At 33.3% G+C, this 142,486-nt stretch overlaps 11 protein-coding genes, 2 long non-coding RNA genes and 1 pseudogene across 16 annotated transcripts; 6 read left to right on the top strand and 8 right to left on the bottom strand.

Annotated features, from left to right (window-relative positions):
* Positions 1-2,344: 2,344 nt before the first annotated feature.
* Positions 2,345-6,353, bottom strand: LOC129904187 (probable ubiquitin-conjugating enzyme E2 16). 2 transcript variants are annotated; one of them, XM_055979726.1, is made up of 6 exons: positions 6,212-6,353; positions 5,989-6,092; positions 5,738-5,840; positions 5,255-5,318; positions 2,949-3,037; positions 2,345-2,830 (listed from the first exon to the last, which is right to left on the bottom strand). In XM_055979726.1, the coding sequence occupies exons 1-6, from the start codon at positions 6,239-6,241 to the stop codon at positions 2,735-2,737; spliced, it is 486 nt and encodes a 161-aa protein (XP_055835701.1). In that variant the 5' UTR covers positions 6,242-6,353; the 3' UTR covers positions 2,345-2,734. The 2 variants fall into 2 exon arrangements, with proteins under 2 accessions (XP_055835701.1, XP_055835702.1); XM_055979727.1 differs by having other exon boundaries at positions 5,989-6,095; positions 6,212-6,328.
* Positions 6,354-8,612: 2,259 nt separating this feature from the next.
* LOC129903460 (cytokinin dehydrogenase 5) lies at positions 8,613-15,224 on the bottom strand. Its single transcript, XM_055979019.1, has 5 exons — positions 14,270-15,224; positions 13,394-13,521; positions 12,524-12,799; positions 10,891-11,153; positions 8,613-9,166 (listed from the first exon to the last, which is right to left on the bottom strand). The coding sequence occupies exons 1-5, from the start codon at positions 14,841-14,843 to the stop codon at positions 8,830-8,832; spliced, it is 1,578 nt and encodes a 525-aa protein (XP_055834994.1). The 5' UTR covers positions 14,844-15,224; the 3' UTR covers positions 8,613-8,829.
* A 34,131-nt stretch (positions 15,225-49,355) lies between these two features.
* Positions 49,356-52,509, bottom strand: LOC129903320 (pentatricopeptide repeat-containing protein At1g19720). Its single transcript, XM_055978843.1, has one exon. The coding sequence runs from the start codon at positions 52,328-52,330 to the stop codon at positions 49,676-49,678; it is 2,655 nt and encodes an 884-aa protein (XP_055834818.1). The 5' UTR covers positions 52,331-52,509; the 3' UTR covers positions 49,356-49,675.
* Positions 52,510-59,530: 7,021 nt separating this feature from the next.
* Positions 59,531-64,504, top strand: LOC129904569 (beta-galactosidase 5). The gene is made up of 18 exons (XM_055980130.1): positions 59,531-59,818; positions 60,066-60,161; positions 60,256-60,368; positions 60,560-60,626; positions 60,848-60,940; positions 61,052-61,195; positions 61,301-61,389; positions 61,482-61,587; positions 61,697-61,784; positions 61,990-62,108; positions 62,201-62,365; positions 62,542-62,720; positions 62,819-62,928; positions 63,038-63,147; positions 63,279-63,389; positions 63,466-63,579; positions 63,814-64,016; positions 64,100-64,504. The coding sequence occupies exons 1-18, from the start codon at positions 59,648-59,650 to the stop codon at positions 64,209-64,211; spliced, it is 2,190 nt and encodes a 729-aa protein (XP_055836105.1). The 5' UTR covers positions 59,531-59,647; the 3' UTR covers positions 64,212-64,504.
* A 360-nt stretch (positions 64,505-64,864) lies between these two features.
* Positions 64,865-66,926, bottom strand: LOC129902367 (thioredoxin H-type 1-like). Its single transcript, XM_055977595.1, has 3 exons — positions 66,689-66,926; positions 65,314-65,436; positions 64,865-65,216 (listed from the first exon to the last, which is right to left on the bottom strand). The coding sequence occupies exons 1-3, from the start codon at positions 66,785-66,787 to the stop codon at positions 65,064-65,066; spliced, it is 375 nt and encodes a 124-aa protein (XP_055833570.1). The 5' UTR covers positions 66,788-66,926; the 3' UTR covers positions 64,865-65,063.
* Positions 66,927-70,091: 3,165 nt separating this feature from the next.
* On the bottom strand, positions 70,092-71,991 carry LOC129903386 (uncharacterized). Its single transcript, XR_008770267.1, has 2 exons — positions 71,299-71,991; positions 70,092-70,290 (listed from the first exon to the last, which is right to left on the bottom strand). It is a non-coding gene; the product is annotated as an uncharacterized LOC129903386 (long non-coding RNA).
* A 3,562-nt stretch (positions 71,992-75,553) lies between these two features.
* Positions 75,554-76,705, top strand: LOC129904311 (uncharacterized). The gene has a single exon (XM_055979869.1). The coding sequence runs from the start codon at positions 75,691-75,693 to the stop codon at positions 76,549-76,551; it is 861 nt and encodes a 286-aa protein (XP_055835844.1). The 5' UTR covers positions 75,554-75,690; the 3' UTR covers positions 76,552-76,705.
* Positions 76,706-78,869: 2,164 nt separating this feature from the next.
* On the bottom strand, positions 78,870-83,878 carry LOC129902727 (low-temperature-induced cysteine proteinase). Its single transcript, XM_055978103.1, has 5 exons — positions 83,319-83,878; positions 80,905-81,140; positions 80,289-80,429; positions 79,769-80,200; positions 78,870-79,342 (listed from the first exon to the last, which is right to left on the bottom strand). The coding sequence occupies exons 1-5, from the start codon at positions 83,743-83,745 to the stop codon at positions 79,259-79,261; spliced, it is 1,320 nt and encodes a 439-aa protein (XP_055834078.1). The 5' UTR covers positions 83,746-83,878; the 3' UTR covers positions 78,870-79,258.
* Positions 83,879-85,976: 2,098 nt separating this feature from the next.
* LOC129902362 (2-oxoglutarate and iron-dependent oxygenase domain-containing protein CP2-like) lies at positions 85,977-88,601 on the bottom strand. Its single transcript, XM_055977587.1, has 8 exons — positions 88,347-88,601; positions 87,790-87,837; positions 87,485-87,661; positions 87,122-87,272; positions 86,949-87,035; positions 86,624-86,748; positions 86,388-86,506; positions 85,977-86,109 (listed from the first exon to the last, which is right to left on the bottom strand). Exons 1-8 carry the CDS (start codon positions 88,599-88,601, stop codon positions 85,977-85,979), a joined length of 1,095 nt encoding a protein of 364 aa, XP_055833562.1.
* Positions 88,602-91,321: 2,720 nt separating this feature from the next.
* LOC129903022 (uncharacterized) lies at positions 91,322-93,232 on the top strand. The gene is made up of 2 exons (XR_008770185.1): positions 91,322-91,737; positions 92,204-93,232. It is a non-coding gene; the product is annotated as an uncharacterized LOC129903022 (long non-coding RNA).
* Positions 93,233-100,231: 6,999 nt separating this feature from the next.
* LOC129902481 (uncharacterized) lies at positions 100,232-105,074 on the top strand. Of its 2 annotated transcripts, none has more exons than XM_055977738.1 (7): positions 100,232-100,501; positions 102,176-102,317; positions 103,378-103,525; positions 103,603-103,678; positions 103,761-103,872; positions 103,962-104,048; positions 104,693-105,074. In XM_055977738.1, the coding sequence occupies exons 1-7, from the start codon at positions 100,469-100,471 to the stop codon at positions 104,749-104,751; spliced, it is 657 nt and encodes a 218-aa protein (XP_055833713.1). In that variant the 5' UTR covers positions 100,232-100,468; the 3' UTR covers positions 104,752-105,074. The 2 variants fall into 2 exon arrangements, with proteins under 2 accessions (XP_055833713.1, XP_055833714.1); XM_055977739.1 differs by having other exon boundaries at positions 103,962-104,053.
* A 1,606-nt stretch (positions 105,075-106,680) lies between these two features.
* On the top strand, positions 106,681-114,977 carry LOC129902480 (probable GTP-binding protein OBGC2). 2 transcript variants are annotated; one of them, XM_055977736.1, is made up of 10 exons: positions 106,681-106,878; positions 107,858-108,333; positions 108,594-108,685; positions 108,946-109,029; positions 109,426-109,503; positions 110,879-111,079; positions 111,206-111,313; positions 112,148-112,222; positions 112,914-113,134; positions 114,591-114,977. In XM_055977736.1, the coding sequence occupies exons 1-10, from the start codon at positions 106,757-106,759 to the stop codon at positions 114,652-114,654; spliced, it is 1,521 nt and encodes a 506-aa protein (XP_055833711.1). In that variant the 5' UTR covers positions 106,681-106,756; the 3' UTR covers positions 114,655-114,977. The 2 variants fall into 2 exon arrangements, with proteins under 2 accessions (XP_055833711.1, XP_055833712.1); XM_055977737.1 differs by having other exon boundaries at positions 114,560-114,705.
* A 4,156-nt stretch (positions 114,978-119,133) lies between these two features.
* On the top strand, positions 119,134-119,862 carry LOC129902077 (dehydration-responsive element-binding protein 2D-like). Its single transcript, XM_055977109.1, has one exon. It carries the CDS (start codon positions 119,134-119,136, stop codon positions 119,860-119,862), a length of 729 nt encoding a protein of 242 aa, XP_055833084.1.
* A 17,490-nt stretch (positions 119,863-137,352) lies between these two features.
* Positions 137,353-140,636, bottom strand: LOC129903189 (purple acid phosphatase 2-like; annotated as a pseudogene).
* Positions 140,637-142,486: the final 1,850 nt, after the last annotated feature.

Raw genomic sequence — 142,486 nt, 5'->3', positions numbered from 1 at the left:
ATCAATAGTTCGTTGTGGCGTTCAGCAATAAGAAGGAAAGAAAGTAATTCAGAATATTTTTAAAGCCCTTTTTCGCGATATTGCTGTTGCAAGAGCATATTCACGGGTGAAAATGTGGAGTATATTTTTTCAAGTTTGTCTTACTCAGTGATTTCTTCTCCGCATAAATTTAACTGAGTTATAATTCTAAACAAGACAGAATTATATTCAGTTATATTTTTGAAATCCATTAATCTCAGATTAAGCCAATCATAATGTGTCTGTGGAAGGATGACCAACTTCAGGTAGTCATATTTTTCTTTTAAATTTTTTCACAGTTTAAGGGGGTCTTTTAATGTGAGGTATTATAATTTTAATCCCTCGTCAAGATGATGGTGGAGAAATATCATGGCTTTGACACGATCTTGACTAGATGTCATATTGTCATCTTTGATGGTGTCTGTCAGACTCATCGATTCTAAGTGTATTTCGGCATCTAGTGCCCATGATGAGTAGCCTTTTTCAGATATATCAAGAGTAACAAATTCAAGTTTAGAGATATTAGACATTTTAAAAAAATAAAATTCTTACTCTTTTGTTACTTTCTTAAAATACATCAAAATGGTGGATGCTCGTGCTGATAACATGTTCTAAAATAAATTAATTTAGCAAATTAAGGAGAAGAAATAAAAAGAGAAAGGACAAAATTTAGAGAACTGAGTGAGTCTCTTTTCATTTTACACTGCCTTATTTATAGGCAAAAATAATAATTTGGAGGGGGGAGGGGACAACGATGAGTGAAAGGGAGGAAAAAAGGAAAGAAAAAGAAGGAAAAGTAAAAGAAGAAAATGACATCTTGAAAAGGACATCCAGTTTTTTTACAATATTTACCTATTTTTTAGTGCTGCGCATTTCTAAACATTTATATATAATGTATAGCAAAACACTACAGAAATGGAATGATGTGGAGGGTGAGGTTCGGGTTTGGGGCATTAGCCAAAGCGGATGAGAAGATAATGAACTTGAAATATTATTTATAAAACTCATTCTTCCAAGTATAATAGGAAAGTCAATTTCATCGTTTTAAAGAAATTTTCTAGAGAAAATATTTTGATCAACCAGACATAAAAAAAATTAAAAAGAATTTTTTTAAAAAATGTTTCCTCAATATCGAACACACCCTAAGAGGCTATTTGGTTTCTGGTTAGAGTTATGCAGGTATTAGTTATGTACGGTTTAGTTATGCAGGTATTAATTATGCAAGTATTAATTATGTAGGGTTTAGTTATGTAGTGTTTAAAAAAAATTAGTAAGCTAATTCTTATTTCTTAATTTTAAAATGTTTAGTGAGCTAATATTTATTATACGCATTAGAAAATTATCTAAATAACACATTAAAATTTAAATAAATACCAATAGCTAAAATAATAAAATAAATAACAAATAACTAAAAACAATTAAGTAATTTGTATTGAATAGGATTAAGCAATCAAGACAAAAAAGGGGTAAATGTGTAATTTATTATTTTAATACATGTATAACTAATACCACATAACTTATTCCACCTTCAATCCCGCATAACTTATACATTGATTCCCTCATAAATTATGTAAGTATTAATTATGTAGAATTATAAAAAAAACGCAACTAAACATTGTATAAAAATAATACATGAATAACTTTTATTCTATTTGCAAACCAAATATGGTATAAAATTAATACATGAATAACCAGAATTATTCATGTATTAACTTTGTGTTTATCCCATAACCAAATGGCCCCTAAATGTCTCTCTCGTGTATTATTATTTTTTGTTTCTCACAGGATGTTGTTCTATACATGCTTTTCCGAGAAGTTCCATCTGGGTAAAAAAAAACAACTTTTTATTCAAAGCTCATATATTTAAATTTAAAATTTCTGATTAACAATGAAATATTACTGATTTTTAGGCAGGCATAGTAGGAAGTAACAGTGCCTACTGATTTCGTCTTCAATTTTTGGTCAGAAATTACTGTTCTACCAATTTGGAACAGAAATCTTAAATTCTAAACATAGTTTTGTTCTTATACTGAATACAAAGAGTCTTCCAAATTTGGAGTTTTAAGCTTTTGTTCGATGGCTAAAGGCGGCAACAACAGCAACAACAAATCCGATATAAGAGTAAACAGTCTAGGGAAGATAGAATATACGTAAACCTTACACCCCTAACTCATGGAAGTACATAGGCTGTTTTCGAGAGACTCTAAAGCTAATAAAGTGTCTTCCCAATTTGCAGTTATGTTCAGAAAATGACCACAAAAGTTGTAAGGTTAGCAAAGCTTGAATTTCTTCTGCAGAGAATCAAGTAGTGGAAAGTCACACACACTTTTATAGTAGAACTTTGAGCTCCAACTTATAATCAAGCAAAGCAAGTTTAGATTACATGGTACTTTTCACACGTAAGATGGACGATAAAGGGCCGGCTTTTAAGGCCACAGCTATTATAACATAAAACACAATTTTCCAAACTATGCTTCTGTATCACATTCAACCAGAAGCACTAACTCTGCTATACAAGTAAAGGCTGCTTTACATCAGCTTTAAAATTTTGCTCAGCGCACAATGCAAGCTGGCAAATTCAGAATGTCGGTTGTTCTTCTATTACTACTTGTTTTATAAACCAAATTCTCTTTGCTTTCAGAATGGAAGAGAGAACTTTTCAGTTGGTATGGGAGTTGGAGTCGCTAAGTGTTGCAATCATATGTAGCTTATGTTACTACACTTTATCGTCATGGAACCACCATCTGGTCTCCTTGGGAGACCTTCCATTTTTGCAGTTCTTCACGTAGCGATCATTGTCCGCAGGACGTTGCTGTTCAAATCCCAAAAACAAGGTAAATATGAGGTCTTGATCTCAAAAGGTTAAAAGTTCATGAACAAATAAAGAGATGACAAATGTAAAATTCAATTGAAGTGTAATGCTAACGGACCTTCGCAGTTGAGCTAGACAACATTGAGAGAATGCTGATGCAGATGGAACTTACAGTCATGGCAGGGGACCATGAATCATACAGGATATCTGCAACCAACCAGCAGCAACACAACAGTCAATACTGAATCACAAATATTATTACTCGTTTTTTTCGGTTGGGGTCGAGCATATTATGACAAAACAATAACCAAAATCCTGTGCAATAGACATCATACAGAGTAATATTTAACCCTATAATACATGTCTGTTAGTTGTAGAAGCGGGTGACGTGCTACAGAATTAAGCCATTCTCCTCTTAAGTAGAATTGACAGATATAGATCAGTTTAAGATCATAACATGTTCCTGTTTCTGTTCAGAGCAGTAAGTTTGTGTTTATCTAAAAGTATAAGGTCTAAATTGTGGGTTGTGGCTCCAAAACCAAAGAGCTAGTATTCCAGAGGAGTCAATGCATATGCTGATGACTAAAGTCTATTCCCCATAAACATATACAAATATCCAACAAGACCTGACTACTTCAGTATCCACAAACATGTGATTAAAATAATGGTACACGTTCTGTTCGTAGGCACTACATCGCCTAGTCTTTGGAAAATCAATATTCTGCAGCACCATCTGACACCTCTTCCAAACAGAGCATCTTACAAAGGAGAGTCTACCTAAATAACATGGTAGTATCAGAATAAAGGTTAACCAACCATACCAGTGACCACTAGCTAGAAAAATTCAGGCCCCTAATGACCCCCCCACTCTTCCCCCTCTCACAATAAAAGATAAATAACGAAACAAAGTGCATAAAGGAAATGTAAAACAACGAGAAGAGAACAAGTAGATGATGCCAACTGCCAAGTACACAACATAATAGTTTCTAACCTTTAGCTAAATGATGCCAACATGTCGAAAGATGATCTAGTCATGGAACAGGGAATACAAGCATCCATCAACTCCTAAACGGGAGAGTTGTTGCTGCAATTTATGAACCCCAGGATTACCTTTTTTTATAACCGAGAAATTCCAAGGGCCAAGTGGTGCACGATTCGAAACTCAGTAGATAATGGGCCGGGATTTTTCTACCCATCTCCACGTACCCGGGATTACTTTTAAATTTGTGAAGAGAATTTAACCCTACATATGACTTTGATATATAGTTTAAGAGGAATTTTCCATGGTACAAGAATATTACCAGGAAACAAAATAAAGAAAGAAAACTAGTCTTAGAATAATTGGTGTATCGGCATTCGGCACTATAATATACTACTCCCTCCATTTCATTTTATGTATCTTAGATTGACGGACGACCAAGTTGAAGGTGTATATAACATACCAAAAGTACCCTATGAATCTTGTGGTCTTAAAAATGGTATGCCATTCTTATAAAGGAGTGTCGTTAGGGGTAAAATAGGAATCTTAGAATTAAAACTTACTAAATACAGAGAAGTGACATTCTTTTTTAGACAAACTAAAAAGAAAAGTAAGCCACATAAATTGAAACAAAGGGAGTACATAATTTGGAATAATGGACATAACTCACTAGCCTAAAATGGTAATATTAGGTAGTTCCTTGGGCCAATTTGGTTTATTTCAAAATTACTAATGTTTGTAATAGGAAGATAATCTCCAATAACCAGGAAAACTCTAGCAACCAATTTTAAGAATCAACATCTTTGGAATTCCAATAATTATGCATTTTTAAAGGTGGCTGCTAAAATAAGATATAATCATGGTGCAGAGAACTAGAGCAATCAAGTGCTATACTCTGAATTCATCTATTTGTTTTAACAAGTAGATTTGACCAAGGGGCTCAAATTTAAGCTTCAAAGTAACCAGAAGATGTTAAACACTAATGACTTCTTTTCATGTTCATTTCCAGAAACATGAGTTCAACAGACAAATACACAAACGAAAGAATGCACCACAAGTCCACAGAGCCAAATCAAAACAACCATATCCAGGCTAGAATTCATCTTTACTCAACTTGCTTGTTGAGAAGCAACATACTAGTACAAGAAAACAAAGAAAACCAGAGAACCATAATCAAGGATGCAACAGGGGCAACAACATCACAGTAAGCACAATTGCAATACCATAATCGTACCAATTCAAGATACAGTAGGAAAATGGCCATGCTGAGGAATTATGGGGAAAATACTTCTCACTCATCTCATGTTGTACAGTTATAAGATATATCCAGTTTTTATTCCTTACGTATTCAAGTGCCACATAGATTACTTTACGCTATTGCATCATAGGAAGCAATTAAGATCAAATGAGCAAACAAAAGCTTTGCATATGATGGGAAAACAAACCTAAACAGATATGTCCATTGCTATAAATGTGAGGATGCGATGGAGCTGCAGGGATAAAAACAACCTGCCAAGTCAAGAGATAAATAAACTTTTAAAGAAGGAAAATTACTATATCAAACAATCAAACTAATGTTTTACATTCCAAACATACGACAACAGAAATTAGACTCCCCGTTGAAGTATTTAAAAAACAGTTAAACCAACACAAAAACACACATACATATTAAAGCACTTTGATTCGTTTATTATAGTAATAAAGAATTTTCTCAAGTGTTTCCTTTTTAATCAATGTTGCACTTCACCCTACTGACAAAGCCTAAGAAAATCTTAATATAGTAACTGATAATATCTACTGCTTATATCTTCAACCAAACAAAACTTAGTCCTTCTTTTAGTGACCTCTTTGATCCTTAAATTAACCTACAAAAACAGCAATAGAAAATTTTCTTCATAAAAAAAAACATAAAAAAAAGGAAAACTCACTTGAGGGGCTTCCATAGGGTAATGCTCAGGAAAATCAACCTGAAGCTGATACATCTCATTTGCATACAAAGTTCCCGGTGCCCCATTAACTTCAATGATCCATCTACCACCCAAAAACACAAAAATTCCAAACAATTCATCTTTTTTTTAAAAAAACAATAAAGCTGAAATCTTTTTCCTTTTTCCAATCTACCCTCTTTCTTGAAATTCAACACAAAAATGAATTTCATTAAAAAAAGAGCAAATAATACCTTTGAAGATTATCAGTAACTTTGTGTTTAAATCCAGCAGGAGGATTAACCTGCCATTCCATTAGCTCTTTCTGCAACCGATTGCAAGCGATCTTACTCAAAGCCTACTACATTTCAACTCAATCAACAACCCCATTTTGCCAAAAAGGTAAAAATAAATAAATCATATAATCCACAAAAGATTCAATTTTTTTTCTTTTTACAAATAGACCCAAAAACAAACCTTGCGAGATGAAACAGAAGGGCTAGTCATGGCGTCGACGGGGTGTGGGGTGAGTTGTTACAGGAAGATAAAAAGATGGAAAAAGAACTGGTCTGCGTAGAGTGGACGTCGAGTGGATTGATTTATTGGGGGTTTAAAATGTAAAGTGATGAGAAATTTTGGGGCTTTTTTATAACTAAGGAAACGTAATGGGATGATGTTGTAAATTCAAAAAGATGGAGATTTTGTTTCAGAAACTGATCAAATCGGGTCAGTGGGTTTTCTGATGAGATGGATACTACTCACGTGCGGTGTTCACGTGACAAAAAAGGTCCACGTGGGATTTTGGCAAAAGTTTATTCTTTTATTGGAGGGTTAAAAAGTTTTATTATCTCCTTTTTTTTGACGCATTAGATTCAGAGGGGAAAAAAAGAGATTCGATCTAGATTTGACATTTTTGTTTCATTCCATGTAATTTATCTTTACATTTTATGTCATAGAAAAAGTAGATGGAGACTCAATTATTTTGCTAACTACGTAACTTTTCATCTTATTAGTAATAATTTGAGTTTTACCTTATTATTTTCATGTTTTAATCGTTCAAAGGCTTATTAGTTAACAACATAGGCCAACAAATTTTTATTGTATGAAATTTATTTTTGAAAGAATTGATTGGGACTTAAATTTAGAAAATTAATTGGTTGTGCATTATTTATGATGTTAGGATTTTGTATTAGACATGTCCGAGTAACATGTAGTAACATTGAATAGAATTCTGATTGAGATATCTTCTTTTCTATAGAAACTTACTTTGGAATTGTCAAAAAAGTAAAAAAGATTTGTATTTTCAACTTTTTGGACAGAATTAAGGGAAAATAAGGTAAGGGGTTGTCAAAGTCATGAGGTCGACCCAAAAAAAAAGAAGGCACAATTAAGATCTGAATAACCAATAAGCAAAAATAAATTGGACCTTACAATATGAAAAATAAATGAAGAAAAGGGAGAATAAAGTCAAATTTCGTTAAATCAGATAGTAAATCTGTTAACTAATACTCCCCCAAAAAAGCTATTTTTTCTTTCATTTTTAATTCTAACTTTCTATATAACATATTTAAGATCATGATATTTTGATAAATTTGATATATCTTTAATTTAAAGAGATAATTACACTCAGTGGCCATTGCAAATTTTGTTTACAAATAAATTGGCCATGACATTTGCCTTACCAGAAAATGGCCAATGGCCACTCGGCTGCAAATGTTTCTTCGGCCATTGGGCCATTTGGTTTCTTAGTTAAAAAAAATTGTTTCTTAGCCAAATTTGGGCTCATCCACAAAGCATATTGATGGGTCTATTAGAAGATGGGCTCAATTGTAAAGGAACACATATTTGGGTCAACCTCAGTGATTGACAAAAGTTATTGGGTCCAGCCCAATAAACAAAAATTCACAGTCATCTACTACAAAAATGGTTGGTTGATTTACACAAATGTCCATTTTTCATGTTATCATTTTAATTCTCTATCTTTAAAATTGTAAATATAATTCTTGAAAATTCTTTTCAAGACAACATTTAGACTCGATCTAATATTTGCTCAAATATTGTTCAGCTTTACTGACAAAATATAGATATTGGTCTAACATAATATTTCTATTTGCTCAAAATACAACTTTAGATCATGAAACACTTGACAATATTCTAATTTCCAAATGCTCCAATGTCTACAAATATGTCCGTTTTTTTCATTTTTCTTTTCACAAATGTAAAGCTTCTCTTCTCTTCTACAAATAGTGGTTTAAGTTGCAAGGAGCCAGAGACAAAAAAAAAAGTTTTTTTCTTCTTTTATTATTATTTGTGAAATATTCTTGAAGAGGACCTCTTAATTGATAGGTCATATTCAAGAAGAATATATGAAGCCCTGCCAAAAAAATGTAAAGACTTATGCGTGCAAAATGTCAAAAATTGGAATCAGTCACTCCTCGACCGTACTACACTTCTAGAAAAGACAAAGAAATTACTAGTTACTAATATGAGTAAATACTTATTCACCTGAGATATTTATATTAAACTATGTAAATTATTATAATTACGTGTAAACTATGTAAATTATGATAATTACGTGATTTAATAAGGTGAGAATGCATATTAATTAACTATGATTAAGTGTTAAAAGTCTATGTGCAAATCAACACATGTTACATATTGAATTGATATAAATATCGAATATTGTAAATTTTTACCCAAAATATACAACCTACCCGCTAAGTGGATAGATTAAACTTACACCATCAAATATTTTGGTAAAGTAGAAAATATTTATTTTTTCTTAATTAGTTATCTAAGATTTAAGTCCTTCAAAATGAAATCAAGTTCGTACAGTTTGAAATTAGTTGTGAAACCACAATAGCAGATATCAAACACATTGCGGAAAAAAGAAGATAGATTAAACTTGTAGCCCAATCATCGGAACCAAGATTTTTTGTTTACTAAATAATAAAGTGAATTAATTTTGCTTTTTTTTCCCCCACTTGATATGTACATAAAATACACTAGACATGACCCTATTAAAACTATGATGACTAACTAATCCTAAATCCTAATTAATAACTAAGATCAATTAATTAATAGCTAATCAAATGTCACCACGAAGCAATATTAGGATTAAAAGAAGGCATAAAAATCCTTTGGCCGGTCGCTAAAATATGTCTAGGGTCAAACTCTAATTTCCTTTGTCGAAATCTTGTCCAATATTTTTCTCCAAAATGGTCCATCCATTCTCTTTGATTTGCATAATGAGGCAAATATTGTTTCACATTGATACTTTCATCCTCACAAAACTTCAATATTTCATAATTTTGATTGCTAAGGTAATTCAACGTTTGTGTCTCGTCACCGTTCTCCAATGCCGACCTCAAAAACGCGACCAAGTAAAAAACATCCTCTTCCGGTATCACTACCGAACTCCTCTCGTCCCATCTGAAATACATAGAATTTAATTTCCGTAAGCGATAATAGGAAAAAGAAGAATAAATTTGAACAAATTTGTCGTATTAATTGGACTATGCCGTACTAGATGAAGATTTTCGAAGATTCATGAGTTGTTTTTTTAATAAGGTTAGGAAGTAGTAAATGTTACATGAGCCAAATAAATTGGTCCCCCTAGAGAAGATTTTCCTGACAAGAGGATCTTGAATGTTTCATTTGGACCATTTTAATTATTTTGTTGGATTTATTTGGACCAAAAAAAAAAAAGGGTCCTCATTATCCTAGCTGGAAAATCATGCATGTACGCCACGTGTTTAGGTGGACATGCCACTTATCATACGACATATGACATGAACAAGAATAAAACAGTGACCCCAAAGCATTGGTGTGCGATGTGATGTCTAGATAGTGCCGAAATTAAAATTTTTCTTAAAGGGATTATAAATATTAAAAGATCAATATACCAAAGAGTTGAAGGAAGTTTAATAACTATTATATAAAAAAAAAATTATCAAATAAAATTCAAATGAATTCTTGAACCTTTACTAACTCTGCTCTTATCTTTAGAGGGTCATGGTGTTAACGTACTATATTTTTCTTTTAGCATCCAAAACAAATAATATTATATTATATTATATTAAAAATATTTTAAAATTATTTTAATATAAAATTTTATATATAATATAAAATTTGAATTAAAATTACTAAGTCGGACGAAAACACAAAGCAAGCTATAGCTCATTAGCTCCAACCCAACTCGTCAACTATATTGTTAACTCCAGCCCTACTACTTAATATGACTTTTGTCTTTATTCCTATATTGGTTTTATTCCTATTTACTTGACAATTTTATTTTGCTATTTGTTTGGTAGCTACAGACAAAACAAAATTACAGCAAAAACTCTGCACGAAAAAGTAGACACTGAGGGATTGCTTTTATTAGAGCTATTTAGAAAACGGAGGGACCATTAAAAATGGACCATATACCATACAGATGTTTGTTGAAACTTTTTTGATCTATTACGTATTTCGTAATTTTTTATAAAATTGAGAAAATTGGGTGAGATGTCTGATGAACATAATCCAAATTGTGAGTAGTACTCGATGATATGACATAGACATATCACTAATGCTACAAAAGTTTGTGTCATGATGATGAGAAATGCCACAACGAAGTATATATATGAAATTCATATAATTCATTATATAAATCATATACATAGTGTTTTGTTGCATGCATGCAAGGACAATCAACGTAAGAAACAGACAGAGGTAGATGACGGTACAAATTTATCATGTCAATATATATACATACATATATATATAGTAAATAATTGAGTGCTTTTCTCAGATAACTTTAAGTTTTTTAATGAGATAGTCATACACTAAAAGCAACCACGTATAATTGTTGAATTTAACTAATATATTGAATTTGATAGTAAAATTTCATACTATCATCATATTTTAACATGTTACAAAATGTTAGCTTTACGAACAAACAAGCACACGTAGCGTAGCTATGTCCAAGTTTTAGCTGATTTGAAGAGCTATAGTTCTAGTTAAGAGTATGACAGAATTTAATACCTTTGATCAAATTTCATAATTATAGTATATATAAAATCTACTTAATATGCATAAGTAATTTATTCAGAATTCACTAATTTTGAATCCATTTAAGGGGTATAAAAGTAAATTAACAAGGGTTGAGAACTTACTTGTTCTTATTCATGGGGTATATGAGTATGGGACCACTAGTCTTGTTTCCCAAAATGCCCTTAAACACTCCTTTATCGAACTCTGCAATTCTTGATTTTGGTACAAATAAGTTTAGCCATGGGTGTGGCACTTCCCACAAACCTTTAGACCGGAGCTTCAACTCGGCCTTGTGAACCCGGTCCAAGAAATCCACGTACGGAAGGTCCGTTGTGAACTCTGAAGCTGGTATATAATTTAATTTTTTCAACAAAATTTCAATCTCCTGCATTTTATTTTTTATTTTTAAAAAAAGACAAACATTAAAATAATAAAATCAAAGTACAAAAAAGCTGTTATCTTTATTTTCATGCAAACTCCAATTAAAAAATGATAAATTAATAACAGAATTATTAGACTTAGGGAATAAATATTTGTGGGTGGTCACTGGATGGCTTAGATATAATAAAATAATCATATAATAAAAATAATAATTAAAGTTTGAGTTCTATCTTAGGATCTAATAGATTATGGAAGATCTTCCATGTTTTCTTGTGCATATTGTGTTCCATCTTTTTACGTCGAATGCTGTCATCAAATAAAATAATTATACTTTAAAAATTGTTTGTTTAAAAAAATTGTTTTGGATATGTACCAAACAGGAATAACGACACCGAAGCTTTGTAGAATGTTCTTATTTTTCTAATGTCAGAAATTAATTAAATAACTTACTGCATTTCTTAATCTTGCTAATCTAATTAAAATTAGTTTAACGAATTAATCCAAATAGTTTGGCTATCGACATGGAATAGATAATGATATTCCATAAGATTAGTTATCTCCCCTTCTTCTCCTATGGGATTAACCATCCCTGGTCTATCATTTTAGTACGACGTGATTTTTCATAATTATTTCGCATTTTATCTCAGAATTGTTATTTTTAAATATTGCACCAAGTAACCACAAATAATACTAGTGTAAAAGCTTCTATATATATAATTAATTTATTTTAAAATATGTTATCAATATCTAAGAAGATTGAGTAGGTAAAATAAAAGAAGAAAAATAGGCCTCTAAGGTATAGCATCGCCACCTATTAGCCAAAAAATACTATTGTATACTTTACAGGCTTTATTCGCACTAAACATGCATTAATCAGAGAGCTAATTAAAGCTAAAGTTTATAGCATCGATAGATCATCAACTTTATCCATCTTTTAATTTCAAATTAGCATTAGTGTACATCATGCGTGAAGGAATCAAGAAATTAATTAAACTAATTAAAAAAAGACACTAATTACTTAAGTAATCTATCAAGAAAACATAATAATGATGTAGCAACAATAGAATATTCATCTTTAACCAAAATATGCATAATTTTCAATTAAGTTTAAGTTATATACACTATCAATTAGGTCACTTAAAAGACCTTTATCTGATCTGTAATTTTAAAAAATAAGATAATCACCTATTACAACAGATAAATATAACCTAAACATATAAAAAAATGCTTATACCGATAGGAATAAGGTTGTACGTTCATCCTATCCTCCATAAATTCCACTTGCGTAAAATTACACTGTCTATCTTATTGTTATTATACTGGTTTTATATATAATGTAAAGTCAATTTTTAATAGAATATAGTGGGAACAAACCTGATCAATGGTATCAGCATTTGAAAGGTGATAATTTTTGGTGATTTCCAAGCAATATAAAACACCTCCTTCAGCCTTAAGAGAAGAAACTTTCACAGGGTTACTTGGTGAGAAAAAAGAAGATCTCCAATTGTTTATGAGGCCTTCATCAACTATAACAAATCCTTCAACATAGTCAAATTTTTGTGAAGCTGGTTTTCCATGCAATGATATTAAATATTCTTGGTCTTGTGTAAATGTCGAAAATTTTGAATATAGAACTCGAATCCACCTCACCTGCGTGTACATTAAATAAACAAGTTTAACTTCTACACACTAACAATATAAAATACATAACTGTTCATATAAGTGGAGCTGAATAGTAACCTAAAAAACCAGACTGTTTCTTTGATACAACATGTTAAAATACACATTAATATAAGGATTCATTATGTATTGACAAATTTACGTTGACTATCAGCCCATTGCAATTTTCTTGAATTCACATGGTATAATATTTTTTTTTTACAATACTAGTATAAATATATGTACAAGTTAAATCCTAAATAAATTAAAATTATGACAACATCACTGTGTGGAAATTAAAAGTGATGTCAACATTAACAATGCCGGTTTTAAATGAAGTTGGAAAAAGCTACCAACAAAGGACCCATTTTTTATTACTCATATGTCATGAATTATGCGACCTCCTTTCGTGTCTTGTCCAAAAATACTAAGAAGAAAAAAATTAAAGCCCCACCATGGAAAGTATAATAATGATATATTATTCAATATAATTTGACAAATAGTCGGAACAAATGAGTGGAATGTACACGGACTTTACTTAGTATATCATATATTGGGAGAAAAAATATATATATATATATATACCCTTTGAGGAGCTTGTTCAAGTGCAATTCTTGCCCTTGTTATGATCCCAAATTGTCCTAATCCACCAAGAACGGCTTGAAACAGCTCAGAGTTTTCTTTTTCTGAACACGTCAATAGCTCACCCTTACCTGTTTTAAAACATATGTCACATCAATTATGATAAAATGGTACTAATCATATATGTACTAATTTGTTTCCAATTTTATTTCAATAATTATGACAATGATCTTATTAAGAGAATTATTGGTACTTGCTAATTACAATGATTACACCCCCTGTCCAAAGTATAAAGAGATTCTATATTATACTTAGAGAGATAAGTAGTTAAGCTTAAAAACAAAAACACCCCATGTGGTAGTACAACCAAAATTTGTAGTACATATATCTAAACTAAACATATTCTGAAAAAAAATGGGGTTCATAATTAACACAGAAATAAAGCTAATTGTTAAAACACCCCATCTAAAGATATTACATGACAAAATACCATCCTAACATCCCATGTTATTGTTCTAAAGTCACATATCTGGCAAACAACTTTCTTTCACAACAAAAGCTATTAGGAATTAAGAATAAACAGAATGAGGATAAAAATGTACTACTCTTTATTTATTTCAATTTATTTGATTGATTTTGACTTAATATAGAGTTTAAAAACATACATGTGAAAAATTGAAATTAAAAAATTGCCAAAGAAAAGAAATATATTATTTTTAAAACAGACTAAAAAATAAAATAGCATGGACAAATTGAAAGGAAGGAAATATTTATTTTTTGGCAATAATAATTGATACTATTAGGAGTACCTATTATTTGTCAAGATAATTTTCGATTTTGTTAACTTATACACCGAGAATATAAAAAAATTAAACGTACCTGTAACAACATCAAGTTCATGGACATTGCTAATTTGAGGGCCATGATTGAAAGCTTGACCACTAATCCCAGCATTAGAGAGAGTACCACCCACAGTTAAGTACAAATAATCAGTCCATGATTTTGGTGCGAGTCCATACTCTAATGTGGACTTCAACACATCAATCCATAACTCTCCGCCCCAAACATCAGCGTACATGAATTTCTCCGAAACCTTCGTCAACAACTTCTTTTTCGAGCCGCCGCTCATTTGAACCACAACGCCATTTGTCGTCATAGCTTGACCATTTATAGAATGCCCGTGGCCTCTAGCCGACACGGTGACCCCACGAGCCGAGTAGTAGGCGGCCTTCACAAGGCGTGCTACATCCTCGGATGTAGCCGGGTGAAAAACCGCCATCGGCTTGGCTCTATACAACCCGCCGAAGTCCACCGAGGCGGATTCTAAATCGGCTGGTGCCTCGCTGAGTTTCCCATCAAGCCCGAGCCATAAAAGATCATTCGGGTTAAAAGTAAATCCCACGGTAACAATAAGCCGACATATTGCTAACGTTAACAATAATTTCGTAGCCATAGTGAACACAAGAAATTGTAAGGAGCAACGATAGGACTGTATTCGTATATAAAGGCGAGCGAATGGATAAATAGAGACGAATTCAAAATTTAAAATAAATACCGCGACTTTGGAAAATGGGAACAAAATCTTGTGGCAGGAAGAGAAGTACCAGGATCGTCAGCAAAAGCGTGGGACTAACGTAAGACAGATTGCACTTTAAAGATTTACCAAAATCACAAACATGCAAAAGATTCTCAAAAATCTTTCTTACGAGCAAATCATTAATAACGTCAAAAGATACTTGAAGGTGCAAGAAATGGTCATATTTTGCAAAATGAATAAATAAATGTGCATATAGTTAAGTTATGAGTTTATTGGGATTTTGTCTATGATGTGAGATACAAGTTGGGTATTTATAGGACAAAAAATAGAAGAGGAACAGAGGAAAATGAAGAAGGGAAGAGAAAGTGTCACGTGCGAGGATGAGGCCTGACACGAGTGAATTTTGATGGGCCTGGGTAATAATAGGGGCCCATTAAGGGATACGGAGCATCTCTGTGGGGACATATTCAAGGAAACCTTCACGTGGGCGGTAAGGCATGGTAGACGGGTCCGTTTTTTTAATTTTTTTTTAGTAAAAATTCAAATAGCCAATTATAATTATTAAAAATTTGTTAATATAGATAAATTTATATTTACACGCTTGAACTTGTGACCTTTTTCTATAATATATATTCAGATCTCATTATAATTTTCATTTGCATAATAATAAATAATTTGTACTTGATTAACAGGTTTTTCTTCGTATTATAATGGAAAAATGACTAAAGAGATGTCTAATTTGATTGGAACTCATAGTTGTTTGTATTTTGACCTTTTAATTGTTGAACTATTCTCTGCCATAACATATTTAATATTATGTATAGACCGATCACGACTTAACAAAAGTTTAGAAAGTGATCTCACATTTACTATAAACAACAATGTGAACCATTTAAGAAATATTAAAAACTATTGGAGTATATAACTACACCATCACAACAATATGTAAGTTAATTACCAAATATTCAATTTGTCTAAAATATAAATGATGAATCTACAAGGTGGCCTAGTTGGTTGAGCAAGAAATCTTTCAAATGGGGTTTCAGGTTCGAAATCTGCATGTTATTCGGTCGAGTTCTTTGCATAAAGAGTATAACCTTGTGAGATTTATTTTTCTTATGTGATTTACGGGCTATTAAATTGAAGAGAAGTTTATTTTGTATTCACACTAATGATTGTGATTTTCCTATATCATATTTTTTTTTTGTCTAAATGATGTTCATAAAGTAAATATAGAATAAAATATTGAGAACCTTGATGCTAGGAAATAATTTGCATTATAGTATTTGCACTACAGTTTGCAACTAAGTAATAGTTTAATTAATTAATATTGATTAGTGTCTATCTTCCCTGAACTGAATGAAGTAAAATTAAGTTAATGATGATTGATGAACATATGGATTGAATTAATAAAGCTATAAAACACACGAAGGAAATCTAAGCATTGATTATGGATCTGTCTACTAATTTAATTGCCTAATCAGGTTAAAAATTAGAAACTAGTGGTACCTAATTATTGCTTTTAATATTGCAACTAATTAAGTTAAAAAATAATTACGAAAAGACTCAATTAATTAAACAGATTTTTTTAGCTTTGTCGCATTCCCATTGGTGGATGGATGGCTACCATGATCATATGAAAAGATCAAATTATCAGAAATTTAATATATTGTTGTGCAATAGCCAATATACTTGCACTTATTGTAATAAATTGAAGATGAAGGTGTATTACAAATTGAAGATGAAGATGAAGACACTGTATTTGGGAATTTTCTGTGTAATCTTATTCAATCATCTATCCATCTATTTATATACAATGCTATGTAATAGAAAATAAAAGAATGGATAAAATTAATTACACTTGTCCTATTCTAATTTGTCCAAATATATAACAAACTTTGATTCTTTCATGTGCTAATCACATGATCAAATATGAATTTGTTATACTCTTAATTCAATGGTGGAGAATTAATCCATCAAGTGTGTGTTTTGTGTGGCTGAGATTAATCCATCTGTTGGCTGATATTTTTCTTCAAAAAGTTAAAGTTGTCTCTCTCTAGCTTTCTGTCTTCTTCACTTCTCTGTCTCTCCGCCTTCTTCACTTCTCTATCTCTCCGCCTTCTTCACTTCTCTCTCTCTCTTTTTCCTTGTTCCGTCTTCTTCATTGTTCTTTCTCTCTTCTCCTTTGTTTTCTGTACTCCAACATCCCCCCTCAATTTGGAGGGGAGAGTCATAACCCCCAACTTATTCAAAAACGCTTTGTGAGAAACCCCAGAAAGAGGCTTAGTAAAGAGATCTGCAAGTTGATCTTGAGATGGAACACAAGAAAGCGTAATCAGACCGAATTGGAACTGTTGGCGCACAAAATGACAGTCCAGTTTGGCATGTTTGGTGCATTCATGGAAGACCGGATTACGAGCTATATGGATGGCAGCTTGGCTATCAGAGTGGAGTGGGATTGGGAGTGAAATCGGAGCAGAAAGATCCTCAAGAAGACGAATTAACCATGTAAGCTCAGTAGTAACACGACGCATGGAACGATATTCCGCCTCCGCTGAGGACAAAGAGATGGAGATTTGTTTCTTGGATTTCCATGAGATCGGAGCACCCTCAAGGGTAATAAAAAACCCACTAACCAACCTTCTTGAATCTTTACACGATTCCCAGTCTGCATCGCAAAAAGCCAGTAAAGAAAAGGATGGATCAGAAGAGAGTAAGATGCCTTGACCAGGATCTGAGCGCAGGTATTGTAAAACTCGTAAAGCAGCGGAAAAGTGTGACAAACAAGGTTGCTACATGTATTGACTCAGTGCAAGAACGACAAATGACAGATCTAGGAGAGTATTGGTCAAATAATTCAACTTTCCAACCAAGTGACGATAAAGTGTGGGGTTATCCATGCGGGGACTGTCATCTGCGCGAAGTTTGAAAGAGGGATCCAAAGGAGAAGCAACGGTAGGCAAAATGGGAGACATCAAACTCGAGAAGTAAATCTGAGGTAAACCTTCTTTGATTCACAATAAAACCATGCTCAGCTAGTAAAATTTCCAAGCCAAGAAAATAGTGAATTTCTCCCAAGTCCTTCACTTTAAATTCTGTATAGAGAAAACATTTGAGATCCTCAAGTTCATCCAAATCATCCCCTGTGAGGAGAATATCGTCGACATAAACAGCTAGAATGGAAATTAGTGTCTCATTTTTCTTGAAAAATAGAGAATAGTCATTTAAGGAAGATGAATAACCTTTGAAACTTAAAGCCTCTGCAAGCCGAGCATACCATTGCCGTAAAGCTTGCTTTAAACCATATAGAGATTTTCGTAGAAGACAGACATGATTTGGACTAGGTGGTGTCATTCCTGCTGGAAACTTCATAAAAACCTCTTCTTGGAGTTCTCCATGTAAAAATGCATTATTGACATCTAGTTGTGAAACAGACCACTACTTCTTAGCTGCAATAGTGAGTAAACACCGGATAGTGGTCATTTTCACGACAGGTGAAAATGTTTCTCCATATTCTATACCCTCTTTTTGGATATCCCCCCTCACCACAAGCCTAGCTTCAAGTCTCTCAATACTGCCATCTGAGAGGTGTTTTACTTTGTAAACCCATTTGCAAGGTAAAGCTCTCTTCCCCTTAAGCAATATCACAACTTCCAGGTTTGATTACTTTCCAAGGCCTGAATTTCTGAGTTCATGGCTTCTCTCCAGCCTGGATGTTGGGAAGCCTGGCTGTAGCAACTAGGTTCAGTAATAGTGGAAAGGCAATAGAGTAGTTTTTGATTGTTAATAGATAAGGAAGAAAAAACATAATTGTTAGGCTTTTGAGGGTGATTAAAACAAGATTTCCCCAAATCAGTAAAGATCACATTCAAATATAGTCCTTTAGATAAACAGGTTCATGAGAAATCCTGCTAGACCTTCTTGGTGGAGTTGTGGTAGGAACAGATATAGAAGAAGAAATTGGAGGGGAAGGAGAACTTGGGTAAGTAGGCTCAAATTGTGGGATTAAAAACTGGTCTATAGAAGTAATGTGGTGAGGTTCTGAGGGTGTAACTTGGTGAAAAGTATCATGAACTGGTGATGTTGATTGAATCTGAAATGGAAAAGCAGAATCATCATCTATGGAAGAGGGGGGAGTAAGAAATATAAGTGTGTGTGAGTTATCAGATGAGTGGAAAGGGAAGTGTGATTCATGAAATCTCACATCTCTGCTTATAAACAATTTTCTTTTGTCAAGGGACAACAACTTATATCCTTTCTACTGTAAAGGGTAGCCTAGTAAAACACAAGCAGTGACTCTTTCATCAAACTTGTTCCTTCCTTGTCCTAGGGTGGAAGCATAGCATAAACACCCAAAATTCCTCAAATGATCATAAGTAGGCTTGTGTCTAAACAATACTTCATAAGGTGTCTTCCCCTTGAGCACACTAGATGGCAGTCGATTAATGATGTGAGCAACAGTCAGAATAGATTCTCCCCAGTAGCACATAGGCAGATTGGATTGGAGCATCAATCCTCTAGCAATCTCCAAGAGATGTCTATGCTTCCTCTCAACAATTCCATTTTGTTGAGGGGTAGCTACTCAAGATAGTTGATGCATAATTCCTTGTGAAGCTAGAAAAGCTGATTCTTGTGTCCCTTTGCCCAACTCCAAAGCATTATCAGACCTTATTATTTTAACTTTCACATTGAATTGTCTCTCTACCATAGATAGAAAGCTCTTTAAAATAGGAAAAGCATTGCTCTTAGTGCTTAGTAAGAATGTCCATGTTCCTCTACTGAAATCATCTACTATTGTGACAAAGAACCTGAATCCATTGTAAGTGTTACACTTGTAGGATTCCCAAGTTTCTATATGGATAAGATCAAAAATATGTGTAGATTTTATGCTACTTGTAGGAAAAGGTTGTCTAGTTTGTTTAGCTCTAGGACAGACATCACAAATAAAATCAGACTTAGAATCAAAATGAAGAAAACTCAGATGTTTCATTGCTGAAAATGGAAGATGTCTCAACCTTACATGCCAAAGCCTTACTTTAGGAACAACATTAACATGTACAGGGTCAGAAACTGAAATTAGATGGGAAATGGAATTTCTTTCTTTTGGAATTGAAAATACATTATTGGAATTGAAAATACTTCTAGACTTGGCACTAATTGGTTCTAATAGATAGAGTCCCTCTTTAACTTCACCAAAAGCTTGAGGATTCTTCATTGAAAGTCCCTGCAACAAACATCCAGTAGTTGTAAATAGTATATCATATTGAAACTGTACACAGAATTTGTGGACTGACAGGAGATTATACTTAAAATCTGGGACAAAAAGCACATCAGTTATGACATGACCTGATAAAATAGAGACACTCCCTATATGAGTCACACTTACTTTGAAGGAATTAGGCAGGTTGATATTCAAAGGCATAGGGAGAGGAATAAAAAATAGGAAAGAATTGGGATCAAAACACATGTGTTCTGAAGCTCCTGAATCAATGATCCAAGTATTTTGCTTAAGGCTGGTGAACACAGAACTTGAGTATTTAAGAATGGTACCAGCCACTGCATTTGCATTGATTCTTGTCTTTCCTGCTTGTGTCAATTTACTTTGCTTGTATATTTGCTTCATTTCTGCAATCTGTTCCTTGCTAAAATGCTCTTGAAAGTTGCCATCATTGACTCCAAGATCTTGTCCTGGCATATTCTCCTCTACCTCATGAGTTAAACTTGCATTTGGTTTAATCTGGAGCTGATAGTTCCTGGAATTAGTGAACTCAAAATCTGTAGGAAATCCATGCAGTCTGTAGCAATCATCATGCACATGTCCTATTTTTCCATAATATGTGCAAGATATATTTGGATCATATTTCTTCTTCCCTCTAAATTTGTTCTGTGGCTTGGCAGTCTTCTGATTTAAGTTATTATATTTCTGATATGTGTTTGGCCCTCTTATTGCTTGACTTTTAAATTTTTATGCATTTCTTCCCTGTCCATTAGCCATGAATGCTGCAAATTCAGCAAATAATGTGTTGTTTGATTGTTTTCCTTGTCCAGTTGCCATAAAAGATCCAGAATCAGAGGTGAAGTATGCATTTGCATATGCTTTCCTCTGGTTCTCATCCTACAAAAGCAAAGAATATGCAATATCTATTCCAGGTAAGGGGTTCATCATAAGTATGTTTTCCCTTGCCTAAGCATACACATCATTTAGTCCCATTAGGAATTGAATTAACCTTTGATCTTTCAGGGATTTTGTTAATTTTGCCTTCCCCTCACAAGTGCATTCACATGAACAACAAACAATCACATTTATACCATCTAATTCATCCCATAATCTCTTAAGTTTGGTGAAGTACCCAGCAATGTCACTATTACCTTGTACTAGTCCTGTCAGTTCCTTTTGTAGATGGTAGAGTTTGGCACCATTTGACTTGCCAAATCTCTGTTCTAGACTGTCCTAGAGTTCTTTTGCATTCTTGGAATTCATCACACTATCTGCAATGTCCTTAGATAATGCATTTGATATCCAGCATATAACCATATCATTTACACAACTCCATTGCTCAAACTCTCTAGACTTCAGATCTGGGGCTTTACAAGCTCCATTGATAAAACCAAGCTTCCTCTTGGCTGATAGAGATAGAAGGATAGATATCCTCCAACCTAGGTATCCTCTTCCATAAAAAACAGTGTTGACTAGAGTCATACCTAGTGAATCTGAATTGTTTAGGTGATAAGGATGTCCATTGTCATATGTGATTCCTAATTCTGTTTCATTTGTTTTAGACATATTGGTTTACTCAGAATTTGAAGATGGCCTTGATGTGATGACACAGATCTGGATCTAGAGCTTAGAGATGGTCTGATACCATGTAATAAATTGAAGATGAAGGTGTATTACAAATTGAAGATGAAGATGAAGACACTGTATTTGGGAATTTTCTGTGTAATCTTATTCAATCATCTATCCATCTATTTATATACAATGCTATGTAATAGAAAATAAAAGAATGGATAAAATTAATTATACTTGTCCTATTCTAATTTGTCCAAATATATAACAAACTTTGATTCTTTCATGTGCTAATCACTTGACCAAATATGAATTTGTTATACTCTTAATCCAATGGTGGAGAATTAATCCATCAAGTGTGTGTTTTGTGTGGCTGAGATTAATCAATCTGTTGGCTGATATTTTTCTTCAAAAAGTTAAAGTTGTCTCTCTCTGGCTTTCTGTTTTCTTCACTTCTCTGTCTCTCCGCCTTCTTCAATTCTCTCTCTCTCTTTTTTCTTGTTCCGTCTTCTTCATTGTTCTTTCTCTCTTCTCCTTTGTTTTCTGTACTCCAACACTTATGCATCAGTACTGAAGTTTACATACAATGCTAACTTTTTCTATTTCCCACATTATATACGATATTTAGATTGCATGCAGTCCAACCAAATACAAATTTACATCGGAAAATTTTATATAGGGGATAAAGTGCGACTTCATATTTGAGACTCGAATTCAAAACCTCTTATAAAAAATAAATTAGTATTTACCACTCCACTACAATCGTTGTAGCCTGTTAGTAGGGGTGTTCATGGTTCGGTTTTGGTCGGTTATTGATTAAAACCATAACCAAACCAATTTAGTCGGTTATTAAATGTCTAAAACCATAACCAAACCAAGTAAAATAATAACCACGGGTTTGGTTATTGTCGATTTGGTTCGGTTTGGTTCGGTTATTCGGTTTATGACTAGCCGAGATAATTCAAATATTTTTTCTCTACATTCTTCAAATTCTTACGAAACTCTTTTTTCCTCACGGCCCACAGAGGTTCGAAACAGAAAAGGAAACAACTTAAACATTCAGAAAAAAAAAACTTAAAATCAATTTAAAATTTGAAAAACTCCTTACAAACCTTTTCAAAATTTGACAATCTTGTACTTGGAGTTGAGGAGTTGAGGTTGCTCTTGAGCCTTCACTGTTAGTCTAGGACTGTGAGTCTGTGACTTTGTGAGAAACCAACGTGAGAGGAACAAAAATGTAAAAGAAAAACAGATACTAGGGTTTTAAAGTTTTAACTTTTACTTTATGTTGCTGCATACTGCTCAAGTGCTTAGTGCTTATTAGAAATTTAGGATTTAGAATTGAGGATTTAGAATTGGGCTTAAGAGTTGGGCTAATGGGCTTGGATTGTTGGACTTGGACTACTGTTTAGTGTTTATTAGAATTTATAATTGGGTTTGAGAGTTGGGTTTGGATTGTTGGGCCTTAAAAATAAGTAGATTAATATTAAATTAATAATTAAAAGGTATAAAATATCTTTAATTATTTATGAAAAACTAATATTATACATAGAAATAATTATAAATTTTATGTATATAATTATCGGTTTGGTTCGGTTATTTATTCGGTTATTTTTTTTTATAACCATAACCAAATCAAATATTATCGGTTATTCAAATTTAAAACCAAACCAAACCAAACCAAATGTCGGTTTTTTTATTCGATTTGGTTAAATTTTTGGTTTGGTTTTGGTTTTAACCAAAACCGTGAACAGCCCTACCTGTTAGTGTATATAAATACTTAAAAAATATCCATTTTACGAAATATTGTCCGAAAATAATGGGAACCCAATAAGGGTGTGGCCCAACGCATATTAATTGCTGTAGGAGGAGAACCATGAGGTATTAGGTTCAAATTCTAACAGAAACAAAAAACATTTGAGTGATTTTCTCCTATAACACCACATTTATCAACAATCTCCCGCCCCAACCCACCCACCCAAAAAAAGAGAAAATATTCTATATGAACAGTAGACAAAGAACTTATTGAGTACGTATTAGATTGAGTCTACGTCATTAATAGTTGGCTATTGTTAGATTTCAAATAATTGACCGACGACAATATTTGTGTCAATAATTAGGCCCACTTGTTGAGAAAGTATATGTATAATTAATGTATACATACTTTGACAACTTAATTATTAACGTGTCCTACCTTCTAAGCTACTTCTTGTTATAATTAAGCTCATATACTATCAATTTAAAAGTTTAACTTATAAATAAAGATACTGTAAATAATTTTTATACTATATTAAGTTAATTTCATATGTTCTGGCAAATATATCGGCAACACATTATTTTCAAGATTACATAATTTCCTTTTAATATAAGGACATGATAGTTATTTATGTTGTCAGGGTATATCTCTAGTTAATTAACCCCCAACCCCACCCACCCCCACCCACCCCCACAAAAAAAAAAGAGACATGAAAAATTTCACTAAAAAGTTCCAAATTTCATGAGTTGCCTAAAGTATATTGACCAAAACCTAAGAGTACTTTGAGTTTCCTGATATATATATATATATATAAAAGAACTTGTTGTAGACGTAAGTGGATACAATTAGATATGGCTCTTTCCAAAATTCCTACTAAGTTAGGTTCTGTGGACTTCAACATATATGTGCTATAATCGCTATCTACGAGGCTCTTTCTCTTAGGTTTTCATCCAGTTTCGGTGTCAATATTGATGTCCATATTGATGTCCGACTAAATTTAAATTTACGCATTACAAGATTCATTTCTAGGTGTGATGCTCCTAACAACCACCCAAACCCACTTTATTTATGAATAAATGTATGTATCATTCTGAATGTGAATCCTCGGGCCCTTTCTTATTTATCAGATCACGTGTGTTGTAGGTGTATCACGTGTGAATCATGGCCAAATTTTAAGAATAGCACGTAGACTTATTAATGTGAATCCCATGGCCCATCTTTGTATTTGCTGTTTTCAACTACTTGTTCTGTTTGTTAGTGTAGAAAATGATGTAACTTCATTGTCTCTTTTAATTCCTCCATGACCACCACAAATTTGTTTCTTAATTAGTCCTTGTCAATTGAAGAATATGATAAACATGTATATGCTATAAGACTACCTGGTCCTAATGTTCAGATGGTAAGATGGTTAATCAAGCCTGATTACAACATAGTAATTAACGACAACCCATTGTGGCTAATTAATTTGATGTAAGTACATTAAACATATGTAATGTTTCATGTTCTGGGAGTAACAAACATAAAGGACATAACAAAACATTAGTTTTAATCCAAACTATACGTCTTGATTTGAAAGACGATTAGAATTAATTAATTTGACTCCATTAAGTGGTAAATGACGGAAACATTTCACTCCACACAGGCTTTTTTTGTTTTTGCAAGTTGTTCAATACAGAGAGACATATCAGACTCACGATTGGGAAAGTTTATGAATTTTTAACTTGTCGACGAATATAGGCTATAGCTCATTTCAATAGTTTATAATTAAATATTTATATATAAATAATAAATTTCTTAATATAAGTATAAGATCTAAGCAAAACTTATTGAATTCGTATTTAATAATGTTAAGGGAAGTGGAAAGTGTGATTAATTGATATCATAATTTTTTTAAATTTTGTTTCCTTCCGTTCTTGGAAACTATTCTTTCTTAATAAGTTGATATCCATTTACTAGTCCTGACGTACCTTCCAGGCAAGATTTTAGTGAATTATTTTTGGTTAATTATTTAAATAAATCAATGTCACATACAAAATTAGGAAATTTTTAATTTCATTCTTACATAGGCATCTTGGTTTTTGCTAATATCCAATTAATGTCTATGTCATCTTAAATGATTCGTTAGCCAGATTATGCCCTGAAATTAAAAAAGATACCAAAATAAAATCTGATTAAAAATAGAAGAAAATCTAAGGATTTTGGCCCCTTTGATGGATAATTCAAGTTGAAGATTATGACAGTTTATGTGTATTCTAGCATAATTTTCTATCATCATTTGTATTTTAACAACAAATTATACCTCTAGCTAGTGATATAGGTGCATGTAGTGTATAAAAAAAAGAGTCATATAGTTTTTGTCTGGTTTTCAATTTATTGCTCTTAAAGTTTTTCTTAAGCTTTCATAATCAAATTACTATACCTTTAATAGTTTTATCACTATCCAACTCAGCATTATATCCGAAATGTAATTTAATCTTGCCTTTAGTGAAAAGCGCACTTAATGAACATATAAGGAATAGGGCAAGAATCTATCCTAAAACTTAAGGTGGTTTTAGAGAATTAGATAAATGAGTAAGCACACTCATTGCTCAAGTTTTAACAAAAGTGATTTTATAAAGTCATATAGATTAATAATTAAAAGGTCCGAAAGAGAACGGTGTGGTGTTGGGGGTTTGGGGGGAGGGGGGATGTAACAAAAAATTATTCTTCATGGAAAAAAAGATATATTCCTAAACAAAATAAGATAAAATTATGATGTTTGCAATATCTTCCAAGTGGACTCATGTTTACGTAATGGTTTTTATTTTATTTTGGACAAAATTAATAGTTTAAAATACAGGTGATGGGGTTAATGTTTCGGATATACATAAAATTCTTATGCAATAATTTAGGAAACAAATCTAAATAGTATAATTAGCTGATTGACACCCAATTGGAGCATTTTAAAATTGAGGAGGATCCATTCTAGGGCCCAATAATTGATATGAAAGAATGAAATCCAATTAAAATGAACTTGAATCATCTTTAATTCGTTATATTATAATTCAACTCGTGAAATGTTAATATATATATATATATATATATATATATATATATATATATATAATATACTCCCTCCCATATTAGGTGTATATTTTTAGGCTATTTTTTTTAAAATTTGGGTTTGTATATATATTCATGGTGATACTATAAGCGTTATAGGGTGTTTTCAAGACATATTTTTAAATATAGCTTATTTAATCTTTTTTCGTTGAGCAGATAATAAAATACCTATATTTTAAAATCAGCTGATGCGTCGACTAGTTCAACTATAATAGTATCAATTTAACTCAGGGGATGTTGATCATTTAGTGGCAGTGTGTAATAGGGTGACTTTGTATTGTATATTCTATTAAAAATCAAAAATCACTTGGTACATCATATTTATGTATTTACGATTTATATAATGGTGTTGAAACACTTCAAAGTGATTTACTTACTTATTTGATACTAAATAAAGCAAATTTTGATGGACCTAGAGAAGGATACATGTCATGTATCTATACGTTTGGGATCGATAAAAAGTTTAAAATAGTTTGTGACTAACTAGTCGATATATGTGCCTTTCCACGAGCAAAATTTGTAACAATAACTGATACAAAATATGAGCGAGGCTCATATTTAATCCTTCCGTCCTTACTTTTCATCTTTATATCAAAGCAGACGGAGATAGAGATTTTGAATTCAAGTCTTTTAAACATCCTGCTACTAGAAAGCAAAAAACCTTAAACCTTAACCAAAATCAGAAGCTAAATCCTTTAAGTTCCATTAATCCAAGTTCTAAAAAGTTTTTTTCTCTGTTTCTTTATCTTTTCTTTTGTCTTAGTTAATTAATGTACTTGTCTTTAAGTATCTTTTTTTCAAAGGAATGAAAACAACTCATATACTGCTAAAGAGTTGGAACTGACCCCAATTGTTTTTATCCATCATTATGTCATTTTTTGTTCTGTTAAGTTACATAAATATATACTAATTATTTAATTACTTTAAAGAAAAAGAGAGAACAAGTTAAAGGCTTTAGTTATAGTGATTTCTTCACTACTTTTGTCTGACAAAAGTGCAAAGCAAGAGGCACAACAGGGACCTATATATGCAAAGTGCAAAACAAAATATCAACTTTAAATAACTAAAAAGCTATATGATAATATTAAATAAAACAGGAGAAGAATCTCTCCACTTTTCTGTTGCTTCTACCTTTCACGTACACCAATTATTCTTCCTTAGATTTGATTCTTCTCTTTTTTTTTCTCTAGTTATTATAAAGTTTTGCATAAAATATATAGCATTAAAATGATATTTTGTGCAACTTTAGGGGTACCATTATCAGAAAGAAAAAAAAACTTGTAAAAGTAAAGAATAAATCAGAAAAGAAGTAATTTACCACATGGGGTTGCATGGAATGTGATTGAACATCAAAAGTTCTTTGCAAAATTTTTACTTTCCTACTCAGCTTTGTAACTTTACAAATATTTTTTTGTGATTTTGACATTTTTAGTCACGCGGCAAAATAAATATCTTAACAATTTGTACCACAATCAACTATCATCATAACGATATTTTATGTAACAACTTGATTTTCTTTGTAATTAATTTTTCATGTTATATTCTACTTTATTTATAATAACAGTTTATCTATAATAATAATGTAATGACCCGTTAGGTCATTTTGAGAACGAGTCTTCCTCCTTTCATACGAGATCCTTCCCGTAAAATTTTAATGGGTTATTTGGATTATTCAGTAAATTTGGTTAATTAGTTGAGAAATAATTTTAGAGAATTAATTTAATTAATGGGCTAAAGTGTTAATTTATTTAATACTTTATACCACTTTTCTTATAATTATTAAAATAGGTGAGTAGAATTTGTAAAATTTAATACATAATTAGTTTGGAAAAGAAAAAAAAATAAGAATTATATATATACATAAAATCTGATGGCCTAATGCCATCAGATGAAACGAAACAAGAGAACAGCGACGCCGATGAAAAGAAAAAAAAAATTGGAAAAAAAAAATACAGAGGAAGAAAGAAAAGAAAGGGGAAAAGAAAAATAAAGAAGAAGAGAAAAATAGGGATTTTCATTCCAAAGTATCAAGGTAATTATTCTCATCCTTTCCATTAAATTTTTATGCGATTATGAACATATTTTTAGGGTATATTGGTGGAGAAACAATGCTGAAATAAGAAAATATGACCCTAGGGTTCTTCATATAAAATCTTGATTTGGGGATCGAATAACGATCCGTTTTAGTTGAAATTTGACATGTGAGTTTATTTTATCATGAGTGAACATAATCAGAAAGAAAATTTCAGATTAGACTTCAATGACATAGAATGAGTTAGTTCCTGAATTTTGATATATTAAAATAGATAATTAAATATTAGGTATATTATATTTTATGAATTACATTAAATTTATAATATTGGGGAAATTAGAACCTAACCCTAGGCTTAAAATTTGGAAATATGAGAGTTGACATGTTATTTGACGTCAACATTAAGAACTTGATTATAGATTTGAGTAGGTTTTGAGTCTAGGCTAGACATATAATAATATGGGTGTTGTTAGTTTCAAAATCTTATTGTGGTTATTTATTTGACTAGATTACATTGATTTGGAGACCCAACGAAAAGGGAAGGCTCAAGTACCGGTGTAATTGCTTGATTAATTAAGGCAAGTGAATTTCTAAACCTCAGTTTAAGCTTGTAGATGCTTGTATTTCCGTGTTATGTGTACTAGGGAGTAATGAAAATTAGACTGGGTTATTGACTATATGATTGACCTTAAAAATGGAGATGAGGGGTAGAAAATTGTGATCTAATGACATGTATTGGTGGAATTGATATGTTGTGATTATGGATTTATTTTGGGCATGTGAAGTGACTATGTTGATGTGAGATAGGAAAAATTATGGTTGTTGTCATATTATTATCGTGAATTATATGAACATGAATTGATTGCATTGGTTCTGACATATTGTGTTGAGATTGAAAATGATATGAAACAAAAGGGGTCGGGCCACACGCTCCGTGGCAGGTATATGAAACAAAGGGGTCGGGCCACACGCTCCGTGGCAAGTATTATGAAATAAAGGGGTCGGGCCACACGCTCCGTGGCATGATATATATGTTGAGGGGACGGGCCACACGTTCCGTGGCAGGTTACATGGACAGAAATGTCCCCCATGGGTTCCGGACTGTGATTCAGCGGATGTGTACCGATAGGACAGACATGCATCATTTCATTGCATTGCATTGCACCTTTCTGACATTTGTGAATTTGTGTTTACCCCTATATTGCTCTGTGTATGTTGAACTTGACTTGGTATGATTCATTGATGAGAATTTGTGGACTGTATTACTGTTGTTATCGCACAAGTGTAGAGTTGGACTGATTTTATGCAGGTTGTAGTTAAGGAGGTTCGGTTGGGAGGACAGGAGTACTTGTATCTATTAAGCTTTGCTTAGTTTTAGTTATCCACTTGCTGAGTACCGTGTTGTTTGGTACTCACCCCTTGCTTCCACACTTGTGTAGGTTGTGAGGCCGGACTTGTTTGATCTCCTAGTGTTTCCACCACATCTGAGGCTATCATTTCGAGTGTTGAGGTAGCTGTTACATCCATCTAGCGGACACCTCTTACTCTTTTATTATGTTTTAGTCCTACTCTAGTGACAAAGACATTGTGACTGTATTTTCTTTCGTACTTCGGTAATTTATTAGTGGCTTGTATACGTGACAACCAGTCTTGGGGGATTTTGGAGATTATTTATTTGTTTTTGACTAATTTAAACCTTATTTTATCTCAATTACTTCTGCATTTACTTTTCGTTGAGTTTTAGGCTGACTTGTCTCGGTGGGTTGAGATGAGTGCCATCACACCCGAATTTGGGTCGTGACAAATAATAATATTATTATTCATTATATAACAGTATACTTTTTGTAAAATATCACTTTATAATAGTCATACTCTAATATTATATATAGTAATATTTTGTAGGAAATATATTATGTATAAAAGAAGATGAATATGAAATTGTTGGTAAATAGTGTCACCTATTACCATTTGAGGTGAGATAGAAGTGTCAATTGCTAAGCTCTAAGACGTCCTTCAAGGAAAAGCTATTGAATACCTTTTTCCTAAAAGGTTGGACATACAAAATTCTTCTCCAATTCAAGCTATATTGTCACTAGAAGGAAACAACCTGCAATTATAGAATTTTTACATCAAACTTAAATTTTTTTAAATTTCAATTAATTCTAAATGCATATGTTCCTTAGATTTTTAATTCTTTGTCCGTACGGTACAACTAGTTACAATTTTTTTAGTAATGTATTAGTCTTCAATTTTTAATTAATGAAATATGAAAATCTATTGAGATTTTAAATTTAACAAATTTTTTTTCCGTTTATATCATAAATATTGCATATTTTTGTTTATAACTATTGAATGAGATCAAAACGTCTCACACTATATATATAACATCACTGTAACTGAAAAAATAGCGAGCATTATTTTCAACTTAGGCTGGTAGAAATCATTATAGGAAGCATGCGCGATTGTCAAATCAACTTAAGACATTTACGTACATATGAGTTAAAATGTGGTAACAATAACATAGTCCAATATCCAATTAATTAAGTAGACAAAAAAAAATTGGAAAAAGAATCATGATCATGTGATGAGTGCAACCACTCAGACAGAAAAACATTTGACACATAATGACAATGTCACCCAAAAATGTGTAGGAAAGTGGCAAAAGTAATATTGGTTCGAATCCAATTCATGATTTCAGTTCAGAATCCATCAATCGTGATCCGAGTCAGTGTTTGGATTGGGTTGGTTGATCGTCCAAAAAATGATTCTTATTTCATTCGTCAGGTTTGTATGTACCCACGATCGGTTCTTCTTACTTGGGTTGGGCGGGTTCGACCGGCTCCTCTTCGTTGGAGAGAAGAAAAGAGAATGATGAAAGGCAGTTTAACCAAGCGGGGTTGGAATAGCATTGGATGAGAAAGCTTCTTTATCCGTCTCATGATGATTGATAGATAGTGAGGCCTAGAACTTGCTTCCTTAGATTTGTTGAATTTACTCTGTCTTCACGAATTGAATTTGAACAAATATTTGTAGGCGACGATTTGAACAAATATCTCTGGGTGACTTTCCTTTTAATTGATCGTCTGAGTCGACTATTGATCTGTCGTCCGGGCCCGTTTTCCTTTCGTAGAGCAAGGCACTCTTCGAATGTGGGTAGACTCCCTAGCAGTCAATAAGGCGAGATTATGAGAACACAAAGAAAATGAAATTGTCGATCAATTATTTGGATTTTTGGCCTAACTTTTAATTTGTCAATTAACCAGCTAGATTCATGCTCAAATTAATAAAGTTTCATGTTCAATTAAGCAGTTGTCAGCAGGTGTGAAATTAGGGACGTAAGGGTTCAGCTGAATTTTTTCGTTAGAAAATCACATTATACGCTAAAGTTAAAATTAGAGCCGAAGGTAAACAATACATTTAAATTATTATCTTTTCGCAAATTTCATACCTCAAATATCCATTCTTTTATTACCTATCTAAGTTGTCGATCACCTTTTTGTGAGTTTCATATATAACGAAACTTTCACTCACTTTGTATTAAAACACACAATTCGATGCTAAGTTGGTCTACACACGCCGATTGTCAATTGGGAACAAATATTTGGCCAACTGAACATTGCCATGTGTTTTAATACAAAGAGTGATATATAATTTAGATAAGTTAAAAGAATAATTAATAGTTAAAATATAAAATTTGCGAAAGAGTGATAGTTTAGGTATATTACATTAGCGATTATCTAGGATTCAATCTTGAAATTAGTCCATATAACGAGAATCTCCTTAGTTTCTTCATTTATTTAGTTACTTCTTTATATTTTAGATAAATATTTTGAGTGAAAATTCTGACTTTGTAAGTCTTCTGTAAAATAGACTTAATATATATGAGCATACCTTAGAAGCTGGAATAATAATACTACAATTATTATTAGTTAACACCTGTTATTGGAATGATAATCTTCTAAAATCTTGGCCATACTCATCTTGTATTATGATATTTTTTTTTTTGGTCATTATGGGTGTCTGCCTTATGTATGTTTCAAACTTCTTATGCTTAACCCTAAGAAAAATTGAAGGAAACCGCACACACGTTTTGTCTAGTAATAATGGCTTGAAGACCCTTATTATTTCATCTATAGGTACACTTTAAAGCTAAATTAATTTAATCACATGCCTATAGCATAACCGTTCTTTATATAAGAACAGAATATCGACAATTCCACATCCATGTACAATAACAATAACATAGCAATGAAATTCTGTTGGAGAAGAATACTACCACAAAGCAGAAAAAGAAAGGAAGAAGAAAACTGATGAAAACCCTAAAGAAGGAGAAGAGAAAACGCAGAAGAAAGAAGAAGAAGCTGAAGAGTTTTAACTCTTCAGCCTTCTTATTTGGACACACACACGTGGACACACACGTGGACAGCTTTCCTCCACACACACACATATATATATATATATATATATATATATATATATATATATATATATAATCTTCCACAAGTAGATTTAAATTAATGCATTTAAAAATAATTATGCCCATGTAATTATGGGCAAGTAGAATATTGTACAAATTTAAATAGAATAAGTGTAGCCCATCCCTACTTGTCTTTATTATAACTACTGTATGTTCCTATATAAACCATAGGTATATACCATTAATAAGACACAGGAAATATTTATTTCATCCTCTTCCTCTCTTTAATTCTTTCATGGTATCAGAGCACCTCTAAGCTCAGCACAGATCTGTGTAAGACACATCAGCTCCATCTTCAAAATCTACATCAATATCATCTTCAAAATGCCTGAAACAACTCAAATCAAATCAGGAAATGGTGAGAAAGGGAACACATATGAAAGCAGCCATCCTTACCACTTAAACAATTCAGACTCACCTGGTATGACGCTGGTTAACAATATTTTCGACGGAAGAGGATATCCAGGTTGGAGAAGATCCATCCTCCTATCCCTATCAGCCAAGAAGAAGCTTGGTTTCATCAATGGAACCTGCAAGGCTCCAGAACTGGAATCTGCAGAGTTTGAACAATGGAGTTGTGTTAACGACATGATTATATGTTGGATATCAAATGCACTCTCTAAGGACATTGCAGACAGTGTAATGAGTTCCAAAACTGCTAAGGAACTTTGGGACAGTCTGGAGCAGAGGTTTGGCAAATCAAATGGTGCCAAACTCTATCACCTGCAAAAGGAATTAACAAGTCTAATACAAGGGAATAGTGACATTGCAGGATATTTCACCAAACTTAAGAGACTGTGGGATGAATTGGATGGGATAAATGTAATTGTTTGTTGCTCATGTCAATGCAATTGTGATGGTAAAGCAAAATTAACAAAATCACTAGAAGATCAAAGGCTGATTCAATTCCTAATGGGACTAAATGATGTATATGCTCAGGCAAGGGGAAATATACTTATGATGAATCCTTTACCTGGAATGGATGTTGCATATTCACTACTTTTGCAGGATGAGAACCAAAGGGAAGTGTATGCAAACACAAACTACATCTCTGATTCTGGATCATTTTTGGCAGCAAGTCAAGCAAAACAACAGGACAACAAACTATTTGCTGAGTTTGCAGCATTCATGGCCAATGGACAGGGGAGAAATACACAGAGATTCAAACACCAAGCAATAAGAGGAACAAGCACATACCAGAAGTATACCAATCCAGGTCAGAGCCAGAGACATAATAAGCCACAGAACAGGCTTAAGGGAAAGAAGAAATATGATCCAAACCTGTCATGCACTTATTGTGGGAAAACAGGCCATGTGCATGATGATTGCTACAGATTACATGGATTTCCTGCAGATTTTGAGTTCACCAACTCCAGAAATTATCAGCCTCAGATTAAGGCATATGCAACCTTGACTCAGCAAGCAGATGAAGATATTGGGAGGACAGATCCTGAAATCAGTGATAGAAATTTTGAGGAACGGTTTAGCAAGCAGCAGATTGCAGAGATGATACAAATGTACAAGCAAAGCAAGTTCACACAAGCAGGAATCAATGCAAATGCAGTAGCTGGTACCATCCTTAAATACTCAAATTCTGTACCCACTAATCTTAAGCAAAATACTTGGATAATTGATTCAGGAGCCTCAGAACATATGTGTTTTGACCCCAGTTCCTTCTTATTTCTGAAACCTCTCCCCATACCTTTGAACATTAATTTACCTAATTCCTTCAAGGTAAGTGTGACCCATATAGGGAGCATTTCTATTCTGCCAGGGAAGGTCATAACTGATGTACTGCTTGTGCCAGATTTTAAGTATAATTTACTTTCAATTCACAAGTTCTGTATTCAGTTTCAGTGTGATGTCCTATTCACTGCTACTGGATGTTTCTTGCAGGACCTTTCAGTGAGGAGTCCTCAAGTTTTTGGTGAAGTTAGAGAAGGACTCTATTTATTGGATTCCAACACTGACAAATCTAGCAGTAGTTTTAATCCAAATGATGTATCCTCAGATCCCATCCCACAATCATTTTCAGTTTTCAATTCAGCACATGTTAATGCTACTCCTAGTGTGAAACTTTGGCATGTAAGGCTGAGACATCTTCCATTTACAGCAATGAAACATTTAAGTTTTCTTTCATGTGAATCCACTTCTGATCTTGTTTGTGACATATGCCCTAGAGCTAGACACACTAGACAACCCTTTCCTATTAGTAGCATAAAATCCACACATATCTTTGACCTCATTCATATAGACATTTGGGGACCCTACAAGTGTAGCACTTATAATGGTTTCAGGTTCTTCCTCACCATAGTAGATGACTACAGTAGAGGGACATGGACATTCTTACTAAGCACTAAAAGCAATGCTTTCCCTGTACTGAAAACTTTCCTATCCATGGTAGAAAGACAATTCAATGTCAAGGTTAAAATGATCAGATCTGACAATGCCTTAGAATTGGGGAAAGGGACACAGGAATCAGCATTCCTTGCTTCTCAAGGAATTTTACATCAATTGTCCTGTGTTGCCACACCTCAACAAAATGGAACTGTTGAGAGAAAATATAGACACCTCTTAGAAATTGCAAGGGGATTGATGTTTCAGTCAAAATTGCCTATGACTTACTGGGGAGAGTCTATTTTAACTGCCACTCACATCATTAATAGACTACCATCTAGTGTTCTAAAGGGACAAACACCTTATGCAGTACTTCTTAGACAAGAACCTACTTATGACCATTTAAGGAACTTTGGATGTTTATGTTATGCCTCCACCCTGGGACAAGGGAGAAACAAGTTTGATGAAAGGGCTACTGCTTGTGTTTTGCTGGGATACCCATTACAGCAGAAGGGGTATAAATTGTTGTCTCTTGATACAAAGAAAGTGTTTGTATCCAGAGATGTTAGATTTCATGAATCACATTTCCCTTTCAACTCATCTGATAGCTCTCACACACCTATTTTCTTGAACTACCCTTCTTCCTCAGATCATGATCCTTTTTACCCAGCTACACCCTCAGTACCTCCACCTAATGCTTCTACCTACAGACCCCAATCTGAACCCACACTTCCTCAACAAACATCCCCACCTACATCACCAGATACTTCTGCCATTGCTCCTATAACAGCTCTACCAAGAAGATCTAGCAGGATGTCTCACGAACCTGGATATCTAAAAGATTACATTTGCAATAGTGTAATATTCACTGATTCATGGACAACTTGTTTTGGTCACTCTCACAAGCCAAAGGGCTATGCTTTCTCCTCCCTGTCCCTCCACAATCAGAAACTAATTCTCTCCCTCACTAATATCACTGAGCCTAGCTGCTATAACCAGGCTTCCCAACATCTAGCATGGAGAGAGGCCATGAACTCCGAACTTCAGGCCTTGGCAACCAATCACACCTGGGATGTCGTTTTGCTGCCTAAAGGAAAAAGAGCTTTACCTTGCAAATGGGTATACAAGATAAAGCATCTTTCCAATGGGAGCATTGAACGACTGAAGGCCAGACTGGTCGTGAGGGGGGATATACAAAGAGAAGGAATAGATTATGGAGAGACCTTTTCACCTGTTGTGAAAATGACCACTATCCGGTGCCTACTTACCATTGCAGCTAAAAGGAAATGGTCTGTTTCACAATTGGATGTCAACAATGCATTCCTGCATGGTGACCTTCAAGAAGAAGTTTTTATGAAGTTCCCAGCGGGGCTGACACCTCCTAGTCCTTCCCATGTCTGCCTTCTGAAGAAATCCTTATATGGTTTAAAGCAGGCTTCCCGACAGTGGTATGCTCGACTTGCAGGAGCCTTAGCCTTCAAAGGCTATTCCTCCTCTTTGAACGATTACTCCCTCTTTTTCAAACACAATGGGACACTTACTTCTATCTTAGCAGTATATGTCGACGATATTCTTCTCACTGGAAACGATATGAATGAACTCGAAAATATCAAATGCTTTCTCAACACAGAATTCAGAGTTAAAAATCTAGGAGATATTCACCACTTTCTTGGCATGGAAATTTTGAGGGAGGATCAAGGATTTATTGTAAATCAACGACAGTTTACCATGGACCTTCTTCATGAATTCGACGTGTCTCATCTGCCTGTTGCTAACTCTCCGCTGGATCCCTCCTTCAAGCTTCGAGCAGACGACAGTCCTCGCTTGGATAATCCCACCCTTTACCGTCACTTGGTCGGCAAGTTGAATTATTTGACCAACACTCGTCCAGATCTAAGTTTTGCTGTTCTTGCTCTGAGTCAATATATGCAACGACCCTGTTTGTCCCATTTCTCGGCTGCCTTACGCGTTTTACGCTACCTAAGCACAGATCCAGCTCAGGGCATCCTACTTTCTTCTGCTCCATCATTTTCTTTACTGGCCTTTTGCGATGCAGACTGGGCATCCTATAAAGATTCACGCAAATCGGTCAGTGGTTTTTTTATTACCCTCGGAGGAGCTCCAATTTCTTGGAAATCGAAGAAACAAATCTCGATCTCCCTGTCCTCCGCAGAAGCAGAATACAGGTCCATGCGTCGTGTTACAGCTGAACTTACTTGGTTAGTTCGCCTTCTTGAAGATCTTTCTGCTCCGATTTCTCTTCCGATTCCGCTACGTTCAGACAGTCAAGCAGCCATCCATATAGCTCGAAACCCGGTATTCCATGAGCGCACCAAACATGTTGAGCTAGATTGTCATTTTGTGCATCAACAGTTTCAATCTGGTTTGATTACTCTCTCGTTTGTTCCTTCCAAAGACCAACTTGCCGATCTTTTCACTAAGCCCCTTTCTGGGGTTTCTCATCAGGCGATCCTGCGCAAGTTGAAGGTAATGACGCTCCCCTCCAACTTGAGGGGGGATGTTGGAGAAGAATACTACCACAAAGCAGAAAAAGAAAGGAAGAAGAAAACTGATGAAAACCCTAAAGAAGGAGAAGAGAAAACGCAGAAGAAAGAAGAAGAAGCTGAAGAGTTTTAACTCTTCAGCCTTCTTATTTGGACACACACACGTGGACACACACGTGGACAGCTTTCCTCCACACACACACATATATATATATATATATATATATATATATATATATATATATAATCTTCCACAAGTAGATTTAAATTAATGCATTTAAAAATAATTATGCCCATGTAATTATGGGCAAGTAGAATATTGTACAAATTTAAATAGAATAAGTGTAGCCCATCCCTACTTGTCTTTATTATAACTACTGTATGTTCCTATATAAACCATAGGTATATACCATTAATAAGACACAGGAAATATTTATTTCATCCTCTTCCTCTCTTTAATTCTTTCAAATTCCATGAATGAAATCTAGAAAGGGTAAAACGAATGTAGTTTTATTTCTATATATCTTGTGAAAAAATAAAAAGAATGTTTCCGATATAGCTCGGTTCAACAACAATCCCACATCCTTGTGATGTGTTGATTCAAAATTCAAACACTATGCTTAGAACTTAGAAGTTAGAAGCGGAACATATACTATATTTAAAAATTTATGAGTTTTGAACATGTTATTGAACTTTTAACTAGTTTTAGTTATTGGATTACAATTTTTATTTTATTTTTATACATATTTTGTGATTTTAAAAAAATACAAATACAGGATATAAAGTAAAATACATTAAGATTTATTCAAATTCTTACATAACATTTACATACTAAACGTGAACTTGATAAGTAGTGGAGAGTACTAATTTTATGATATATCAGAACAACATTTATTTGAATTAGCTTTTGAGATTTTGTTTTGTGTGTGGCTGAGAAACATGAAATACAAAATCTCTATTCCTCAAATAAGACTTTGTTGGAGTTTGAAGAGACATCTTGAATGAAACCATATATATAATTTATTTAATTCTCCATATATTATCAATTAGGTTATTAAATTGGCAGATTGGATTGGATTTGAAAATGTCAAAATAGATTGAGTTAATAACTGAGTGAGTCATTGACTTGCTTAAATGTTATTTGAGGTGAAACAAGTTGAATTGAAATGAGCTAAAATAGGATCAAAATCAAACTCGACCAATTCTAACTGAGTTTTGAATTCAATGTTTAGTTTCTTATAATTTGCTTGATTTTTATATTAGACTATATATAGAATGTATTAACAAATTAAGAAAATATCTTATTAAATTAGACAAAATTTCTCCATAGGTAAATCTGAACTGTATATCAGAACTAAATAGGTTAAAATGAATTCAGTTAATAAAATAAATGAGTTATTAATTAACCCACTCAAATATAAATTGAGACGGATAAGATTTTATAAGCAGATTTTGACACCCCTTCCATCAATCATGAATATTATGTTATGTTGTCATATTACAAAACCAAATGTCAATCAGAATAAACAATCAAAAGGAAAATCAAGAAGTCCAATCAGCCCAGGCAAGTGGCATTGCATGTTGAATGAGGATCCAAATTAGAAGGAAAAGAATGTCCATTTAAAAAGAAAAAAGGGGGACAAAAACAGTGAATTAACATTGTACAGAATATGATGTTTAAACAGTGAGTGCGTTATTTGTTGGTTGAAATTTTATAATGACAAGTGACAATAAATGTGGCATATCCTACCATGTACGTTCCCAAAATAATGAAACCCTAGAGTACTCTAATTTATGATTGTCTGGCCTTGCAATATTATAATAAATTTAAATTATATGCTCTGATAGTTTTTAAATTACAGTGACTTTATTAAGTGTATAATCTTTTTACAATATTAGTGCTTATATTGGTTAAGACTTCTTTAATTAAAACAAGTACTTCGCGTATCTAAAGAGTATATCATCTTACTAAAAAAAGTTGTGATATACTGATAAGTAGTCCTTCATTCTTAATCAAATGTCTCAAGTTCGTCTTTATTAGAAAATATTTTATCCACAATATAAAATTTTACGATGTAAATTTGGATTTGTTTGAGTCCTAATATGATATTGGGCACCAATTGTGGGAAACAAAGATATAAGTAGACCTTAATTCTGTTAGCCTATAATGTAACAAATGCAAAAGAAAAAACAAATAATGTGCTTATCCTGTTACATATAAAATGGCCATTGGCCACAATGGAATAACATTTGGTGCAAGAAAATCTAGCTAAGAGATCCATTATTAGAGAATAGTTAGGACTAGGGCACCACAGTGAGTTGCCCACTTCATGATTGTGAAAAATTGGGACCATTTTTTTCCAAATCTTTGATTGTTTTATAGTAATTATTATTACTAGTCATTGTTCACTCTTTGTTGACCTAGTTTCTTTTGATGGTATATTTGCCACTCCTTTATCTTTCCTTGTTCTTTTCCTTACGATTATAGAGGTGCAACAACAATTATCATTGTCAATACAGGAACATGGTGAGATGAATGAGAATTCTTCTATATTTAACTAGAAATATCAGATCGACCTCCTTTATGATGCGGGAATTTGAATTATTCGGACCAAGTCAATTATTTTATGTTGATAGCTAATTGAAATATGTTTCATTAATTTAGTCATCAAAAGTTCTTTGCAAAATTTTTACTTTCCTACTCAGTTTTGTAACTTTTCAAATATTTTTTTGTGATTTTGACATTTTTAGTCACGCGGCAAAATAAATATCTTAACAATTTGTACCACAATCAACTATCATCATAACGATATTTTATGTAACAACTTGATTTTTTTTAAAATCAATTTGTCATGTTATATTCTACTTTATTTATAATAACAGTTTATCTATAATAATAATAATATTATTATTCATTATATAACAGTATACTTTTTGTAAAATATCACTTTATAATAGTCATACTCTAATATTGTATATAGTAATATTTTGTAGGAAATATACTACGTATAAAAGAAGATGAATATGAAAATGTTGGTAAATAGTGTCACCTATTACCATTTGAGGTGAGATAGAAGTGTCAATTGTTAAGCTCTAAGACGTCCTTCAAGGAAAAGCTATTGAATACCTTTTTCCTAAAAGGTTGGACATACAAAATTCTTCGCCAATTCAAGCTATATTGTCACTAGAAGGAAACAACCTATAATTATAGAATTTTTACATCAAACTTAAAATTTTTTAAATTTCAATTAATTTTAAATGCTTATGTTTCTTAGATTTTTAATTCTTTGTCCGAACGGTACAACTAGTTACGATTTTTTTAGCAATGTATTAGTCTTTAATTTTTAATTAATGAAATATGAAAATCTATTGAGATTTTAAATTTAACAAGTTTTTTTTTTCGTTTATATCATAAATATTGCATATTTTTATTTATAACTATTGAATGAGATCAAAACGTCTCACACTATATATATAACATTACTATAACTTGAAAAAATAGCGAACATTATTTTCAACTTAGACTGGTAGAAATCATTATAGGAAGCATGCGAGATTGTCAAATCAACTTAAGACATTTACGTACATATGAGTTAAAATGTGGTAACAATAACATAGTCCAATATCCAATTAATTAAGTAGACAAAAAAAATTGGAAAAGAATCATGATCATGTGATGAGTGCAACCACTCAGACAGAAAAACATTTGACACATGATGACAATGTCACCCAAAAAATGTGTGTGATTATAAGAACACAAAGAAAATGGAATTGTCGATCAATTATTTGGATTTTTGGCCTAACTTTTAATTTGTCAATTAGCCAGCTAGATTCATGCTCAAATTAATAAAGTTTCATGTTCAATTAAGCAGCTGTCAGCAGGTGTGAAATTAGGAACGTAAGGATTCTTCTCAATTTTTTCATCAGAAAATCACATTATACGTATAAAGTTAAAATTAGAGTCGAAGGTAAATAATATATTTAAATTATTACCTTTTAACAAATTTTATACCTCAAATATCTATTCTTTTATTACCTACCTAAGCTATCGATCACCTTTTTGTGAGTTTCATATATAACGAAACTTTCACTCACTTTGTATTAGAACACACAATTCGATGCTAAGTTGATCTACACACGCCGATTGTCAATTGGGAACAAATATTTGGCCAACTGAACATTGCAATGTGTTTTAATACAAAGAGAGTGATATATAATTTAGATAAGTAAAAAGAATAATTAATAGTTAAGATATAAAATTTGTGAAAGAGTGATAGTTTAGGTATATTACATTAGCGATTATCTAGGATTCATGCTCAAATTAATAAAGTTTCATGTTCAATTAAGCAACTGTCAGCAGGTGTGAAATTAGGAACGTAAGGGTTCATCTCAATTTTTTTGTCAGAAAATCACATTATACGTATAAAGTTAAAATTAGAGTCGAAGGTAAACGATACATTTAAATTATTATCTTTTCGCAAATTTCATACCTCAAATATCCATTCTTTTATTACTTATCTAAGTTGTCGATCACCTTTTTGTGAGTTTCATATATACCGAAACTTTCACTCACTTTGTATTAAAACACACAATTCGATGCTAAGTTGGTCTACACACGCCGATTGTCAATTGGAAACAAATATTTGGCCAACTGAACATTGCAATGTGTTTTAATACAAAGAGTGATATATAATTTAGATAAGTTAAAAGAATAATTAATAGTTAAAATATAAAATTTGCGAAAAGGTGATAGTTTAGGTATATTACATTAGCGATTATCTAGGATTCAATCTTGAAATTAGTCCATATAACGAGAATCTCCTTAGTTTCTTCATTTATTTAGTTACTTCTTCAAATTTTAGATAAATTTTTTGAGTGAAAATTTTGACTTTGTTAGTCGTCTGTGAAATAGACTTAATATATATGAGCATACCTTAGAAGCTGGAATAATAATACTACAATTATTATTAGTTAACACCTGTTATTGGAATGAGAATCTTCTAAAATCTTGGTCATACTCATCTTGTATTATGATATTTTTTTTTGGTCATTATGGGTGTCTGCCTTATGTATGTTTCAAACTTCTTATGCTTAACCCTAAGAAAAATTGAAGGAAACCACACACGCGTTTTGTCTAGTAATAATGGCTTGAAGACCCTTATTATTTCATCTATAGGTACACTTTAAAGCTAAATTAATTTAATCACATGTCTATAGCATAACCGTTCTTTATATAAGAACAAAATATCGACAATTCCACATCCATATACAACAACAACAACATAGCAATGAAATAACATGAGTGAAATCTAGAGAGGGTAAAACGTATGTAGTTTTATTTCAATATATCTTGTGAAAATAAAAAGAATATTTTCGATATAGCTTGGTTTAACAACAATTCAACATCCATGTGATGTGTTGATTCAAAATTCAAACGTTATGCTTAGAAGTTAGAAGCAGAACATATACTATATTTAAAAATTTATGAGTTTTGAACATGTTATTGAACTTTTAACTAGTTTTAGTTATTGGATTACAATTTTTATTTTATTTTTATACATATTTTGTGATTTTTTAAAAATACAAATACAGGATATAAAGTAAAATATATTAAGATTTATTCAAATTCGTAGATAATATTTACGTACTAAACGTGAACTTGATAAGTAGTGGAGAGCACTAATTTTATGATATATCAGAACAACATATGTTCGAATTAGGTTTTGAGATTTTTTGTGTGTGTGGCTGAGAAACATGAAATACAAAATCTCTATTCCTCAAATATGACTTTGTTGGAGTTTGAAGAGACATCTTGAATGAAACCATATATATAATTTATTTAATTCTCCATATATTATCAATTAGGTTATTAAATTGGATTGGATTTGAAAATGTCAAAATAGATTGAGTTAATAACTGAGTGAGTCATTGACTTGCTTAAATGTTACTTGAGGTGAAACAAATTGAATTGAAATTAGCTAAAATTGGGTCAAAATCAAACTCATCCAATTCTTATTGAGTTTTGAATTCAAAGTTTAGTTTCTTATAGTTTGCTTGATTCTTATATTAGACTATATATAGAATGTATTAACAAATTAAGAAAATGTCTTATTAAATTAGACAAAATTTCTCTCCTAGATCAATCTGAACCGTAAATCAGAACAATTTCAAAATGAGTTGCACTAAATAGAATAAAATAAATCTAGTTAATAAAATAAATGATTTACTAATTAACGCACTCAAATATAAATTGAGACGGATAAGATTTTATAGGCAGATTTTGACACACTTACATCAATCTTGAATAGTAAATTAAGTTTTGTTATCGTATTACAAAACCAAATGTCAATCAGAATAAACAATCAAAAGGAAAATCAAGAAGTCCAATCAGCCCAGACAAGTGGCAATTTAGGGGTGTCAATAATTTTAAAAAAATCAACTTAATCAATTGAATCGAACTAATTTTTAGGCTTATTTTATAAAATTAATGGGTAGATTTTTCTATTTTATAATAATTAACTGAAAAAACACCGAATCATACCAAATAATATAAGTGTAAAATATATTTTATATATTAAGTTTAAAAATAATAAAACATTAAATTTTTTGCTTTAGGTCCAAGATAATGGAAGTGACTACAAACGACAATATAGTTAACACTCAAAGTCATAACACTAAAACTTCTCATACTACTCCGATTGAAACTAAATTAATTCTAACATCTCAAATCTTTAGTAGTAACTAGTAACTACAAGGTATTCCAACGATCTTGGATAATATACTACAAGTGATTAGGCATTTTTCCTCTCATATAGTTTAAAAGTTTCTTATTGGATACTTATGTAATGACCCGTTAGGTAATTTTGAGAATGAGTTATCCTCCTTTAATAAAAGACCCTTTTCATAAATTTAAGTTAAAAATTTTGGACTTTTTGGTAACTTCGGTTAATTAGTTGAGGGATAATTTTAGAGAATTAATTTAATTGGTGGGCTAAAATATTAATTTATTTAATACTTATACCACTTTTCTTATATTTAATAAAATAAGTTAGTAGAATTTGTCACTTTTAGTATATGATTAATTTAGAAAAGAAAAAAGAAAAAAAAATAATAAAAGAAAAGAAAAAATATATATATATATATATAAAAAATCTGATGGCATTAAGCCATCAGATGTAAGTAACAAACGCAGCGGCAGGAAAAAAAAACGAGAAGAGAAAAAAAATACAGAGGAAGAAAGAAAAGAAAAGGAAAAAGCAAAATAAAGGAGAAGAGAAAAATAAGGATCTTCATTCCAAAGCGTTAAGGTAATCATTCTCATCCTTTTCATTAAATTTTTATGTGATTAACAACATATTTTTAGGGTATATTGGTGGAGAAATAATGCTAAAATAAGAAAATATGATCCTAGGGTTTTTCATATAAAATCTTGATTTGGGGGTCGAATAGCGATCCGTTTTAGCTGAAATTTGACATGTGAGTTTATTTTATCATGAGTGAATATAATCGAAAAGAAAATTTTAGATTTGACTTCAATGACATAGAATGACTTAGTTCCCGAATTTTGATATGTTGAGATAGATAGTTAAATATTAGGTATATTATATTTTATGAATTCCATTAAATTTATGATATTGGGGAAATTAGAACCTAACCCTAGGCTTAAAATTTGGAAATATGAGAGTTGACATGCTATTTGACATCAACATTAGGACTTGATTATAGATTTGGGTAGGTTTTGGGTCTAGGCTAGACATATAATAATATGAGTGTTGTTAGTTTTGAAATCTTATTGTGGTTATTGATTTGATTTGATTAGATTATACTTATTTGGAGGCCCAATGAAAAGAGAAGGCTCAAGTACCAGAGTAATTGCTTGATTAATTAAGACAAGTAAATTTTTAAACCTCAGTTTAAGCTTATAGATGCTTGTATTTCCGTGTTATGTGTATTGGGGAGTAATGAGAATTAGACTGGGTTATTGACTGTATGATTGACTTTAAAAATGGAGATAAGGGGTATAAAATGGTGATCTAATGACATGTATTGGTGGAATTGATATGTTGTGATTATGGGTTTATTTTGGACATGTGAAATGACTATGTTGATTTGAGATAAGAAAAATTATTATTATTGTCATGTTATTATCGTGAATTCTATGAACATGAATTGATTGCATTGGTTCTGACATATTATGTGAGACTGAAAATGATACGAAACAAAAGGGGTCGGGCCACACGCTCCGTGGCAGGTATTATGAAACAAAAGGATCGGGCCACACGCTCCGTGGCAGATATTATGAAACAAAGGGGTCGGGCCACACGCTCCGTGGCAGGTATTATGAAATAAAGGGGTTGGGCCACACGCTCCGTGGCAAGATATATATGTTGAGGGGACGGGCCATACGTTTCGTGGCAGGTTACATGGACAAAAATATCCCCCATGAGTTTCGGACTGTGATTCAGCGGATGTGTACCAATAGGATAGACATGCATCATTTCATTGCATTGCATTGCACCTTTCTTATATTTGTGAATTTGTGTTTATCCCTAAATTGCTCTATGTGTGCTGAACTTGATTTGGTATGATTCATTGACGAGACTATTGATGAGTATTTGTGGACTGTATTACTATTGTTATTGTACAAGTGCAAAGTTGGGCTGATTTTATGCAGGTTGTAGTTAAGGAGGTTCGGTTGGGAGGACAGGAGTACTTGTATCTATTAAGCTTTTCTTAGTTTTAGTTATCCACTTGTTGACTACCGTGTTGTTTGGTACTCACCCCTTGCTTCCACACTTGTGTAGGTTGTGAGCCCGAACCTGCTTGATCTCCTACTATTTTCTACTACATCTGAGGTTATCATTCCGAGTGTTGAGGTAGCTGTTACATCCATCTAGCGGACACCTCTTACTTTTTTATTATGTTTTAGTCCTATTCTAGAGACAAAGACATTGTGACTGTATTTTTTTTCGTACTTCGGTAATGTATTAGTGGCTTGTACATATGACAACCAATCTTGGGGAATTTTGAGTTTATTTTACGTGTCTTCGCTTAAGTTAAATTTTAATTCCTTTCTTTTCTTTCGCATATACTTTTCGTTGGGCATTAGGCTGACTTATCTCGGTGGGTTGAGATGAGGGCCATCACATCCGGATTCGGATCGTGACAACTTAAATCAAATAAACTCAGTTTTTGAGTTTCATCTTGATTGAGTTCTTTCCGCTTGTGTGATGTAAATTATATATATATTTTTTATTTTTGGTTAATCTTTTACACTATCATAATATAATGGGATGAATCTCTATTCTTGTTTTCTTAATCATCACCTTTTAAACAATAAAAATGTCTAGAGAATTTTTTCTAAAGTCATACACAAGTATATATGGTAGTGTGTTCTAACTTTTATATTATTTTTAAAAAAATATCAAAATTAATCGAACCATACCGATACCGAAGAAAAACCGATATAATGGAATGGTTTTGAAAAGTTTAATTTTGACTATATAAAATAAAATAACCAAAAAAATGATATGATATAAATTTTATAAAATAACCGTTCGAACCGTACCATTGACACCACTAAGCGGCATTGCATGTTGAATGAGGATCGAACTTAGAAGGAAAACAATGACCATTTTAAATTATAATGACCTTATTAATTGTATAATCATTTTACATTATTAGTGCTTACATTGGTTAAGACTTCTTTAATTAAAACAAATAGTTCGAGTATCTAAAGAGTATATTATCTTATTAACAAAGGTTGTGATAGACTGATAAGTACAGCTTCATTCTTAATCAGATGTCTCAAGTTCGTCTTTATTAGAAAATATTTTATCCACAATATGAAATTTTACGATGAGAATTCGAATTTAATTGAGTCCCAATATGGATATTGGACACCAATTGTGGGGAAAAAATTAAAGTAGACCTTAATTATGTTAGCCTATAATGTAACAAATGGAAAAGAAAAAAACAAATAATGTGCTTATACTGTTACATATAAATGGCCATTGGCCACAATGGAATAACATTTGGTGCAAGAAAATCTAGCTAAGAGATCCATTATTAGAGAATAATTAGGACTAGGGCACCACAGTGAGTTGCCCACTTCATGATTGTGAACAATTTGGACCATTTTTTTTCTTCAAATCTTTGATTGTTTTATAGTAATTATTATTACTAGTCATTGTTCACTCTTTGTTGACCTAGTTTCTTTTGATGGTATATTGGCCACTCCTTTATCTTTCCTTGTTCTTTTCCTTACAATTATAGAGGTGCAACAACAATTATCACACATGATAAAAGAAAAGTTACCAACATAGGAACATGATGAGATGAATGAGAATTCTTCTATTTTTAACTCGAAGTCTCAGATCGACTTCCTTTATGATGCGGGAATTTGGATTATTCGGACCAAGTCAATTATTTTATATTGACAGATAATTGAAATATGTTTCATTAATTTAGTCATCAAATATTTTTCAGAAAACTGGTTAAGCCGCCTCATCAAGAGAAGAGTTGATGGGACTGAAAAGTCAATATTGCTTGCTATTACAAAAATCTAAACTATAAAATACATAAAAATTGGTTTCTTAAGCTGATCATTAGTGGAAAAAGAACATACTAGAAGATTTAGTAATGGTGGGCTTACACATATGTAGAAGGGACCAAGTCAAAGCCTTTTAGAATTCTAGTCCAGCTCACTAGAGCTCATCTTTGTTGACTACCAAAACCCCAGAAAACCCAAGTCTTAAAATTAAGAATAATATGTCGGGATGATGGGTCCGATCCTCTATCATTCTCCACTTAAATATTGGACTTAGTTTGCTTGGTGCATGGCTCGAACTTGTAACCTAAGACACAAGCACCTCAACCTTTCCAAATAAAAGTTTATATTGCTGAAATAAGACATCATATGTTCAAAGGAGTGTACAACATCATTTACAAGTCAGCTTGGGAACACCTCAGACATCATCGCAATACAGCAAATGGCCTCTTATCTGCTTAGGACCATCTGTTTGATCCCAGAAGAAGTTTCATTATTTTATGGCTGGATGCTTCACTATCCATTGAGAATTAACCAAAAACAGAAATAATAATAACACAAAACAAATTGACTTTTAACATTGTGCATTCATCCCTCCATATGGATGTAGGTGACTTATTGACTAGACTAAAACTATTGCATGTCTAAGACACGACTCATACAAGTTCCCAGCTGAATTAACCTTCTGTTAACTGAAAACTTAAGCAGTCTATATAGGTATGTCGTTCAGAAAACATGCAATGAAAGTAAGCAAGAAAAAAGTTAACAACCACGTAAGCAAACCACTCTCATTCCAGCAGGTTACCTAATAGTCCTGTTTCACTTTAACCGCTAGGCCACACCCTTGGGATGCCCATCCAAAGTCTAGTTCAATTCTCACACAGTAAGGGAAAATAAACATGATTTCAGATCAACGCTTGGCAAGAAGAAAGATTATTTCTTTAGCATATGTACAATTTGATACAGAGCCTATGAACTAGGGTCATAATCCAGATTTCTCTCAAACATTTACAAGATCTGACCAAACACATATTTACAGCAGTACAGCATTTGAGTGGCTACGGTTTGCACCATCATCTATACATTGTCAAAGAGGATCCTCTTTACCTCATGCCAAACTTTTCTCCAGAAAACAGCAGATCCATCAACTCCATGGAGAAGAGGAGACTTGTCTTCAAGAAAATTACTGTTCATGGCCACATACCTACCAATAGTTGCCACAGGAACAATAACCATCTTTAAAGTGATGCAAGCACTTTGAGTCATGTATGTATATTTCACGTTCATATTTCTGAGAAACAAGTTTGGCAGTCCTATGACAATCTTCACACATTCTGAGGTTCTTAACAATTCGTATCACTCGAGAAGATTGAGGACTGTTAATAAGGGCAAAAGAAAGTGCAAGTTTCTCACTATGAACTCTAGTAATATCTTCGTTCTCCTCTTCTTTGATGCAAAGACTATTGCAAGAACTGGATCCCTCCATTTTTACTTCCTTTCTTTTTATCCAAGAATCTGGAACCTCAGTACTTTGCTGACCTGAAGCAAAAGCATGGACCACATTGTTGATCTCAGTCCAGCTGCTCCAACTAAGAGATTCCTCACGATGATTTCTTTTTCTGGGTCGCATCACTGTTACTGATTCTTCAGAAATCCCACGTAGTACATATAACTGTAAAAGCAACTGATAAATCACTATGTTTCCAGGATCCAATTTGAGGAATTGTTCCCCAGCATGGATAGCTAAATTCAAATTACCATGCACGCGAGAGGCAGTCAGCAATGCACCCCATAAAGAAATATCACGCTCCATGTTCATATTGTCTATAAAATTAATTGCTTCTTCAATTTCACCTGAGCGGCCATATAAATTAACCATAGCCACACAATGTTCTAGACCTGGTACAATCCGATACTCCTCAGTCATGCTAGAGAATATACGCTTCCCCTCTTCAACCATCTTGGCTAAACCATAAGACGATATCACATTGGAGAAGGTACCCCTATTTGGTCTTAACCCTGCTTCTTTCATTTGATGAAATAGCTTTATTGCCTCACTTGAACAGCCATGTAAAACATAACCAGCAATCAATGTGTTCCAAGAAATGATATCTTTGGTTGACATCCCATCAAATATTGTTTTAGAGTATTTTATGCCCCCAGACTTGGAGTATGTGTCTATAAGAGAATTAGCAACAGAGAGCTCATTTTCCAGATTGCAATGCAAAACACAACGATGGATCTCTTTCACCTTCTTTGTGCCAATTAGGTTTGCACAAGCTGGTAGGATGGACAAAATGGTAACTGCATTCGGCTTAAAACCAAATGACTGCATTTTCCGGAATATACCCAATGCTTTGTCTTTCTGTCCATTTTGCAAATAGCCAGCAATGAGAGCGTTCCACGAGGCAGCGTCCCGCTTAATGTTCCCGTCCTTCTCCATCCTCCAGAAAAGATCCAATGCTTGATCCTCATCACCATTTTGCATGTGTCCTGAAATCAGAACGTTCCACGTGATTACATTAGGTGATACCTCAAACTCGTGCATCTTCATAAAAAGATCATAGGCTTTTCCACAGCACCCAGCTTGGCAGTACCCTCCAATCATGGAATTCCAACTGTATACATCTTTCTCTGGGATCATATCAAAGACCAGCCGAGCAGCTTCGAGTTTACCACACTTGGAATATAAGTCAACCAAAGCATTCCCAACAATTACCTCTCCATCAAATCCCAACTTAACAACCAAAGAGTGAAGTTCTCTTCCCTTCCTCAGGTCCTTAAGAGATGCACAAGCTGAAACTGTGCTTGTAAGTGTAACTTCACTTGGTGTAACCCCATTCAAAATCATCTCCCGGAACAATTCTAATGCCTGCCTGTTCCTGTTATGTTGAGCAAAACCCGAAATTAGACAAGTCCAAGTAAAAACATCAGGCATTATTCCCTTACCCTCCATCTCCTTCATAACCTCCAGGGCCTCATCACACCTACCTAACTGATTATAGCTTGCTATCAATATATTCCAGGTAATCAAACCTGGTTCTACGCCTTCAAGACGCATCAAGTTCAATAACCTCCGTGCCTCAACAATATCACCCTTGTGACAATATGCCATTATAATTGAATTCCAAGACACTGCATCCCTCATCTCCATACTCCCAAAAAGCCTCTTTGCACAACCTAACAACCCACATTTCGCATAAACAGCTAGTAGCGAATTAGTCACACGAATCTCAGAACTCATCCCACATCGAATCGCTATAGAATGAATCGACATGCCAGTCTCAACATCCCCACAATTCGCACACGCTTGTAAAATCTTGGGGAACAAAAAGCTATCAGGTACAACACCATCCCCCATCATCATGTAAAAAAGGTCCATAACTTCACTCCACCTACTATCTCTTGAACAAGCACCAATCATAGCAGACCAAGCAAATAAATCTCTTTTACGCATTTTATCAAACATTTCATATGCTTCTTGTAAAGACCCACATTTCGAATACATCCCTAACAACTTAGTTTCAATAAAAGGGTCAACTTTTTCCAGTAAAAAATTCATTTCCCTGTGAAGTTTACGGCCAAAATACAGTGACTTTTCATTGATGCAAGATTCTATAAGTTTTGAGAAAGTTTCGGTTTTTACCTTGTACCCATATTGTGAAATGGATTCAATAGCTGTTATGGCTTCACGGAGGCGCCCATTTGTGCAGAGATAATCCAAATGGGTATCTGTGAATCTTGATTCCTCTGTATTGGGTGCAAAATTGATGGGTATTTTTGGTTTTGGGTGATAATTTTGGGGTAATTCTGAAATTGTTGGAAAAATTGATTTGCATGGAAGAATTACACTCTCCATTGGAGAGTGGCTTGCCCAACTTTTTCTATTTGTTTTTTTGGGGGTTTATGATCCCTAGTTTGTTGTTGGTGAAGAGTAAGTGATGAAAGAGTTGCAGAGAGCCACAGGAAGTGCAGCCATCATTCTACTTTCAACCAAACAGAAATTGACAACTCAGATTATCCAAGAAGGAACTGATCAACTCGGATTATCCATAATAACTAGGCTTACTTGGGCCAACGCCTGGTGGGTACTTCAGTATTGGGCTATTGATCGTGAAAATTTTAGCAAAAATTACTTAAATACACATTTTATTTTATTATTATTTTAAAAAAATTCTACTATTTCAAAAAATATCAAAAATCTTCTCTTTGCTCCCATCATCTTCTTTTTCGGATACATCAGTTCAAAATGCTATTTTCACAATTTTCCTTCGTTCTTTCACTCCACAAATCTCTCCACAATTACATTCATTAATATATTTTTGAATTTCATTTTTTTTCTCTTTCCAATTAATGATTTCAAGTTATTTAAGAGGTAAATCTCTTTCCATCACTTCAGATTTTGATTTTTTTAACATTCTTTTTTAGTTTTTTCATCTTAAAAAATTGTTGATACATATTGATGAATGTCAATCTTTCAGTATTGATCGATTTTTTGTTGTTCATCTTTTTCTGGTACATATAGATTTAAATTTTTAATGTATCTAGTTGTTTTTATTTCTTAAATTAATGTATAATACCTTCGTTTCAATATTATGATGCATTACATTTTTATCATGCACAATGTATCGTATTCAAATATTAGTTTTAATACATAATCTTAATTTATTGAAACACAAATTAGTACGTATCATGTTCATATACATAACTATCACAAATTTTGTTATCTTTGACTATCAGATACATACACCTTAACTTATTCAACTAGAAGATTAGACATTATCAAATTTTATTGTTGATACATAAACACTAATATTTTTATAACAATATTAGTTTGTATCATATTCATAGTTATAACTATGTATATGACACAACATTGATAGAACAACTGAATTTTTTTTTCTTAATCTTTTTCTGATACATAAGGATTCTAGTTTATTTCATATCTTAACATGTGTGTCTCGTGACTTTAATTGTTTATCTGATACATAATTATTACAAATTATATTATCTATCATGTACCAATTGTTGTTATGTATCTACAGTATTTAATTTTTGTTCAAATTTATTCAAATTAGAAGATTATGTGTCTGTACACATTAGCCAATAAATACAATTGATAAATGAATTCTAATGTTCTATATCTAAAGCATTGTGTATCAAAATAATTGATATGTACATGATACATAATATATATCAAATTCAATAATTTTTAAACTTTATTACATGTATCATATACATATTAACTCACCACTGTGTTATGTATTACACACAAAAATGCTATTGGGAACAATTACATGTATAATGTATCTTTTATAAAATATAGGATTTCTCAAACAAAATAATACAGATAAATAGTAATGTATCATGCACTAATTTTTTGGGCTAGATACATAATTTCGAATTTATACTAAGTGTATCTGATACATAGCGACTACCACACAGTAATGTATCGCTCTCAAATCTAACATCTTATAGACAATAATTACTTATTTAATGTATATAGTAGAAATATAACACTTATCAATTTAAACATCATAAATAATAAGATATAATGATAAATCTATCTATCTCGAAAACACAATTCAAAAAATGATGACACAACATTATAAAAGGTATGAATAATCCATCAAAGCAATGTATCTCTCCAACTTTTTTGTCCATTTGTATCACCGGTGGAACTGCCGCCAATGGTTGTTTCGGCGAGGAGGCAGGGCTTGCCGCGGGAGTTGAAAAAGATACCTTAATTGCTAGCTTTTGGTTTTGTATACATGCTGCATTTGTCGCATTGGTGAATGAGAAGTAAAATACATATGACCTTGATGGATACCATTGCAAATTTTACAGAAGCAAATTCATCAGAAAAATCAAAAAGATAAAAAAAATTGCAGGTTTTTGAATACCCTTTTGACTTCTAGCCGTGAATCTTGAAAATTTTGAAGAAATTGAAGGTACAAACTACAAACAAGAAAGTTGAGACTTTGGCGTGAAGATTAACACTCGGTAAATTGAAGAAATCTGAATTGTTTGAATCTGTTATGATTTGGGAGAGATTGATTTGAGAGAGATTTGACAAAAATGCAATTACGCAATTTATGGATTTGATAATTAATTTTACGTTTCTTTTTCTTTTAAAGCGTGACAATTTTTTTTAATGTATCGCCTGCTATGTATCCGGGTGGTTGGGATGTATCCGGATGCCATTAAATTGAAGGGCTTTTTGTAAATTAGAAAAGGATACGAATATAATGTAATTTGCTCCTACACTATGAGATTCTTAAAAAAATAATTTTTTTTTAGCTGAATGGGCTTATTTGAAGGTGTTGAACTAAGGCCGTAAATAACACAAATCCCACTAATTTAGGGTCTAATTATATATTTTTTCCGTGTGTTTTTAAAATTACCATTAGTACCTTCGATCCACATATACAAATATCTAGTGCTTCCAAATATACTATATCAAGTGGATTCGCATGTATCTGGAATTTACTGACTTTCTCGCTCGCCTCTCTCCCTATGTAAATGTAATTCACATGTATCTGATAGCGAAAACATACATATATAAGTGTATCTGACTTGAAATCTGACATGAAATTATTAATTAGTGAGACTATGTGATTATTTCAAACTATAGGGAGAATTTATAAATATGGTAGGAATATTTGTGTAATTTAATTGTTTTCCTATGGACTAATAGCTACTTCAGGAAACTACATCCAGTGACTTTAGAAATAGATGACGTTGACCTTTTGATCCTTATTTTTCTTCTGGATAAATCTTCAAGGTAAAAAATTAAAAGTATTGCTCATGGGGCAACTTTTTTAGAATTGAATTTTTTTTCATGTCACTTTAATAAATATAACTCTTAAAGAATTACCCTTTCTAATATTGTTAAATTTGGATCTAATATTTGATTAAATATTTTTCAACTATAGACAAAACATATCGTCTAACGTTTGCAATACTATAAAATTTAGATTCTGTATAATCTAATATTCTTTCATAAAACATTCTATTCATTTAAAAGGGATCTTGGGGACCATGATCTAAAAATTTCATAAGTTGCCACAAAAACCAAAAGAAGATTATTTACTAAAAAATTATCCCAAATAGGGACATGAAAACTTCTGTTGAAGTCGGATATCATGCATAACTTTAATTGACAACTTTCCTTGGAAAAAATTATATATCCTCGTTTAATAGTTCATTTTGTTAAAATTGCAACTTCCTGTGGGGATAAATATTTATATGCATCTAGCATGCATTTATATTAAACTATAATAATTTAACTTTATCAGTAAAAAATATATATTACTCAATCATGATTAAGTAACAAATATATTTATGAAATACACGTTGATCTTGTACCTGTTTATTTAAAATAAACATCGAAGGTAAATAATTTTTTACAGTAAAAGACAAATTAAATATTGCCCACTTGTCCATGAGACAAAGCGTAGAAGGAAAGGAGTGAATAATCAAATCCACCATGACCATAAACCAAAAAGAAGATTGGGATTAATTCAGCTCTTGGAAATCGAAAAAAGGAGAGGAACAAACGGCGGAAGAACGGTGTTTGTTGCTGCTTCTATAAGTTTGCAACACTAAATTTTGGTCTCGTAAATAATTAACCACCAGACATTGGAACAAACAACATATTTTTTCAAACATAAAATAAAGAACTCAAAATATTCATAAACCTGTCGTTTTATTCATGGTATATGGTAGAGATTACAGGATTAAGTTTGAAATTAAATTTATATTTAAAGATATAACTAATCTTAGAATAAATTTATACTTCAAACTTGATGTTATTTTATCTCATTTTGGAGATGGGATAAATTAATCCAAAAATTATAATCTCCGAGATAACTATGTCTGCGAAAAACCAAACGACCAACCTGGCTGCGTTGCGTGCCCTCTACAATATACAGATTTGATTAAATGGTAGGAATGTAGTTTGAACATTGATACACCAAATTTACTCTGCTGCACATCTGATTAATTAATACTCATTCCGTTCATATTTATATGTCGCACTTATTAAAATAAGATGTTCTTTAATATTTGTCATTTCACAAAACTTATACATAAATAATACTATTCTTCTTATTTTACCCTTGAGAGTTATTAGGCTTTAAAGTATGAATTTGACCAACATAGAAAAACTAAATTATTAATTCATGTTTATTGGTCAATTTTATTAATTAAAATAAATTCATTTATGTTCATTTATTGAAAACTAACTTCAAAAGAACACTAAATAAGAGCACAATGATAAACTCACCTAGTTTCTTAAGGAACATAAAATCTAAAATGATAACATACAAATAGAAACGGAGGAATACTGTCAATGAAATATAGTACTCTTGAGTCTTGCCTGTCCATATATATATTAATACTCATTTTTGGTTCCTTTTTAGTGTTGTTTGAAATTTCAATAGTCTATTAACAAAATTATTTGATGACATTAATTATAAGGGTTACGTACTATCTTTTATTTTCTTCTTAACCATCTTTTGAAGATTGATAGTTAAATATCTAACTTAATTAATACTTCATTAATTAGAGTCGTACATAACTATGTATGACTTTGAAGAAAAAAAAAAAGAGATAATAAATATATTTTTACTTTGATACGTCAACTATTTCGAAACACATTTATTTGGCAAAACGACTAAGATTTTCAAACAGGAGGATATATCAGCAATAAAAATGAAAACAAGATCCGATATTTGCTCTCCAACAATATAATATATAGTCCCACTTGTCACTATTTTTACACTTCACTAGTGTGGCTTGTTGCCATAGAGCGTTGAGTTGGTTCAACCAGGCTAAAAATTAAATATTATGATTATTTTAAAAATATTTGTATATAGTTTAGATAAATATTAGGAGAAGGGTGGGGGTGGGAGCTAGGTGTGGGGTGGTGGATGAGGGCTATGAGGGGTGGGGGTGAAGAAGAGGTATGTTGGAAGGCAAGGACGACATAATCAATCAATGTGAAATGTCAGTAGTGGAACTTGTATTCTCTACTTTTATTAGAAAAATTATTTTTCTTATTTTTAAAGAATTAATATTTGTTTTGGTAGAGGCATATTTGACCAATTGAACATGAGAAAATTAAAGAACCTTGAAATAAAATTAAAGTGGTGATGAGGAAAACGATAGTTCATAATCCCTCAGTCTCATTTTAGTTGTCATGATAAGATTTTGCACAATCCTTAAGAAAACATTAATTAGGAGCGTTATTTGACTAATATACTCCTTATTAATTCTTTAATCTTTATCTATTTATATGCCTCTTAATTCTAAAATAATTAATGTTAATGGTAAAGTTGGAAAAATATAATTAATTTTCTCTTGATTATTTAAATTGACAACTATTTTTAATATACATGACAACTAATATGGAACGAAGGGAGTAATAAAAAGTGAGGAAATACGTACTAACCTAATCCCAATTTATTTTTTAATTTTTTGTGTTTTGGCTAGTGTGAATATGTGATGAGGCAACTTACAACTAACAAGACGGTTTTGTACGTCAAACATTTATAAGCCATGCAAAAAAGGCAAATTACTACCTGCTTAATTAATGTAATAGAATACTAGATATAGAATGACGTTAAAACTCAAATCTCACCTTACCCCTCCCCTGGATTGGAGCTCCCATTCTTTTTGTTTTCTTCATGAATCAAACTCACTAATTTCAAATTAAAAGTGAAGGATATTTACCGTTTGAGCAACTTTATCTTGTCAAATATTACCTTTAAATTATATATACTCTTTATCTTAAATTATCTATTATGATTTTTAAAATAATTTTAAATCATTTCGAAACTTTTCACATTTATCCTTGATAGTTAATGTTTTTAAAAATTACAAATACCTTAATTATTTATAGGTGATATTATGATCAATGACAAAACTAAAAATTTTACTACGAGATATTAAAATATAAAAATGTAGAGACGCAAAACATATAATATTTCTACATAAGACTAATTTTAACCTAACTGAAAAATGTAATTTTTCGGAAGGTGGCTCTGTCTCTAGTTATGATTGTTCAAATACCAATGCAAAGTAAAATAGTTTTAATTTTATAAGCAGTAAATCTAAAGATGACCTTTTACAAACAAAAAAGAGGTAAAAAAATAAATTAAAAGGGAGGCCACACTTCAGACATGGGGACTAGATAAATCTCGAGATCTACTTTTTATTTGAACATTATTTATCTATTTATTTGAATTAGTATTGTTTATGATTCACATTTACGGTAGTGCTTATGTACGTACTTTCCATACGATATTTTCAAAAAAGGGTGATGACAAATTCCAATATTAATGCATAATTCAGATTAAGAAATATCAACCTTTTATTTTCACATTTTAACTGATATACCATTTGATTAACTAATTACTTTTTGTTGGAAAAATACTCCTCCTTCCCAATCAACAAAAAAATAATAATTAATAATTAACATAGCACTTGAGGAATTGGTCCTTTAATTTTTATCACTATCTATTAATTTTTTTGTATTTTGATTATCGTATTATTTTATTGTAAAATTATTATTCCTTTCTTCCAAATGCTATGTGATATTTTTCCTTTTTATATTCTATATTCTTTTTACTTTTATATTTTTCTTTTCAAATTGCTTTATTATATATTACTTGATTCGAGAATTTTTCGAAAATAGTCTCTACTTTTATGAATTAAAATAAAATATGTATACGCTTTGTCCTCCTCCACACTCCACGGAATTACTCGAAGTACGCATCAATAGTGTAGCTACATATAGCGAAGGGTGGTTTGTCGAACATCATTCGTAAAATATTATAATATATAACAAAAATTATAAAAAGTATATAGGTCAAATATTAATTTTCATACATATATATTAAAACTTAAACATAATTAATGAAAATTTTGATTTCGCAGGTGTGATTACCAGTGAGCTAAGCTGATCGGCAAGAAAAATCCAAACAACACCATATATATTGCCATTCTGCATACTACAATTCTTGACTCACTGTGTTACAAGTGTTATCCCCTTTTTCTTCCATAAATTCCCTCTTTCTTTCTCAGTTTCATTCTCAAAGATTGAAACTTTCCTGTCTTTATTTTTCTTATGCAGTGAAAGAAACCAGTAAATAGACAAAAAAGAAAATTAAAAATGGAGACAAGTTTAGCTTCCAAGTTCCTCAAAGTTTATACCTTTACCTTGTTAATGGTAGCTCAGCTGGTCTTTGGCAATGTTACCTATGATAAGAAGGCCATTATCATTAATGGGCAAAGAAGAATTCTTCTATCTGGTTCCATACATTATCCAAGAAGCACACCTGAGGTACTCTCATAACTCATTTCTGTTAACCATCTCGACTAAAAACATAAATTCTAATTTGCTTCTTTTGGAAAACACATTTTCTGATAATGGGTGGAAGTGAGACTCGACCCACTCTATCATCTCATCTAAAAGGTTAAATCTTTGTGTTATGTCTCAACAGTTTCCAGTACTATATATTCTTGGAGAGACAGTGTAATTCTGTATTTATGTTTATACTTGATGAATTAAATGAAATGGGGTGTTGCAGATGTGGGAAGATCTCATAAACAAGGCTAAAGATGCAAACTTGGATGTCATTGAAACTTATGTTTTTTGGAATGTTCATGAACCTTCCCCTGGCAATGTGAGTGTTCCAAATGCTCTACAAATTGCCCCAAAAGACTTGATCTTTATGTTTTCTGATTGCTAATATACTACTATGTTTTTCTTCTGGACAGTATAATTTTGATGGGAGATATGATCTTGTAAGGTTTATAAAAACTGTGCAAAAAGCTGGGCTTTATGCACATTTGCGCATTGGACCTTATGTTTGTGCTGAGTGGAATTTTGGGTAATAGCTTTACTTTTAGGGATCTTTACATGAATAGCGGGCAGATTCTTCTATCCGATATACATAGATTATACACTTATTATACACGACCATACACATATTATACATCGATTATACACTCATTTTTAGTTTAATATGGTTAATTTCAAGAATGAGCTAATGATTCTATGTAACCTCTCATTTTGATGCAGAGGATTTCCTGTATGGTTGAAATATGTTCCTGGTATCAGCTTCAGAACAGATAATGAACCTTTCAAGGTTTGTCCAAAGTCAAAAAATGATCTTTTGTCATATTAAAGTAACTGAACATTATCGACTATTGTACAAATACGTCCCTTTTGCCAATTTTTGTACTTGTTTGTTAGTAACAGTGTTTCTTTTTCTTTTTTCTTCTCTCTGATAAGTATAATGTGGTGATAAATTGATAGATTCTGATCATGAGTTGTAGTATTAACATTTCAATTGTTGTTGTGGTAAAGGTGGCAATGCAAAAATTCACCAATAAAATAGTTGAGATGATGAAGAGTGAAAATCTGTTTGAATCCCAAGGAGGTCCAATTATACTGTCTCAGGTATGAAACTGACTCAGTAATAGTGCTATGGCCTATGAAACTTATAGAATTTCTATTTTCTGAAATGCATGATATACTTTTAGCGATTGTTTTAAAGCTGTTTTTGGTTAGATTGAAAATGAATATCAACCAGAAAGGGAGGCGCTTGGAGCAGCTGGTGAAGCATATGTCCAATGGGCTGCACAAATGGCTGTTGGATTAAATACTGGAGTCCCCTGGATTATGTGCAAAGAGGATGATGCCCCTGACCCTATCGTGAGTTTCACCCGTATTCTCAGTATGATTACATAATTAGCTCGGATTTAGGCATAACGTTCTTGAAACTAGAGACTGATGGTTCCAAGCATGTGTCTTAATCAGATAAATACATGCAATGGCTTTTACTGTGATGAATTTTCTCCCAACAAACCTTACAAGCCAACTATGTGGACTGAAGCTTGGAGTGGCTGGTAACATCTTGAGGATTTCCAATTCTCTAAGTAATGTAAATATATGCTCATTTTCATAAACTGATTCTCATATTCTTATTTGTTGAGGGAAGGTTCGCTGAGTTTGGTGGCACGATACCTGTAAGGCCAGTTCAAGATTTGGCATTTGCAGTTGCTCGTTTCATACAAAAAGGTGGCTCATTTGTTAATTATTACATGGTAATGAACTTCCTTGGAAAAAAAGAAAATCCAACATTCATACTGAACATGTTCATGCTTGAATAGCATGAATTATCTTGCTTGTCTTAATTATTTCTTCTTTTAACAGTTCCACGGGGGAACCAACTTTGGGCGTACAGCTGGAGGACCTTTTATAACAACAAGTTATGATTACGATGCTCCCATAGATGAATATGGTAAGATTAATCAGCTTAGTCCATAATGTCAAGAAACTCCTTTTGCACATGAATTTAGAACACAGAATCTCTAAGTTGTGTATAGGTTCTTGTCTATCATTAATTGCTATGAACACAATCTCATGACATATGCTGAAGTAACCTGATCAAACTCTCAATTGAACTTTTAGTTATCGGCTAACTTCTTAACCTCATATGTAATCAGGTTTGATCAGGGAACCTAAATATAGCCATCTAAAGGAGTTCCACAGAATAATTAAACTATGTGAGAGCGCTTTAATATCTTCAGATCCCACTGTTGTTTCACTAGGAAGCTATCAGGAGGTTAGTGCAATTACAAAGGTTATTAACATCAAAAGTATGATATGTGATTTACTATTTTGTCTTGCTGAATCAAAATATGTCATTTATTTTAGGCGCATGTGTTTTCGTCCGACAAAAGAAACTGCACAGCATTTCTCTCAAATTACGACAACAACTCTGCTGCTAGAGTAGTTTTTAACAACAAGCACTTTAATCTACCTCCTTGGTCCATCAGTATTCTTCCAGACTGCAGCCATGTTGCCTTCAATACTGCAAAGGTAAGCAAGATTGCAACAAGCATTTGCCCAATTGCATTGTTAATTTGGACCTTGGTAGCATTCTATCAACATACAATATTCATCGTCATTCAATCTCTTTTTGCTTGAAGAAAATTGCTAGTAGCTATGTGCTTTGTCTTTCAGCTTAGTAATTTAAGACATTTTTTCTTGCTAAGGTTGGGACTCAAACTTCACAAGTGCGAATGACACCAACTGGCTCTCAGCTCCACTCTTGGGGGGCTTATAGTGAAGATGTATCTTCTTTAGAGGACAGTTCAACATTTGAAGCTGTAGGACTTTTGGAGCAGATAAATATCACCAGAGATAACAGTGATTACTTGTGGTACATAACAAGGTAAGGTTATTAAATAAGTCGAAAAATCATCCAAACATAAGTATATAAACTTTTCTAATATTGACAATGAATTCACTTTCTTACTTGTAATATTGCAGAGTTGATATTAGTCCCTCAGAATCGTTTCTACGAGGAGGACAGAAACCAACCCTCACCGTCTACTCAAGTGGACACGCAGTTCATGTTTTTGTAAATGGGAAACTTTCAGGTATTAGTGCTTATATGCACATTGGTAGAACAACTAGTAGGAAACATTTTTGATATTTCCTGCTGTGGTTTTAAGATTTTCATGACACTAATCAATTCCCAAATTTCAGGATCTTCTTATGGTACTCGGAAGGACACAAAGTTTACTTTCACAGGACCAGTTGATCTGCAGGCCAGAACCAATAGAATTGAGCTACTGAGCATTGCTGTTGGCCTGCCGGTTAGTTTCTCATCTTTGCTTACAGTACTTATCACTCGAGGCAAAAACAGTGGTAACTTTTATTACTCTATGTTGCTGCATCAATAGTTTTTCGTTCTCAATTGATTTTAATCATTCTTGCCGCCTTGAAGAATATTGGATTGCATTACGAGGAATGGAATACAGGAATACTCGGGCCAGTTGTTCTTCAAGGTCTCAACCAAGATCATAAAGATTTATCATCACAGAAATGGACATACAGAGTACTGAATCTTTGCCAAATCTTTTACTCTTCCTTTTGCCTTCAAAAGATCATTGACAGTAAAAGAGGTCCTTCAGGCTGGATTGAAAGGAGAAACAATGAACTTGATCTCTCAACACGAAACGTCTTCCATTGAATGGATTGGTGGTGCACTAGCTACCCAAGGACAACAACCTCTAAAATGGTACAAGGTAAGAAAATGAGAAAAAGTTTTTTAAGTTCTAACAAAGACTCGGTGAGATTTATGACTAGAGGCTGACTCAAAGTATTGGGAGTGGGATCAATTGAACTCAGCGATCATTTCTAGGATAGATCAAAGATATGTATATAGACCATATTCTCAAAGAATTCCGAAACTTGAAGCTATGAAGTTTAAATACTGGATCCACCTCTGCTTATGACTCATATTGGAATGTTTGTTTCAGGCTTATTTTGATGCACCAGAAGGAAATGACCCTGTGGCACTAGACATGAGAAGCATGGGTAAAGGACAAGTATGGATCAATGGACAAAGCATAGGTCGATATTGGACAGCATCTGCTAATGGCAAATGTGATGATTTCCACTATGCTGGAACATACAGACAAACAAAATGTCAACTTGGTTGTGGTCAACCAACTCAGAAATGGTAGCTCTTGAATATTTACTAACATATCATTAATAACACAAAAGCATTTGCTAACATGTCCTCTGTCTATTCTGCTTCTGTAGGTACCATGTCCCAAGATCTTGGTTGAAACCAGCACAAAATTTGCTCATCTTGTTCGAGGAAATAGGTGGTGATGTATCAAGGATACTGTTAGTTAAAAGGACAACTTCATGAGTTCAGTTAGTTTGTTCTGTAGGCTTAAATTCATGCAGAAGGCTTCCATTAACTAGAGTTGCATTACATTTCTTGGAAAATCCAAGATCTAGTAGAATTTCTTGTTTCTTTTTATTATTAGAATAAACCATTATGAATTTCCACTATGCTTGGCGGATGTATATGTTTGATGACTTCTGTTCCCAGTATACAGTTTGGTGTCTCACATTCTTTCTGATATTGGGTAACCAATGACCTTCATAAAGAAAACAAGAGCAAGCCCCTAAACACAATATCTCAAATCATGTTTCAAATCCTTTTTATGAATGGGCAAGAGGGAATAGAAGGGTAAATATTGGTCCAGATGATTAATCTTGTAAATTTGACAAGGCTATCAAGCCAATAAATGTTGCTTGTATCACAAACAAAAGACACCAAAAGAAAAAAGAATCACAAATCTTCGGCAGATACACGTTTCACAACACAATTCATTGTCAAACACAACTTCAAATTCTAAAAGTGTAATTTGAATACTTATTTTTTTGGCAATTTCAACCAAATTATATTGTCCAAACACCTTCTCAAAGTTCTTAGGTACTGAGAATGTACACAACCAAAAGATATATGGAAAATTGTAAACAAGTATCCAAGCAAAAATGAAAGCTTCACAAAAGTAGAAAGGGGAAAATAGCCTTTTGATAGAAATGGACATATAGCCTTGCACCAGTAAACACCATATACGCAAATATCAGATTCCAAGCACAATCTTTCAAGATAGCAATAAAAACATGGTGGATAATAAAACATACAACTATCCAGAGTTATTACAAAAGACAACACTAAATACTATAGTATCATCTCCTTGATTAAGGATCAAGCTATCACAGTAGCAGGAGCAGCACCATGCTCCTGTATGGCATGAAGCAATCCATCTTTATTGGCACCAACAACCCTAGACACTTCTTTCCCCTCTTTAATGAAGACAAAAGTTGGCATTGCCTCCACATTCCATTCCTCTGCAACAGTCTGCAAGAAAAGTTACCACGATTTACTATCACAATCACTGGTTACTTTAGTCAAAGAACGATTATTACATTGATGCAAATTTTGATTGGAGACGTACCTTCAGTTCATCAACATCAACCTTGAGGAATATAACATGGGGCATCTTCTTAGCAATGTCAGCAAGAATTGGGGCAATAAAACGGCAAGGGCCGCACCAGGAAGCAGTAAAATCCACCACCACCTGAATGAAAGAGTTGTATTTTACATAAGTTAGACCGGCTCAAAGAAAGATTTACAGAGAACAATTTCTAAAATTCTGAGGCATATTTAAAGGTAGTAAGCTGTACTTGGTCTAATGCTAAGTTCGAAGCTGGTTTACAAGAAAGATTTATGCCCAACAACTAGAAATCTGAAGCATATTTAAGCATACCATCATCATCCATACAATTAATATTTGCTCTAGCAACTACGCTAGATGAATAGCGACTCCAGCTCAATTTTTTTCTTTGATGATGGTGGTATCCGAGTCAAAGTGCAGCTTCACTATTCCAACCAGGTACCAGGTAACTCTACCTCTGCCCACTTAGACAGCACCTAATATTTATGCATCCATTATGGTTCTCCCCTTCATTCATCACTAAACTGCCAACTTCCCAGACCACTAAACCACATTCCAAAGACGAGTTGAGATTTTCACTAAGGAGGCACTGAGGGGTTCAAAATTTGAAGATATAAACACATGAAGATGCAAAAGAAGCTACCTGTCTCCCCGCCCCCTGCCACACCCTCAGGGTGAATACTTCGCCTTAACGTATATAAGTTAAGGTTTTACTAAAAAGAACTATACTAAGTTTGAATTTGACGTCACAACAAAAAAAGTCCGACCCAATCCACTTTAAAATCCTAAATTAGTTAATCTTTAATAAACTAAACAATTAACAATCACAAAAGTAACAAGCTAAGCATCATATTAACTTTATATTGGGCCATGTCTTCAAAATAGATTCCATTTATCAGTTTATTTACATCCTGCTCAAACAACCTTTTGAACCCATAGATATAGTTGGTAGAAATTGCATATATTTGTCCACAAAGGGCCCAGATAGAGACCCAGTTGAATTTTCTTTCCCTAGCCTAATCAGCAAGCTAGTAACTTTAACAGGGAATTTGTTCCAATATCGAAACTATACCAATCAAATGAGTGGGAATAGGATTGTATTGATAGAAAATCATAAGTCAACATATTACAATTAACTGAAAATCAAACAAGAAACTTTAAGCACAAGAAACAGATCAGAAAAATGTGAGCCGCCAACAAGCCGCAAATGAAGAAATCAACGAAATCTCATACAATAAATCGAAACAACAAGAACCCATTTCCCAAAATCAAATTTTGAACAAAACCCAAAACACAAAATTACAAATAACAAAGCAAAATCGCCATTGTCAAAGGAAAAAAAGCAAAAATAATAATAAATAAATCAAAGCCATACCAGTTTTTGGGTCTCCACGCCCTTCTGGAGGTGCTCTTTCCACTCCTCAACCTTGTGGCAGCTGATCAGTTGTCCTTCCTCAGATGAAGTAGCAGCCATTCTCACAGATTCTACAAATCAGAAATTCAAAATAGATAACACCAAACAAGTCCTTAGCTCCTCGTAAAACTAACGCTTCCTTTAGCAGAGATTTTATACAGGAAAGGGGAGATGGTAAATTACCAAAATGTAATGGATTTCAAAATTTATTACGAATTAGGGAAACGCTTCACATTGTGTGAACATTTTATTCGGTCGGTTTGGCCACGTGACAGAGTAAACACGTGGGCAAAACAACAACTCAACTCTTGTTTTTGTCGCATACAAAATTTCGATTAATTTAAATTCGCATATAAATCATAATGTATGAGAAAATATTTTTAATTAAAAATAATTATCAGTGCAACGTAATTTAGTTGGATTCTCCTTGAGAGAGACTAGCGTCACTGATGAGGTTGTGAGTTACATAGAGAAAGATCAACGCGTATGAAATGTCGACTTTGAAGATTTCTAAATTCTAAGGCAACATTAGAATTAAATGTTGATTTGTCTTTATTAAATCTTTGCAAAGTATAGTTTATGCGATTTATTCTATAGATTGTTCCATGGTTTAAAGATTATTAATTGTTCAGTTGGGATCAATTATTTCATTATCTAAAACTGCTTAAAACAGACCATCTTAAGAAATCAATAGATTAGGAGTAGTTTTATACTTAATGGCCACGCACTAAGGCTTAGAAACACGGCATTTCTTTCTAGTTTTGATATGGCAAGATATGTATTAAAGATGATGTATTTCAATTAATTATTATTTTTCGTCCACTCTATTTAGTTTTGACTTTTGTTTAACTTTACAACAATTAGTATCTATATTCTTCAATATTAGGTGCTCATAAATAAATATTTAAATTTTGTATAAAGTTGAACAAGTAGATACACACATTTTTCGTGACATAATATATGTAGGACATGAAATGTCACGTAGGATGCATGTATCTACTTGTTCAGCTTTATACTTGTTATATCCCATATTTTTTAACGTTGAAATATTTTACACTAATTGAGATAAGTTTAAAGACAAGATCATTTTGAAATATGAGATAGAGACTTTTAATCCCTGATTTTAATTAAGTGTACGAATTGCTTATAAATTTTAATTGATATAGAATATTAGTGGAAATTATGGATTAATTAACCATGATTAGATTATTAAGTGGGATTAGTGATTAAACTAATACTAATTAAAGCATGAGTGGGCTAAGTGAACTCCACTATAGCATGGCCACATCTGATTAGCCCATGCTATGAGTGGGACACGTGTAACTTCAAGGCTGAATGTATAAAAGCTTAGTTGATGACTAATTAGTTAGTCATTCACTTCATTCTTCTTCAACATAACATAGAGGTAAAGAGAGAGGGTCAAAGCCATGGCTGAGCAAATTAAAGCCCCCAAATTTTGATCCTTACATTAATTCTCTAAGGTATTTTTCAATCAATTGGAAGTGATTAACAACGTGAAGTAGTTATGAGGCAGCAAGAATAATTATCACTTCAATTCACAAGTTTCAGCCAACTTAAGGAGCCAATTTGTTAAGGTAAAATTTAATCCTTTTCTACATATTTTAGAAGTGGTTTAGACTTGTTATAATTTGATAGATGTGAATTGGATATAAGAAACTATGCAGGTTGATGCTGAGGTATGGTTTGAGCCGTGTAGGGAGGGGGTGTTTTGAGTGTGTTGTTGTTTTTATTGATTTGAGGAATTAAGATTTAAAACTTGCATTGTGTTGATGGTAATTAATGGGATGCCTTAATCCAGAAATGATGGAGTTAATTATAATTAATGTTGACGTTATTGTTGTGGCTAATTATATAATGAGAATGGAAGAATATGATATTTCAAGTTGGAATTGTAATTGTTTTAAAGGCTGATTATAATGTGTTGTTGTTGTGTTGATTTGAAGGATTAAGTATAGTTATAAATATACATTATATGGTTGTAATTGTTGGGTTGTTATAAATTATTTCAATAAAGCATGATGGTTGTGGGCTGTTCGGAATGTTCGAAAATCTTGTCTTGGCTAGTCTTAATATGGCATTTGAATGTGTGGTTGTTGATGCTATTGGTTATTGTATGGCTGGTCGGATGTGAGGAGAATGAGTGACATAGGGGAGGTGTTGCCCAACTATCTAGAAATAAGCTACTAATGTTAAAGTACGCTTTATGTCTTTTCGTAGCTTAACTATAGTCTTGATGTCTTAATATAGATTGAGATATTTTGGACAACGTATACTCATCGAATAATGGATTAAGCGTCAAAGATATGTAAAGCTGTCCTTTCTTTCTTTTGGCATGTCTTAGATTTAAGTGATGATTGATATGAGCTTGGGGTAATTCTATTCATAAGTTCGTAGTGTGATTCACGGTCCTTATTCACCTTTTGATGTTAGAACTCCTAAGGTGATTAAGCTATTGCCCTTCGAGTCCTCTATACGTTGGATAGTATCTAGTATAGAGTTTCTATTCTTACAGACTCTATAATGATTAATGTCCTTAACTTTCAATAGTTGTTTTGCATTATCTTGATACATGACATATGATTTCTGAGGCTCTATTTGATATAGTTCATATTGATATGCAAAGAGTGCTTAACATGACTATTACATTGATATTTGAGTGTTAGTTATTCTACTGATTCCATTGAGTCTCAAATGATGATCTGATTGTGTATGGTTGCTTATGATATTCTACTCGTGCATGCCTCAATATGTCTTTCACCGAGTCCTGGGCCGGGTATGTTATTGTACACAGTGTTACGACTTTATTCATCGAGTCCCTTACTAGAGGACCGGATACGAAATATGTATATGGCGATATGATGATATGATTATGGCATTAAGTCCCATAATGGGCCAGGTACGGTATATAATAATGATATGCATGCTTTCATTTCATAAGACGTAGCTACAATAACTTTTTGATTATCATACTTGTCTCCTGAAATCTCTACTTAAGTATGATTATTTTTATTGTATTTCATGTTTTACATACTCAGTACATATCTCGTACTAACCCTCTTTCTTTGGGGAGGGGGAGGGAGGGACTGCGTTTCATGCCCACAAGTTTAGATACTCGTTTTGGTGATCCTTCAGCTTATGTCACGACCCAATCCCGTAGGCCGTGATTGGTGCCCCAAGTTGGGCACCCAAACGTACCCTTATCCCAAATTAACATTTTTAATCGAATAAACATAAGTAGTGATTAGAAAAAGATTGCTAAATAGATCACAAAAATAGATGTAGGCACGAGGGCTGATAGGCCGTCACGAAACACACACAACCCAAAACATATATACAAAACCCACAACATAACTCTGTCTACAGACCTCTACAGATGATAGCATAGTCATATGACAGGACAGGGCCCCGTCGTACCCCTGACCAAAATATCCAAATATACAGAGATAAAGTCAGTACCAAAATACAAACTCCGAACAAGGGAGCATTGTCAACGACGCAGCAAATATCCTAAACAGGTGGATCAGCAAATCGAACTTCGATACCTGCGGGCATGTAACGGAGCCCCCGAAGAAAGGGGGTCAGTACGAAAAATGTACCGAATATGTAAAGCATGAATTATAATAAATTAAAATCATAATCTGAATAGTATGTGCAGAAAACGAAATAAATGTTCAGAATTTCAAAATACTTATCATAATCTCAAATCATATATGCAAATACATATGCCATATCCGGCCCCATTTCATGGGACTCGGTGAACAAAACGTGGTCGCCCTCCTGTTATTGGCGCCACAGCACATCATAACACCAGAGTAGGAAATATCTCCGTAACAGATCATATCATATCAGATGGCCATATCAAATCATATCAAATTAAATCATATCATATTATATATGTACATGACACAGCATAACTCCGTGGCATAACATACACCACAACCCATGTACATGTCATACCTGCCCCCTCACGTCGGGGCACGGCGAAAAATGCAGAGAAGTACGCTTGATAACATATCCTGGCCCAGGCTCAGTGAAAGAATGGTTACAGTATGCATGAGTAGAGTAGTGAGAAACTAAATGCAATTTAAAATATAAAAATATTTATAGAGACTCAATAGCTTAATCCTGATGACAAATCATATAAAAGAAACTGAGCTATAATCATAGTGTACTCCTTTCCAATGTCACAATGGTCTAGGTCAAAACAGTCTTTCAGAAATCATTTTCCATATTTCGAAACATAATATGGGGATCAATTGAATAATTGAAATAACTATCATTTAAAAATCAAGATAATAGTTATTTCAAGTAACTTTCGATTGCCATTATGAATTATACTAGAGCATGAATTATATCAAAGGATGAATTATACCAAAATAGGATGGCTGGAATCAAACTCATGTATCAAAATATAATGATATAATTTCTAGGAATTTACGAACATTAGCCATCCTAGTGTCTCTAAGAATAGGAGCTTCTTTGGAATTTATACCTTCGTTCGTTTGTTTCATATAAATCATGCCAAAAGAAAGAAGGTTAGCTTTACATACCTTTAGTGTTTATCCATACACAACATGTATATGCTGCCTCATACCTATATTAATACGTTAAGCGTTATGGTTAAGATATGGAAAGGCATAAAACGTTTTTATCGTTAGTAGATTATTTCGAACAAAAACAAAAAAAATTGGACAACACCTCCCCTTAACTTCATCACCCTTTTTCGAGTATATAAAAGTAAAACTGGGTTTTAGAGTCTAAATGAAAGTTTTAGCTCTATCAAATAGCTTTCCAAAACATCTTTAATCAACCAAAACGGAGCTTTACACAAGGAGTTATGCTAAATTTACTAACAGCAGTCCCATCCAAAAACGGGTTTGCAAAACACAAAATTCTGGACAGCAACTCCCTTATATTGCTCACTTTTTTTCCACTTTCAAATCAGTCATAAAATCTCCAAGCAACATCAATAATCACACCTTCAAATGCCATGTCAAGACAAGCCAAGACGATATTCAAAAATACTTCAAATCTGTCCATTTTAATACCAACACTAATCATGGGATTTTCTTGCTTCCAAGTCCATTTAATACAAGTTAATATCTTCATTATAACCTTATTGGTAAGTTAAGTCAGCCCACATTCATAACTCTCAACAACAATTCCAATCCACATACAACTACTACATCTTCCAATTATCCTTAATGATCCATAGTGTTAACATTTTATTGAAACAATCCTAAAACAGCCCAACCAACATATAATGCAACATATAACCTTAATTATCATTAATATTCCAATCTCAACAAGAACAATAACAACCTATCAAAATAGCCCTTAACTAACAACATAAAAATGCTCAAAAACCTCATGAACACATACCACAAGCCAAGCAAACCACCTATAATTTTTACACCTTATTTCATACTACTTTTCATCAAATTTTCGTGACCTATAACAACAGCCCCTCAACATAAACATCACTCATTTAAATTCAAGAAAGCCATGTTAATATCACCACAAGTCCTACCATAGCCCACAAATGAATTTCAACCTCAATTTTAACCATTTAATCCCTTCATTCTCATCCCAAAATCCATAACAATAACAATCAAATACTAAGCAAAATTTATTCATTATTTTCCACACCAAAATAGCCCCAAACGTCTCCTACCATGCCTCAACATCAACACCCATAATTTCATACATTTATCAACTCACACAAGCTTTAATTACCTTCAAGATGAGGGAAAAACGAAAAAGGAGATGAAATCTTACCTTAGGCTTTTATGACACAATTTGCTTGAAAATTTTAGGGCTTGGTCAAAAACATTTTTGCTTCTTTAATGGACCCATCTTTGCTGCCATAAACTTGAATAATCACCAACCTTGACCCTTTAATCTCTCCTTCAATTTCTTTCTCGTTACTTCTCTCTATCTTCATTTGTTGAAAATGAGAGTTCTTCCTTCTTGGAGAACTCTCTAGAGTTGGAAAAGTAGTGGATGCAGATTTTTGTCAATAAGGGGGACCAAGTGGCTGCCCAAGAGGCCTAATTGTCCCTTACAAAAATGTGGGCCAATAGGAATTGGCCATGTGACAGTGGGGACCACTTTTCATCCACTATTAACTTAATTCATCTCAATTAATCTCAAATTCCCACTTAATAATTCAACCATGGTTAATTAATTCCTAATCTCGATTAATATTTCTATATCAGTAGAAATTTGAAAATCGGTCGAACCATTTTTAAAATTCGGAATTAAAATTCACAGCCAACACCTTTGTTCAGTAAAACAGTCATATCTCTTGATATCGACATCGAATAAATTACCACAACCTATGGTTGAAAATATAATCCAATTATCTACAACTTTTATTTTATAAGGTTTCCCAAATTCCTGATTCATGATGGCGTTATGGTCTCCCCAAGTCAGATTGCCCAAAAACATAACTTAAAAACATCTTTTTGGAGGGCTCACACTTGGATTTGGCTCAAGGGTCCTCCTTGAGTTGTGTTTAACTTCACATACATTATCCATATATTTATCATATGTACTTTTTATAAAAATTTATTAAGTGGGCTCCACCTCAGTTCACGGTTAAGCCATCTATAGCCATAGTAAAACAAAAAAAATTCTGGGGTGTAACAGCTTAGGACCCCTATTCAGCTATCTTGGAGTGCTCCATTATCCCGGAGCCTAGACTTTTGGTACAGATCCTTTTGATGAATATATATTTATCTAGGGATACGGCGGGGTCCTGTCCCGTTATATGTTACTGTTGATACTCTTAGAGGTCTGTAGACATACGTGTGGGTTATGTATGGATGTTGTTCGGTTGTGTGAGCATGACTTATTTTGGGATGTTTCTGTACGTAGTGACAGCCTTGTCGGCTTGTGTATATGTTTAAGGATTTTCTGTATGTAGTAACAGTCTTGTCGGCTCGTGTATTATGATATTTTGATTGATTATGACTCCTCAGGAGATAGGTTACCATGATACATGTATGTAACATTTTGAGATGACGTTATATTTTCACGAAGCCTCCATATTGTGTTTAGTTTCAGTTTGATGATGTCTAACAGCTATGTACACGAGTGTCCAGCTCGGGCACTAGTCACAGCCTACGGGGATGGGTCGTGACAATACTCCTTCCGTTCCTTTCTAGTTGTCACAGTTTCCTTTTTGAGAGTCAAACACTATGAACTTTGACTAACATTTTAAAATAAATATTTTTATCATATTGATATGGAAAAAATGTAACTTATCATACTTTTGAATATCTAAATTTTTTTCATTTTAAAATATCGAATTAATGTAATCTAATTTAACTTTAAAAGTTAGTCAAACTAACTCTCAAAAAGCCCAACAAGACAACTACAAAGGAACAAAAGGAACACTAGTATAAGTGTCTACTTGTGCTTACTTAAAATTAAAGAACATAAATATCAATTGAATTCAAGTTAAAAATACATTTATGTGTCATGTCTTTGATCTTTTTAGGAGGCTTAAAAACACTTATTGACATTGTTCTTCTTTGGGCTCAAACAGTCACCAGCAGCATAAATGGGAAGGTGGTTGGGCTCGTCTGGCCCATCACGTAATGGTCGGACATTGGCCCATCGTAGCTAAAAGAACCTTTAATGTGGCACTCAACTCCCTGGCACAAGCCCCCAAAATATGTCTTATCGTGGTGGCCTGAGTTGGGGAAGAAGTGGACATGTATTCGATTTTGGGATCATCATATAAACTATTTTTGGAGTGCATGACTTTATGTATTGTGAAATAACTTTTGATAGGTATGCAGTATGAAATAGATTTGATAAAATTTAAGCTCGAAACAAAATATCTAAAGTTTCATGTAATTGAAATTTACTCATATTTATTTGAACTTCATGCATATATAACGGAATTCAATCATTTTGATATGAACTTCTCCGGTAACTAAATTCAATTATTATTTTTCTTCTTAAAATTCAATTATTTTTGTTCAAAATGCAAATATTTTCCCTTGAAATTTATGCATATATAACTGAAGATGCAATTTTGCCTTCATCCTAAATTCATCTCTAAAGTGGATAGACAAGTTAAAGATTTACAAAACTAAAAGGTTAAATCCGGTGGAATTTTTTTTACCTGCGTTTGGTTTGTCGTTCCGCAAATCAGACAATTGTTAAATCTAAAAATTGTAAATGTGAAGTTAGTTAAATCAGTGGAACTTATGTGCACCATTCCATTAGGGACTTTGTATATGGATATTTTGGTTTCACAAAGTTTTATCCCCCCAAGTAGATTCATTTCCTCATTGATAGCAAACCATCTCCATCACAACTTCTGCAAATTTATTACTACTTACTTTTTTTTTTGTTTCCACCTAGTATTCGATATCTATATTAGAGTCTGAAAATAAAATAAAATAATAATATTAGAGTCTGACTATTTCGAATTCACGTCGCGTAAGACTCTATTCATGAAAAGTATTTTCTATCCAAGATTTTTTTCATATTAATAGCTTAAATTCAATCAAGAGAGGAACAATTTAATTCCCTACCCTGCATCATTGGTTGGTATCACTATTTACTTTCCTATTTAAAAAAATGGAACTTTTCCTTACTATAGATGATCAGATTGGTTTTTGTAGGATGGAGAATGAAAATCCAAATAATTGATGTGGCAGATAGTACAAACCAATCATCATACACATATGCCACGTAAGCTCTAGATAACATATTTCCACGTGTAAATCTTCACACCACACTCAGATACATCAATTTTTTTGGGGGGGATATTTAGGTTTACAACTTGTATGGATTTGGATAGAAAGTGATTTATGCTCTTAATCAAGAACCATTCTTGATTTATTTTTTTTTTTAGTGTTTTTCTTCTTCATCAATGTCCACCTTCTGATTTTCAAGAATCCATTTTTATTCGACTGGTTTCCATGGCTTTACCTCAAATCTTACCTTCCCCTTCTTCTTCTTCTTTCACTCACAAACCCCATTTAAACCCCAGTAATTTTTTCTTAATCCCTCAATCTAATTACCCCCAATGTCAGTTTTCCCCTCAATCATTACTCCAACGCCGGCGCCGGCGTAACTCGAACAGTATCCGATGCTCTGCTTCGTCCTTCCCGGAGAAGCACCACACTGGTTCACCTAAATCCGACGACGTCGTTGAGCTACCCCTTTTCCCTCTTCCTCTCGTTCTCTTCCCTGGAGCTATTCTCCCGCTCCAAATCTTCGAGTTTCGTTACCGGATAATGATGCATACCCTTCTCCAAACTGACCTCCGTTTTGGGGTTATTTACTCTGATAGCGCCACCGGAACCGCCGACGTCGGCTGCGTTGGAGAAGTCGTCAAGCACGAACGGCTGGTGGATGACCGGTTTTTCTTAATCTGTAAAGGGCAGGAGCGGTTTCGGGTCAATAAACTAGTCCGGTCTAAACCGTATTTGGTTGCAGAGGTGACGTGGCTGGAGGACCGGCCGTCGGCGAATGGGGAGGATGACGTGGAGGGTTTGGCGAATGAGGTGGAGAGTTATATGAAAGATGTGATTCGTTTATCAAACAGATTGAATGGGAAACCGGAAAAGGAGGCAACGGATTTGCGAAGGAATTTGTTTCCAACGCCATTTTCGTTCTTCGTTGGAAGTACGTTTGAAGGAGCGCCAAGGGAACAACAAGCATTGCTTGAATTAGAAGATACCGCGATGAGATTGAAGAGGGAGAAGGAGACTTTGAGGAATACTTTGAACTATCTAAGTGCTGCTTCTGCTGTGAAGGATGTGTTTCCATCTTCCTGATGAAAGAATGTGTAAGAATTTTTGAAGCTGAATTACCTAAAGGAGGTGTTGACTTGTTAGGTTACTATGGTTTCTGTAATGTATACACAGTGATGAATTGTCTTATGAATATGTAAATTTTGATGCCTAATACTAGTTCCACAAGGTTTTAATAGTGTTGGATTGATTTATCTTTTGCTGCTATTGGATGGATTAACTTCTATTGATAATGTGGTTTCTTTGTGGATACATCAAAAAGTAATGATCTTTTTAGGATTGTGTGTGGCATATACTTATGCAAGTAGTAACGTGGTTTCTTTTCCTGGAGACCCGAATTAGTTTTAATACGGATACCTCAAAAAGCAATGATCTTTTTAGGCTTGTGAGTGATATTCGTTTGCAATCCATCATTGATTTCAGGTATTAGCCAGAAAGATGATCTCGAATCCATCACCTTCAACAGTAGGGAGATTGTTAGCTAAACTAGCAATGAACGTCTTCTCTTGCTTGTTACTGTGTTATTTTGACACACATAGATGCTGCAATGTTGCATCATGTTCTCTCTTCTTCAGAGAGAGTTATGAATCAAAATGTTTAGGAGTATTTTTACTATGCTAGCTGCAGTCTTATTACGATGTCTACCATTGGAAAGAAACTGTGCAGCAGTTCTGTCAAACTACGACAGCAACTCTGCTGCAGGAGTAGTTTTTCGTGACAGGCACTTGAGTCAGAGTTCTACTGGATCGCAACAATGCTGTCATCAATACAGCGAATGTGATCAGTAAGTTTTAGTTGTACCATTTCTTAGACCTCAATAGCAGATGGTCAACACACACTATTCATTGCCAGTATGAATCCTTACACCTGAGCCGGAGACATTGCGTCACATCTGTTTTTCTTTTACAATAATTACTAGTGCTAATATGCTTCATCTTTCTGCTTAATTGGTTGCCAATGTTGGGAGTAAAACACTCAACTCTGAGTTCAACACTTGAAGCAGACTGTTGGACCAGAAAGATTTCACCATGAGATAAATGGTGTTTACTTGTTGTACGTAACATGGTGAGACTCATGTATGGCTTTTAATTACAGCTAAATAAGTCTCTTTGACCTTTATCCTGCCTTGATAATGTAAGTATGTCAAGGCTTCTGGGACTGTGGGACAAATGCTTCCTCAGACATGATAATTATTTTCCCACATCCCCTCCACTTTCTCTCCCGAAAGCATTTGTTGGTGTTATTCCCTCAGAATCATTCCTGTGAGGAGGACAAAAGCATATCCTCGTCATCTACTCAAGTTGCCATGCAGTTCATTCTTTGTTGGTGGGAAACTTTCAGGTAAGGATGCCCACTTTGATGTTGACAGAACAAGCTAGTTGGAACATTATTTTGCTCTTCCTGCTGTGTGTAATTCTCCACATAATAGTTAACTTCTAACCCCCATAGCTCAACTAGGAATCGTTTTTGCTATTTTCTGTCGCAACTGTAAGGTTTTTGTGAAAGTAATCAGCTTCTAATCCCAAAATTGTAAGCACATGCGAAAGTCACTTTCCCAGGAGCAGTTAAAACTTAAAGGCTCATTGCCAAGTAGGCAGTTGGCTTGCTGGTTAACTCTTTCCTATGATGCAGTTTGCACCCATTGCAGCTACACGCTCTGTTTAGATGCAGGTTCTTCTGGCCCTTTGTCACTGCTAAACACTACGTTAGCTAATGATTTGTATTAAGCAAACAAAAATTCTACTTTTGTTGGTCTCTGCTACTACAATAGCAAATAGCATTTTCCACACAACCTAGACAAAGACAAGTACTTGGAGAAAAGGAACTGATGAAGCAATGCAAAAGAAGAGACCAATGAAGACCCATAGCAACTGATGCATTCAACATAATCTCAACAACATACCACAAATGGGGTCTAGGCAGGGTAGAGAATACGTAGAGTTGCAAACCTTGCCTCAATCACGATGTTCAGCATAATCTCATCCAATGAAATTGCAAGTTGCAACAACAGCAATGCATTCAGAACAAAGAACTGGCACAACTCAAATGCACTAACAAAATAAGTAAATAAAATCCTCCAAAATCATCATTCTTGAAAGAGTCAAGTGCACATATTAACAGTTTCTTCAACTCTGCACTTCTTATCTTCATTGGGGCTTGCCTTTCTTCTACCCCAAATACATTTCTAGTCTGAAGACTCAACAAGATAAAGAACAAACAGCCACCTTCCACATGCAGTAGCTTGTTTCCAATATATTTCATCCCAACCGAACTCGTTGTAATTAAAAAGTTTCAACAATCTATTGTTACTTTACAAAAAAGGAAAAGCAAACCGTAAGCAGTTTCCCACAGTAGGCTACTGATTTATTAGCAGAATAACATAGTAACATGAAGGTCAACAACTACATTCCCAAAATAATCCCACAAGTGGGATCCGAGAGGGTAGATTGTACGCAGACCTTACCCCTACCTTGTAGGTAGATAATAACAAGGTCATCACCTAGAAACTGAAAAGTCTTAAAAGTACTACTAAAATACTAATAAGTGATACAAGAGTAGTAGTAATCATTGTCTGACCAGCTGCGACTATACCAGTTTTACATATACAAAATGATATCTAGCAACAATAATATGTGTAATTACTAAGGGGTAGCTATGTACCCCACATAGGTAAATTTATAGCACCATGAATATGGCTACAAGATAATGATGTTGTGCCAGGCTCCTATGCCTAGAAAGGATACATAAGACCTTCGAATTTCCCAGTAAATGCTTCCTTCTGAGGCTGTTGCACTATAGTAGCATTGCCCATTCGCTGCATTAGAAACAAATTGACTGTGAAAACGCAGTAACAAAAGGTGGCAGCAAACGTATATAAATAGCACATCAAGAGAGAGATTAGTATGGCAATGACAATGAGGGAACCTTTTCATAACCACTTTTGGACTGGAGAATAAACGCTTAAAAAAGGAAAGATAACTCGGAGTTACATAACACTTGATAACAAATTGAAAGCGCAACTGTTGAAGCTTGCACACACAAGGATATCTTGCAGCAGAAGACAAAACCCTCAAAAGGTGTTATGTAATTGCGGTTGGTTTGGGTACTTGGATTGTTACATTACATTATGATCAGTTTCACGGAACCTCTGTACTCTAAATTGATTTTACGCGTTGTATGGGCTCTAATAGGATAAGATATGCATCAAATACAGAAAGGAAGTCCAGAGGTGGAGATATACCTTGAGGCAAAGGTTCTGACTTGTGTCACAGATTGGATAATCATGTGGGCAACAGTGGCGTCCATCTTTACAACACACTGCTGAATCCAACCCACAACATTTCCAAGAAAGGCATATTCCAAGAAACTTCCAACCACAGCAACAAGTTTCACCTTGAGCACATGAGGTAAACGTACTGCATTTGGATGGACCAGGAGCTGGAGGAGTTGGTGGATTTGGGCTAGTCTTGGTTGGATATGAAGCTAACTTATTGATCCCACATATCCCTTCTTGATTCCCACTATTACGCTGCATGTGCATATAACCATTTATTCCCCAGCTTGTTCCCCATGAGTTTTTTATAATCCAGTAGTCAAGTCCATTTTCGGAACCATACCCCACAATCAGTACTGCATGATCTAGTGCTGTAGGACACGGCCCAGTGAATATGCCCTGCAACACAAAGACAACAACTTTACATTTCTCTCACACAAAATGCCTAAGATGATTAGGAGATTGGTAATACGGAGGTGAAAGAGACCTTTGAATATGATTGAAATGCTCTCTCACTGCCGCATATCCCAACACTCACAGGTTGAGTTGCCACTGCCTTTAGTAGCTTGTCCTCATCATGTTGAGGAATATCAGTATATCCATCAATGGTTACAACACGTCTTTGTAGCTGCAAAGTTGACAAATTAAGCAAAGCAGTCGTACTTGTTTATAATTGTTTTACCTGTTATAAATTTTTCCTAAGTTCCCTATAATAAATAAGGAATCCAGAATCAGAGAATATATAGGACAACAAGCACATTTATTACAAGAATAAGAGCAAGAAGATGGTTGGGGTGTGTCATAAGCCAAATCAAGATGGACGAGGCCAAGGTTTTCTGATCATAAGTAGGGAGTGGGAGGTGCCAACTTCCATGACTGAGTTGTGGTCACTTTATTTGCGCCATTTTCTTAGTTACCAACATTCAATTCAGGTGCCACTGATATATGTTAGCTTCAGATGAGATAAACCCTATGATATTTTCAGCCTTCGAGCATATATTAACTCACATTTCCTTTTCGATTGTTTCAATTCTAATTATAATTCATTTGTAAACCTTTTAGCAGATGAAATCATAGAACTATATGAGAAAATAATTAGGTACCTTGTTTTTGTTGCATGTCCCTTCCCTTTCTCTAAACGGGTAATCCTTTTCGGTGTCAATACCACCATTCTTTATGACAAATTCAAAAGCATAGTCCATCAATCCACCTCCACAGCCTTCATTGTAACTTCTGTCACAATCAATTAACTCCTGCTCAGAGAGGCTAACGAGAGATCCAGTGGTAATCTTATTGATACCTTCCATTGCGCCAGTGGCTGAGAATGACCAGCAAGCACCTGGAAAATGAAACAAAAGAAACTGTTTTTAGTTACAGCAGTTAGTAGCTGATATTAAGTAAATGTAATGGCAATAGAATGTCAATGTTGTACCCCATGTTGTGGGATTTCACTGGGTTGTTGTTGTTGTTGTTGTTGTTGTATTGTCTTGAATAATTTTATACAAAAAAAAAAGCTAGAACTTCACTTCTTTCCTATGTTCAAGCTGAAATTACCAGACATATCGACAGAATAAAGTACTTGAGAACCACATAGGCAGAGAAAATTTTAAAGAATAAACTTAAAAAGAACTGTGTGCAGTTATAAAGCTGTTCACCAAAGTAACAAGTCTTAAGTTTCCGAAGCAAATTCTGCATTGGGAAGAAAGTGTAGTACCACATATCTGACTGTGAAATTACTTGCTATAGTACATCATACAAGTATGTGTCTCCAAATTGATAGTTGAAAATTAATGAAACACATTTCTTTGATTGCTCAAACAAGTAGAGAATCATAGGACTCAATTGCATACACAGTAGCAAAAACAAAAAAGAACAGAAAAACAATGAGTTATGACTCAATGGTCAAAAACAGGGCCCGAAAATGCCTATGTAGTCCACCTTTGATTGTAATGCAATAAATGGATGTAGAATAAACTATGAAAGGACAGATCTCAAGAATAGTCTGGTGAAGTTTATGTTCCAATTGCTAAGACAAATGATAATTCAACCATTTTTACTCCTCCGCTATGTTCATGATCTTTGTAATACTATTTTTCGCCTGTCCATCAGTCAATAAAGAGAGAGATACTGTATCAGAATGTCCAGTTACTCTTATCTTCTAGTCAATCTTAAGAAATGGTTTCTGCATACATAGAGACGAAAATTGAAACTAAGAATCGAATGGTACCTTTTTCTCTTTGATAACGAGAAACTAAGAATCGAATGGTACCTTTTTCTCTTTGATAACAAGAAACAAACATAACAATCATTCCTAATCAACTTAGGATAGGATGAGCTCATGAGGCTAGGTCTCAATAGCAACAACAACATATCAAGTGAAATTCCATAGTGGAGTCTGGGGAAGGTGGTGTGTATGCAACCATGCCCCTCATTACCTTATGAGGGTAGAGGCTATTTCCGGTAGATCCTTGGTTCAAGGAAAGCATAACCAACAACAACCACTACTATCAAACAATTTTGGTTTGTGTCATGAATTCTCAATATTTCAGTTTATGTTCCAATTGCTAAGACAAATGATAATTCAACCATTTTTACTGCTCTGCTATGTTCATGATCTTTGTAATACTATTTTTCACCTGTCCATCAGTCAATAAAGAGAGAGATACCGTATCAGAACGTCCAGATACTCTTATCTTCTAGTCAATCATAAGAAATGGTTTTTGCATACATAGAAACGAAAATTGAAACTAAGAATCAAACGGTACCTTTTTCTCTTTGATAACGAGAAACAAACAGAACAATCATTCCTAATCAACTTAGGATAGGATGAGCTCATGAGGCTAGGTTTCAATAGCAACAACAACATATCAAGTGAAATCACATAGTGGAGTCTGGGGAAGGTGGTGTGTACGCAATCATGCCCCTCATTACCTTATGAGGGTAGAGGCTATTTCCGGTAGGTCCTTGGTTCAAGGAAAGCATAACCAACAACAACCACTACTAGCAAACAATTTTGGTTAGTGTCATGAAATCTCAATATTGATTCCACTCTAATACTTAAAAATTTGTCTTTTAGGACCACACTTATCCCTATACACATAACTGAAAGTGTTCTTGTCAAATACTGGACTAAAGTAAGTGATGAGGCTAGGTTTCAATGAAGTAAATTAGTCTAGAACTTCAGCCTGACAAACAACAACAACATATCCAGTGAAATCCCACAAGTAGGGTCTAGAGGGTAGAGTATACCCGCTGACCTTACCCCTACCTCAGAACCTCAGAGGTAGAGAGGTTGTTTCCGCTAGACCCTAAGCTCAATGAAAAATGGAAAAAGGGAGCTGAAAGTTTCAGCACATTTATCAGAATTTCAACTCCAAGACAACAAAAAAGAAACTAAAAGAAGCACCACTAACACGACAAGCTCCATTTTCTGATGAGTAAAGTCATCAAAATCCAAACTTTGATTTTAAAATAACTGATTTAGCCACTTAAAGACAAGACAATAAACTCAACATACCACAACTTCCTTGATCTTTGACATCTGTAACAGCTCCTTTCTCTCTCCAATCCAAAGAAGAAGGAATATCAACATCACTCAAAACTCCAGTTGTAGAAGAATCCGACCCACCACGTTTCAACCTAATGAAATCATTAGCAGAAGAGGACAAACCCAAGAAAGAACTCCTAAATTCATGGTGAGTAAGATCAGAATAGGCATTGAGTCCAAGGGTATAACTGGAATTCCCCTTGCTATTATGCTCTGTAATATAAGCATAGTTTTCTTCAAACACCTTGAATCTATACACCCTTTCTTGTTCTGAAGAATAATTTTTTCCATTTTGCTGACACCAAGTTTCAAAAAGATCAGAAATTGATGAACAAGTGCAAAAGGGTTGTTGAAAAATTAGCAAAACAAGAAGCAAAGAAGGCAATAACCAACTCATGGTTAAAGGGTGCCAGAGAAATTGGAGGTGAGAGAAAAAAGTAAACGAGGCGCTTGGTTGGAATAAATATAGGCACTAACCAAGGAATGGAAGAAACATGGGCCTCTTCTATCGGGCACAGAAAGACTCCAAGTTTCTGGTTTCTAAGCCTCTAGAATCTTATAGTAGAAAAAACGATTAAAATTTGTAATCTTTGCTAGTGATAATGACCAATAGAAACATTATTACGTATGACAAATCCGTGTTTGAGTTCAAGCTTTCTGTATGAAATTTATTTTGATAAAGAGAGTTTTACTTCGAATAAGGTTCTATGTGGCTCAAATTTTGATTAATCGGACTTTAATATGAGTATGAAATATCAAATTAAAAAATAAAAAAAAAGTAGCAAACTAGGAAAACGTTAATGTTGCTAGCGTTTGACCATAAATTTTATTTCAAAAAAATTTCAAGTTCTAAAATTTGATTGGGTTTTTGGACTCTCACTCACCAATTGCATTTTTTCCCCAAGCAAAATGCAAGTCTAAACACAAATTAAATAACTTAAATTTTCAAGTTTAAAATATATGGTCAAACGGGAGTAAAATTATAACAGAACATTGTCGAGCAGTGTTTTACCTTTTGATGTCGAATTCTTTTGGTATAAATCAAAATTTAATCAAGCTTTAATGTAATTATTAAATACCGAATAGAAAAAATAAATTAAAAAAAACACGTGTTGGGTTTATTGTTGACGTTTGATCCAAAGATATAATTTGTGATGAAAATTGGCAAATACGTTATTGTTGACGTTTGATCCAAAGATATAATTTGTGATGAAAATTGGCAAATACAAACGTAGGTCATATGTTACACATGACAACTTAGTAATAATTGGGTACGGATTGAGCCATAATGTTACCATATGAAAATCCGGCAACCTTTCGTCAATTTTGTCTTTTTTTAATTCTCTAACATATAGTTCAAATTATGTACTAGTAGCATTTTCGAATTAAATAAATGCACATTGACATGTTCATTCTTATTTTGTTTCTATTTTTTTAATAAATAGTTCATTCTAATGTAAAGCACTATAAAGTATCCTTGATGATAGTTAATTCTATACTACATTTGAAAGTTGAAATAAAATGAAAATAAAAAAAGATAATATATAAATACTCTTATATTTGCCTCAAAATTTTCAATTAAACAACTAAATATGGCAGGGCATATAATCCAATTGACTCCCTAGCTGCTTTCCTTGCTCCGGAAGAAAAATAGCTATGCAGTTCTTAGGTTCATCTCCTGAAAACATAAGAAAAATAATTTAGAATATATATTGATCGCCACTATATATAATGAGTTCTTTTTTTGATAAATAACAGATTTTATTATTACCAAAGAGTCATGTGCGTACGCACATATTATGAGTTTAGGTAGGGCTGTACAGGGCAAATCGATAAACAGTACCAAATCGATAAATCAAACCAAACCGGAAAAAAAACCCGACTAGTAGTTTGGTTTGACTTGGTTTGGTGTTTGGAAAAAAAATCCGACCATTATAGGGTTGGTTTGGTTTTAACTAAAAAAAGTCAAACCGAACCCAAACCGACCCAATTATAGATATACTACTCTTAAATTATGTTATACATAAAAATATTTATTAAAATGTAATTTATAAATATTTTTTAAAAAATTTTCATAATTGTTTTTTCTTTCTTACATTTAGTTTTGGACTTGAGAAACCCATCTAAATAATATACAAAAAAAGTCCATCTTATAAAGTTATATTATAATGTTAAAACTTCAAACAATGTTCTGTCTCCATCTTATATGTTGATATTTTGTACTAGAATTCTTTTTAAGAAGCACCGCTCTTTGTTTTTTATTAGATACTATGAAAACCCGAGAAACCCGAAAAAACCCGAATAACCCGAAAAAATCCGAAAAACCCGAGAAAAATTAATATCGAAAAATCCGACTTTATTGATTTGGTTTGATTTATAGATTTAATAACCCGACACAAATAATTTGATTTGATTTATAAAAAATCCGAACCAACCCGATCCATGTACACCCATAAGTTTAGGTATGCCTTAGTCATATTTTACTGACCTAAAAGAAGATAGCACATTCAATATTTGATTGGTTGGGTCAAATATTCAGCTTCTTCCAAATTATATGATACTTTTTCTTAAGTTGATCCAAAATATTAGTAAAATATTTAGAAACTCTTTAATTCTAATATTTTCGTTTTACTTTAGTTGAGAGCCTACCGATTTGAGAATTAAAACTTTTTGCCGGATCCTTTCTTCCTTGTCGCGCTTGCACTCTGCACACCAGCTAGAAAAATCTGTTTGATACTTTCTCATCTCTCTAAAGACGGAGCTGCAAAAAATAAAATTATTATAAATTTGTAATTAGGTATTCAGATATGCATATAAATGAGATTTCTTGCAACTGAGTACCCTCTTCTACATGATGAAGAGTTTGCATATAATCTTTGGTAATTGGTATTAGATACTGACATACAAACTATCCAGTATTGCTATGAATTGTATTATACTATCTTCTCTCCCTTTTAAAAAAAAATGTAATTTTGTTTGACAGGATACGAAAATCAAACATAAAAAAATAAATTGAAGCTTGTTATCATAAATACGTACCTTCTGCACCATAGCAATAAGTTGATCCTTCTCCCCGATGTTGTGGCCCTAGCACCATGTCTATGGCGACCACAATGAAGAATTGCATGCCCCGCAACATGCGAATAATCAAATATTTCCTATTGAATGAACAGTTACTTTGATTAATTGAGGAGTACGACTTAATTTCCACCAAATTATATAAATTCTGAAATGGTATTAATAATCAACTTGAGAATAATTTAAGTAACAATTACCTCTAGTTGTGTTTCAGTGTTTACATGTTTCTCGCATCGCACACCTCGAAAGAACAACTCTCCCCCAGCAAATTGTTTTCCCAAGCACACATTCAAAGTGACTTCAGCATCATCAACATGGAAACCTGATAACTGAAGTTGTTAATATATTGAAAGTGATCCAAGTTTGTAAAAATGTTTTAATTAGGGAAAATTATATACTCTTTAATGTGTCTCAATTTATTTGAGAGAGTTTGAATTTCAAGAGTAAATTTTTTTTTTTTTTGATATCTACATTAAAGTGTGTTTTTGACTCTTAAAATCTGAAAGTGTCTAACATACTCACCCAAGTCAACATCTCTGTCCGTCCCATACTCAACGATAAAACCATGATGGCTATCGAGTGTTGATCCACCAACTTCAGTAAATAGAACTGCATGCACAATTATATTAAAGAGTAATTAAAATTCATTTCCTTAATTAATTTTTAATTTATATAATTAATTAGTTGTTAATTACCTTTTGAAATAGGGAGTATAAAATCTTCCATAAATTTCTGAAGCATTGTTTGAAGTCCAAAGTCATCAAGAACGGCTCCAAATTTGTTCATTGTGTTGGGACGCATGATTCTGAATTTTGTTTCACGAATCCATTTTTCAAAGTTTTCTACCTAAATAATTAGCAATTATTACAATTTGATAAGAAAGCATAGAAAAAAATTCTTATACTGAACAAATATGTTATTTGATTCGAGCCTTGATATGAAAAAACTCTTGATAGAGAGTGCTATTTTTCGAATGAAGTCTTACCCCCGACGCGAGTGTCGGGCTCCAATGGTATCGGACACGGACACAGAATGAAAAAAATATATATAGTACATACCTCCTCCAACATCATCTCACAAAAACGTGGTTGAAGCATTTCAAATGTTAGAACACCTGGAGAGGGTTCAAACATTATATTTCTGAAGCTTTCCACCGAGTTCTCACTGATTGCCTTAATAAATGCAGGCACAAAGAAATTTGTTGCGTGCATAGTATATAATACTCTGTGTAGAGGCTGAAGGATAAGAAAGACAATTACGTAAGTAGATTACGATTATATATATTGTCTATATGTAAGATTATTATTTTTTCACGATTGAACTTAAAAAAATCATAATATTTAACTATTTGTTATGTACGTACCTGATAGTTTGATATGATCTTCTGCCTATATTCTCTATGTTTCTGCGTCTGTAGTAGACACAAAATTAAAAGATATGTTAACAATTTATTGGCCAAAAAAAAAAAACCAACAACAAACAAGTGATCAGTAGTGGTTTTTGTCCCATTGTTATTGCAGTTTTGATCAATTTGTTAGTCGACTAAGGACTATAAACCTTTAGTTAACAACTAAGTGCAAGTCTAAGTGTGATTCTTAATAAATTAATTAACAAATTAGCAACCTCGTACGTATTCCCTTAACTTGGAGGTTGCCATTTACCAAGATTGAGTAAAGTTTAGCAACAATGAACTTAATATGCTAAGTATTCAGGACTTAAAAATAACACGTTTCGCAGTAAAAGGTTAATTATGCTACCTACTCCTCTTGTTAGAGAGGACTTCAAAATAACACGTATGTTATTATATAGGGACTAAAAGTAGAATACTGCAATAACTAATATTCTCTGATTATTTATCGCTTTTAATTTAAATAGCATGTATGCAAATTTGCAACTGTAATAATAATTATAAATACTTACGCGACTTCGCTCAGATTGAGGAGAGTAGCGAAGGAGAATTTTATTGATGTATTGTGCTTTGTCGAATCGTGATGAATTAAGGATGTTATTTGGAAGATGACGCTCAAGAGAACTGTATAAAAGAGGGCTAAACTCCGATTCCTCCAAATCGTCGTAGTTATCCGCCTTGTGTTCTACACATGGATAGAGTCGCAACGTCGGCCCTTCTGATGATAAACCAGCGTTCCGGCTGCCGTTTCCTGTCTTCTCATCCATATGTACTCTACTGTATCCTATACCAAAACATGTGTTCTACCCTATTTATATATAAAGGAATAGGGTATAAGGTTTTCTTATTGTTGTAGGAATAGGATTCAAGTTTACCTACACCAAATTAATGACTTATTACCTTATATACAACAAGGGCTTTTTATTGTACCAAAAAAGGAAAAAAAATAATTAACCTTCTCGACCGACTTTTGAAACTAAAAATAACTTGGCAGTTGGCATGTAGACATATAATATATATCACTTATTACTTTTTTTTTTTTTTTACTATTAATAAGATTCTAGGAAGTATGTGGTCCTCAACATGCCTTTAGTCATTTTATGCTTTTTTTCGTTTTAATGGGTTTATCTTATTTTTCTTTTTTAGTATATTGTATATTTAAAAATTATATAAAAATATTATAAATTATAATAATTAATAACTTAAAATATTTAAAAGATATATTAAAAGGCTCGATTAACTTTTGAAATTCTATCGGTGCTACATAAATTGAGACAAAGGAAGTAACATATATTATTTGAAATGACTAAACAGTACAATAAATCACAATAATTAATAACTTAAAATTTTAAATGACATAAAATATTCAGATGACTCTCGAAATTTATCAGGGTCATATAAATTGAGATAAAGAAAGTAACATAATTTATTTGAAAATGACGTAAAAAGTTATATAAATCACAATAATTGATAACTTAAAATATTTTAAAGACGTATAAAATTTGGTTGACTCTTGAAATTCTATCAGTGCCAAATATATTGAGGCAAAAAAAGTAACATATATTATCTAAAATTATGTAAAAGTACTATAAATCACAATAATCAATAACATAAAATATTTACAAATCATAAAAAATATTAATACTCTCCAAATTTAGTTTGTATCACATAAATTAAAATAAAGTGAATAATATATATTGGGTCCGTGCTGGTACATGCTCCACGTAGTATGTGTGTGTATATATGTATATATATATCTTATGATAAATGAATGTCATTTTTCTTGATGTTAATTGTATGTGGGCCCACTTAAAGAGGGCAAGTTGCCCACTTGTTATTTCACTTATCTTGTGGCTATAAAATGGCCCTTCTCAGTGTAAAAATGATAGAACACTGAGATACGACAATTTCCTCTTTTTCTCACTTTCTCTAATTATCTTGACGAGTGGTTAAAATTACAATATCTCACATTAAAAGACCCCCTTAAACTGTGGAAAAATTTTAAAAAAAAATATGACCACCTGAAGTTGGTCATGCTTCCACAAACACGTCATGATTGGCTACATCTGAGATTAATGGATTTCAAAAATATAACTGAATATAATTCTGCATTGTTTAGAATAATAACCCGGGTAAAAAATAGTATCACTTATTCCTCTACCACCACCAATTCTTTCCCGTATTCCTCAATCACCATCACTTCCTCCTCTTCTTCCTCCTCCACCACCATTGTTGCCACCTCCCTCCTCTCCTCTACGTCACCACCACAACAACAACCATCTCTTCTTTCGTTGTTACCACCAACATCAACACCTTCTTTGCCACCATAACCATTCTCTCATTCACCTCACAACTGCTGAAGTTGTTGCAATAAGTAAATCATCTGTTGCAATAGATAACGATATCTGTTATAGATGACGACATCCATTGCAACAAATAGGGATTTTTTCCTATCTGTTGCAATATATAGCACATCTATTGTAAAATATAGGATGTTTGTACATCTATTGCAACAGATTGTATCCTGTTGCAACATATTGCAACAAGTTGTAAAAATTAGGACCAAAAAAAGAGAAAAATTAAGAGCGCGATAAAAAATGATGACCGTTGGTGGTGATGATAACGACAATAAAGACTATAAAGAAGAAGAAAAAAATAGAGGAAGAGAGAGAAAAAAAAATGATGAGAGAAAAAGGAAGATAGAGAAATAATGAAGGGGAATTTTAAAATTTGAAATTTAAAAATAGAGAAAAAAAATTTCAAAAATTTCGAAATATTAATATACAACCCAAGTATTTTAATTACTCTAGTCAAATCAATTTTTTAAAAAATTCTATTTGATCAAATCAAAATCACCAAAAACAAAACCAACACTTAGTTTTTTCTCTATTTGTCAACCAAATCAACCCTTGGATAATACCTTAGCGGGTCTGTTTCGCTTTGAGTTAGATTGGATAGTATTTTGAAGAAAAAAAAACTTAAATTAATACTCCACTTATCTAGTATTAATTCTCATATTTTTGTTATACATTCTTAAAAAAATTATAAATAATAATACTTTTTAGTAATTTACCCTTTTAAGTCTTTTTAATGTACAATGCATGCGTGTGATTGTGTTAAAAGATTTATCTAAGAAGTATAATGATTCCCTTGTTGGTAGAGGAATATATGGTGGTCTCAATTCCTTGGCTATGCAAAAAATAATTGGATGATAAATATTGTGTAGGAAAAAAAAAGTAGACAGAGAGATATTTCTTTTACTTTATTTATAAACAAATAATTACGTTGTTAAGATTATAAGATAGAGTAATAATAGTTTTTAAAATTAAATATATAATGTATTTATTTTCTAAATTATACTTAAATTTAATCTGAATGTCATGTGTCCCTTAACCAAAGCACGAACTTGTACTAAAAAAAGGTTGAATTTGTGAAGGTATAATAGTGGGGTTTCTACAACGCAAAACTATAGTACCCCCGAAAAAGAAAGGGCGCGAACCACATCCAATTTTTTCTCAGTTTTTAATTATTTTTGGCTAAACCCAGTTAGAACATCACTCTATCCGTCTCTCTCTCATTCTCTATAATTTTCCCATCTACCGTGACCTAGAGAATCTCACAAATTCTCTCATTAGTGCTGCAGATTGACGGAGGTGTGCACGGTGGCGTCTATAGGGAGTTTAGGGCCTAGGGGAGGAACGAAGGACGGTGAAAGATGAAATCATGAAGTCATCAGAGAGGCGGATCGGGAGAGAGGAGGTTATTTCTGTAAGAAATTCAGAGCTCCAAGGCCGCCGCCGAATCCGACGGTGTTGTTGATACCATCGGTGAAGCAGCTGATATTAAGGAGCTTGTAGGTGAAACACATGAAGATACAGTCGATTTCTTAAAGTTTTGTCTAATGTAAGGTCTTCTTCATCATTTTATATGTTTTTGCTTTTCAAATTATAATTTATGCTTTCTTTTATCTTGCATGTGTGTTTTAAATTTGTTTTCTGTTATTTGTGTTTGTCTTCTACTGATTATTTGCCCCAGCTCTTCTTTACTGTATTTAACATGCAAACTTTATTTCTCATGTTGGAGCACCAGTTAAATTAGTCGTATTGAAGATAGAAACTCCATTCTCTACTATTAGCGAGTCCTTTTCCCCATTCAACAACTAGTGTGTTCAACTTAGTTGTGTTCTTTAGTCGAGGCTTCCTTCTTGTGTCAATTGTTAAATAGGTTGTTTATCTCATTATGTCTTATTCTGTGAATGATTTTTCTCTTTTTACTCATGCAATTTATGCTATTTATTTATATGCTTGTTTATAGTAATACTGCAATCTGTATGTTTTTCTTTATTGGAGGAATACTTTTTTAATTTCAGGGAAGGCATATCAATCATTTAGTACAAGAATTAATAAACGTCATTGGCAGAGAATGGTTATTACAGCCACTATACCTCAATCCCAAGCAAGTTGAGATCGGTTACTTGAATACTCAAGTAGTTGTGTCTCACTCCACTTAAGCTTATATTAACCAGTATCCTTTATCTCAGACCATTATTATACAGAGAATGGTTGCCACCTATGAATAAAACCATGTTGAATAGACAATTATGTACTTCCCGTGCATTAATTAATTCTGGAATGGGAAATTGAACAGTTGTCTTCCTCCTGCTCTGGCCATATGTTGTGGTAACTGTGCCCTATTGTGCCTGGTGCTGCACTTTCACATTAGGGAAAACTTGGCATCTGCTTCATCAAAAATTGAGGTTGTGGTGAGAAAGTTCTACAGTTCTACAAGAGCTGTTTAAAGAGCCTAACCCGCAAATGGAATCCACCATTGATACTTGCATCAGAGTAGATTGCGTACATTACACCCCTTTAGGTGCCGCCCTTCCCTAGGCCCTGCGGAAATGAGGGATGCTTCGTGCACCAGGCTGCCCTTTTTTTCTTTTCTCATTTACCCGCAAATGGCTATACAAGCTCTAACTATGATTGTATATTTCATCGAGACCTTATATTTAGTTTTCTTCAAATCATGTTGGCTAGCCTAATCGAACAAGAATGAGGGACTTGCTTATTATCATACAAAATTAATAGCCATGTTTTTGTCATGTTATGATTTTCTAACAGCCATTTTGTTTCGATATTGTATGTGTAAGACCTAAAAGTTAGACCACGCCCTGTTGTCTTTGCATCTTTTTCTGGTGGACCAAAAGCATGCATGTATAAGGTTCTCCATTTAAACAACATGTCCTCGAATATTATTTTGAAAAAAATGTAATTTGGTCTTTGTTACCCATATGTACATCTTTTTCTGGTGGACCAAAAGCATGCATGTATAAGGTTCTCCATGTAAACAACATGTCCTCGAATATTATTTTGAAAAAAATGTAATTTGGTCTTTGTTACCCATATGTACATCAGTACATACACCATGCATGTATAGTTGGTAATTTTATTAAATTTTAACAAACAGATGAGTATGATCAGACTAACAAATTATAGAAGTTCAGGGGTTAGAGTGTGCCTGATTCATATGCAGTTTCCTCTCTGAAAGATGCCCAATCAAGAAGGATGTGCCACCTTCTTGAGTTTTATCTTACATTGTATGAATTTGGTATCAGAATACTCACTACTCACTATATGTACAAGGCAGGAAATAGCAACAACAATATACCCAGGGAAATCTCACAAAGCGGGGTTTTGGTAGGGTAGAGTGTATGCAGACCTTACCACTACCTTGCGGAGGTAGAAAGGCTGTTTCCGAAAGATCCTCGGCTGAAGTGTGTCAAACCCAGGAAAAAGAAGAAGAAAACAATGATAAAAGCATACGAGAGAACTACAATGATTTAGAAATCCATTAATGAGCTCATGGGGGAACTTCTAGGAGATGAAAGAAGAGAAAGATGTGAGAAGAGGAATAAGATGAAGACGGAGAAGAAGAGAGAAATAAGAGAGAGTATCTCTTGTCTACGAATTAAACTCTAAATAATTGATCTTTTCATAATATGTACTCCTACTTATATGCTGCATTAAGACTAACTACAATTAACCACTTTAAACATAATCAACTAAGTGATTATAACTAATCCAAGTGGAATCAGGTCCTTGTACACTCTGTATTTAAGTCTGTTGAAATTAGTTGGAGTCAGCTTGTTGTACATGGTCAGTGTATTATGAAGAACCACTTGTGTCAATATCCTCAAAATTGTGGTTAACTACAAGAGAATTCTCATTCTGAAGCTCATCTTGAGTTATTTCAGCATGTCTAAATATTGGTGATGTTGTCTCTTTGGTTTTAAAAGGAAACTCAAATTCTTTAAATATTACATCTTTATTGACAAAGAAAGAGTTAGTGTTGGGATCACATAGTATGTAGCTCTTTTGGACCTCAGAATACCCCATGAAAACAACAGTTTTAATTCTTGACTGAAGTTTATCATTCAGTTGAACTATTTTTGCATGGTAGAGGCATACCAGAACTCTAAGATGAATGAGTGAAGGTTTCCTTTTATGTAGTTCTTCATAGGGAACCATACTAATCATAGAGGAAGGTAATCTATTAATACTGTACACATTTGTGACAATACACTGGTCCCAAAACTTAATAGGAATATTCGCTTGTAGTTTGAGAGCTCTAGTAACCTTTAGTATGTGTTTGTGTTTCCTCCCATCTACATCATTTTGCTAAGAAGAGTAGGCACGGGTTCTTTTGATGTATGATGCCTAACATTCTAAACATGGTACCTCATAATGTCATTAACAAATTCAGTGCCTTATTTGTTCTACATATGTTAACACCACTCAACAGATTGTTAGCCCATGTATTCATTAACCAAGACAACACAATGGCATTGATTCTTTCCTATTGACCCCAGAACCCTTCCCTAAATGTTTTTCCTTTTCCAGCTTCCATTAACAAATCCTAACTTGTTCCTTGCTAATAAGGCTATGCGCATGGATCTACTCCAAAGAGTAGTTTTTTAGTACCAGTTAACTGAAGAGAGACAAGTGAAGTTTCACTTACATCAGACGCATGCAAGTAGATGGGATAATTATGGTCAATGATCTTGGTTGCACCCTGTGCGGTGTGATATCCTGCCTGGTTTGTCGGTGCAGGTGCTGAGCTACTGCTAAGATGGACAAGGCCATTTGTTGAGTTCTCATTATTTTCCATTTGAAGCTTACGAATTTCACAGATCCTGTTGACCTTGTTTAATCTTGCAGATTCTTTGAAACAAAACTATCCTCTCTTGCGGAATTTGATAGTTAACAATTCTCCATAAACAAATGAGACCTTTGACTCAAAGATATCATGTAATGATTTAAAACTCCATTAATGAGATCATAAGGGAACTTTGTGGAGATGAAAGAAGAGAAAGACGGGACATGAAGAAGAAGGGAGAAATTAGAGAGAGCATCTCTTGTCCATGAATTAAACTCTTGAGAAGTGATCTTTACATAATGTGTCCTCTCACTTATATAATGCACTAAGACTAACTACAATTAGCCACTCTAGTGGAATCAGCTAATTGGTTATAACTGATCCTTATGTTATTTTCTTCAACTGAAACAAAAACACCCAAGCTTTCCCAATTGGCCTTTTCAAATATACCAACAGAAAAATTCGAATGTCATAGCCGCACCACATCCAAACTGGGCATCACGCTCATTGGTCGCACTTATAGCCACAGCGTTCGTTTGACCCGCCAACCTTCTCGCTCCAAAAACAATCTCATATACTCCCATCAATACTAATTATTTCAACATTTTGTTCTCTGTTTTTTACTCTTCTTGTGTTCAATTTTTGAATGTTTATTTTTGTTGAATTTTCCTCTAATAAGATTCTCCATAAACATATAATATCCATATTCAATAATAAGAATCTGTAAAATGAAAAAAAGAACTGTGCGTCGGGATACTATACTTTTTATTATCTTCAAATATTTTGTTCAAAATTTTGTTTTATCTTTATCCTTATTAAACTTTATATTCCCCAGTCTACACGATAATTATTTCAATAAAATATATTTGTTTCGGCTCCCCTCGAGTGCAAGAAGTATCCAGTTTCGTACCTACTGACATCTGTCCCATAATAATCTAAAGGTCAATAATTATTTAATCAAAATAACCTCTTAAACCATGGTTAAGCTAAAGTATCCTTTTTGGCTTACTACCAAATTCTCAATATAGAAAAGGAATCCGACAATGCTGCTGAAAATTTTCTGCTAATTCCAAAGATCCGAAAATTTTGTTGAGGCAATTTTGTTTTGCTGGAAAATAGATTTCCTTACCATGGATAATATTTCAAGAGAGAAACTGATTGAGGTTTGGTTATTGTTCCTTGAGAGTTGAGGCACTGATAGAGAGTTTTTTTTGGTACATTTGGCTTGAATGTTTTAATCACAATCTACAATTTAGTGCAAGTTTGTTCTGTTGCTTGTGTAGTTGCCCAGCAGTGATTTTTTTATTTTTATTTTTGGGTGCATTGGGCTTGTGTTGCTTAGGCCTTAAAGTGAGAGTGAAACAATAATTTTCCTGTCTTGCTTAACTTGTCATGGGTGGGTTCAGTGCATTTTGAATTCTATACTCCACGCGTTATGGGCATATGTATTCTCCAGAATTTAACCAGATTATAAAAATTATACATATGCAATTACAATAATATTCTCCAGAATTTAACCAGATTATAAAAATTGTACATATGCAATTACAACAAATAAATTAAAAAAATAAATATTATTGAAAAAACTACAATAGGTAGAAATTATTGTTGTTCAGCGCGAGAGCCATAGATCGTTGACATTTAACTATTTCTTCTTCTAGTTAGGTTTTTAATGTTTTTCAAGTCAAGCTTCTTTTTGTGCAGTAAAACAAAATAACAACTATAATGAAAGTATTTAAAATCTTGGCTGTAAAATCTTTCGTATAAATAGCTCTAGACTATGAATATCTGATGAAAGATGTTGCATATGACTTATGACTCTAAAATTATATACTTATTAGTGAAATTGTCCGTGCTTTGCTCATTATTCTATAAATTAATATTTTTTATTTAATAATATAGTATGTAATATTTATATTCATGTTTGTATCATATACTGCAATAATGATATTTCTCTTCAGCTACAACATGATATATATATTTTTTTTTCATCTCTTTCCAATATATAAAATAGAAACTTTTTGCTTCCTTTTAAGTACAAACTATTCATATGTAAATAGTAAAACAAATTATTTATGGTGGTGAAGTAAATGTAATAAAAAGTCATGTTTTGAAAAAATAATATATTGTGTTACGTTGAAAATGTTATTTTATGTTTTCATTTTATCTAACTTTTGTATGAGTGCTTGATTCTCTATACAAATTCTGATTTTTTTGAAAACCTTTTTAAACTTCTTCATTGTGTTTTCATTATTACATTTGTTTATTAAGAATGGGTGTCAATCACCACGAATCAGATCATAACATTTTTTCCAGCATATTATTTATTTATTTTTGTTTGACATACAAAAAAAGAACTTTTTGAATTTATGGTAGAAAGTGTTGGGGGGAGGAAGCACCACAACTAAAGTTTGATATGATGAAAATAATGAAAATAAATTAGACACGAAAATTTTACGTGGAAACCCCTCTAAATGATAGAAGGGAAAAACCACGGGGTAGAAGGATCTCACTATAAAAATATGGAGTACACAGCTCTCAAATACAAGGAGAAAACAACAATTAACACTTCTCTCTTGTAAAAGGAACAACTACTAAAGAAGACACTCAAGACTAAAATATTTATCTTGGTGTATAACTCTCTTTGTATTCTTACTCTCTCTTTCTGGGATGGGATAAATGAGGGCAAGAGGTCTTCTATTTATAGGAAACTAGAAACGCGTAAAATCCGCGTATTGAACCTCCCTTTTTGACTACGCGTTCAAAACGCGTTTTGTTCCTTTTTTGACTACGCATTCAAAACGCGTTTTGTTCCTTTTTTGACTACGCGTTCAAAACGCGTTTTATTGACTACGCGTTCAAAACGCGTTTTGACTATCTTGCAGAAAGCTACTACAGAAAAAGCCTTTAATCCAAATATTTGTATGAATATGCTTTTTGATGTTGGAGTGCATCAAAGAAAAATCTTGTTTAGCTCTTAAAATTTTAAAATCTGAAAGGTGTTAACATACTCACCCAAGTTAACGTCTTTGTCCATTCCATAATCAACGACAAAATCATGATGACAATCAAGTGTTGATCCACCAACTTCAGTAAATAGAACTGCACAATTATATGAAAGAATAATTAAGATTCATTTCTTTAATTAATTTTCAGTTCATATAGTTATTTAGTTGTTAATTACCTTTTGAAATAGGGCGTATAAAATTTTCCATAAATTTTTGAAGCATGGTTTGAAGACTAAAGTCATCTCTTACAACTCAAAATTTGTTCATTGCGTTGGGATGCATAATCCACTTTTCAAAGTTTTCCACCTAATTAATTAGAAATTATGACAATTTGATAAGAAAACAGACAAAGACAAAAAGTTGTACAAAGCAAACACACACACATATATATAGTACATACCTCCTCCAATATCATCTCACAAAAACGTGGTTGAAGCATTTCAAATGTTAAAACGGGTTCAAACATTATATTTCTGAAGTTTTCCTATGTTTTCTCATAGATCACCTTAATAAATGGAGACACAGAGAAATTTGTTGACCAAGATTAAGTCTAGCAAAACGCAAACATTATATTAAGATTCTATTAGTTATAAAAGATATCAAGAATTAATTGGCCAAAAGAAAATAATAAGGTTACAAGCTTTTATTTTCTTGTTCCACGAACTCCAAAATTAGAGTAATTAGGAAGGAGGATGGGTGATCGTTATATATATAAAGTAAATTGTAATTTTTGTCCCATTGTTATTGCAGTTTTGAATCATGTGTTAGTCGACTAATTTAAGACTAAGAATAAGTCAAGTCTAAGTCTAAAGGTAAGGGTAATTAATTCTTAAACAATCAATTAACGAAATTAGCAATCTCCGTACCTACTCCTTAGCCTGCCATTCACCAAGATTAAGTCTAGCAAAACTTAAAAAATTATATTAAGTTTCTGTTGGTTATAATGACTGTTACTATTTCTTATATATTTATCACTTTTATTTTAAATCCATATATACAAATTGCAACTGTGCATGTAATTACTTATGCGATTGCGTTCATATTGAGGAGAGTATCAAAGGAGAATTTCATTCATGTATTTTGATTTGTCGTATCATGATGAATTGAGGATGCTGGTTCGAAGATGACACTCAAAGAAACGGTATAAGAGAGGGCTAAACTCCAATTCATCCAATCTTCTAGTACAGTCGCAGCGTTGGCCCCTCCGAAGATGAACCGTCGTTCCGACTACCGCATAAGATTCAAGTTTATTATTTTAGTGCTTCTTGACACCAAATTAATAAACTTACCTTACATACAACGACGCCTTTTAATGTTTCTCTTTCAATAAAGAAAAAAAATTAACTGTCCACGGACCTCTTAAACTAATATACATGTATATTTGAAGTATAACATAAATGAAATCACTATGACATGCTACTTAAAAGACGAGGCAATAAACTCAACATACCACAACTTCCTTGATCTTTGACATTAGTATTGGGTTATATGAGCATTTTAATATATATGATATGATATAAGAGTGCTTTCATTACAACAATTTTATTTTGTTGCATTCTTTTTACGCGAGTGGCATTACACAAATCAAGAAGATTACTGTTTGATCAATAAAAAGTTTTGCCACAATAAACTTGAATTCCTTTAAATAAAGCAAAATATTTGTATCTCAATTTGAGATAATTATTATCTTCATTTTTATTTTCAATTGTAATTGTAACTTTACCAATAAAAACACGTTACATGTGACAAAATGGGAAAATGAACAATATGTTTGGCCACAAATTTTAAGAATATTTTTCAAACACTAACCTTGGGATGCGGATTTTATTAAAAATAATTAGATAAAATAAAAAATACCGACTTTAAGAAGTCGATATAATATACAATTTTAATAAAAATAAAATTAATCACGTTAAATTAAATAATACCAACCTCCAAAAATTAATATTTTATATTATTTTTATTTTACATAAAATTGTCTTCCGAAGAACGATTTATTTAAAATTATCATTCTTAAATTTACTGCATTTTTCATTGAGGTAAAATTAAATTGTATTCTTAATTTAATCATTGATTTGAAAAATTCATCGTTAACCATTTTTCAATTCTCAAAAATTAACTCAAGTCAATTTTCGAAACTTTCACTTATAATTTTTTTAATTTATTTTAAATAAAATAATTATACAAATATAACTTCAAAATGTATGCTGAAACAACAAGATACTAATTACAAGTTTCACATATCACGTTTCTCTACAAGACTAGACTAGATACACCTTTATCGCCCTGTCCTAAAGAAAAAACCAAAAGGAAAATTCCGCAGTCTTTTTCTCTGCTTCAATTTCTTATCAAACTCAGAATCCATCAACAAAAAGAATAATTGCAATTTGTGAAGAAAAGCCACCAAAAAATTGGAACAAAAAAGTATACAGTAATAAAATCGGAATAAATTTCAAGGTTATCGGCGGACGATGGATGTTGATCCCCGGCAATATGAAGACATTGTAAGTTGTCTTCTCTTATTCCGTTAATTTACGAATAAAGTTGGTTCCTTTTCATCTTCTATTGTTGTTTTCTTGATGTGGATTTTTTTTTTGGGTTAATAAATACTATTGCAGACCCTTTTGTTCGAATCTGTAATTGCTAATAATTGACTTTGACAGTTCTTTTTAATAATTGACAACTTGTATCTGTGGCATTGTGGGTTTATATATGGGTTTTGAATTTTTGCTTATTACATTGACAGATATTATTGTTCTTTTATATGTTTTTTGATCTTGTCCGTGATAATTCGACGAATAGACAACGAAACTTGTTAAATTTGGAATAGTTCTTCTTTTGGTTGGGTAAAAGGAGATTGTAAGCGGGATGAGAGTCAGTGGAGGACTTGTAAGTGCTTTGGAAGAAGTAGAATGGAAGTGGAGGTAGAAAGAGATAGAGAAGAAATTAGGGAAATTTTGTTGTCTTTTATGCAACAACAACATACCTAGTGTAATTCCATTAGTGGGGTTTGAGGAGGATAGTTATCTCTACCTCGTGGAGGCATAGAGAGGCTTTTTCTGAAAGATCCACTGCTCAAGTAACACATATCAAATTAATTTGAGAAAAGAAAAGTATACAAGTAAAGAGGACATAACAAAAAATAGGGAAAATATTACATAGATTTCAGAAGACAAGCAGTAGTAACAATAGCCAAATAATGCGATAACCGAAGCCCAAGAGATAACAAATAATAAGAACAATTGTAGGACAAGAAACTATGAGAATAATGCTGCTACTAATTGTATGAACAGAGAAACAGGTATTGTGCACCAAAGTACCACCAAGCCTGTCTCGTAGAAAAGTGAGCCTCCTTCCAAATTTTTTTGCAATCCTATTTTGCTTTTGGAGGATTCAAGTTGCAACCTTTCCTGCATTCAAAATAAGGAGCAACTATTATACTTATAGATGTAAGCATATGCCATAGCAGTCTGTAAAAAAATGTCTGTCACTATTATTTTATTTGAACCTTTGAAGTGAGAAGTGGGAAAGAGGGATTATATTATGCATCGGGCAACAGGTGGGATATGATGATGCTTGAAGGTACTAAAAAAGGACAAGATAGACCTAAAACATGAGGTGTTGTCTCAGGATACCTATAGTCTCTTGTAATCAATGTAGATTCAAGGGCATAATACAATGCGAGAAAATGATATATAGACGATACTAGTCAGGATTAAGATTTACTAGTTATTATTATACTTGCATTAGGTCTGATGTTCGCTAGAAGACTTGTTTGTATGTTAGTATAGGGATAGGAGGGAGGTTTAGAGAATTTGTTTTAGAGATCCTCTAATTTATCCTTAAAGAAACATATTTGGTATTCACAATGAATGTAAATGGGCTAAAGTATAGAGGATTCAAGAAGCCAATCCTGACTGGTTTGAGATATAACCAACTCCGACTGATTAGGGATAGAGAAGTAGTTATTTGATTTATATAGGTTTAAAAGTTGAGTGTAAGATCGATTATAAGAAAATACTGAAAATAACCTATTATCAGTGACGTTTTTTTTTGTTTATGGACTCTCTTTCATTGTTCTGTCTTGGAAAACTTTCCAAAAATAAAAGATCTATGATTTAAATGGATCTTGTACCGTGTCTAACTTCTGGTTTGCTAATTGTGTGCTTCTTCAATAGGCTGTCAATGACAATGATGTTCACAGCATTGTCATGTCATATCTCGCACATAGTTGCTTCACAGACACGTGGGAATCATTTACTGCCTCGACTGGTATGAAGCAGACTGCTAATAATCTGGAGGATATGGAGAAGAGAAAAAGTAAGAGATAGTATTCTTCAGGCTCAGATTGCTTCTTGAAGCTTGTCTATTCCTCATTATTTTCATTGTATTAACGTCTATCACATTAACCTTTCCATAAGTGACGGTTTTCATCAGGTTCAAATTGCTTCTTGAAGCTTGTGTTGCTCATTCTTTTCATTGTGTTACAATCTGGCATTAACACTCCTTTAGCCCCTTTTTTTGGTAGTGGTTTACTTCTAAAGCTTTAAGAATAGTTTTCCATGACAAGTATACCCCCTTTTTTCCCTAATGAGTACTTTCGTTTGAGAAATAGCCTTGTTTGTAATAGCTTGTTTCATTTTGATATCATGCTATTTTTCTGTTGGTTTTCCAGCACAGATATCTTGCATCCCTATTGTCTACTGTGCATATCATATGTCAAAAGCCTACTATAAGCTTGACGATTGGCTGTGAAACACAATGATCGAAGGTGTTAAAAGGAAACGAGATAGATTCAGAATAACATGGAAGGAAGTTATTTCAAAGACCTACAATCTCTAAAGTCCATTTGACTTAGCATAAGAAAAATATTATAAGGTTTGGTAATTGTTGGTACACGTATATTAAGTCTTGGATGTACCAAGAATATTTTCACAATGGTTAAAGAATGACGTGTCAATGGTTGGATAAGCATGCAATTTAGAGGATATTTATTCTTAGTGAAGCTCTAGTTTGTCTTAAGTAGTAGATTATTGAGTATTTGAATGAAACAAAACCCACTGGTGCAAACTGAATATATAGAATTTAGATGACCAATCCAATTAGCCTGGGATTGGAATATAGGTTGTTCTATTCACCTCCAATGCATAGGAATAGTAGATGGTTTTACCTATTCAATAAAGAAGGAATAAATTTGGTAATGTTAACATGAGACTATTTGTTTCTTTTTTTCCTTTCCTCTTTATTATTTAGTTTATCCACTCCACAGTGAGCATTGACATGTCGTAAGATGGAGTCGTCTGGATTCTGGTGTTCCACTTATTCATTTTAGTCTATAGAAGTGTTTGATTGATGTTCCTAACTACAAAGTTATCTCCAGGGATTTATCATTTGGCATTAGAGGGGAGTGTTTTGAAGGCCATTGAACTTACAGAGCAGTTTGCTCCCGACTTATTAGAGAAAAATAAGGATCTGCATTTGAAGCTGTTGAGCCTTCATTTTGTTGGACTTGTCTGCTCAAGAAAATGGTGAGCACAGTATGTTAATGGCTTATTTGTCAGAGACGACCTTACATTTTCTGACAATTTCTATCTTTCTGTGGCAGCACAGAAGCTCTGGAATTTGCGCAGGAGAAGTTGGCTCCTTTTGGGAAGGTGCAGAAATATGTTGAAAATCTTGAGGTGCATTTCTTCCCTAGTGAATTTCTTAGATATTCTCTTCCAAATTCCTTGTACTTGTCTAACATTTGGAGCTTTGTGGCAGGACTTCATGGCTTTATTAGCTTATAATGAGCCAGAAAAGTCACCCATGTTTCATCTATTAGGCTTGGAGTACAGGCAACAAGTTGCCGATAGTTTGAATAGAGCAATACTTGGTGTGTTTTTACGGTCTTTCTGATGTCGTGATTTCTAATGACTTTAGTTTCCCTCCTCTCACTTATTTTTGATGTCATGTTGGTGGCAGCAAATTCAAACCTCCCCAGCTATTCTGCGGTTGAAAGGTTGATGCAGCAGACAACTGTCGTAAGGCAATGCTTGAGTCAAGAATCCAGTAAGGTTTGATGTTAGAACTTTTTTCAGTGAATTGTTGCTTAGCATTCTGTGGACAGGGAACATAGGAGGTGAAAAAAGTGTTAAACGAGAAACCCTTGAGATAGGAACCAATCCTAGGAGCGACATAATTTTGCATATCTATTAGCGACCCCTATCCTATACATTCATGCAAGCAGTGGTGCAGCTAGAATTCCGGCAAGGGGATTCAAAAACATACAAGAATGCCACACACGGGAATTTGAAGCTGTAACCTAAATTATCTCCTTGACCACATTTACAACTCAGTAGAAGCTGCTCCTTCTGTTAAGGAGATTCAACAATTAATATGTATACATTTTGTTTTTAGTTTTTTTTTTTACCCTATTTGCGTAGTATAAAGGGTCCAAACCCCTTCCCAATAGTTAGCTCCCCCCATGTATGCAAGGTTTTGCCAACCTGCTGTTGGTGTTGGACCAAGACCACTTGAAACTTTGGTAGTTCAAGATTCTTAATTACCGGATATTTTTGCTATACTAACCTTCATTTTTAGTACCCGACAAATCCCCGAGGGCCATCACTGTTCGAAACTCGTGGATAATGGGCCAGCCTACTACCCTTTAATTTCCACTTAAATACTAACTTTTGATGATTGTCATGTTGCAGGAAGGATATCCACCATTTTCTTTGAAAGACTTTTTGAAGAGCTAGGTGAGCCAATTTAGGAACATGTTTCCAGCACTCGGAGTAGCAATTCTCCTCGTTGAAGTCGTTTGGCATCTAGATTTGCATTGCCTACTTTCCGAAAGCAAAAAAATGGCATGGCTGATCATGGATTCTACGACGTTTTTAAGACCTCACGAATCAGCCTTTAAGGAAACTTGTGGGAGTATTAAGTTTTACTGAATACCACAATAGCACATGTGGCGATCTGTTTGTACTAAAAATGTCACAAGTGCATGAATGTGTTAGTCAAATGTTCTGTTTAAATGAAATTTCTTAAGCGTTCCATATGAGAAGATTAGCCTAAATAAATGATCGATAAGTATCTGTCTTGCTTCTTTTTTCTTCAAAGGGGAGGAAAAAGTGAGCTTTTACCCTTGTCGTGGGTTATTTACTTTAATTATATTGACGTGAATTGCCTCATGAAATTGCAATAGAACTTTTTTAGATATTTGTAATTTGTGGTCTAATTAGACAACAAGAGTTGCTAAGAGTAAAATTTGAGAAAAAGAGTAGATTGTATGCAGTGGCTGGTTCAAGATTTTCGTTTAGGGGTTCAAAAAAAGTAAGCATGTTAATAGTGTTGACAAATGAACATGTCGAATTAGATATGAACGGATTGGATCATAAATGAGTGAGTTTATATACACTTTCTTAACCAACAATATAATATTCAAACAACCTTTTAATCACTTTCTCAGTTTTTTGAATGAACTATGCATAAATTCAATAATTTTTATCTAAAATAAATTTTAACTAAATTTTTTATTAATTATGTAATAATATTTACTTTGAAATCAATTTCTTGAGTGAATTATTATTAATTATTCATTTAAAGTTTTAATAAAAACACATAAATTGAAGAATTTGAATAAAGGATTTTTCAGAATTTTATTTTTTAATCATAATATAGTTTTTTTTGAAAAATTAAAGAAAAGAGAGTAATGTTTAAATATACATACCTATATATATATATATATATATATATATATATATATATATATATATTATTTTATTATTATTTTTTATTTTTTATTTTTCTATTATTACTGAAGCAAAAATACTAGAAAAAAATGCACTCACCAAGAATCGATTTGGGCAAAATAGGGGAACCTAAGCTATTTTGCCACTAAACCACCCGTTAGTCTTGCATTAAGGGAGTGCAATATCTAATATAAATAGGTAAAATTGAAATAGCCGAGGGGATTCGAGCTCCATGTAGATTCGTCCCTGATTGTATGGAAAATCCTTCAAGAAGTTATATAAGGACATTTTGTATTGCTGAAAAGAGCACCCACGCTGCATAGATTAGGCATATAGGCATTCCATCCTGTTTTAATGAAGGGGTGTGTGCTATTTGTTTACATCCATTATTTTGCAATAGATATGTAATAAATAGATTATTTTCAATGAATCCTCGGATCGAGAATAATTCTCAATTGCGTAATTGCATTGATATTGATATAAAATAGTATTACTTTGAATAATTACATAATATTCCAATTGCATAATTATCTTGTATAAACATGTGTAGTTTCAGAAATAAGTGTATTATTGTTAAGACAAATTCTCTACATACAAACCCCTACAATTTCCCTAAAACAAAATTCAAACACTCATTAAAAGATACAAGAAAAGAAAAAAAAATATTATTCAACAACATAAATTATTCTCTCTTTCTCTCCTTAATTTTTTCCAAACCAAATAAGTGAATATGATTTGTTGAATCATCTCTTTTCCTCTTGTCTTTTTATTATCTCTTTTCAAATACTAATAATTTTTTTAGTTCCAAATAAAATGAGAACAAAAAGAAAAAGTAGAAGTTCAGTATATCAGGGACTAAAATGATCCAATTCCCACACATTAAGGACCATTTTAGTCATATTATAAAAACGAAAATTTTTTCTTTTTTTTTCTCCCTTTTGATTCAAAAGAAAAGAAAAACAAAAAATAAAAATCCTCTTCTTCTATCCTCAATTCTGGCGCCCAGCAAATTTTACTACTACAATGGTGTCTATGGTCTCTCACTGCTCTTCTTCTTCTTCCTTTCTCAACCTTAATTTTACTAATGATTCCTCCCTTTCCTTCTCTGCTACCTTATCCTTTTCTCGGCAACAATTCCCAAATTGGTACGACTTTCTCCTTAATTTCGTAATTTACAAAATTAAATATGGTTTTGTACACATATGGTTGTGTCAGGTATATGTATTCATTGAGCTTGTATCAACTTTGATTTAGTTTTTTTTTAATTAAGAAGTGCAATTTGCTTATCGATTTTGTACCATTGTTAAAAAAAGTACTCTTAATACTTGGCAGCTAAAATGTCTATACATGTATATTTGAGATAAAAGTTGTGAATTTGAAAAGATGCTTATTAAGAAGATTACAATTTGCATGGTGTTTTATTTTTCTTTCTAATGGGATAGTTAGCAATTTGTACTTCAATTGTGTTTAACACATAAGAGTTCCTCTGTCCCAATTTAAGTGTGGCTGATATGAAGTTTAAGAAATAAAGGAAGACTTTAAATTTTATGGTCCATAAAACTTACTGAAAAAAGAGAGAGACACCTTTTTTGGGACATACTAAAAAGGAAAGTAAGACAGTTGGTACAACTTTTTGTTGTTATTGTTGTTGTAACATTTAGGGGTTTGTAGCTTTTGTACTCTTGGTGTAACTTCAAGCAGAATCATGATATAAATGTCTTTGAGATTTCTTGAATTCCCTCCATGTTTAAAGGAAACTTTAGTCCTTTTTAGAGTAATCCAATACCTGTGCAGGTGGGAGGTAACAAATATTCCGTGGAATTAGTCGAGCTGTGTGGAAGCTGGCTCGGATATACCACAATTATAAAAAAAGAATCTTTAGTCCTTTTTTCTGTACATATTAGCACACTTCTTTTCATGCAAATTAATGAAAAACTGCTTATCAAAAAATAGAAATTATGCTTCAGTTTTGTTAACCAGCTAAGGTATATTGTAAACTTCCACAGAGGTATTCTGTTTGACTATAACGAGTACTGATTTATACTTTCCTGTGATTTGGTTTGGTTAACTTGTGTTCTGATTACATTCTTGTTGCTATAATATATATTGGCCTTTCCTTTACAGTGCTTCTCAAAAAAAGAACAGTAATGAAAATTTTAGAGGCTATGCTGTAAAGTGTGCACTTGCAAAAACCAGAATGCCTCCTTCGCCCGCTTCTGATGCATACATAAGAGAACCTCACAAATATTTTGATGAGGTGGTTATCACAGTTCGTGCTGGAGATGGAGGGCATGGTGCCGTTCTTAGTATGCCCAACCATAAAGCTCCATCTAAGTCACAAGGAAAATTTGACAGAGATAAGACAAAGAAGAAAGCCTCTTATAAAAGAGACTTTGATGGTTCAATAATCCTTCCAATGGGGGGACATGGTGGCGATGTTGTCATTTATGCAGATGAGAGCAAAGATTCACTGTTGGAGTTTCACAACAAGAGCAAGCACAAGGCAAAGCGTGGGGGAAATGTTGATTCTATGGGTGTGTTGACATCTCACTTGCAAAATGGAGTTACTGCACCAACATTGCGAATTCCCGTTCCACTAGGTTTGTTCTCCCTTTGGCTCTCTAGTGTAATAGCTCTAGCATGCATGGAAACTCCGGTGGCAATTTAGACTTATTGATGCTTACTTTGAGACTATTACATTCTTTATGTTCTTGTTGCAATAATGTATACTGGAAATCTTCTGTTTTCTATAGCCACATCATTTGAAGTTGGTTATGAATGATGATTTTTGTATTTTGAAAGGTATAAATCGTTGTCTGATGCCTACACTTATCATCTTATACTTTTCCATAATTTCCAGGTACTGTGGTCAAACTTAAAAAAGGAAAGTTTTTGGCAGATCTAGCTAATCCAGGTGATGAAGTTCTTGTTGCAAGGGGAGGACAAGGAGGGGTGAGAAATCTTTGGGTCTCATATATAACTACTATGCTTGGCGTTTTGTGCTTCTATCTAATTTTGCAGTCAGTATCTCACTTCTACACCGTCCCCTACCAAATATAAGAAAAAGAAAGAGAAAAAAAAGAACAAATTATTTGCTTCTTTTGGATATGTTCTTTGGTGTTTGAAGTATTTCATTGTGAGTAATAGATATTGTATCACTTATTCGGAACTGCATACCTGGCCTTTAATTCTGCACTACATGGTTGTGGCAGATTAGCTTGTTGGAAGTTCCGGAGTACAAAAGGAAACAAATGACAACTTTAACAACAAATATAATGAGAGATGACACCGATAAGGTCTGTATACGCCTTATCTTTAAGAGACATCTTATTTTCGTATAATCCATTCGTCGTGTCTGCTACCATGCCAATGAGCCTTATGATGCATGATAAGTAGCTTTAGAAAAAATTAATTTATGCACTTGGACAATTTAATGTCAGCTGTGCTGGCAAAGGGTCTTTTTCCAAGTGATTGTATCTTGACGAGCTAACATGCTAATCTGACTTATGTGAACAGCAAAAAAAATTCTATAACCCACAATGTTCTGATAATCTAATCAGCTTTACTCAAGTCCAGTATGAATATTGCTAGTAGTTTTTGGACTTAATACACTGTTCCTTTGTTAAGCAAGTTTGACGACTTTCCTGCATATTCCCGGTTGACTGATATTCATTTGTTTCACTTTCTCGCAGGTTTTATCTTTTGGACAGTCTGGAGAGGAAGTTAGCCTGCAGTTGATACTGAGAGTTGTTGCTGATGTGGGTCTTGTTGTGAGTATCTTTATTAGACAAACTTTTTCTGATTCGTATTTATGTGTATTAACATTCTAATATCCATGATTCACTTGACATGTACTAATATATGCCGGTATATGCTCATATATCAATTGATATTTCGTTTCACCAATTTGTACATTTAGCTTGGTCGTTTACTCAATAAGTCTGCAAAATCTCTTATTACTTGGTCCTCACATTGTTAAATGAAATTATGTACCTGCTGAATGTTGTATGGCAAAATTTTGAACCGTTGTAAGTCAGATTGGAGGCTTCTTTGTTGTAAGGAAGGGCTTTATCAATGTTTGTGGCATATCTTTTAGAAACTTTTAAATATAACCCTTGCAACCACCCAAGGGTATCTAACTGTCACTAAGTGAGATAGCAACGATGAAAGGCCGTTTGTTCAAATCCTCGCAAAGGTCAAAAATGTCAGATGATTTCTTCCATCTCTTTAAGCCTTGGTGGTGGACAGAGATATCCGGTACTTGTTCTAGTGAGAGGTAGTAGATACCAAGCAGAATAGTCCAGGGGCTTTGCAAGTTGGCCCGACACCATAAAAAGGGCAGTTTGGGGGATAAAGACCAGGCAAGAGCCGCACCCCAAGGGGTGTGACGTAAACAACCTACCCTCCATCACTATAAAAAAAATGTTGAGTAAAAAGAAAAGATTAGCACTCAAGGGTGTAATATAACCATGAGGTCTCAAGTTCAAATCTGATAAAAACACCAGGTAATTTCTTCCCATTTGTCCTAGTCTAGGTGGACAAAGTTACCTGGTATCTATTGTTAGCGGGAGGTGAGAGGTGGCAGGAATCCCGTGAAATTAATTGAGGTTTTTGCAAGCTGGTGGAAACCACGGTTATCAAAAAACAAAATAAAAGATTAATTCTAGAACCTTTATCCCCTTAATTAATTTAATTATTCTTAATTACTAACTTTGTGAGCCTATATTGTTGGATACTATGTTTGCTTAGATGCTCATGCATATTTGCTACTTTTAGAATTGAAATGATCTCTCTACCTGAGGCCACAGAAAGACACTTGCTTTTCAGCTCTTACCCGTTTGACCTTCTTTGTTTCTTTAATTATGCAGGTTTGTTTTGCTTAAGTGCAAGGACAAAAGTTTTTTGGTGACTTTTTCGCTTCTAGACCCCCAAGGACATATTGTGCCATTGGGACAAGTACAATAAGTAATATCATTTAATATGTGGATTATAATGGTCGATAATAGAATTTGTTTGTAGTGATACATCTAGATGCTATAACCTGATTGGTTCATTACACTAAGTGATCATATACACACGCAATTCTATCTATTATTCTTCAGTTATCTTCAGAATCTTTGACTTTGCTCTTTCAATCTTACTCAGGGACTTCCAAATGCGGGAAAGTCAACCCTATTGGCTTCCATTACACATGCAAAGCCTGATATTGCTGATTATCCATTCACAACGCTGATGCCGAACCTTGGACGTCTTGATGGAGACCCGAGTTTAGGGGCAGACAAATATTCATCTGAAGCAACTTTAGCTGATCTGCCTGGTCTAATAGAAGGTGCACATTTGGGAAAGGTATTTATATAATATTCAGCAATCACTTACTAATTTGACGCCTCAAACCTTGCAGTTTTTTGTTTTACTTATTTTGCTCACAAAAAGGAAATTTAGCTATGCATGGTTTCCTAATTATTTTATCAGGGTCTAGGGCGTAATTTCTTGAGGCACTTGAGGAGAACAAGATTGTTGGTCCATGTCGTTGATGCAGCTGCTGGGGACCCAGTCGGTGATTACAGAACTGTAAAAGAAGTAAGTCTAACCCCACTCACCGAACATATTTTTGTCATAGTTAATTAGTTATAACACCTTAACAGAAGAAAATAAGTTTGGAATCACACTGTTGTAAGGTTCATCTTCGTTGATCCAGTTTGGTTTGTGACAAGAAAATAACCACTTTTAAAGTAATCTTAATTTGACCAGTTTGCGACAAAGGCATCTAAAGACGAATTGTTCCTATTTATTTCCAGTAGAATTATTTCACCATGCAAGTTTCTTTATCTTCATTTTTGTAATGCAGCATGATTTTTTGTTAATTATTTCGGATTAAGCAAGCACTAAGGTGGACAAGGAATAAAGTATAGTGACGGGTTGCATGAATTCCTTTGTCCATCTTGTTTATTGGTTACTGAGCTGCTATATTAACTTGATTTTCCAAGTAAGAAACATTTTACTTTGCAGGTATGATAAACCTTTATATTTATTAAATTCTCTTCTATACACACAGATGCATATTAGTCTTACAAATAGGAAACTTGATCCATGTGATGTGTTTGTTTTACTCTGACCTCTGTAATATTTATTGCCTCACCTTAGAGAGATCCAATTTGTATGTTCTCTAGCTCAAACCATTTCATTAGTGACCAACTTAGCATTTGAGTATTTGGTCTGTTTACAATGCCATAAAAATGCTTGTTTCACGTCATTGTTTATCCACTCTCTCTGTTTTATGGTTAACACCCCACAGTGGGTGCGGGGGGGGGGGGGCTGCTTCACCTTTCTGAATAAGTCGTCCGGCCTAATGACATGACTCTAGTATGTTTTTCCCTTGCCATTCTACTGAGGGAAATGACCTCTTATTTGCAGGAACTGCGGATGTACAATCCTGAGTATCTTGACAGGCCGTACCTTGTAGTGTTAAACAAGATTGATAAACCTGAGGTAACTGGCTCTTATCATCTCTGTTGTGTTGTCAGCTTCCTTCTGAACAACTTGCTTTCACCTGCAAAAATGTTATATCTTAGGTCCCGTTTGGACATGAATTGAAATTAGATTGATTTGAAGTTGAAGTTTTGTTTGAATGTGTACGTTGGATTATTTAAGTTGTAATTTTTCTCATAAACATGAAAACCTCACAAGTTGTGTAAACTATCAAAATATCCCCAATTCTTATACAATTTTACCAAATGAGCAAAACTATAGTTCATAAACAAGATATTGAAATATCCTAAGGTGACGCATTGATACATCACAGATCTCCATGTTCCGTTTATAAACAAATGTTTGCTATTACAAACTTCAAATGCATAGTTTTATAAAGATCCATTATTCAACAATAGTAGTAATTAGTTAATCTTTAATATAATCCTTTCACATGATACAAACAATCTTTTCACACCGAACATGAGTCCTTTTTTACAAAATTTGAAACGATTGGTCTTTTTTTACAAAATAATATAAGCTTATGGGTCAAGTTTACATTTTAAAAAATTGAAATCAAATCTTACTTTTTGGAAAATTTGGGATTTGCAATCCTGATCCCAAATTGCATATCCAAACGCATACTAATATGCATCTCATCATGGATCGTCAAGTTTGTTATATAAGAAAGATATGGTTATGGCTTTGACAGGCAATCGACAGGCTTCCCACCTTGACTGAAGAAATATGGAAAATTGGGTGTGAGAGAATATCTCCCAAGCGTGATACACGTTCTGGAGCTGTAGCTGAGTCCATATCTATTGACGAGAGCCGAAACAGTGAGCTTTCTAACAGGTTATCTGCTAAGGATCAGAAGGTTAAAGAACTTGAAGAGTATCCACGCCCTCTTGCTGTTGTGGGTGTTAGTGTACTGTAAGTTCTCTGTCATCTTTAACACTTCCCGGTTTACATAAATTCAAGCCTCTAAGATCATACACACTCTGTATGATCTTTTAGGTGGTGTGACTGATGTCTTTTCTAGTTGGGTTTTAACTTCAAAGAAAAGTTGGTAAAGCTCACCTAAACATGTCCACCTAATTTGAGATTTTCATGTTTATATTCACGAAGTAGTTTCTACAAACAATAATCATATCCTTGTAAGAAGAAAAACATAAGCGGTTCTTCAAAAGAGTTTGGTAGCTCAGTTGTCAAAGCTAGTACCACATGAAAAAACTATGAGTAACATAAGCTTTCACTTTCTCTCTTAATTCTTATAAACCCCGTGCATAATACGTAACTAGGAAGTGTATAAATCTTGACTGTTAACTGCTGCAATAAGGCATAACTAGGAAGTGTATGTGCTGCCTGATCTTTGGGGGGGGGGGGGGGCATGCCTGTAGACACTAATGTGTTCACTTTGGAAAGTTGGACATGCCTGTCTGACTTTTCGCCTGTAAAATAAGTTTCTTCCTGTAATATGATATTGGTTTAGGAAGAAACTAATATGATATTCTTGTAATACTTTTTCTGTTTAAAGCAAGTCTTGATTGTCAAAAAAAAATATGTCAGGTTCATTTATAAGATTGATGCTTAGGGAGTTAGGGGTGGCTCAAGGGGAGACTAATGAAGCCTTTTTTGACGCCCAAAAATTTGAAATACCAAAATTTTAATTAGTAGTGAATATTATGATTTTATTTTTACTTAAATAATATAAAATTTAGATTAAAAAAAAATCTTTATAGAAGAAATTGCCTACCCTTTATATTAGATAATATTCTAGAATTTTGAATTAAATTACTCACATCTTCATATTAATAAATAAGATTTTATACAACATCATCCAACAAATTGTGCAACAACATACCCAATATATTGCAAATTTTATACAATATCATCCAACAAATTGTATAGCAAATAAATGACTAATATCTATTAACTTGAATTAATCTTGACCAATATAAATATGAACAATAAATTAATATGTAAAGTTAAAGATTTTATATTTGTTGACGATACTAACTATAAACAACAAGTATGGAAAAAAAACATTAAAATATAGATCTTTTATTAAAAATTTGCTTTAGACGACAAATTTTACTGAGTTAACATTGATTTTGTTGTGTCTGTTAAATATGTGATCTTTCAAGTCATTTGATATGCTTTCAAGTGGACATTTGAATTAATTTTATTTTTATAACACCAAATAAAAAGAAGAATAAATATTTTTAAAAAAGACCCTCTATTTCTATAATTTATTTTGTGCTAATATGTTATTCTTCGAGATAAAAGAACAGAGGTAGACTCTACTTTCAGCCTAACCTCTTTGGCTTATATATATTTACATGTTATTTTGAGCAGCCAACGGTGAATTTATGTTTGTTGGTGGCAGGAAAAGGATTAAAGTCAATGAGATGTTAAAGGCTATAAGGGCGGCGCTATGCGAATCCCTATAGTCATTGAAATGATTGGATGCCTTAACCATATTACTGCTAGTATTATATATATGGTCATTTTTTATATATATTCGTATGTTTTTGGTTACATTATTGAGTATTATAGAGGCAAAATTTGTCAGCCTACTCTTAGAAGATTATGTGACTGCGGCCTATTTCCATGTTGGAAGTTATATAGCGGCCGTGTATATGTGAATATTCTTTTGGGCTCTGAGACTCATTTCTCTAATGTATTAGACAGATTAAAAAAATGCTTTATTTTGGTATATGTATCTTTCATGTTATAACATTAAAATATCAATTATTTATGTGTGATGATATAATATTATGTTGCTGGAATTAATATTAACTTGATGTAAAGTTGAGATGATCAGTTGATTTAACGGTAACTTGTTTTGAGATTGAGTCGTTGCCCATTGATGTTTGATATCATTAGCATATGAAAGTCTTGAAAACAGCTTCTGGCAGAAATGCAAGATAAGACTGAGTACCATAGATCCTTGTGGTCGGGCCCTTTTCCGGATCCTGCGCATAAAGGGAGCTTTAGTGCACCGGACTGCTCTTTATACAATTTCTTATCGACTATGGTTTTCGTGATGCCTTGACATGCTAACTGTTCTTTTTTGCTTTCAATTAACTTATGTTATATGCCTCTATAATGACCGCTAACTTACCTCGTCTGGTTTAATATTTATTTGCGTTCGATATTTTTATTAAATTAAGTAATTTAACATTATTATATATAAGAGACGTGCTTTGATTTTATGGGGTATTGATTTACTATATTTCATTATCTCAATATAAGTATCTTAGTTTGATTGAATATGTAGTTTAAGAAATAAAATGAGATTTTTGAATTTTAAAATGTGTGTAGCTCTTTAAATCTCGTGGTTTAAAATTTGTCATGTAGAATGTTACAATTGAAAATTTTATTATAAATACTCCCTCTAGTCCTTATTAAGTAATTGTTGAGATCTTTTTCGTAGTTTAAAATAAGTGATTTTTTAAAGTTCAAGAGAATTGTTGAGATATTTTTACATATTTACCCTTTCTTTAATAAGGTTCTTAACTAATTTACATTTTCTAGGAGAATAGTTTAGGAATAATTAAAAGAATAATAGCGGAAAGTAACCTAGGAATCGTTTGGTAGTTGACTTGAATTATGCATGTATTAGTAATATAGAGATTAGTTATGATGAAATTTTTATATTATAATTTTATGCAAATATTAGTTATGAAGAAATTAGTTATTCTATCTTCTATCATGCATAAAATAATACATATATTCTTTCATAATTTGTATATGTATTAGTTATGTGGGTTTCTAGCTTGCAAATCAAACACCGTATAATTTTATACGTGAATAATTTACCTCCTATTTAAATACCAAATGTGATATAACTTATACAAAATTTAATACATATATAACTTATTCCCAAATCAACTACTCCACAATCCCAAACAATTCACTTAATATTGGATTTAAGGAAATATAAAGAAGAGACCCCTTTTTTTTCCGGACAAACCCAAAAATATAGTAAAACACTTAAAAGTTGAAACGTATGGAATATAAACATGAGATGCATATAAATTTGTTATTTAGCTCTTCTTTTTTTTGAAAAATGGAGCCAACCCAAATATTCCTCTTTTGGGTAGGGATTGTGGGGTCCAATTTTTGTAACTAGCGGGACACTAGAGTCCGACATTAGAACATAGTTTCCTCGGACTCACAAGAATGGTGTGAACATAAAAAGTAAGTTACCCACAGTATTGAAGTTATGTTTCATTAATTAGTTATGGTTGGTCGTCTTTTTCTGGTATTTGGTAGTATGTATAATTGCTTTGAATGAATTTGAACTAACTTCCAATTCATTACAACTGTATCCTCTTCACACTCTCATAGACACGTATAAAAATATATAATAAAATAGCCAGCTTCCTCCTATTTGTCTTATTTGCTAAGTTTTTGGAGTCACACGTACTTATCCCTAAAGACATTTTTTTTTTCTCCTTCTTTGTTTTTGGTGTCTACATGCCAGTTTTCATTCATCAAAAGCAAGAAAAAATGGGTAATGATTCTTAATGAGGATAGAGGCATTTGGAGTTATACGTTATAAACATAGGATTAAAACAGATACGAGAAAATTTTGCTAGTCATAGGAATATAATTGATCAAAGTATAATAGAATTACATTCACTACAAATAATGTAATTTTTTTTGACAAATTATTTCCAGCGGAACATTTCAAACAAAAAGTATATTGGAAATTATATTCACATTTAAGTAGGGGTTACATTTATTTTTACGGGCATTAAATGGACGGGTTGGACTGAAATTGAGCAAGTTAAAATGAATTGAGTTAATAAATTGATTGGACTATAATTAACACAAAAGCTACTTAGGCTGAAATTGGTTGGGCTGCTAAAAATTTGTCAGGTCATGACCCATTCAATTGTATTGATTGGTCCACCTTTGCCATACCCCTAACTCGGGATTCGACTCCAACTCAGGACCCGAGACCTAGGACTTGACCTCGATCCAAAACTCAAGCCTTGACCCATCACTCGAGGTCTATAGCAACCTTAACTCGAGACTTGATCCTTAATCCCTCAACACTCAATTTCTACATGAGACTCAAGACCTAAACCAACCCAACCCTAATTAAAGACTCGACCTTGATTCAAGACTCGAGACCCAACGCTAATAGAAAATTCTCTATAACTTGAAATTCGAGAATCAAGACCTGATCCAGGCCTGGTCGGAGACCTGATTTTGATTTGAGATCCGATCCTAACTTGGAACCCGAGCTCCAAACTTGACCCAAAACCCAAGACTCAACCCTTGACTTAGGATCTGATCTCCAACCCTTTCTAGGGAGCCAAGTCGAGACCTGATCCTCACCCGTTACCCGATAATCAAGCCTAACACAAGACTCGAGTCAACCTTGTCCCAAAATTTGAGATTCGATTTTGATTTGACCTGGAACCTGAGCCCTTATTCGGACCTGAGATCTGAAGCTCGAGTTTCGATCCATAGAAAAAATCAAAGTGTAGTAAATTTAAATGAAAGCAAATCTTAAATATGAGTTGAAGATATTGACATAGTATCATAAATGATAACTTTTAATTTATCAATGAGACATTCTTCAGTCCTCCATGATAATTATATCTATATACTGATATGATATCGTGGAGGATTGATTTAGTCATTTAATAAAAAACTTATTATTTCTCCATGATATTATCACAATATATCTATATACTAGCATAGTGGTATGGTATCATGGAGGGTTGCTTTAGTCAGTCAATGAGACACTTTTCAGTCCTTTATAACAAATTATATGTATAATGACATGGTATCGTAAATGATTGTCTCAGCCCTCTATAATACTATTATAGTATGAAGGATTAATTTCAGCAACCACTGAACGCCAACACACAACAATTGATAATAAAATTATAAATATATGTTTCTATTAACTTAGATTTTAATGTGTGAGCTAATGACTTTAATTATTTATGATACTCGCATGATATATATCATGTACTGCCATTATATCATAAAGACTAATTCATTTTTTTGAAAATATGTTTTTCTATTAAATTAGATTTTAATAAATTAGTGAATTTAATTATTTTCTCTTAATTATATCTTGTTTATTCTTTCAAGAAAAGAGTCTAGTCCTATATTATTGATGTGGTATATTATATACTAACAGAGTATCATATATAACTAATAACTAATTTATAGCTTTGATCGTGTTAATGTCATGCTATTGCGCGGAAAAAACCTGTTATTAGTTTGAGCCGAATAAATGTTGAGAAAATTAGTAAGACAAGATAAATCACGATAATTAATTTGCTTTTATGGGATAGTTTGTGTAATTTTTCCAATTGAAAATCACTTTAAAAATGAGTTATATTGAATTGGATTAAAATTAGCCCAATATAAAATTATCTTGTACCAATTCATAAATATTTAGGCAAATTAGATTGGCCATCAGTTTTTGGGCCATAACATCCCCAATATTTACGGGAAGTTTTTTTTTGACCCTTTCCTCAAAAAATAAAAAGGAAAAGAAGAAGAAAACTATAAACTGTATATTGAGCTGTAACACTTTCTCTTGGACACCTTAGCTTCAGAACAAAAGAAACACATAAGCAAGCACTTGTGTGAACTAGACACACAAATTATAAATGATCATCTTGAAAGAAATCTTCAAAAAAAAAAAAAAAAAAGAGAGATAAGAAAAAAGATATAGAAATATAATCAAATGTTGCACTTGACATGTATCAAAAAGTTAACCATGTAAGCAGCCACGTATCCTAAGACAATTCCCATATTTAGGCCCAACTTCCAGCTTGACTCATCTATAAATTACCCTCTAACTCCGTCAGCCCATTTTCATATTTCAAACTTAATTTTCTTCTCCTCTCAACTTTCTTCTGAATTCCGGATAATTTTCCTCCCTTTGAAGAATGTCATCAACCTCTAAGAAGTTGATCCAAGCAACATCCCGCAAGGGCTGCATGAGAGGTAAAGGTGGTCCTGAGAATGCTAGTTGTACGTACAAAGGTGTACGACAACGAACGTGGGGTAAATGGGTAGCAGAAATTCGGGAGCCCAATCGCGGAGCTCGCCTTTGGCTCGGAACCTTTGATAATTCATATGATGCTGCTGTTGCTTATGATGCTGCGGCCCTTAAGCTCTATGGAGCCGAAGCAAAACTCAATTTGCCCCATCTGTACAACAATCCGGCCCAAGCCCATGGCCAGAACTCTAGGCCCATTACCATCATGAGCCCAGCTCCCGTTTCAGCTCCAGCTCCAGCTCCAGCTCCGGTTTACAATGTGGCTTCCCCATCAACTTGGAGTGTAGGAAATGATCCTTCACTTTATTTCAACAATGATTTTGGTATCAACAATTTTTCTACTAATGATCCAACTGCATTTAATTTGATAGACATTAATCAAACAGCTGATCATTCAGAGTTTGTTGAAACAAATAATACTAACAATAATCAGATCAGCCAAGGACTTGGTGGAGAAATGTGGAGGGATTTAAACATGAATCTTCCAGAAATTGATGATTCATCAATTTGGGAAGAAGCTAAAGCAACAACTTCATTTCAAGAAGCAGTGAATGATCCAGGAATATATGGATGCAACTTGGATGATGGCATTAATTTTCCTCCATGGTGTGGTTAATTATTATTTTATGATCTGTTTAATTACCTGCTGTTTATATATATGGTAAAAAAATATATATAAAGAAAAAATAGCATGCATTATATATGTATACTTGTAAAGGTATTAGAGCATGCATGTGGATAAGCCATGTTGAAGTTTATGTATAGGATACTAAAAGTGTCTAGTCAATAATGTGACGTGTAATATAGTTAGTGTGTTGAGAAGCAGTATATATGTATATGGACTGTAAAAATGTTCATCAACTTGTGTAAAGTAAAGTTAAGAAAGATTAAATATATATAATATAGATATATGGTGTTGCTAAATTATGTGTTTCTTGGATTTTGTTTCTTTTTCTAACTTTTGGTTGAGTTTAGTGTATAGAATAATCGACATGTATGTTCTATGAATTTCAGGACAGTATTTATTTTTTTAATATACAAATCATATTCTCACTCTTTTTTCCTGCTAATAGCTAGGCAATCAATATAAAATCTTTTAAAACATATCACGTGATAGTTATCACCATAAAGAAAATAAAGAAAAATCACTTGCTATATATATATGTGCTTTCTTTACTAAGTCATATACATACAGAGGAAGATGGTAAATTAATTGAATAGACGGGCACTCAATTTTGGCAATAATATTTAACACCTCATTTTGTGTGAAACATGTATTGGACATATATGACATTGAGTATATATATCAAACACAGTTTTATAACGTATGAAAATACGTAATGTTTACGTTTTATCAATTCATAAATGTCTAGTTTATATTTTATCCTTACCAATAAAGTGAAGTTTCATGCAAAACAAAAATGCAATGGCTATCCATTTTTAGCACATTTTTGGCGTATTATTTTTGTCCTCTTTAGCCATCTCAACTCCACCTCCTCCGATCATCTTCCTCGTTTTTCAGATCAAACCATCACGCCATTGTTGTTGTTGCCATCACCATTTCCTTCTTCTTGAGATTCGACCACCATCTCCTTCTTCTTCAGATTCGATTACTATTGCCTTCTTTTTTTAGATTTGGGCATTACTACCACCTTCTTTTTCTTTTCTGACTAAATCATCGTTGTCGTCGTCGCTACCACCGCCACCATCACCTCCTTTTTCTTCAATTTGACCACCACCACCACCAACTTTTTTAGATTCAATCAAAACCACCATCACCTTCTTCTTTTTCTTTTTTAGATCAGTTTCATGCGTCTGTCTTCACCCCTGTAAAGGATATAAAACATTGAAATAAAGGAATTGGTGGATTTCTTTAATCCGATAGATCAATGACATCGGACATCGGATACATAGGTAGGAGAGCCGATTCGATCCAAAGTAGTGTGGTTTTAATCCTGAGCTTTCATTTGTGGAAATCTACTCCTATCCAAAGTAGATCGCATTTTTTGGTGTGTCCATGACTACTTATCTTTCTTCTTGATTGAATCCTCGTTGTTGTCGTCGTTGTCATCACCTCATCCTCCTAATCCTTTCTTTTCAGATCCATCCACCACCATCATTTTTTTCTTCTCCATCTTTAGATCTGGCCATCACCACCGCCCAATCTTCCTTTTTCCCCTATCACTTTACTTACGAGCTTGTGTAGTACCTACCCTATCTAGAGTTCCCTATTACGTATCTCAGCCAGCTTATTGTTGATATCACCTCCTCATCCTTCTTCAGATTCGACTATCACCACCACTTCTTTTTCAGATTTGCTCATTACACCACCTTTTTTATTTCTCTTCAGATCAGGTAACATCATAACTGATACTTTTCTTTCTTTTTAGATTTGGAAACATAATTAATAAACATCTACCTTTTTCCCTGATTCAATCAACATCATAACCATATTTTTTATCAGATTTACACTACTAAAAAATGGTGTAAAAACGACGGAAAGAAAAGCGACTGACTGCGTCGATCGTAAAAAGCGACGAACAAAGGGACACCGTCCGTCACTTATTGGTTTTTTTAAAAAAGCGACGGACAGTGACTCTATGTCCGTCGCTTTTTTTGGCGAATTTTTGTGCCAAAAATATTTTTAATTAATAATTAATTTTTAAATATAAATGACGACGTCGTCCGTCGCTTCCAATAAAAATAATTATTTTTAATTTAAAATATGCGACGGAGTCCTTCGCTTATTTTTAATTTTAATTTATAATATTTTTTTATAAAGTTTTATTTTATTAGTTATAATTTTTTTTTAAAAATAGCGAAGGACAGCGTCTCTTAGTCCGTCGTTTTTTTGGTCAATTTTTTTTAAATGGAGCGACGGACTTTGCAACGCTGTCCGTCGCCCCCTACTAAATATTTGTCACAGCTTCTCCCATTTTTTATTTTCTATACTCTCTTAACTCTCTTTCTCTCTCTCTCTTCGATCCCCTCCCCTAAAACCCGACTCCGACGCTCACCCCCACCCCCGCCACAGCTCGCCGGCGTCTCCGCCGGCATCGTCCCTCCCTCTCTCTCAGGTACTCCGTCCTCCCCTCTCTCTCTTCTCTTTTTCTCTCCTTGTTAAACTTAGGGTTTTATTTTTTTGTAAATTGAGAAAACTTTGAATTGTTAGTTAGTTTATTTCATTTATGTTGTTGAATATATGTTGTTAACATAGTCAATTTGTAATATTGATTGTGAATTAGTGAATAAAAAGTTATAGTTTATTTTAGGGTTTTACTTTGAATTGGGGTATTTTGAATTAGTTTGTGATTTGGGTTTTATTGAGTTGGAATTGAAGTGTTTTTGAAGTTATAAAGTTATTAACATTGTTAGTTTGTATATTTAATTGTGAATTATTGAATGAAAATTTTTGGGTTTTAGTTGAATTGGATTTTTTGAATTAGATTGTAAATTTGGGTATTTTTTAGTTTGAATTGAAGTGTTGTTGAAGTTACAAGTTAGATTTAAGAAGTAATTATAGAAGTTAATTAGAAGTTAGAAACTTAGAACTTATTTAGAGCTTCTGATTACAACTTAAAACTTAATCATAACTTGTATTGAATTTAGAACTTTGAACTTGAATTTAGAACTTGAACTTTAGGTCGGATTTTTTAAATTGAACTTAGAATTTTTTTGGTGTAGCATTTACTTATTTGAATTTAGGTTGTGAACTTTAGAAATTGTGAATTATTTATATTTTTCATGAAGTTATTAACTTTGGTTTCTTGAATTGTGTTTTTTAAGACTTAATTAAGCTTAAACTTTAGAAATGTTGAATTATTGTATGATATATAAACTTTAAGTTGTGAACTTTCAACTTAAATTTTGAACTTAGAATTTAAGATTTTTTAAGTTGAATATTAGGATTTTTTAACTTGAACTTAGATTTTAGATCTTGAATTTTAGGATTTTTGAAGTACTTAGGAATTTTTTTGGTTTGTATAAATTCTCAACTTTAGATACTTGAACTTTAATTATACTTGAAATTTGAAAGTTTGTACTTAAAGTTAGAAAAAAAACCAACTTGAACTTTAGAAATGTTGAACTTGAGAATTCTTGAATTTTTGAAGGACATGCATGTAAACTTTAAGTTGTGAACTTTAAACTTGAATTTAAAACTTGAACTTTAGGATTTTTTTACTTGAACTTTAGGAACTTTTAATTAAGTAGTTAGAAATTATTTTGGTTTGTATAAATTTTCAACTTTAGATACTTGAACTTAGGATACTTGAAATAATTAATTAAGGTTGAATATTTTTTTATAATTTTTTTAGTGCAGGGGTACAATCTAATTAAATATTTCAATATTCGACGCCGCCAAGCCCACTGCCACCAAGCCCTCCATCTCAGCCCTAATTGAAAAAATTTGAGGTACTTTTACCTCTTAAATTTTAACTATTGTATATATTAGATTTTTTTATTCAATGTACAACACTTGCATTTTGCTTAGAGTTTTGTTTGATTTCTTAGGATGTGTTTGAATTTTTTGACTGTGCTTTAGTGATAAAGTGTTAATTTAGCATAAGTGACAACATTAGTTGATCCTATTGATGACAAAATTGATTTTCTTGCAAGATCAATTTGTGTCCATCTAGTGTTGACACTTTGATTTGGTTTGGTTTACTTGTTGGAATTAGTTTGTATTTTAATTATCTAATAAAATCCAGCTTGCACTTTAGAAATGTTGAATTATTGTAGGATAATATATGATCTTTAAGTTGTTAAATTTAAAAGACTTTAAAATATTATGATTTCATTCGTTTTGAGTGTTTAATGATGTTCGTTATGATGCATATTGTGTATTTTGTTGGTTGGTTAGTTGTGTTGAATTTGATTGTATTGATTATTATTGAATTACATTTTAATTGCAGGTGGGCAGCAGAAACTTTAGGTTTCTACTGTCAAAAATATTACAGGAAAAGCGACGGCAGGGTCCTTTAGTCCGTCACTTTTCTGTATATTTTTTTAAATTTTTTTTAGAAAAGCGACAGACAGGGACCCTATGTCCGTCCCTTTTTTGGAAATTTTCAAGAACACCAAGAACAAAAGCGACGGATAGGGACCCTTTGTCCCTCGCTTTTATGGAAAAAAAAAATTTAAAAATAAAATGACGTAGTTCATCGTTTTTTATTTATATATATATTTTTTTAAAAAATAAATTTAGGGGCGACGTAATCCGTCACTTTTTAAGATGCAGTCCGTCGCTTTATTAAAAGCGTCGAACAAAAAAGCGACGGAAGTGACTGTGTCGCTTTTTCGTCGAGTTTGACCACAAAAGCGACGCAGCCCATCGCTTTTTTGCGTTTTTTTGACAATTTTTTAGTAGTGTTAGGCGATATCACCACTAGTTCCTCCCTTTTCTTTTATGAATTTGATCACCAATGTCACAGCCACCGCCACCTCCTTCTAAACTTCCCTCAGGTCCATCCATCACCACCACTTTTTCCTGATGAGGTTAAAGTGTATAAATATTTTCAGCTTATATTTTGTCAAATTCTAGTATAATTCAAGATATCGTCTTATAAAAATTGAAACCACCTAAGTTAAAGATTTGTATTTCTTAATTATTATTTGAGAGAATAAAACTGATAAAAAGTGAGTTTGGAACTATAAATTACTAAAAGTAAAACAAAGCAGTTTCACAAGATTTATATTTAAAAGTGTTTGAAATCGAATTTACTTGATCTATGTTGGAGAAGAACACTGCAACAAAGAAGAAGAAGAGAAGAAGAAGATAAGGAAAGAAGAAGGAAGCTCTTTTATTTTTGGATACACACGTGGAAGTTTCCTCTCCACATAAAATTGTATCAATCTCCCACAAAGTAGATTTAAATTGGTACATTTAAATATAGTTATGCCCATATAATTATGGGGAAGTAGAATAAAATTTTGTACAAATTTAAATAGGACAAATGTAGTCCATGTCCTCTTGTCTCTATTACAGCTATTGCATACTTCTATATAAACCAATGTACATACTATAAATAAAATACAACAGAAAAATCCTTCTCTCAGCTTCTTTCTCTCTTTAATTCTTACATGGTATTAGAGCATCTCTAAGCTCAATCTAGATCTGTGTAAGATACATTAATATCATCTTCAAAATCCAACAGAATGCCTGAAACAACTCAAGTCAAGTCAGGAAGTGGTGAGAAAGGAACCACGTATGAAAGCAGCCATCCTTATCACTTAAACAATTCAGACTCACCTAGTATAACTCTGGTCAACAATGTTTTTGATGAAAGGGGATATCCAGGCTGGAGGAGATCCATCCTTTTATCTCTATCAGCCAAGAAGAAACTTGGCTTCATCAATGGAACCTGCAAGGCTCCAGAATTGGAATCTGCAGATTTTGAGCAATGAAGTTGTGTCAACGATATGATCATATGTTGGATATCAAATGCACTGTCTAAGGATATTGCAGATAGTGTGATGAGTTCCAAAACTGCTAAGGAACTTTGGGACAGTCTGGAACAGAGATTTGGCAAATCAAATGGTGCCAAACTCTACCACCTGCAAAAGGAATTAACAAGTCTAATACAAGGGAATAGTGACATTGCAGGTTACTTCACCAAAATTAAGAGATTATGGGATGAATTGGATGGGATAAATGTAATTGTTTGTTGCTCATGTAAATGCACTTGTGATGGGAAAGCAAAATTAACAAAATCACTAGAAGATCAAAGGTTAATTCAATTCCTAATGGGACTAAATGATGTATATGGTCAGGCAAGGGGAAATATACTTATGATGAATCCCTTACCTGGAATGGATGTTGTATATTCCTTACTTTTGCAGGATGAGAATCAAAGGGAAGTGTATGCAAACACAAACTACATCTCTGATTCTGGATCATTTCTGGCAGGAAGTCAAGCAAAACAACAAACTAATTGCTGAGTTTGCAGCATTCATGGCCAATGGACAGGGAAGAAATACACAGAGATTCAAACACCAAGCAATAAGAGGAACAAACACATACCAGAAGTATACCAATCCAGGTCAGAACCAGAGACATGATAAGCCACAGAACAGGTTTAAGGGTAAGAAGAAATATGATCCAAACCTGTCATGCACTTATTGTGGGAAAACAGGGCATGTGCATGATGATTGCTACAAACTGCATGGATTCCCTGCAGATTTTGAGTTCACTAACTCCAGAAACTATCAGCCTCAGATTAAAGCAAATGCAACCTTGACTCAGCAAGAAGATGAAGACATTGGGAGGATAGATCTTGGAATCAGTGATAGAATTTTTGAGGAACAGTTTAGCAAGCAACAGATTGCAGAGATGATGCAAATGTACAATCAAAGCAAATTGACACAAACAGGAAAGGCAGGAATCAATGCAAATGCAGTGGCTGGTACCATTCTTAAATACTCAAATTCTGTACCCACTAATCTTAAGCAAAATACTTGGATAATTGATTTAGGAGCCTCAGAACACATGTGTTTTGATCCCGATTTCTTCTTATTTCTAAATCCTCTCCCTATGCCTTTGAACATTAATTTACCTAATTCTTTCATGGTAAGTGTGACCCATATAGGCAGCATCTCTATTTTGTCAGGGCAGGTCATAACTGATGTACTGCTTGTGCCAGATTTTAAGTATAATTTACTTTCAATTCACAAGTTTTGTGTTCAGTTTCAGTGTGATGTCCTATTCACTGCTACTGGATGTTTCTTGCAGGACCTTTCAATGAAGAGTCCTCAAGTTTTTGGTGAAGTTAGAGAAGGACTCTATTTATTGGATTCCAATACTGACAAGTCTAGAAATATTTTCAATTCAAAGGATGTATCTTCAGATCCCATCTCACAATCATTTTCAGTTTTTAATTCAGTATATGTTAATGCTACTCCCAGTGTAAAACTTTGGCATGTCAGATTGGAACACCTTCCATTTTCAGCAATGAAACATTTAAGTTTTCTTCCATGTGAATTCATTTCTGATTTTGTTTGTGACATATGCCCTAGAGCTAGACAAACTAGACAACCCTTTCCTACTAGCAACATAAAATCCACATCCATTTTTTATCTCATTCATATAGACATTTTGGGTCCCTACAAGTGTAGTACTTACAATGGATTCAGGTTCTTCCTCACCATAGTAGATGATTACAGTAGAGGGACATGGACATTCTTACTAAGCACTAAAAGTAATGCTTTCCCTATACTAAAAAGTTTTCTATCCATGGTAGAAAGACAATTTAATATCAGGATTAAAATGATCAGATCTGACAATGCATTAGAATTGGGGAAAGGGACACAAGAATCAGCATTTCTTGCTTCTCAAGGGATTTTACATCATTTGTCCTATGTTGCTACACCTCAACAAAATGGAATTGTTGAGAGAAAACATAGACACCTCTTAGAAATTGCTAGAGGGTTGATGTTTCAGTCAAAATTGCCTATGACCTACTGGGGAGAGTCTGTTTTAACTGCTACTCATATCATTAATAGACTGCCATCTAGTGTTCTAAAGGGACAAACACCTTATGAAGTACTACTTAGACAAGAACCTACCTATGCTCATTTGAGGAATTTTGGATGTTTGTGTTATGCTTCCACCCTGGGACAAGGGAGAAACAAGTTTGATGAAAAGGCTACTGCTTGTGTTTTACTAGGTTACCCTTTACAGCAGAAGGGGTATAAACTGTTATCTCTTGATACAAGGAAAGTGTTTGTATTCAGGGATGTCAGATTTCATGAATCACATTTTCCTTTCAACTCATCTGATACCTCACACACATCTATCTTTTTGAACTACCCTTCTTCCTCAGATCATGATCCTAATTTCTATAATCACTCAGCCCCACCTGTTCATGATCCTTTTTACTCAGCTACATCCTCAGTACCTCCACCTAATACTTCTACCTACATACCCCAATCTGAATCCACACTTCCTCAACAAACAACCCCTACAGCTCAATCTACATCACCAGATACTTTTGCCCCTACTCCTATAACAGATCTACCAAGAAGATCTGGCAGGATGTCCCATGAACCTAGATATCTCAAAGATTACATTTGCAATAGTGTGATATTCACTGATCCATGGACAACTTGTTTTGATCACTCTCATAAGCCTAAAAGATATGCTTTCTCCTCCCTATCCCTCCACAATCAGCAACTACTTCACTCCCTTTCTAATATCACTGAGCCTGGCTGCTATAACCAGGCTTCCCAACATCCAGTATGGAGAGAGGCCATGAACTCCGAACTTCAGGCCTTGGCAACCAATCGAATCTGGGATGTTGTCTTGCTGCCTAAAGGAAAGAGAGCTTTACCTTGCAAATGGGTATACAAGATAAAACATCTCTCCAATGGCAGCATTGAATGACTAAAGGCCAGACTAGTCGTGAGGGGGGATATACAAAGAAAAGGTATAGATTATGGAGAGACTTTTTCACCTGTTGTGAAGATGACCACTATCCGGTGCCTACTTACCATTGCAGCTAAGAAGAAGTGGTCTGTTTCACAATTGGATGTCAACAATGCATTCTTGTATGGTGACCTCCAAGAAGAGGTCTTTATGAAGTTTCTAGCAGGACTGACACCTCCTAGTCCTAACCATGTCTGTCTCCTGAAGAAGTCCTTATATGGTTTAAAGCAAGCTTTCCGACAGTGGTATGCTCGACTTGCAGGAGCCTTAGCTTTCAAAGGCTATTCCTCATCTTTAAATGATTACTCCCTCTTTTTCAAACACAATGGGACACTTACTTCTATCTTAGCAGTCTATGTCGACGATATTCTCCTCACCGGAAATGATTTGTATGAAATCAAAAATATCAAATGCTTTCTCAATACAGAATTCAGAGTTAAAAACCTGGGAGAAATTCACCACTTTCTCGGCATGGAAATTTTGAGAGAAGATCATGGATTTATTGTAAATCAACGCAAGTTTACCATGGACCTTCTTCATGAATTCAATATCTCTCATCTGCCTACAGTTAATTCTCCACTGGATCCCTCCTTCAAGCTTCGAGCAGACGACAGTCCTCGCTTGGATAATCCCACTCTTTATCGTCACTTGGTTGGCAAGTTGAATTATTTGACCAACACTCGCCCAGATCTCTCTTTTGCTGTTCTTGCTCTGAGTCAATACATGCAATGACCCTGTTTGTCCCATTTCTCGCTGCCTTACGCGTTTTACGATACCTGAGCTCAGATTCGGGTCAAGGCATACTACTTTCTTCCGATCTATCATTTTCTTTGCTGGCCTTTTGCGATGTGGACTAGGCATCTTGTAAAGATTCACGCAAATCAGTCAGTGGTTTTTTTATTACCCTCGGAGGAGCTTCAATCTCTTGGAAATCGAAGAAACAAATCTCGATCTCCTTGTCCTCCGCAGAAGGAGAATACAGGTCCATGCGTCGTGTTACTGCTGAACTTACTTGGTTAGTTCGCCTTCTTGACGATCTTTCTGCTCCAATATAACTCTCGATTCTGCTACGCTCAGACAGTCAAGCAGCCATCCATATAGCTCGAAATCCGGTCTTCCACGAGCGCACCAAACATGTTGAGCTAGATTGTCATTTTGTGCGCCAACAGTTTCAATCTGGTTTGATTACCCTCTCATTTGTTCCTTCCAAAGACCAACTTGCCGATCTCTTCACTAAGCCCCTTTCTGGGGTTTCTCATCAGGCGATTCTACGCAAGTTGAGGGTGATGACAATCCCCTCCAACTTGAGGGGGGATGTTGGAGAAGAACACTGCAACAAAGAAGAAGAAGAGAAGAAGAAGATAAGGAAAGAAGAAGGAAGCTGAAGAGTTTAAATTGGTACATTTAAATATAGTTATGCCCATATAATTATGGGCAAGTAGAATAAAATTTTGTACAAATTTAAATAGGACAAATGTAGTCCATGTCCTCTTGTCTCTATTACAGCTATTGCATACTTCTATATAAACCAATGTACATACTATAAATAAAATACAACAGAAAAATCCTTCTCTCAGCTTCTTCCTCTCTTTAATTCTTACAATCTATTATTAAAATTAACTATCAGTCTCCACATGTATTTCGCTAAGGAATAATTGCTTCTTTTTAATATAATTACATTTTACTCACTAGAAATAAATAAATAATTAACACTGTATGAAATTATGTTAATTAAGTGATTTAGGACTAGTGCTGATTAACTAAAAGCTGTATAGACCTCTTGCGATTAATTCTTTCGGTTCTTCCCTGAATTTGATTAGCACAATTAAGGGAATAATTACATCATTTCTTTCGGCTCAAATCAATAGTTTAGGATCTCAACTGGATCATTTTTATATAAAATAATTCTTCCTTTGTTTATGCCGAAGGGACTCCTAAGTCTTAAAGGTATATATGATGGACATCGATGGAAGATGAGCATGTGCAAAAATATTCAAATCCCCATTTGTAATACTCTATTTTGATAAGACATCTGCAACTTGATTGGCTTCCTTATAGCAATGTCGAACCTCACAAGTAATAGTCTTTGATATATTTTTGAATACGAATTATAATGTAATTTATTTGATCATCTCAATTACAATCTTTGAATCACATTTTAAAAATTACATTGCTATGCCCATTTTGGGAACACCATTTCAGGCTGTTTAGAGCAGCTCTGACTTCCTACATATTACTGGTATCTATACCAACACTTCGAGCAAAGGCTATGATAAAACTTTCCTCTGTGATCTTTACAAAAATTCTTCCAATACTTTTGATAATTTTGGAGTTGATGCATAATCAATTCTACAGATATTTTAGTACCACCAGAAGCAAAAATAATAACATCATCTGCATATACAAGGTGAGTATGAGTTAAGCTTTTAGAACTTCTAATTCTTTGTCCTTTTGACTTATGTTTTGTCATTGATTTGAAGCCTCATTCTACTATTTTACTCAATTTATATATAGAGAGAGACACACATATGTTAGTTTTGCTTCATGAGAACTATAAATTAACATAAGAATAACTTAGAGATAAAATAGATAGGTGTGACAATAATAATAATTGAAGAAAAGTTATTATTCCATCACAATATGAAGATGTAAATAAAGTGTTTTAGGTGAAGCATACACTAATGATATTATAAATATATCAAACTTTATCAACTATTCCGATAGAAAAAAACTATTCAATTATAGAGAAAAAATTAAAATAGAGAAAAAAAAATTAAAAATTGTCCTAGAAAAATAAAAAGAGAAGTTTGAGAAGGAACCAAGATAAATTCTTAAGTCCTCCAATTCCGTTCCATCTTTTCAATGCAAATTGAAGATCCAATTTATAGTAGAAGAAAAATACTCTTCTTATTTCCCCACTGTTGCATATATGAATTTCATATATGTAACATTGACTAATACAAAATATAAATAATTATTTATATTTTATTTTAAAATATTATAATTTTTTTAATATAAAATTACATGATCACTTCTCCCCGTTAAAATTTGGTCATCATTACCAATCCCTCATCTTTTTTCAGAGATATATGTTTTTTAGAATAAATGATTAAATGTTTTTGTTAGATTAGTCCTAAGATTGTTGAACTGACTTAAGATGGTTGAAGATTTCTCTGTCCCGTAGTTTAGGGATCGGTGATAAAAAATTTCTTCATTTGTTTTTTTTTTTAAAGAATATAGATGCAATATAAAATTGTGATTATTTTTTGGGGATATAATTCATAATACTCTCCTTGTAATGTATGTACAACTCACATGTTCGTTAATAAATCATGATTTATTTTTGTGTGATACATATTAGACACGTCATGTTAAATATGTGTACTAGACTTAATTTGTTGAAGTCTGAACATGATTCTTATTTTGATCAAACTTATTAATTACAAGTTTAGATATGAACTTTTTCTTTGGGAGTTCACGATATCGATATCTCCTGCTCTAATGACTAGGGGTTATCCTCAACTAGTTTCAAAGTTATGGTCCAAGTTCAATTTGAGAATTTTAAGAATTTTTAAAAGAATAAAAAAGTATTTTTACTTTAAATTACTCACAAAAAATCAAAAACAATTCCAATATACTTTGTATATATAGCCAAAACACAATTTCAATTTTAAAATATTATTTTTTACTTTTAAAAAAAAACTATTTTTTTCAAATTTCACATCAATTTGGGAAGAAGCTAAAGCAACAACTTCATTTCAAGAAGCAGTGAGTTATCCATGGATATATGGATGCAACTTCGATGATGGAATTAATTTGTTTCACATAGAACTCTACATTTTTCGTCAATGATAAAATATAAGTTATGCTTTTAGCGTTTACTAGTGGAAGAGAAGTAAAAATCACGTGTTTTCACACATCATTAGTTGTCTTTAATATTATGAATACGTAAAATCTAATATATTTTTTTGAAAATTGAGGTGTAAAAAATTACTATTTTCAAAATAGAATCACATTGAAATGAACCATTATTCAACATTAGGCAACTAACTTGCACGTATACTACACATAATTTATTATATTCAATATATATATCAAACACAGTTTCATAATGTATGAAAATAAGTAATATTTATGTTTTTTCAATTCATAAATGTCTATTTTATATTTTGTCCTTACCAATAAAGTGAAGTTCCACGCAAAACAAAAATGCAAGGGCTATCCATTTTTAGCACATTTTGGCGTATTATTTTTGTCCTCTTTATCCACCTCAACTCCACCTCCTCCGATCATTCTCCTCGTTCTTCAGATCAAACCACCACATCGTTGATGTCATTGCCACCACCACTTTCTTCTTCTTGAGATTCGATCACCACCTCCTTCTTCTTCAGATTCGACTACTACTGCCTTCTTTTTTTTAGATTTGGTCATTACCTGTCGCTTTCTTCTTCTTTTCTGACTAAATCACCGTAATCGTCGTAGTCACTGCCATCACTATCCACCACCACCACCATCTTTTTTAGATTCAGTCAAAACCACCACCTCCTTCTTCTTTTTCTTTTTTAGATCAGCTTCATGCTTCTATCGATTCAAAGTAGTGTGGTTTTAATCCAGAGCTTCCTTCTTCTTTTTATTGAATCATTATTGTTGTCGTGGTTGCCATCACCTCCTCTTACCACAACCACCTCGTTCTCTTAATCCTCTCTTTTCAGATCCGTCCATCACCATCATTTTCTTCTTCTCCTTCTTCAGATCTGGCCATCACCACCACACTATCTTTCTTTTTTTTTTCTATCTAAATCATCACCATCGATATTGTTGATCTCACCTCCTCAGTCCTCATCCTTCTTCAGATTCGGCTATCATCACCATTTTTTTTCCAGATTTGCTCATTACCACCACCTTTTTATTTTCTCTTCAGATCAGGTAACATCATCATCGGTGCTTTTCTTTCTTTTTAGCTTTGAAAAAATAATAATCATCTACATTTTTTTTCAGATTCTATCAACCTCATAACCATATTTTTTTACCAGATTTAAGCAATATCACCACTAACTCGTCCTTATTCTTTTATGAATTCGATCACCATTGTCACAACTCAAAACCACTGCCACCTCTTTCTAAACTTCCCTGAGATCCAACCATCGCCACCCGTTTCTTCTTGATGAGGTTAAAGTGCACAGGGATTTTCAGCTTTTATTTTGTCAAATTCTAGTATAATTCAAGATATTGTCTTACAAAAATTGAAATCACCTAGGTTAGAGATTTGTATTATCCTAAGGTGAGCTTGGAACTATAAATTACTAAAAGTAAACAGATCAGTCTCAGAAGATATATATTTAAAAGTCTTAGAAATCGAATTTACTTGATATATTACTAAAATTAAATTTCAGTCTCCGCATGTATTTCTCTAAAGAGTAATTGCTTCTTTTTAATATAATTACATTTTACTCACTAGAAATAAATAAATAATTAACACTCTATAAGATTAAAAGGGCAGTCCGGTGCACTAAAGCTCACGCTATGCGCAGGATCCGGGAAAGGGCCCGACCACAAGGGTCTATTGTACGCAGCCTTACTTTGCATTTCTGTCAGAGGCTGTTTCCAAGGCTTGAACCCATGTATTTCTGCAATTAATTCTTTTGGTTCTTCCCTGAATTTTATTAGCACAATTAAGGGAATAATTGTGCTAATAAAATTGAATCACCTAGAAATGAACCATTATTCAGTATTAGGCACGTCACTTGCACGTATGCTACACATAATTTATTATATTGAGTATATATATCAGACACAGTTTCATAACATATGAGAATACGTAACGTTTACGTTTTTTCAATTCATAAATATCTAATTTATATTTTGTCCTTACCGATAAAGTGAAGTTCCATGCTAAACAAAAATGCAAGGGCTATCCATTTTTAGCACATTTTTGGCGTATTATTTTTGTCCTCTTTAGCCACCTCAACTCCACCTCCTTCGATCATCTTCCTTATTCTCCCGATCAAACCACCATGTCGTTGCCATCACCACTTCCTTCTTCTTGAGATTCGACCACCACCTCCTCCTTCTTCAGATTCAATTACTATTGCCTTTTTTTTTAATTCGGTCATTATTGCCACTTTCTTCTTCTTTTCTGATTAAACCATCATAGATGTCGTGGTCACTTCCACCACCATCACCTCCTTTTTCTTCAATTTGATCACCACCACCACCGTCTTTTTAAGATTCGGTCAAAACCATCACCTCGTTGTTTTTATTTTCTCTTTTAGATCGGTTTCATGCGTATGTCAATTTAAAATAGTGTGGTTTAATCTAGGGCTTTCTTTTGTGGAGATCTACTCCTATCAAAGTAGATAGCGTTTTTTGGGTGTGTCCATGACTAATTATCTTCCTTCTTTTTTTTTTGATTGAATCATCGTTGTTGTCGTTGTTGCCACCACCACTTCGTTCTTCTTGACATTCGACCACCACCTTCTTCTTCTTCAGATTCAATTACTACTGCCTTTGATCTTTTTTTAGATTCAGTCATTACTACCACCTTCTTCTTATTTTCTGGCTAAACCATCGTAGTCGTCGTGGTCACTACCACAACCATCACCTCTTTTTTCTTCAATTTGACCACCACCACACCACATCTTTTTCCGATTCAGTCAAAACCACCACCTCCTTCTTCTTTTTCATTTCAAACTAAATTTTCTTCTAGTTGGAGAGAAGTAATTAAAAATCATGTGCTTTCATACATCATCAGTTGTCTTTAATATAGATACTCAAAATCTAATATATTTTCCTGAAAATTGAGGAGTAAAAACTTACTATTTTCAAAATTGAATCACATAGAAATGAACCATTATGCAGCATTAGGCATGTAACTTGCAACTCCGATCATGGTGGGTGACTGCGGGAGATTAGTTTCAAGCCACTGCATCGAGAGTATACTACACATAATTTATTATATTGAGATATATCAAACACAGTTTCATGATGTATGAAAATACGTAGCGTTTACGTTTTTTCAATTCATAAATGTCTAAATTTATATTTTGTCCTTACCGATAAAGTGAAGTCCCATGCAAAACAAAAATGCAATGGCTATCCATTTTTAGCACATTTTTGGTGTATTATTTTGTCCTCTTTAGCCACCTCAATTCCACCTCCTTCGATCATCTTCGTCGTTCTTCAGATTAAACCACCAAGTTGTCGTTGTCGTTGCCACCACCACTTCATTCTTCTTGAGATTCGACCACCACCTCCTTCTCTTTAGAAATCATCGTAGTCGTCGTGATCACTACCACCACCATCACCATCACCTCCTTTTTCTTCAATTTTGACCACCACCACCACAATCTTTTTCAAATCAAGTCAAAACCACCACCTCCTTTTTCTTTTTCTTTTTCAAATCGGCTTCATGCGTCTGTCGATCCAAAGTAGTGTGGTTTTAATCCGGAGCTTTCTTTTGTGGAGTTCTACATCCTATCCATTTTTCAGATCGGCTTCATGCGTCTGTCGATCCAAAGTAGTGTGGTTTTAATCCGGAACTTTCTTTTGTGGAGTTCTACATCCTATCCAATATGCATGCAATTAAAAATTATTATTTTTGAATATATATTTTATAATAAGTAAATTGAAATAATGCACGTGCTACCCGTGTGTCAACATTCACCAAAAAATGGGGAAAATTGAATTTACAATATATCACGTGTTTTCACACGTCACCAACCGTATTCAATATGGGTGCACAACATAATATCTAATATATTTCCCAACTTCCAGCTTCACTCATCTATAAATTACCCACTACCTCCCTCAGCCCATTTCATCTCAAACTAAATTTTCTTTCTCCTCTCAACTTTCTTCTCAATTCTCCATAATTTTCTCCCTTTCGACAATGTCATCAACCTCCAAGAAGTTGATCCAAGCAACATCCCGCAAGGGCTGCATGATAGGTAAGGGTGGTCCTGAGAATGCTAGTTGCACGTACAAAGGTGTCTAGCGTTATCCTTTTATTAGAGTATATTTTTAGGATATGTTTGCAATTGAAAATTATATTTTTCTTTGGTTGTACCATTTACAATAATTGTTTTGTAATTATGTGTGTGCAAGTCACGTGTCTGATGATGCATCATGATTCATTTTCGTGTGACGACTCAATTTTGGTAATAATATTTTTTGACACCTCATTATTGTGGGAAACATCTTGAATATTACGTTATATATTCATGTTAAATACAGTTTGATAACGTGTGAAAGCACGTGATTTTTACGTTTTGTCAACTCATAAAAGACTAAAAGCTCAACTTATATCTTGTCATTAGTGAAAAATGTGAAGTTCTATGTGAAACATCTTTAAAATTATATTTAAAATGCCTTAAGAAGATATTCATTGAATTTTTGTTTCATATATAAAAAAGGTACGTGCAACTTGCGTGCCAAATGAATAGGGAGATCATGAACTAAGGTATGATTGAGGTCAGTACTCTTTTTGGATTACGGATTAGATACGAACAATTATTTGGCAACGAATTAACAATTAAATTCATTTTTTTCTGTAGTATTTTTTTTGTAAAATAAGGTACGCGTTTTGGTCACGCACACACACTAAACTAAACTAGTATTGTTATAAAGATGGAGGAAGAAAATTAAACAAAAGAGGAAACATTTGGGGGGGGGAGGACATTTTGCCTATAATTGTAGCATAAAGTACAATATATTGAGTATTCTACAAGTCCAGATTTACACATATGATCACTGCCATATATAGTGTAAATGACAAGCTGAGAGAGCTTCATTTTTTGCATACTTTCCAAGAGCAAATTAACATTGAGAACTCTATAATAGCCTTGTACAAAATTACGTCGAAAAGATATATGTAGACTATAATACTGCTAACAAAGACGATTTTCAGTAACGCGTTAAAGGGACTATCTGATCATTTCATGAAAGAGCTACATAGGATTCCTCCAATTTCCAGTATCTGTTAAGAAGCCATAAAGAGTCTGCTTCAATAGCGAATCCATCATGGTTAGGATGCCAACCAAAATAGGCATGAGTTCTGTTCTTGATATCCAGTATCCCATGCCCAACGCTTGCTTCCCGATACGCAGAATACCTTGGCTGTGGTTGTGTCATCCTGCAGCAAATGGAGTGATTAATCAAGAAATAGTACCATGATTAATCAGTGTGGTAATATATCCATCTTGAAGTTTTTGGTATTCAATTAGCTAAAAAATGTTCTTGAATTTGGAGCATACTCTGTAGCTAATCCCTCTTGATTTCCTCCATCTCCAATAGTAATATATACAGGGGAAGATTCATCCTTTACTAGACTGCACTTCCCATTTATGAGGTTGTAGGCAACGTTTGATACACACTCCTAAGATTCAGATAACGACTTACATAAATCAGCTTGAAAGATGACCAGATGAAAACAAAAGCTGTTAAATTTTAGACTGTGATTACATGAATGGTAAGCGCGGAGACTTACTGATCGTTCATAGGCATGAACATGACCAGCGAAGACAATGTCCACCTTGTATTTCACAAACCATGGTTCATATATAACTCGCATTGTTTCCCCTTCCATATAGTGATGTACATAACTACTGTACATTGGACAATGCATGAGTACAATGAGCCATGATGTCTCACTCCTGTTAACTTTAGGCAACTCATTTGTTAACCATTTCCATTGAGGAGTGTATTTACCTAGAAAAAAAAGACATAAGGAGAAACTTAAATTATAGCATGACGAAATTTACAACTTTTTAAGTAATGCCCATCTTCTTACCAAAAGCTGAGTAAGAAGACATGACGATAATATAGGATGAAGCTCTCTTTATGGAGTACCAAAGCGGAGAAGTACTTTGTGATGCTCTGTGTGTTAACTATAGCTTAGAGTTAAACTATCATGGTTAAGAGTTAGTTAGAGGTTGTTAAGAGTGTGTTATAATTTGTTAGGAAGTAGTTACACATTGGTGTGTAAAAATACATCACACTATGCATGTGTGAGATGATGAGTTGTAACAAATTAATCTTCATTCACTGAATATACATTTTTCCTCTCCTCTCCTCTCCTCTCTGCAGTTTCTCTCTTCCTCTGTACTCTTCTCTTCAACTGTATATTCTGCCTCTTCTGTGCATACCTTTTCTTCTTCTACTTCTTCCTTTTCTTTCTCTTCCACTTATGTCTAAGCTCCACTAATGGAGTTATCACTGTGAGGTGTAGAAAATCGGTGCTTGTAAGGTACGAATGGTTTAGATTCACCCTCTAAATAATGACTATGCTGAATGCGAATAATTATAGTACTATCAAGTTACTACCAGGAGCAACAAATGTGAAGATAAGTCAGTAACTATGAAGTAAGATTTTACAAAATGCATAACAAACTTACTGATTACCGAGAACTAGTACAAGATAAACTCGTTAGATATTTCTTTAAACCTCTGTGTGGTTTAGAATATGAGTTAAGTTCTCTTCTACGAAAATCTTTAGTGTTAGCCATTTACTTTAGGTCCTTTTAACTAAACCAATCTGACAAAGGACTTAAAAAGAGATGTTTAGGAATCCTCATCTTCCAGAATGGTTACGAAAAATAGGATGCTTACAATTTCAGGAAGAAAATCAAGTTCATGATTTCCGGCAGTCCAAATCCAAGGTTGATATGCTGCACTTCTCTCGATAAATCTCCCCCATGTGTCCCATCGTATGTTGTTATGAAATGGATAATTATCAGCATAAGAGAGGTCTCCAACAAAGAGTAACGTCTGGCCTTTTAGAGAGCTCAACTCGTAATGAGTCAGCGTGCTATTGGAGTCCGTATGTCTGACCAAGATCCCCTGTTCAATAAACAGAACGAGTCTAAAAAGCGTAAAACTATGTAAGTCCAAGCTACATGCGATATATGACATCATCATCTCGAGGGACCTTAAGACAGAAAAAAAAAACGTGCAGTACTTAAGACATTACCAATGAGACCAAATGTATAAGGAACATCGGGCCCAAGTTTTGGAGTTACAAACAAAAACTGTCTGGTTGTATTTCCTAACCCCACTTCATAGTAGTACTTTGTATCAAACTGCAACAAGATCAAAATATCGTTTTCTTAAGCATTTCTAATTGTTCAATACAAAAGAGACAGAGCAAAACACGTGCACCATAAGGTGTATTTGAGGCCAACGATATGGAATTACATTGTACGTACCTCCAGATCCTTGATGGTGCAGTGATGAATATATCCAGACGTGTAATTGTAATACTTGTAGCTAACAACAAAGCCCTCCGCAGAGCTCTTAACATTACTATTTTCAACCCAATATAGGACTGAATTTGAGCCAGGTTCATCAGGTGTAGTCCAAGAAACGATCACACCCTTTCCTTCATGATCCCCTTGTGTTATGTAAACCTTCAACATTCACATTCATTTGACGGGATGAGCTAAACTGAAATACACAAGCTAAGAAGGCACCATAGAAAAACAACATCAAGAACATCAACTATAAATGACAACAGATAATCTGTTCGTCTCATCAGTCATCACAACGACACTCAAGAAACAATGGGATTATCAAAAGCGTGTGGATGCTAAACACAACAAAGCTGTGCAGACACTTAAGGAAACAGAACGAGAATCAACTAATATAGACATCCATATGAAATTCTGCTTCACTGTTTGCAAACTGTCGGTTTTAAAAATATTTTTGAAGATTCCGAACAACACAACTAATAAAATATTTTTGAAGAGTCCGAAATTAAACTTAAAATTATGAAATAAAAATTACAACAACAACACAGTGAAATCCCACAACGTGGGTCTGAGGAGGGTAAAATATACGCAGACCGTATTCTTACCTTTGGTAGGACGGCTATTTCCGGGAGCCTCGTCTCAATAGAATAGAATAGAAATCAGAAAAAACTGTTGAGGAGTATTGTAACCAGGTGGCACTCGAAATACATCACTATTCAGTGGCATATCCACATTAGAATTATAATTTCTCACATAATCACTGCTAATTCCACCATAACACAACTGAATTTTTGTACTGATCAAAATTAAGCCTATAAGTAGGGGTGTACATAGACCGGGTTGGTTCGGATTTTTTACAAACCAAACCAAACCATTTGTGTCGGGTTATTAAATCTATAAACCAAACCAAACCAATAAAAGTCGGGTTTTTCGATATCAATTTTTCTCGGGTTTTTCGGGTTTTTTTCGGGTTTTCGGGTTTTTTCGGGTTTTTCGGATTTTTCATAGTATCTAATAAAAAGCACAGAGCAGTGCTTCTTAAAAAGAGTTCTAGTACAAAATATCAACATATAAGATGGAGGCAGAACATTGTTTGAAGTTTTAACTTTATAATATAACTTTATAAGATGTTTTTTTTTTGTATATTATTTAGATGACCTTCTCAAGTCCAAATATAAATGTAAGAAAGAAAACAAAAATTATGAAAAATTTTAAAAAAATATTTATAAATTACATTTTAATAAATATTTTTATGTATAACATAATTTAAAAGTAGTATATCTATAATCGGGTCGGTTTGGGTTCGGTTTGACTTTTTTTAGTTAAAACCAAACCAACCCTATAATGGTCGGGTTTTTTTTCCAAACACCAAACCAAGTCAAACCAAACCACTAGTCGGGTTTTTTTTCCGGTTTGGTTCGGTTTGTCGGTTTGGTGCGGTTTATCGGTTTGCCCTGTACAGCCCTACCTATAAGTAAACACAGAAAACCAGAATAAATCCCTTGAATAACCATTTCTTTGATTTGAATTCAAAAAAAAAATGTTTGGTTTGGTTTGATTTGTTATGTTTATGGGCAGTGGCGGAACCAGGAATTTTATGAAGGGGGTTCAAAAAAATTTATATACGCTAATCAGAAAAAAAATGTACTTATTCGTATTCGAATAAGCGAGCTGAGACAAGATAAGGCGAAATATTGAACCTCATTTGCCACTTGCCACTGAGCTAGTCCTTTGGCTTATGCTCAGGAAGTTCAATGTTAAATATATACACATAAATTAAAAAATTTATCTGTATAATTTTTTAACAAAGAGAGTTCGGATGAACCCTCACTTGCACGTGGGTCCGCCCCTCGTTATGGATTAAATTGAAATGGAGCTCCACGTGTAGGCAAAAGACAGTATTTTATTTTGCAGATATGTATTTGTAAGATGTAAGGACGTGGAAAGAATATTCATTATTCCTTTGGAATATTTCATTTAATCTAAAATCAACAACTTTGATATTTTATATATTGGGATATTTTATTTCATTATTAGTACAAATAATTAGATAAAATAATCTCGAGACTTCAAATTAAATACGATATAATGTTAATCTCAAATTTTAATTCTTACTAAAGATAGTTATTTGGGTGTGTCAAAACAATTTCATTTATTTGGATATGTTTTTTTATATATTCTAGTTATATAGAGTTATTTTTTTCATAATAAGCTTTACTGTGATTTATAATAATGTAAATTTTATTTTATAAACCAAAATAAATTTATATCCAAATTCGAGATGTAAATTACAATTTAATCCTTTCTTTGTTCTTGTTCTTGAGCGCTAAAATACCAAAATGAGTTTAGCCTAATTATCGCAATGGCCTTGAATCTATTCACTTCCAAACTATGGCTAAAGTCCAAGTTGTTTCCTTATGTGATACTTGTCCATCCAAGTATTGAGAGAGTAATTTAGTATCATTATAGAAAACTGTAGAACTATAATCTGACTTGATTTAGGCTCACGCTTCAAGAGTTAATTCTCAAATTTCAATCAATTTGTGTGTTCTAGCATAATCATAATATGAATTCTA

This window comes from Solanum dulcamara, chromosome 9 (assembly GCF_947179165.1).
Source record: "Solanum dulcamara chromosome 9, daSolDulc1.2, whole genome shotgun sequence".
Classification (NCBI taxonomy): Eukaryota; Viridiplantae; Streptophyta; class Magnoliopsida; order Solanales; family Solanaceae; genus Solanum; species Solanum dulcamara.
The sequence above is the reverse complement of the archived record's forward strand: the minus strand, read 5'-3'. Positions and strand labels throughout refer to the sequence as shown.

What these genes read in the sequence shown, in the direction of transcription:
- LOC129904187 (XM_055979726.1), bottom strand. Translation starts at nt 6,241, where the DNA reads ATGACTAGCCCTTCTGTTTCATCTCGCAAG. An exon ending in GTTACTGATAATCTTCAAAG is followed by an intron (nt 5,841 to 5,988) that starts GTATTATTTGCT and finishes TTTGGGTGGTAG; the next exon opens with ATGGATCATTGAAGTTAATG. An exon ending in CAATGGACATATCTGTTTAG is followed by an intron (nt 3,038 to 5,254) that starts GTTTGTTTTCCC and finishes GGTTGGTTGCAG; the next exon opens with ATATCCTGTATGATTCATGG.
- LOC129903460 (XM_055979019.1), bottom strand. Translation starts at nt 14,843, where the DNA reads ATGGCTACGAAATTATTGTTAACGTTAGCAATATGTCGGCTTATTGTT. An exon ending in TTGAACAAGCTCCTCAAAGG is followed by an intron (nt 12,800 to 13,393) that starts GTATATATATAT and finishes ATGTACACGCAG; the next exon opens with GTGAGGTGGATTCGAGTTCT. An exon ending in TACCCCATGAATAAGAACAA is followed by an intron (nt 9,167 to 10,890) that starts GTAAGTTCTCAA and finishes TATGTATTTCAG; the next exon opens with ATGGGACGAGAGGAGTTCGG.
- LOC129903320 (XM_055978843.1), bottom strand. Translation starts at nt 52,330, where the DNA reads ATGGAGAGTGTAATTCTTCCATGCAAATCAATTTTTCCAACAATTTCA.
- LOC129904569 (XM_055980130.1), top strand. Translation starts at nt 59,648, where the DNA reads ATGGAGACAAGTTTAGCTTCCAAGTTCCTCAAAGTTTATACCTTTACC. An exon ending in ATCCAAGAAGCACACCTGAG is followed by an intron (nt 59,819 to 60,065) that starts GTACTCTCATAA and finishes GGGGTGTTGCAG; the next exon opens with ATGTGGGAAGATCTCATAAA. An exon ending in GGTCAACCAACTCAGAAATG is followed by an intron (nt 64,017 to 64,099) that starts GTAGCTCTTGAA and finishes CTGCTTCTGTAG; the next exon opens with GTACCATGTCCCAAGATCTT.
- LOC129902367 (XM_055977595.1), bottom strand. Translation starts at nt 66,787, where the DNA reads ATGGCTGCTACTTCATCTGAGGAAGGACAACTGATCAGCTGCCACAAG. An exon ending in GCGTGGAGACCCAAAAACTG is followed by an intron (nt 65,437 to 66,688) that starts GTATGGCTTTGA and finishes TCTTTCATTCAG; the next exon opens with GTGGTGGTGGATTTTACTGC. An exon ending in TTGATGTTGATGAACTGAAG is followed by an intron (nt 65,217 to 65,313) that starts GTACGTCTCCAA and finishes CTTTTCTTGCAG; the next exon opens with ACTGTTGCAGAGGAATGGAA.
- LOC129904311 (XM_055979869.1), top strand. Translation starts at nt 75,691, where the DNA reads ATGGCTTTACCTCAAATCTTACCTTCCCCTTCTTCTTCTTCTTTCACT.
- LOC129902727 (XM_055978103.1), bottom strand. Translation starts at nt 83,745, where the DNA reads ATGAGTTGGTTATTGCCTTCTTTGCTTCTTGTTTTGCTAATTTTTCAA. An exon ending in CAAAGATCAAGGAAGTTGTG is followed by an intron (nt 81,141 to 83,318) that starts GTATGTTGAGTT and finishes TTCATTTTCCAG; the next exon opens with GTGCTTGCTGGTCATTCTCA. An exon ending in GTCAGAACCTTTGCCTCAAG is followed by an intron (nt 79,343 to 79,768) that starts GTATATCTCCAC and finishes TTTCTAATGCAG; the next exon opens with CGAATGGGCAATGCTACTAT.
- LOC129902362 (XM_055977587.1), bottom strand. Translation starts at nt 88,601, where the DNA reads ATGGATGAGAAGACAGGAAACGGCAGCCGGAACGCTGGTTTATCATCA. An exon ending in CTCAATCTGAGCGAAGTCGC is followed by an intron (nt 87,838 to 88,346) that starts GTAAGTATTTAT and finishes TGTCTACTACAG; the next exon opens with ACGCAGAAACATAGAGAATA. An exon ending in AGATCATATCAAACTATCAG is followed by an intron (nt 87,662 to 87,789) that starts GTACGTACATAA and finishes CTTATCCTTCAG; the next exon opens with CCTCTACACAGAGTATTATA.
- LOC129902481 (XM_055977738.1), top strand. Translation starts at nt 100,469, where the DNA reads ATGGATGTTGATCCCCGGCAATATGAAGACATT. An exon ending in AATATGTTGAAAATCTTGAG is followed by an intron (nt 103,679 to 103,760) that starts GTGCATTTCTTC and finishes GCTTTGTGGCAG; the next exon opens with GACTTCATGGCTTTATTAGC. An exon ending in TTTGAATAGAGCAATACTTG is followed by an intron (nt 103,873 to 103,961) that starts GTGTGTTTTTAC and finishes TGTTGGTGGCAG; the next exon opens with CAAATTCAAACCTCCCCAGC.
- LOC129902480 (XM_055977736.1), top strand. Translation starts at nt 106,757, where the DNA reads ATGGTGTCTATGGTCTCTCACTGCTCTTCTTCTTCTTCCTTTCTCAAC. An exon ending in CAAGGGGAGGACAAGGAGGG is followed by an intron (nt 108,686 to 108,945) that starts GTGAGAAATCTT and finishes TGGTTGTGGCAG; the next exon opens with ATTAGCTTGTTGGAAGTTCC. An exon ending in TGAGAGATGACACCGATAAG is followed by an intron (nt 109,030 to 109,425) that starts GTCTGTATACGC and finishes ACTTTCTCGCAG; the next exon opens with GTTTTATCTTTTGGACAGTC.
- LOC129902077 (XM_055977109.1), top strand. Translation starts at nt 119,134, where the DNA reads ATGTCATCAACCTCTAAGAAGTTGATCCAAGCAACATCCCGCAAGGGC.